At 43.7% G+C, this 121,896-nt stretch overlaps 3 protein-coding genes across 8 annotated transcripts; 1 reads left to right on the top strand and 2 right to left on the bottom strand.

Annotated features, from left to right (window-relative positions):
- Positions 1–249: 249 nt before the first annotated feature.
- Positions 250–84,393, bottom strand: CFAP57 (cilia and flagella associated protein 57). Of its 6 annotated transcripts, XM_058552141.1 has the most exons (23): positions 84,364–84,393; positions 84,055–84,228; positions 80,528–80,844; positions 78,728–79,014; positions 76,354–76,561; positions 73,212–73,364; positions 60,898–61,037; positions 59,961–60,126; positions 58,892–59,005; positions 52,756–52,968; positions 51,140–51,313; positions 41,258–41,419; positions 37,195–37,350; positions 35,978–36,071; positions 35,195–35,385; positions 31,033–31,206; positions 29,841–29,999; positions 27,105–27,248; positions 22,080–22,196; positions 20,592–20,726; positions 20,368–20,511; positions 13,050–13,182; positions 250–636 (listed from the first exon to the last, which is right to left on the bottom strand). In XM_058552141.1, exons 2-23 carry the CDS (start codon positions 84,209–84,211, stop codon positions 422–424), a joined length of 3,753 nt encoding a protein of 1,250 aa, XP_058408124.1. In that variant the 5' UTR covers positions 84,212–84,228; positions 84,364–84,393; the 3' UTR covers positions 250–421. The 6 variants fall into 6 exon arrangements, 5 of the variants coding, with proteins under 5 accessions (XP_058408124.1, XP_058408125.1, XP_058408126.1 ...); XM_058552142.1 differs by lacking the exon at positions 29,841–29,999; XM_058552143.1 differs by lacking the exons at positions 59,961–60,126; positions 60,898–61,037.
- Positions 84,394–84,603: 210 nt separating this feature from the next.
- On the top strand, positions 84,604–91,976 carry EBNA1BP2 (EBNA1 binding protein 2). The gene is made up of 9 exons (XM_058552147.1): positions 84,604–84,816; positions 84,899–84,982; positions 85,185–85,354; positions 86,189–86,312; positions 87,410–87,499; positions 89,157–89,232; positions 89,458–89,551; positions 91,207–91,369; positions 91,521–91,976. The coding sequence occupies exons 1-9, from the start codon at positions 84,751–84,753 to the stop codon at positions 91,569–91,571; spliced, it is 918 nt and encodes a 305-aa protein (XP_058408130.1). The 5' UTR covers positions 84,604–84,750; the 3' UTR covers positions 91,572–91,976.
- Positions 91,977–98,037: 6,061 nt separating this feature from the next.
- On the bottom strand, positions 98,038–113,854 carry CFAP144 (cilia and flagella associated protein 144). The gene is made up of 4 exons (XM_058552140.1): positions 113,676–113,854; positions 110,600–110,659; positions 108,504–108,607; positions 98,038–98,224 (listed from the first exon to the last, which is right to left on the bottom strand). Exons 1-4 carry the CDS (start codon positions 113,806–113,808, stop codon positions 98,114–98,116), a joined length of 408 nt encoding a protein of 135 aa, XP_058408123.1. The 5' UTR covers positions 113,809–113,854; the 3' UTR covers positions 98,038–98,113.
- Between the last annotated feature and the right edge of the window lie 8,042 nt (positions 113,855–121,896).

The raw sequence follows: 121,896 nt of genomic DNA, 5'->3' as shown, positions 1-121,896 counted from the left end.
GAAGACAACGCAGGAGGCTTTGTCTGGCCCTGACTTGGCTGGCAGAGAAAGCCAGGTTAGAAGTGCAGGCTGTGACACTTCGGATGGGAGTAGGCAGCGCCGTCCTTAAGGCCTAGAGAAGCCAGCCCCTTGTCCGGTGCTATCTCTGCAGGAACAAGCAGTCATGTCTGTGGATGAGCTGGAGCCCCCCAGTCAGGGTCCCCTGACTGGGGGGGTCCCCTCTCTTCCTTCTCCCCTCCCCAGCACCCTGGCTAAGTAGAGAATTGGACACGGTTGTGGGAAACACCTTTATTCTGACTGTGCCCCAAATTCCCCAGGGCAGGAGAAAGAGGTTGGTGTGGTCAGTGCTACCTACTGCTGGCCTGAGGACAGATGCCCAGTGCTGCTTCTGCTGTGGCTGGGGACGGCTCACCAGAGGGAGTCATTTGGTCTGCACCTCCAAGTCCGCTTCTGACCCTAGGAGGGAAGGAAGCCGAATTCCGGCAAGGTGGTGGAACCCTGGGACTTGCTCTTGCTCTTGAATCTGGTCTCTGAGGCGCTGGATCTCCAGGCGTTGCATTTCAATAATTCTCTCAGTTTCTTCTTGCTCATTTAGTCTCACGGTGGAAGCGACGCCGGGCACGTCCTCGCTGGACACTGCAATGGACAGAGCGGGACTAACGCGGGCCTGTTACTTGACTGCTGCAAAGCTTTTTTGAAGCCAACTTATCTTCCCTGCCCCCCTCTCTGCCTCCTCAGACATTTGTGGAGCACCTATTCTGGAGGAGACACTCAATCCCAGATGCTAGGGATACAGAGATAAGCCATTTCACTGTCTAGCAGAGATGGAGAAGTGAAATGACACACTTCAGTGATAAGGCAAATGCTGAGCATGACCTCAGCCCAGGCCCTCTCCTGAGCCCCCCAACCTGCCTGCCCCAAGGCCCCATCTGGTGAAGGCTGCTCCTTCTCCCACTCTACACACCTCATGCAGGGCAGCACTCTCCTGTTGACCTGGGTTGGCTTCCAAACCGCCAGTCTTCCTCCTCAGGTAGAACCCTTGCTCCTGGAGACAGACCCCTCTCTACCCTCCTGGTGTGGCCACTCACTCAGGTTCCTTGAGGACCTTCCCTGCAACTCTCAGTCATCCTCCTGTCTCAGGTGCTGCCATCATCCTAGGCAACGCTGACGTCCATGAAGGTCCATGGCTCATCCCATTCCCTGGCCTCACAAGGCTGAACTCTCAGCATTAATGTCCATGGCCTCCACACCCTGTCAGCACCCACTCCTGTGGCTTCCCCTCCCCCATCACGCCCAAGACCCCGCATCTTTGAAATCTGTCACTCTAGTACTCCATTTTCTCATCACAACCTCTCTTACTGCCTTATGCTCAAGACACCTGTTCTGTGACTGAATTTAGACCTCTTCTTCCTGGACAACTCCATTTTTTACCTACCAAAGGGATTCCTTTTACATTCACTTCCTTTTCTGTCCAGTTAGACCCACGATGAGTTTCTTCTGCCATTTTCTTAATGGCACCCTCAGTATTCTAGTTGCCTTGTCCTTCTGCCCCCTGTGCCCTGCAAGCCCAAACCTGAGGTGATCCAACCACCCGAGTCTCCACTTTTACACCTGGCCTGCTGCGTGCTACCAAAAAAAGTAACATGACATTCAAATTCTTGGTTTCCAACCCCAGACAGACTTTATGTCCATAGTTAGCAAACTCCCTCCTTCCATATGGCAGCATTTCTGAACTTCAACCTCTATTCTAACTCCTCTCCCCCACTCTTTTAAAACACTGTGGTAAAATATATATAACATAAAATTTACTATCGTAACCATTTTTAAGTGTACAGTTTAGTAGTGTTAAGTTTATTCACATTGTTGTGGAACCAATCTCTGGAACTCTTCTCAACTTGCAAAACTGAAGCTCTGTACCCACTAAACAACAACTCCCATTCACCCTTCACTCCAGCCCCCAGCAACCTCCATTCTGCTTTCTGTCTCTATGAATTTGACCACTCTAGGTACTTCAGATAAGGGAAATCATACAATATTTATCTTTTTGTGATTGGCTTCTTTCACCTAGTGTAATGTCCTCAAGGTTCATCTATGTTGTATCATGTGTCAGAATTTCCTTCCTAATTTTTTTTTTTTTTTGTGAGGAAGATCAGCCCTGAGCTAACATCTGTTGCCAATCCTCCCCTTTCTTGCCGAGGAAGATTGGCCCTGGGCTAACACCTGTGCCCATCTTCCTCCACTTTACATGCGATGCCGCCACAGCATGGCTTGACAAGCGGTGTATTGGTCCACGCCCGGGATCCGAACCTGCGAACCCTGGGCCGCTGAGAGTGCGTGAACTTAACCGCTACGACACCGGGCCAGCCCCTACGGCTGAATAATATTTCATTGCATGTATATACCACATTTTATTTATCCATTCACCCATTGATGGATACCTGGGTTGCTTCTACCTTTTGGCTATGGTAAGTAATGCAGCTATGAACATAGGTGTACAAATACTTCTTTGAGACCTTGCTTTCAATTCTTTTTACCTATATATCCAGAAGTGGAATCCAGAAGTGGAATCTGTGGATCATATAGTTAATTCTATTTTTAATTTTTTGAGGAAATGCCATATAGTTTTCCATAGTGGCTGCACTATTTTACATCCTCACCAACAGTGCACTAGGGTTCCAATTTCTCCAGATCCTTGCCAACACTTAATATATATATATATATTTTTTAATAGTAGCCATCCTCATGAGGTGGTATCTCTTTGTGGTTTTGATTTCATTTCCCTAATGATTAGTGAAGTCTTGAGCATCTTTTCATGTGCTTGTTGGCCATCTGTATGTCTTCTTTGGAGAAATGTCTGTTCAAGTCCTTTGACCATTTTTTTTTTTTTTTTGTGAGGAAGACCAGCCCTGAGCTAACATTTATTGCCAGTCCTCCTCCTTTTTCTCCCCAAAGCCCCAGTAGATAGGTGTATGTCATAGTTGCACATCCTTCTAGTTGCTGTATGTGGGACGCGGCCTCAGCATGGCCGGAGAAGCGGTGTGTCAGTGCGCGCCCGGGATCCGAACCCGGGCCGCCAGTAGTGGAGCGCGTGCACTTAACCACTAAGCCACGGGGCCGGCCCCCTTTGACCATTTTTTAACCAGCTTATTTGCTTTTTTCTTGTTGAGTTGTAGGAGTTCTTTACATATTCTGGGCATTGACCCCTATCAGATATATAATTTGAAAATATTTTCTCCCATTCCATAGGTTGCCCTTTTCACTCCGTTGACTGTGCCCCTTGATGCACAGAAGTTTTAAATTTTGATGTAGTCTAACATCTAAGTTTTCTTTTGTTACCTATGATTTTGGTGTCATATCCAAGAAATTATTGACAAATTCATCCTCTCCTCCACTCTTAACAGATGACATTGCCACCCTCTTTTCTTAGAAACTGTGCCTCCAACTCCCTGACCACAGTCAAACTTCTCTCAGTGGAAGACGGGTCTCTCTCCTACCCACTGCCAACCCCTTCCCTGTACATCTGGAGGAAAAACTAGACAAGAAGAGATGTTACAGGCCAAGGAAGAGAGCGTTTCAAAGAACAAGTGGTCAGCAACGGCCAGTGGCCAGCCTTGCCCTGGGCCTCTAATTGGTCTAACAGGGCCAGCATTCAGAGTACTTGACTTATTCCATCCTTCCCAGGAGCAGGCTGGACTCTTCTCTTTCTGCCATTGCTCCTTGACTCTTCTCCTTTGCTGCAATTTCTAGGCTCTTGATCTTTTAGTATTTCTTCTTTTTCTAGGTCTTGACCCTTCATCCTCCTTCTGCTACTGATTGCCTCTGGTAAACATGCCCTCAGCCAAGCTGTAGCCTGGCCCTGGGGAGAGCAGCACTCTCTAGACTAGAAGCCATTCACCTGCTTGGCCTGCATCGCTCGCCTCTGCCTAGTGCTTGTTTACCTCTCCACCTGCTCCCTCGTCTGCTTCCTCTCTTTTCTGGTTACCAGCATAGTCCCTGGACTAAGCCCTGTGCCCTCCCCCATTGACCTTTCCACACAGCTACTTGCCCATTTACCATCTGGCTGCCCAGGAGGACCTAACCTGTGTTTGAGAGGCCACCGCCCTGGAGGTACCCACTGGAGTGAGCCTGGAAATATTCCAGCACTTGGAATTTTCCTTTTTCTCTGCCCTGCCACCAGCAGGACTGGCCACACCATCGTCTCTTACCCCAGTGCTTCTCCCAGTGTTATAAAGATCTTCATACAGACTGTAGCCATATGTCCCTCCAGGCTGCTCAGTCACTGGGTGAGGTCAATTGACCTCAGAGGTTGGGCAATGGGATGCACTGCATAGGCAGGTTCTTCCCCCACATGCAAAGGGTGGGAAGATCAGACACCACAGAGCTGTAGGGCAGCTCAGGGGTCACACAGAGCTGCTGGCTGGTGGCTGGCCTCCAGAGGCAGTTGACTCCTGGAACATGCCTGGCCTGGGTGACACTGCCCCACAAATGTTCCCAGGAGTGCAGCTCTGCCTCCTGGGAGACCAGATCACATGGAAGATGGTCCAATGCGCTCAATGTAGGGCTTCTGCCCTTGTTTGCCACTCTGTCTCCTTCTCTGGTCTGGGAGCATCTTAAGGACATGGGCTGTGCTTTTCCTCCATGTCTTCCCTTCTCTCCCACAATTCTCTCTCATTCCCTTTGATAATGACCTGCCTGCTCATGATAGTTTGGTCCAGTCTTACAGGGTGCCTCCTCTGATGGTCCTTCTTCCACGTGCTGTAACTGTGTAAGCCCTCCTGTCCTTCTCTGCCATGGCTGTGCCATGTCAGTTCACTCCTCATGGTCCCCCCTCGCCTCTCTCCTCATATCTCCAGTCTCCTCTTGCTCCTTGCTCTGCCCCGAACCTGCCATCTTCCAGATCTGGTCAGCTTCCCTCTCTGCATCCTGCCCACAAGCTTCCTTCAGTGGATTAAGATCTGATTTTAAATGATGGAAAATAAGAACGTGATTACTATACATCTGCATTCATTTCTACTCATCGCATTTTATGTTTGTGTCACTTTTTCCTTTTCTTTTTTGGCCTTTTTAAAATTTAGGGTTTTTTTTTCCCTTTACTGGTTTGGAAAGTATACACTTTCTTTTTGACTAGTTACCCTAAAAAGTTTAACAAGCATATTTAACTTAAAAGTCCAAAGTAAATCAGCACCTTTACCCTCTTGTAAAACAACACAAGACTTAGAATGCTTTCAGTCCAAGCCCCCTGGTTTGCATGCCCAGTATTTTAGTTCTAGCTTGATATTTTAATCCACAATGTAGACATTGTTTTTACTGTTTTATACAGTTAGCGATTGTTTATTTTTTTATAATTTTATTTATTTATTTATTTATTCCCCCCAAAGCCCCAGTAGATAGTTGTATGTCATAGCTGCACATCCTTCTAGTTGCTGTATGTGGGACGCGGCCTCAGCATGGCCGGAGAAGCGGTGCGTCGGTGCACGCCCAGGATCCGAACCCAGGGCCGCCAGCAGCGGAGCGCACGCACTTAACCGCTAAGCCACGCGGCCGGCCCATTAGTGGTTGTTTAGATTATACATATTTGCCTTTTCTTTGCTCAGCATTTCTTCTTGCATTCACTTTCCTCTGGAGTAATATTTCTTCCTGATATATATCCTTTAGAAGTTCCTTTAATGAAGTTTTGTTGGTGACAAATTCTCTCAGTTTTTGTCAGAAAATTTTTTTCTTGTGGCCTTATTTTTAGAAGACCATTTCAATGGTTGTATAACTCTAGGGGACGGTTACTACCTCTCAGTACTTTAAAGACACTATTTCACTATTTCTGGCTTATACTATTGGGAAGTCAGACATCAACTGAATTGTTATTCCTGTGTATGCAATCTACCTGTTTTCTCTGGCTGCTTTTAACATCTTCGTCTTTGGTTTCTGCAGTTTCGATGCAGATTTCTTTTTATTTATCCTGCTTAAGATCCAATGGGCAACCTGGACCTAACGATTGACATCTTTCATCAATTCTGAAACACTTTCAGCCATTCTTTATTGCCTCTCCTCCTCCTCTCTTTCTCAAACTTCAATTACACATAAGTTGGGGTACCCATTCCATCTTCTTTGTCTTTTACTAGATCTTTGTCCCTTTGGGCTGCAATCTGGGTAATTTCTTCATTCTTTTAGTTCATGAATTTCCTTTCAGAAGTGTCTAATCTACTGTTCAATCTGTCCATTGAGTCTAATTATAGTTTTCATTTCTAGAAGTATTTTTGGATCTTTTTCAAATCTACCTAGTCAATTCTGGGAGACTCTTGCTTTTTTGTCTTATTTTCAAATTCCTCTTTTATTTTTCTTTAAAATACATTAAACATTTCTCAAGAAATTAAAAATTTCTTTAAACATATTAAACATTATTTTAATGATTCTACTATCCATGGTCTTGGTTGATTTTGTTCTGCAGTTGGACACTTTTGTTGCTTTTTACTCATGGTGATTTATCTCCTCATGTATTCAGTGATTTTTGACTATGAGTTCATGTTCCTTGGAACATTATCTTTAGGAATTCTTTGACGCCTGGGTTTAAAATGTATTCTTCCGGAGAGAATTTGCATTTGCTTCTGCTTGGGATCTGGGGACATAACCAGCAAGGGGTCATCGTAAACTATATTTTAACTAAATTTTAAACTAAATTCTCAGGGCCGGCCCCGTGGCTTAGTGGTTAAGTATGCGCGCTCCGCTGCTGGCGGCCCGGGGTTCGGATCCCGGGCGCACACTGACGCACTGCTTCTCCAGCCATGCTGAGGCCGCGTCCCACATACAGCAACTAGAAGGATGTGCAGCTATGACATACGACTATCTACTGGGGCTTTGGGGGGAAAAAATAAATAAATAAATAAATCTTTAAAAAAAAATTGTCTTTAAAAAAAATAAATAAAAATAAACTAAATTCTCAGCCAAGGTTGCTTTGAGCCACAAATTAAGTATAAATTCTGGCCTTAAACCTGCCTGAGTATGGGCTTTTGGTTAGGAATTCTCAGGGAGAGATCTTTTCTCTTGCTTTTTCTTCCCTTCACCCAGTGTCAAGGCTGACAGATCCCGATATCACCTATCTCCCTCTGCAAAGTAGGTTTTCCCCTCTAGCTAGCCAATAGTTTCCTAACTCATTTTACATCGATTTGACTCCATTTCTTCCTGCCTTCCTCTACATCCTCACCAACACTTGCTATTTTATGTTTTTTTTAAATGTATTTTTGTATGTGTTGATGTGGTTTTTTTTTTTGATAATTGTCATCATAATGGATGTGAAGGGGTATCTCATTGTGGTTTCAGTTTGCATATTTCTTATGATTTCTACTGTTGAGCATCTTTTCATATGCTTATGAGACATCTGTATATTTTCTTTTTTTTATTGTATTGCGGTAACATTGGTTTGTAACATTGTATAAATTTCAGGTGTACATCTTTATACTTCTATTTCTGCATGGATTACATCATGTTCACCACCCAAATACTAATTACAACCCATCACCACACACGTGCCTAATCATCCCTTTCGCCCTCCTCCCTCCCCTGTGGTAACCACCAATCCAATCTCTATCTCTGATTGTTTGTTGTTGTTTTTATCTTCTACTTATGAGATCATACAGTATTTGACCTTCTCTCTCTGACTTATTTTGCTTAGCATAATACCCTCAGTGTCCATCCATGTTGTCACAAACAGCTGGATTTCATCGTTTCTTACAGCTGAGTAGTATTCCACTGTGTATATATACCACACTTTTTTTTTTTTTTTTCTGTGAGGAAGATCAGCCCTGAGCTAAGGCTCAGGCATGGCTAAGATCCATGCCAATACTCCTCTTTTTCCTGAGGAAGACTGGCCCTGGGCTAACATCCATGCCCATCTTCCTCTACTTTATATGGGACGCAGCCACAGTATGGCCTGACGAGCGGTGCATCGGTGCGTGCCCGGGGTCTGAACAGGGGCCGCCAGCAGCGGAGTGCGCATGCTTAACTGCTACACCACGGGGCCGGCCCCTATACCACATCTTCTTTATCCATTCATCCCTTGATGGGCACTTAGGTTGCTTCCAAGTCTTGGCTATTGTGAATAACGCTGCAATGAACACAGGGGTGCGTGTATCTTTATGCATTGGTGTTTTCATGTTCTTTGGATAAATACCCAGCAGTGGAATAGCTGGATCATATGGTAGATCTATCCTTAATTTTTTGAGATTCCTCAAAAAATTAGATTGCACTCCCACCAGCAGTGTATGGAGTTCCCTTCTCTCCATACCCTCTCCAACACTTGTTGTTTCCTGAGTTGTTAATTCAGGAAAGCCTCAGGATAGCCTCAGAATGGCTATTCTGAGGACAGTGAGGTGATATCTCATTGTAGTTTTGATTTGCATTTCCCTGATAGTTAATGATGTTGAAAATCTTTTCATGTGTCTGTTGGCCATCTGTATATCTTCTTTGGAGAAACGTCTGTTCAGGTCTTTTGCCCATTTTTTAATTGGCTTGTTTTTCTGTGTTGAGATGTATGAGTTCTTTATATATTTTGGATATTAACTCCTTATCAGACATATGGTTTACAAATATCTTCTCCCAGTTGTTAGATTGTCTTTTCATTTTGTTGATGGTTTCCTTTGCTGTGCAGAAGCTTTTTAGTTTGATGTAATCCCATTTGTTTATTTTTTCTATTGTTTCTCTTGCCCAGTCAGACATGGTACTTGAAAATATGTTGCTAAGACCAATGGCAAAGAGCGTACTTCCTATGTTTTCTTCTAGAAGTTTCATGGTTTCAGGTCTTACATTCAAGTCTTTAATCCATTTTGAGTTAATTTTTGTGTATGGTGTAAGGTAAGGGTCTACTTTCATTTTCTTTGCATTTTCTTTACATGTGGCTGTCCAGTTTTCCCAACACCATTTGTTGAAGAGATTTTCCTTCCTCCACTGTATGTTCTTGGCTCCTTTGTTGAAAATTAGCTGTCCATAGATGTGTGGGTTTATTTCTGGGTTCTCAATTCTATTCCATTGATCTGTGTGTCTGTTTTTGTGCCAGTACCATGCTGTTTTGGTTACTATAGCTTTGTAGTATATTTTGAAATCAGGGAGTGTGATACCTCCAGCTTTGTTCTTTTTTCTTGGGATTCCTTCTGCTATTTGGGGTCTTTTGTTGTTCCATATAAACGTTAGGATTCTTTGTTCTATTTCTGTGAAAAAAGTTGTTGGGACTTTGATAGAGATTGTGTTGAGTCTGTAGATTGCGTTAGGGAGTATGGGCATTTTAACTATGTTAATTCTTCCAATCCAAGAGCACGGAATATTCTTTCCATTTCTTTGTGTCTTCTTCAATTTCTTTCAGCAATGTTTTATAGTTTTCATTGTATAGATCTTTCACCTCTTTGGTTAAGTTTATTCCTAGGTATTTTATTCTTTTTGTTGCAATTGTAATGGGATTGTATTCTTAATTTTTCTTTCTGCTGCATCATTTAGTGTTGTATATTTTCTTTGGAGAAATATCTATTCTAATTCTTTGCCCATGTTTTTAATCCTTTGTTTTTTTTTGGGTCATTGTGGAGTTGTAGGAGTTCCCTATATATTCTAGATATCAATCCTTTCTCAGATCTATGATTTGCAAATATTTTTCTCCCATTCCATGGGTGGCTTTTTCATCCTTATTGCTAGTGTTCTTTGATGCATAAAAATTTTAAATTTTGATGTAGTTCAATTAATCTATTTTTCCTTTTGTTGCCTGTGCTTTTGATGTCATATCTAAGAAATCATTGCTGAATCCAATGTGATGAAGCTTTTCTCCTTTATTTTCTTCTATGGGTTTTATAGTTTCAGTTCCTATGTTTAGGTCTGTGGTCCATTTTGAGTTAATTTTTGTCCATGATGTAAGGTAAGGGTTCAAGTTCATTCTTTTGCATGTGAATATCCTGTTTTCCCAGCACCATTTGTTGAGAAGATTGTCCTTTCCCAATTGAATGGTCTTGGCACCCATGTTGAAAATCATTTGACCACATATGAGAGGGTTTACTTCTGGGCTCTCTATTCTATGCCACTGGTCTGTCTGTCTGTCTTTATGCCAGCACACACTGCTTTGATTTGCAGTAAGTTTTGAAACTAGGAAATGTGAGACCTTCAACTTTATTCTTCTTTTTCAAGATTGTTTTGGCTATTCGGGGTAACCTGAGATTCCATATGAATTTTGGGATGGATTTTCCATTTCCGCAAAAAATATCATTGAGCTTTTGATAGGCATTGAATTGAATTGGTAGATTGCTTTGGATAATATTGACATCTTAACAATATTAAGTCTTCTAATCCATGAACATGAGATGTTTTTCCATTTATTGGTATCTTTAATTTCCTTCAGCAATGTTTTGTAGTTTTCAGTGTACATGTTCTTTGCTTCCTTAGGTAAGTTTATTCCTAAGTATTTTATTCTTTTTGATGCTATTGTAAATGGAATTTTCTTAATTTCCTTTTTGGATTGTTCATTGTTAGTGAACTGATTTTTGTGTGTGAATTTTGCATTTTGCAATTGGGATTTTTGATCCCTTGCATAAAACCTTCCCCTATCCTCTTTGGAAGTTTGGAGGATTTTTTTCTTCGTACTCTGGTATTCTGCAATTTCATGATAATGGCCCTGGTGAGGGGCTATTTATAACCACTGTATTGGATACTAGGTGGATCTAACAGCTTCTTAAAGACTTTTCCTTGTTTTTAGCCCCACTTTCACCCCCACTTCCAAAGACATAGGCTTCTGCTAATTTTTGAGCCTTTCGAGGGTTCTGTGATGTACATTAGGTTTCCTCTGGTTTTCCCACTTCTGGCTTAGGATTCAGGTTTCTTGCGCCTATGAAGTCAGTTATCATTCACCTATCCATTTTCCAGCTTTCAAAATTTTGTGTCTCTTGATTCCTTTTGTGTTTTCTTTGATCTTATGGTTTATTTATGCCATTTTAGTAGGTTTTCAATTAGCCCTCTTTAATTAGAAGTTCTAATGATACGGTTTTAATAATTGAAAAACAAGCAAGTGTGTTGATTAGACCTGTTAATTGTTGTGTGAATGAAAACATAAATGCTGCTACAACTAAACTAGTGGTTTGGGGATGGCAACCTCTCCTGTTTGGATAAAGAACTCTTAAAAACCAACTGAACTGGTCAATTCCTTAAACAACTTGAGGATGTATGTTTTGAACTAACTTGTCTTGGTCGGCCCACGTTCAAAATCAGAGGTCAGACTTAGGTTCTTCATGATCAAGGCAGACAACTGGCAATACCTGTCTTCAACTGTTACAAATGAAATCTTCCATGAGTAAAACTATATCACACAAATGATGTGATGTCTGGTTTGTTTCAAAAGAATCCATGGTGAGTATCGGAGGAAATAACTGGGGGGTGGGGATACTGATGAAGCAAGAGCGACAGGAATTGATACTTGTTGAAGTTGAGGAGTGGATTCATGGGAATTTATTACATTTTCTCTCAATTTCTGTACAGGTCTAGCTATATCATGCAGCATCCTGAGGAGGTCTCGGTGGATTATTTGCTAGGATGCTTGGGCATATTGGAAATATTTTTTAAAGGGAAGTTTTGCAATTGTTCACAGGTACATCTGTGCTTCACCTTCAACTGAAGATGGTTTCACCTCCAAGAAGTCAAGTTTCTCAGTCTTTATAACACACGCTGTGCTTGTATGTCAGTTCTTTAGACCAAATATTGCCACTTCAGGTACTGCTCAAAGGGCTTACTCTTGTCTCAACTTCTCTTCAACTCTCATGAAAAGGGCACATGAGACAACAAAATTTTATATATATATATAATTTTGTAATAGTTTAAGACTCACAAGAAGATATGAGAATAGTGCAGAGTTCCTGTGTATCCTTCAGCTACCTTCCCTCAGTGACAGTATCTTCCATACCATAGCACATGAGGCAACTGATATTTGAAAGGCCCTGTCCATGGCCATGGGATGTTTCAGTTCACCAAGGTTTCTAAGCTTTATTCCTGAATGTAAACCACCAGAAAACAATATACTTGAAACACGCTGGCTTAATTTTCCATAGAAATGCCTTATACTCTTGGTTTTTACTGACTGTTGAGATAAGAAATGGACACCTGAAGAATGTTTTTTTATTGTCTGAAAACCTATAGTTAAAGACTGTCTATTATTTTATTCAACATCCCTTTTGTAAGGATCCATGTGATAAGTTTCTTACAGAATTCAGTGCCAGGGAAAAGTTCATTTCTCCAGAAAAAAGACTTCCTTGCCATAAATAAGAACAATGTAAACTATCATATTTCTTTGTTTCCCTTTTGCCTTGGCTATCAGAAATTCAGAAGAATTTTAGGATATGATTGCAGTAACTAACTCATTTACTATTTCTGTCATTCTTTCCCCTCTCCCTTTAAACAGTTTCTGATCTTTCTTTTTTTTAAAATTTTACTGAGGTCATATTGATTTATAACATTATATAAATTTCAGGTGTACATCATTATATTTCAACTTCTCTATAGACTGCATTGTGTTTACCAACAAAAGTCTAGTTTCCATCTGTCCTGATCTTTCTTTTTGTCTTTATTTTAATTGTACAATCCCTTATCCACAATTCTGAAATGTAAAAAGTTCTAAAAATGGAAAGCATTTTAAAATTTATGAAGTTTAGTATGAACATTCATATGTTTCCCTACAGAAATACTAATGTGTTTGATTTCAGGGCACTGCCCCAGACTCCTCCTCTATATAGTATATATACTATAATATACAGTATATAGTGTGCTCTTTCTAAAATCTGAGAGAATCTGAATTCTGAAACCACAGCTAACCCCAAGGATTTTGGACCTGCATGTGTTTGAATGTGGTAAGGTCCTCACAGATCCTTTGGAGAGCAGGCGTGTGGCATGGAGAGGTTCCAAGAAGGCCACGGGGTGGATGTGACCTGATATGGGAGGTAACTTGGGAGAGGCAGCCTTGGAAGCCAAAGGGAGACCTGCTTGTGGCTGCCACTGGTCCCTTGATCCCAATGCCCATGTCTCTTGGCCACTAGTGACATTACCTGTTTCTGGAACCTCTTGTGGTCGGATTTTCTTGGTCAGTTTCAGAGCTGCTTCAAGGTCATAGACTTGGGAGCGGGTGAACTTCAGCTCCCTGCGGAGCTCATTAATCTCCTTGATCAGGGAGACATTTTCCTGCAGGAAAGAAGGAAGAGAGAGTGATTTTGGATGGACAAGTGATCACTGGGCACAGGGCCTGCCCTGGTCTGGGGCTGAGGATGTGGGGAATGGACGGGGTTGGTCCTGCACCTAGATTAACTCTCTGGTTCCTCTACTGGGGCATGAGTCTTTATCCTAGTTCATGGATTGGCCTCTCGAGGTACCAGTTAACTTACCTTCAGGTGGACTCCGGCAATGTAAGATATAGACAATGTGCACCATTCCCATCCATCCAGGCTCTTTCCAACATAACAGCAATCAAAACACTTTTCTAAGCACTTTATATGAATTTAATGCATTGAAGTATCATAATAACCCTATGAGTAGATTCTATTACAATCACAATTTTACAGAAGAGGAAACTGAGGCATAGAGAGGTTACGTAACTTGACCAGATTACACAGATAGCAAGTGGCAGAGCCAGGATTCTGACCCTGACAGTCTGGTTCCAGAGCTCTGATTCTTAAGTACCATGCAATACTTTATTCATTTTTTTCCCTTCATTTGTTGAACCTATATTTATATGGTGTCTGCTCCATCCCTGGGATGCAGACAGAAATAAGACATGGTTTCTGCCCTCAGAGGCATACTGTTTAGTGAGGAACACAGAAAAGTAATTGAGTAATTAACATTTGCTACATCCATTGGAAGTTCACTTCTTGTTTGTGTTTGACAAGTATCCATCCATCCATCCATTCATGCCTCTAATATTCATTGACGACTTATTATGTGCCAGGCATTGTGCTGATGCTGAGGTATACAGAAAGTAAGACCTGGCCTCTGCTCTTGAGGAGTTCAGGGTTTAGTGGGGGATCTGAGCACAGTTTAGTGTGGTGGCCACCTTGTTGTGATGGAGGAGGGGGGCACAGAGGAAAAACTCTGCCCGAATGACCAGGGTGGATTCCAAGGAACTGACCCCTTGGCTGAGGCTTGAAAGAGTTACCAAGGAGAGTTGGTAAGGGGGTCCCACACAACTGACACAGCAGGAGCAAAGGCACAGAAGTATGACTTGGCTGGTCTCTGTGGGGACTTGCAGCAATTCTGTTCACTGGAACGCAGAGAGGGGAGTAGAGAGGAGTGAGGATGAAGAGCCTCTCAGGCCAGGTGGTGGGGCCTCTGCACTACGGACCAAGCAGCCTCTTCCCTTCCCATACCTCAAATCACTGCCTTCCTTTTCACACGCAGCATGAGGGCACCAAGAGGAGCTCCGTGGAGACATCCCCGAAACCACGGGCCCAGAGAGAGACTGGCCACTTTGCTCTTAGAGCCCAGAACGTCAGGACTCGGCTTGCCCACCACAGTGCTTCGTATATGACCGTGCAAATCAATCACCTGAGGATCCTGTTAAAAGCAGCTTCTGACTCAGTGGGTCTGGAGCCAGTGCTGAGATTCTGCATTTCTAACCAGCTCCCAACAGATGCTGCTGCTGGGCTGTGGGCCAGACCATCTGTGGGTAGCAAGGCCCTCGAGAGTCTGAGTACCAAAAGAGGCAACAGCAGGTCAAATCCACATAAACCAGACCTGTGCGAGGAACAAGCTGTGCTTCCACCTGGGACGTTCTCTCTGGAGTGGTGAGTATAGGGTCCAGAGCCCAGAGAACAGGGTGATCTCCAGCACTATTCTCACCGAGCCATGACAAGCACTTCTCCGTTATGGGGATACGAACTGGAGACACCCCAACATATTCTTTCCCTTCCGAGCCTCTTCATCCAAGCACGTCAGATATACCTTCAGATTTTCAGTATATCACTTAATTTCAGTACTCCTCATTCAAAAAAAAATTCTTTCCTTCTTGGATTAAATGCCCAATTACTGCCAATCTCGCATTCCCAGGCCAGGCTTTGTGCCTGTTTTTCTATAAAGTCAGCAGGTTTTTTCCAGCTGATCTTTTACCCTTTTAACCAACCCATGCCTTGGTGATGAATCTCCCACGTCTCCTTTCCTCTCCAGTGAAACTCTCTGCCAGTTTCCTCCCCCTGGAGCCCCTGCTTATAGTATCATGACATGATCAATTAAATACATACTTATTGGGTTCTAAGACCTTGGATTCTGCCTTGCCTGTAAGAGATGCTAAATAAATATTTGTGTAATGCAAAAACAAATGAATAATAATGCAGCGGATACCAAATTGAATAAGACAAGATTCTTACTAATGAGGAAATTACAAACCAGAGGGTAAAGGTTGGGCGGGGGAGACCAGACGGGAGCCTCAGGAGAGCCACAGGGAGCTCACGGGCAAACCCGTGTGCACAGGGGCTCTCTACACTCCTTGTCTTAGTTGGTGTCACTTAGCTTCACTTCTCCTGTCTCATTCAATAAAGTAATAATAATCAGAATAAAGATTAGAGACTGAAAGTACCATTTCCCAGTCGTCTCCATAAACATCTTGAGGTACTTCTTGGTCATCTCCATCCGTTTTGTCACCGAATCCTGTCGATTTTGTGTCTGAAAAGAATCTCATGTCCAGCCTCCCTGCGGTGATTCGTAGCCAGTTCTCAGCATCCCTCCCCTCTACTACTGTAATGGCCCCAACTGGAGCCCCTGCCCTAGTTTCTCCCCCGTCCACCCTCAACAACCTGTCACCATGATGGGGACTTCTGGCTCCTGGTACCTTTTCATATGAATGCCTATTTGTGACCCCACTGCCAGCCCTAGACACCTCCACGATGCCTGCCACCTCAATGGGCCTCCAGGACATGACACAGTCCTTGGTAGAGTGTGATGGAGGCCCATGACTCAACACAGCCTGATTCCTCTGTTCTGTTCATTCATTCATAAAAATCACCTAAGAACCAGTTCCTGAAAGCCTACTATGCACTAGTCATTGTGCCAGACACGGGAGGTCCAGCTTGGATCCAATGCAGAGAGATGCCATGAAAGTCTGAAGAGGGGTGCTCACTCTGTGTGAGGAAGGATTCCTGGGGAGGTAGGGGACAGGGAAACGTGTTTCAGGCCCAGAGCCAAGAGGGAGCAAGCAGGATTTGAGGCACTAAATGCTTGATAATGATAATAACAAGAGCAATCATAACTTCAAGGGTTGATTGGATCCCTGTACCAGATCAAACGTTTTGCATATATTACCTCATTTAATCTACACAACAACCTTATGAGGAAGCCATTATTAGACTCACTTTCACATGAGGACACTGAGGTACTGCCTCAGTGGAAGAGCTGGGATTCGAATCTGGTTGTGTCTGCCTCCAAGGGCCTTGCTCCTCTATGATGGCTCCTCCCAGGCTCTACTTTCCCATCTCTCATTTACATCACCTCCATTCCAACACCTCACATAGTATGACGGCCATGGAAGCCCCCGAAAATACAAGTTGAGCTCCTAAAGAGTGCTTCCTGGGGTGGTCCCGTGTTCTGAGGAGTCCAGAGGTCACAGAGGTCAACTGTACATGCTTGGGTAGCTTCGTGAATTTAAAACGTGAATGCAACAGGTTTGCTGAGCCTTCTGTTCCTGACCCCTCCTTGGTCAGGATGACCTCCAAAAGCCCCTGCAATCCTCCATCCAGCTCCTCTGTGGCAGGGAAAACCTGACCTGGGGTCCATCAAGTGCCAAGTCTTGGAGTATATAAGAGAGTCTGGCTGGGGGATGCTAAGGTCCATTTATATAGAAAGCCTTCTAAACAAAGGGCTATGCCAAGCTGTCTAGGACTGCCTTTGGTCAAGGGCAATGCCAGAGAGCCACAGCCGGGAACTGACCCTGACAGATCTTTCAGATGCCCACAGTTGGGCAGAGAAGGAAGGGAATGCCTATAGCACCCCCTACTGGTCAGCCTTGAGTTGACGCGTTTAAGAATACAACAGTGCCTGGCAGTATGGAAAAGGCAGGTAAGACTGATTCCGTGAACTTGGAAGCCCTGTATCAGTGGTCTTTCTGGAAGCCATAGTTGGTGGGATGGCCATCTGCCTAACTGCACAAATGAGCCATTTCTCTGCTCCTCTTTCAACCTTCCTCTCACGTCTAACCTGACATTTCCATTCCTCATTCTACTCTTGACATCGTGACTTTCCCCTTCCAAGGCCTTCTCATCTCCCCTTCAACGGGCAGTCATCTGACTGGCTTTCCTGTCGCCTGCCTCTCCCCCACCACCCTGGCCTTCAACTCTGCCAATTGAGTTAACCTTTCAGGACAGAAAACACTCTTACCTACTTAAGAAACCTTGGGTAGCACCTGCTTATAAGATAAACTTTAGGTGTGGCATGGAAAGCCCTTTCAATGCAACCCTGAGCTACCTACTGCCCCAGTGGGCCCTTTCTCCCTGCCCCCATGCTCTGCAATAAAGTAAGGTCTGTGGACTCCCTGCCCCCAAACACTTGCAGGTCTCACTCTTCCCCGCCTGTTCTCAGGGGTGCCCTCTGCCTGGAAGGCTCTTCCCCGATTTGCTCCCTGACCACCCTCTACTCACCCTTCAAGGCCCAGCTCAAATGCCACTTCCCCTAACGGAAGCCCATCTCTACAATGGGCCCATAGCACTGGATACACAGTATGGAGCAGTGATTATCTGTATCCAGTTCAAGTTCCCTACAAGGAGCTCCCCGAGGGCAGGCAGGCTATCACACTCATCTTGGAATCCTCCACGGACAGCATGGAGCTTGGCGTGTAAGAAGCCCTCAAAATATGCATCCTGAGGGAAGGAAGTATGCGTTCTAGATGTCTGCATTCCGTAGCAACTCTTATTTCTTTATCTGCAAGTGTTCTGGAGAATGAGTTGGGGAGGCCCTGCGCTCCTGTCTGAACATACAGATGGGACAGTGACCTTATTTTCTGTGTTTCTAATAAGTTTCCCTCAGACACCATGTCTGCCCTGGCCTTTCTCAGTCTTTTTGGACTGAAGTGCCAGGGCCTTGGTACCTGCAGATGCAACTCCTTATCAACACATACCAAGGCATCAGGCGCCCTGGGCCACCAGCTGGGGGTCTGGGATCAGTTGTACTGTGCCCTCTCCCATGCCCCCAGCCCACAGGCCTCCTGGTCTGTGCTGTGATGGCCTTCCAGGCTCTCCCACTGGATTTCCACCTTGGTTCTTGAATAAACTTTTTGCTTGGAAGAAAGGTATCCTGGACCCGGCCAGCGCTGCATGCTTTATGTTAGTTATCTCATTCAAGCCTCGTGGTAACTGCTGAGGTTGGAGTTTTCTTCCCCATTTTACACACAGGGGAGGCGGCTCCTGGAGAAGCTGAGGAATTTACCCAAGGTCTCCCTGCAACAGTGGCTGCGGCAGGATAAACGGGGTCTGTGCTGAGACAGCACCTGCTCTCTTTTCACCTGCCCTGACGTCTTGCCTGGCCCTGCCAACCCCTCTCCTTCAACTTAAGATCAAAGAAGGAACCATTTTTATCATCCAGAACAGTGGTTTTGGAAGTTTTTCTTTCTTTTAGATCTTCCAAACAAAATCTTCCCCAGAGCCCACTGTAATGAGCAGGAGTCTCCCTGGCTGAGGGGGGACCTGGAGCCCCAACCCCTGGGTCCCTCCTGCTCCCTGCAGTTGTCTGGGGCACATCTGCGCATCCATAGGGCTCCAGAGCACTCGAGTTCACAGTGCTGCCTGAGGAAACACCCTCTGGGATTTCCAGTGCTGACGGCTCCCTCTGCCAGCCAGCAGGGAGCAGCAGGGCAGGGCAGGAGACTGCTTGGTTCTCCTCTGCTCCTTCTACCCCAACTCTTACCCTGGCCCAGCAGGATTGGGTATGTACCCTCTAGGATGCAGCAGCGAAAGAGGGCAGGGTGCTGCCCCGGGCAGCCTCATGCTGCCGCCTGCACCCTCTGGCTAGCCTGTGGCCTTCACTTTCTTTTCTCTTCCTTCTTCTGCAGGACTGACACTTGTTTTGGGCGTCTGCCCAGCATGGAGAGAGAGACCCAGCCCCTGGAGGACCCCTCAGGCCTGTGATCTGGTGGCAGGGCACAGATAAGAACTCAACAATGTCACCAGCTGCCATCCGCTCCTGCAGTCGCCCTGGCCCACTGCCCAGCAGGCTGCACTCCAGAGCCCTGGTGGGCTCTCCATGGTTGGGGGCACTCGAGACCCGTAGCAACGGCTCTGTGTATCTGCTGGTGCCTACGGGTCCCACCAATTAGATCCACTCCTATCTCTGGGCCTCTGACTGCTTTCATGGCCCAGGAGAAGGGCAGTGTTTGATGGTGTGGGCCGCGTGTAAGCAGGAGCTGGTTGTAAGGCAGCACGAGAGCCGCCGTGCCTGGTCTGGCCTGAACGGCAGTGCGCTCTGCCCAGCTGTTTGTGGGCTGGCCAAGCTGGGAACCAGTTTGTTTCAATCCAACTGCAGCCCATCCCTATTCCAGTATTTGAATTACGGCATTAAAGAAATATGAACATAAAAAGGTACGTGCCTTATAAATGTGCCTCTGATGTTCTCTTTTGATATTAATTCACATTAATCATCTCAGATGATACTGATACCCAAACAGAAATCTGGCAGGAGAATCCCGCCTGGCAGTCCTGATAATGCGTAAGTGGAGGCGGCAGTAATGGGGTCAGGAAGGATCTTGGGAGGGGGTGTGGAGAGCTCATTAACCTGGAGTAAGGCCAACTCTTCGGGTGGGTGTGTTAGCTCTGGACCCAAGAGCTAAGGGGAGGGACCTGAGGCACCAGACAAGTCAGAAGAGGCAGCGGGGACAGGCACGTGCAGAGGAGAGACCACGCTGGCAGGGACTGCATGATGCAGGTAGCAGAATAAAGGGCAGCAAGACAAAGTAAGGGGAGATAAGAGCTGGAAACAGGAGAGGAGAAGGAGGAGAGGGTGACTCAGGAGAGCTGGAGTCAGCTAGACAAAGGTCCAGAGGGGCCGGGGTCAACGAGAGGAGTGAGGCGGAACACAGGAGGGCTTCGGATAAAGGTGGGGCGGAAAAAGACATGAGTGCCTGGTGAAATGAAGGTGGGCCGAGAAATGAATGGGCATTGGTGGGGCAGAGGTGAGTGTGGAAATGCCTAGAAAACCTCCTTGGTGGGGCTCTGGGCCACGTCACAGGACGAGCTCTGGGAGGTCAGAGGAGCGGAGGCAAAGAGAACGCTTTAGGGATTGCTAGTGGGTCCCTAGACACTGGGGGTGCCCTGAGGATGGGTGGTCTTGGGGCGCCCTGACAGGCCCTCTCGTCTCTGAAGGTGCAGCCTCTGCGGGGGCCGTGGGCCGCGCAGGTACCTGCATGATGCGGACGTAATCGGCGCGGTGCAGCTCGCTCTCCTTGACCACCTTCTTCTTGAGAGTGGCCAGGTTCCTCTCCAGGTGCTCCCGCTGACGGGCGTACTCCTGCTGCAGGTCCGTGTTCAGCCCCACGATCTCCACCTGACGGGTGGAAGGGACCGTCACTGAGGGAGGGGAGACCCCGAGAGAGGGCGAGAGTGGGAAGGGGAGGCAGAGCTCACCATGTCTGCCCGCTGCACATACTTCTCAAAGAGACCTCGGACCTTCTCCTTCAGCAGCCGGGGTTCCTGGATATACGCCACGCAGTTGTGAAGGTCTGTTTTAAACCGCTTGACCAGCGCTTCCAAGTCTCGCTCCTGCAATCAGAGGCATTTACTTCTGGCACTGTAGGGGCCAGGGGCTCTCTCAGGCCAGGGGCAGCAAGCAGAGGCTAATGGCAGCAGAAAGGGATATGAGACACCTCATCTGGGACTTACAGTGGACCACCAGGGGCACACTGGGCACAGAGACCTAGCTGCGCACACAGCCGAGAGGGAGGCACTAAAACTCTGGTGCACCTGCCCTGGGCTGGGCACCTGGCCGAACGGCTCACGCTGTGCTTCACCCTTAGGGGGCCAGACAGGCTGATTCTTCTCTTGGCTCTGGATTCCTTTCAGGACCACAGGCCTTAAAAGATGAAAGGAGGCACGAGCGGTCATCCTTACTCCTTCCTGAACCCAGATGGATAGTAGCGACTCTCTCTTGCTGGTCCTAGGTCAGAGCTTCCATGGCCCCTTATCAGCTCACCCAGTGTCATCCTTCCTGAGGGCTGCAGTGAGTGGGTAGGGAAAACCATGACAAAACTGGGCAGATTGGTTCATTTGCAAACTTGGGCTAGACCCTCCCTCTCCCATCATGCTTTCTCTGACGCCCATCCTCCCGGACCCCGAGTCTCTCCTCTCTCTTCACTCCCATAGCCCTTTATTCATATTTCACAGTCTTCCACCTTGCATTATAATTATTCTGCACATGCCACAAATCACCTATCAACCTCCTCAGTCTGTGATGGGCAGGATCTGTGTCAGTTCACTTGTGTAGCTCTGCAGCTTCTAGTATGACCCAGTAGAGAGCCAATGTTTAATGTGGGGGAGGGAAAAATTCAGTCTGATTCAACACACATTATGGAGGACCCTGTGCCAGGGGGTGAGGGTGCTGCCAAGTCCTGCCCAGGACCAGAAGACCCGGTTCCCAGTATTGGCTCTGTACGTACTAACTAGCTATGGGTGCTGTGTGAAGTTTCTTAACCTCTTAATCTCTCCAGACTCGCTTTCTTTATTTATTACACAGAGACTGGAATAGATAATCCTTGAGGTCCTCCTAGCCTCAGCATTGTTTTGGCAGTCAAGGCCTTTAACCACTGACTACAAATGGCCTCTCTGAGCACGTTCCTTCCTAGGCCGACAAGCCAATGCTGTGAGCATTCCCAGGAAACCGGCTTCCCATGCCCTTGATTACTTTACCCAAAGTCATTTTATTGTCTCAGACGGATTCTGTCATGTAACTTTGCATGGGCCTGAAACCAGGCAGGCTGTGAGCAAGGGAAGATGCGAGTTAAAATGGGAATGTATCTTCGCCATGGGCTGGCACTGCCTCTCAGCAGCCAGCTGCCTGCTGCAGACAGGTGCCAGACCCTGAATCCCAGAACCGCCAGACTCTGGAACTCCTCGCACCGTCTGTCTCTCCCTGCGCGTCTCCTGATCAGCGGCTCTTAACTTCTGCCACAACTCCACGACGTGTAGCTCCAGCTGTGCGTTCTGCTTATGGAAACGCTCCAGCTCAGCTTCCATCTGTAGAGAACAAGGGAAAAGAGTTAAGAATAAGAAAGTAAGAGAATGAAACTTATATTTGAGAACTGAAGTCTTTTAGCGGGAATGTTTCCTCCGATATCTGGGCACTTCTCTTCTGGTTCCCACCCATGCCCTCTGGAACAAAACCTTTCTTCTTGCTCCTGGCCATCCCCAAAGCCCCCACCCCCCTTGGCTGATTTGTTAACCCAGACCATATGTTTCTATAGCCAGGCTATGAATTTTTCCCTCTCAGTTTCCCTGTTCCTTCAACCATGCTGATTACCTTCTTTTCTTGAGTTCCTTATCAATTGGTAACTCTCAAGAACTGGAGGCAGTACTAAGCTGAGGTGGGGTCCTGCAGAGAAGCACCTGCCTTGCCTACTTTGAAAAGCTGTGTGAGTGCATCTTGACTCTTTGGGGCCACAAGTCATCAGAGTCAATTCTATGGCAGAAAATTTAGAGGGATCGGCATGTAGGCGTCCCCAGTCAGAGGCATAAAACAGGAAAGAGGAAGCTAAGAAGAACCTCAGCCTCATCATTCTGTTGAAAAAGACTTGAAAAGTACAACTGAGGAGAGTGTCCCATCTTCGAAAGAAAAAGAAGAAACCACCAGTGAGCTTCTGAAAGACTTTTTTTTTATCGTTGCATTTGTCTTAACCAAAGACACTGAATGACAACAGGAGCTTCTGATGAGGGTGACACCAGTCGTAGGTGAGCTCTCAGTTGATCTCATTTCTGCCCAAAGCAAAAGGGCGGTGTTTGATATACACAGTAAATCTGGGGGACACTAGTGTTCCTGGTAACAGAGAGGTTCACTGACTGTTTTGTGGGGGTGGGAGAGTTTACTGGGTTTTCGTGGCTGGACGGAGTAGCCCCTCTAGTGTACCCCAGGCCCTTTGGTCGGATTTCAAGGCTCCTGGCCACCTTCTGGGGTACCAGGAGGCCCTAATGAGCCACATCCATGTTCTGGACATGAAAGGGCAGTTTTTAGAAGAATGTTATCCTCATTGTTGAAGCATTTTGTACAGACTGAGCAGCACTTTGACCCAATGCCTGGCATAAAGGCAGCACTCAATACGTATTTATATGAATGAATCAATGCACGGCAAGTGTGGAAGGCAAAGGGTTGCCTGGGGAGGGAAGGAAGGAAGGCCTGAAACACCTGCCTTCTGGAAGAGGAATGATGAGATGAACATGCAGTGTTGGCAGAGCTACGTAAAGCCCCCTCACAGAGGACACACTGTGAATGTGCGTATCTTCACATCTACAGAAAGAATGTGTCCATGGGAAAGGGCTGGCCAGCTGTCGCAGGCGTGGGGATACAGAACTGATTAAAAGGTAGTTTCTGTCTTCAAGAAGCCTCAGGTCTAGAGGGATAAGAGGGAAGTAAACCAGAAGTTAAGGTGGAACAGGACTGTCTGCGGTTGAAGAGGAGATGAAGAGGAGGTGAGGAGGTTGCACCAGAGGAGGGATACTCAGTCGGGTTTTGTAGGAGGAATAGGCATTAGAGGACAAAGTGGAGAAAGAGAATTCCAGGCAGAGAGAAGAGCCACGCACAGAGAGGACCAGAGGCCTGGGCAGCCTGGTGTAACTCTGCAGGCTACAAGCAGTCCAGGGTGGCTGCAGGAGGGGTGCATGTGAGGAAGGGGGAGAGGGGCTGGAGAGGTCAGCTGAGCTGGGTCACACAGGACCCAAGGGCAGAGGCTTGAACGGTGAGAAGTTCAGCCTTTGTCCTGCCCAAAAGTTTAAACCAGTCAGAAGTTTGGCCTTTATGCTGAAAGCTCAGGGAGCCACTGATGTATTTTACGCAAAGAGCGGCACAATCTGTTTCACGCCTCAGCAGGCCTGATGCAGAGGTTCTGCTGGAGAGAGCAAGACTGGAGCCAGGCAGACCAGTCCGGAGGCTGCCGCTGTGGCCAGAGACGTGATGGTCTCCTCCACCAAGAAAATGGCAGCTGCAAGAGAGAATGGGGCTTCTCCAGGGTCATGTCTGAGTCGCCTGCAGCTGCGCCTCTTTCTCTACAGTCTTTGTCAGCAATGACAGATTAGGTTGGAAAGGAAGTGACATAGGCAAAGCCCAAACCATGCTGAGAATAAAAATAATCTATTTCAGGGGGGAGAGAGGAGGACAAAAGGGGTGATAGGGCACATGTGTATGGTGACGGATGGTAATTAGTCTTTGGGTGGTGAACATGATGTACTCTACACAGAAACTGAAATATAATGATGTACACCTGAAATTTACATAATGTTATAAACCAATGTTACTGCAATAAAAAATAATCTATTTCATAGAAAAATTGTGAAATATGTCAAATTTGGGTGGCTGACTAGACAGCCAGGAGACTAGCCTAGTATGTGGGAACAAGCATCCTTTTCCTGGTGTGGAAATTCCATCTACTTTTCCATATGTTACTCATCACACTCAGGGATTCTCAATTGGGGGGCAGGAGAGAGGCATTTTGCCCCCCAAGGGACAGTTGGCAACATCCGGAGACATTTTTGGTTGTCACATCCTGGGGAGGGACAGGGTTGCTCCTGGCATGTAGTAAGTAGAGGTCAGGAATGCTGCTAAATACCCTACAATGCACGGGACAGCCCTCCATAACAAAGAATTATCCACCCCAAAATGTTAATAGTGCTGAGGTTGAGAAACACTGCACTAGATGAATAAATAAAAGAGTGTGAAGTAAAATGACAAGGTTCTGGAAACTTCTCCCCTAGGAAGGAGATAGTCATGTCTCATCAAAGAGAAGCTGGAAAAGTGAATGTGTGTGTGTGTGTGTGTGTGTGTGTGTGGGGTCCCTGAATCAGAGAAGCATTATGTTTCCATTCACAGAGGTCTCAGTTCTACAAATGAGCCCAGGGCTGACGGCTTCCTCCTTGCAGGAAAACGAACTTCACAGGAGATCTGCAGTGGGTGGGCCAAATGTGTCTCTGACCCCAGAGGAAAGTCCCACCGTCAGAGGCCCCTGGGGAAGGAATCAGGCCCAGATATGAGTCCTGGCAGCAAGTGGCCTGGGGGGTGAGGGTGGGGGGTAGAAGGGGCCTGTTTGAATCACCCACAAGGTACGGGCAAACTCTCTGCTGAGAACCAATGCCGTGGCTGGCCCAGTTACTGACAGGAAAGTGAATAACCTCTCAGGTGTGTTGAGATAGAAAGGAATCCACCCAACCTCAAACCCAGTTGACAAATGTGTCAAATGAGGTAGAAATGGGGCAGTGATTTCCAGGGGCCTGCAGCACGTTGACTTTCCAGACAGGTAGGGCCTCTGCTCTTTCCCTCTTCTTCTTGGGCTGTCACTTTTGCGTGCTAAAGTCACTCAGGAATGCCAGTAGGCCCAGAGGTGGCAGCTCTGTGGTCAGCTGGGGACATCCTTCCTTACCCCGGAGGCCGGAGAGAAAGTCCTTGCAACAAGGACATATCCTCTCTGCCACCCCCACCCCGTCAGCCCTGGACTGATCCCACCACCTGGCTTCTTTACTAGGCCTTCCAGAGAAAAGGCTTTGCTTTTCTCCACCATAGCTCTTGCGTATCCAGTTCCAGTTGGGCCATCAACGTTCTCTGATGCCCTTTTACTTGTTATCCTTGCTCACCGCAATCAGGGGAAATGGAAGGGGAGCAGGAGGCTATTTTGGATAGGGTGATCAAGGAAGGCGTCCTTGAAGAGGTGACACATGAGCTGAGAGCTGAAAGATGTGAAGAAGCCAGTCACATGAAGATCTGGGAGCCTTCCGGGCAGAGGAAGCAGCACTGCAAAAGTCCCGAGATGGGAAAAGCTTGGCTTGTTCTGGGAACTGTCAGACAGCCTGCAGGCTGGAGCAGGGGGAGGGAGCCTGGAGACAAGGCTGGAGAGGCAGGTAGAAGCTGGATCATGCAGGGCCTCCTGGGTCTCGGTAGGGAGTTTGGATTTTATTCTAGGTGGGATGGGACACCACTGGGGGTTTGCTGTGGTCTCTATGTGGAAACTGGATTGGAGGCTGGAGTTAAGTCCAGATGAGAGATGACAGCAGCTTGGACTGGGGTGATGGTAGCAGAGGGGAAGGAGGGTTGAATTTGAGATATCTTTTGGAAACTGATGAGACAGGCACTGGTGATGAATGGATACAGGAGTGAAGAGAAGGGAAGAATGAAGAAGACTTCTACACTTCTACTGTAGGCACCTGGTGGATCGTGGTACCACTGATGGTGAGACGGGAAACTGGAGAAGGGGGAAATCAGGAATTCAGCTGCTCTCTGCCCAGCGAGGGGAGGCTGACAGGTAAACACGTCATAAGGAAACGCTAGAGTATGGCGCAGAGGGGCCAAAGGGGGAGCACTTATACCTCACTGGATTCTCAGAAGCCCTCGTCCAGTTAGTCTTGCTTCTAATCTCTCTCCTGTCTACCTTCATCCCGTTAGCTTCCCAGAACACACACAATTACGCCACTCTCCTGCTCAAGAGCCTTTGATGACTTCCCATTGTTTATCAGGTGAAGTCCAAACACCAAATGCCTTGCACAGGGCCCCAACCATTTCCAGTCTGAGAAAAACTGTTGAATTAGAGGGGTGTGCTTTCTCGTGCAACAGGCTGCTGGCTGAGTACACATCGCCCCCTGGTGGCTGAAGGCCCAACAGCCGCGGTTTCCCCTTGACAGCCCAGAGCATGCACACTAAGGTGCTGGTGGGGGCAAAGTCCACCCCAGGGCTCTGCGGCAAGCCAAACCCCAAAGCGTTTTGCTTTTGCACAACTGAACCCCCAGTTGGGCCTTTCCTGTGGCATCCTCTGTGGAGTGGAGGCCGCATTCACTCTGGGAGCAGAGATGGGCTGTGAGGACAGCTTTCCTTCATTCTCCCCAGGCCAGCCAGGAACAGTGGGGGAGGAGGCAACAGTCCCAGAGGCCAGGGTGTCACAGATGCCTTCTCACCTCTTGAATCTGTTCCTTCATCACCTTGATCTCGTTCTCTCGAGGTTCTATTTGCTTCTTCAGCTCCTTTATTTTGTAGTCAAGCACAAACTTGAATTTCTCTAGTTCCTGATTTTTCTTTTTCAGGTCATAGATTCGCTTCTCCTGTGGGTGATACAAGACAGAAGTGAGTGAGCTCTCAGGAGACCACAGGACATGGAATCCCTTTAGGCAAAGAACATAAATCCTGTGACCTCCGGATAGGCTCTCCCCGCTGGGGATACAAAGGCTGGCTCCCAGGACTTCATCCGTTCACTCACCCATTCATTTGTAGAGTGTGGCCTACTCTGTTTTCCAGAGCTGGCCTCAACAGCATCTCTCGTCCCGCATGCTCTTCTACTACGTGACTGACTTACGCTGCTCCATCAGGAGGTGGGATCTAATTTCCTCCCCTTGCATCTGGCTGGACTTACGGTTTACTTGTAGCTGAGAGAATGCAGCTTGAGAGATGCTGTTTTGCTTTCCAGGCTAGCTCAGAAAAGGTCAAGCAGCTTCCACCCAGTTCTCTTGGGACATGTGCTCTGGGGGAGGCCAACTGCTATGTAAGAAGTCCCAGTACACTGAGACCTCCAGGCTGGAGAGCATGTTTGGTCTCTGGTCAACAGTCCCAGGTGAGCCCAGCCTCCCAGCCATTCTGGCCAAGAGGCTGGACATATGACTGAAGAAGCCACCTTGGATGCTGATCTTCCAGCCTCCAGCAGCTTGAGTCACCCCTGACTGAGGCCAAGCTAGGCCCCAGACATCGGGGACAAAGACAAGCCATTCCACTGTACTCTGTTCAAATTCCAGACCCACTGTCTCTGCGAGCATAACAAAACAGTTGTTTTCCACCGCTAAGTTCTGGCATAATTCGTTGCGAGGCAATAGCAATTAGAATGTAGGTCTATCCACCCATCAAACATTTACTGAATGAAGACCTTTCACCAAGGTCTGAGATTCCAAATGTAAATATGACACAGTTCCTGCCCTTAAGGAGAGAACACTAGCTGGGAAAGCAGTGTGTCAACAAATGTAAACCTATACTGTGATAGGTGCTGTAAAAGAGGAAGGCACGGAAGGCATAGTGTGTACTGAGGGTCTAAGAATAACTGGGGGCCCATGGCTTAGTGGTTAAGTGTGCGCGCTCTGCTATTGGCGGCCCGGGCTCAGATCCCGGGCGCGCACCGACGCACCGCTTCTCCGGCCATGCTGAGGCCGCGTCCCACATAGAGCAACTAGAAGGATGTGCAACTATGACATACGACTATCTACTGGGGCTTTGGGGAGAAAAAGGGAAAAAAAGGGGGAGGACTGGCAATAGATGTTAGCTGAGGGCTGGTCTTCCCCAGCAAAAAGAGGAGGATGAGCATGGATGTTAGCTCAGAGCTGATCTTCCTCACACACACACACACACACACACACACACACAAAAGAATAACTTGCACGAGTGTAAGGTGGTGGTTCTTGGTCAAATCTAACCTGTTGTCTGTTTTCGTAAAGTTTTATTGGAACATAGCCATGCCCACGCATTTATGTATTGTCTACAGCTGATTTCACACTACAATGGCAGAGTTGAGTAACTGTGACAGAGACCATACTGCCTGCAAAGACTAAAATATTTACTACCTAGCCTTTTACAGAAAAAAGTTTGCTGACCCCTCCCACAGGCAATGGGGAGCTATAGAGGAATTTTAAGTGGGAGAGGGACATAATTACAGAGTATGGTGGCAGGGAGCAGGGGTAGGAAGGCCCTCAGACCAGTTAGGAGGCTGCTGCAATTTTCTAGGGCAAGAGGTCTTAACTTCTCTCTTCTTAAAACCTCCCTTTGAGAAGCTGAAGAGAGCTTTGGACCTTCCCTAAAAACAATGCCCAGATACACACACAAACACTCACAGGCAGAAATCACATGCAGGTACTTCTCATTTTCATCCTTATCAGAGCCCCTGAGGGGCCCCATTTCACAGGTGAAAAAGCAAAGGCTTAGACGAGTTGCCCAAGGTCCTGGGACTGGTACACGGACGAGTTTGTGCTAGAACCTAGAGAACTGGTGCTGAAGCCCATGTTCTCGACCGCTGCAGAACTCTGCCTGACTAAGGCAGTAGCGGCAGAGGGGATGGAGAGGAGGGCACGGAGCCCAGATTTGCTCAAGAGGATCATACAAAAATTTGGATATTGAGGTGGTTTGCCTCACAAAATGTGAAGTGTCTATCTTCTAAGTATTTTGTGAAAAAGGCATCCTGAAAAGCTTTCTGGGGTGCCAGCAGGTATAGGGCCAACCACGGTGGTGTTCCTCTCTGACCAGGGGCACCATGTGGGCAATGGGGCGGGTGAGCTGCCCCTAGTCCACGGGGATGGTCACCCTAGGATGCCTGGAGCGGTGGAGAGCAGGGGCCTTGCAGTCAGCCCACTCGAGTTCTTATCCCATGTGTTACCTATAAACTGTACGACCTTGAGTGAGATACTTGTTGGAACTCAGTTGCCTGAGCAATAAAACTGGGCTGCTCATGGCTCCCTGGGTTGTTGGGAGAACTGAATGTGATGCCTTTATAGCAATGAGCTCAGTGCCAAGCACACGGTAGGCACTTCACTGACCACTCATCCCCCATCAGGTTAAATAAATGTGTTCCAAGAAGCCAGGGACCCTCTCTCTCTTGAGCTTTGTCCTCATTGCCTGGGTCCATTGAAACAGCTGAGGGAGGACAGAAGATGAGCCTTCACCTTATCTTGAATTGTCTCATCTCTTTCCTGGATCTCCCGCTTGAGGCTCAGGATGTCCTTCTCCAGGGACTTAATGACTCCTTGCAGCTTCACCTGCTCTCCCTTCAGGTTCTCGATGTCACTGGTGCGTTCTTCAATCTCCTTCTGCAGGCTGCTGAACTAAAGATACAAACAGCAACGACAAAGACCACCAGAGTCTTTGAGCTCATCTCCATTCCTCCCAACTGTCTGTAAATTTAAAGAGCTCCCTATCAGAATTTGGGACAGTTCAGGAAGTTCCCAGGCCAAATGGATGACGTAGTGTTCTGTCCCATAAGATCCAGTCCCATCCCTTATGTGAGGGCGGACTGTCTGCTTCAAGGGGCTCCAGAGACCAGCTGCCCGAGTGGACCCAGAGTTTTCCATGACCACACTGACCTTGAAAGGCTGGGACCCACGCCCCATCAAGGTCACAGAGATCGGGCCCTAACTGATGAGCCATCTTAGCTACATCCAAGAAAGGAAGATGTGGTTGTCCCCTGGATTTACTAGTAGTGTGATTTCTAACGGGAAGGAAGGTAGGCTTGCTTTGAACTTGGCTTCTCTAAGGCTAAACGTTTTGGGGAAACCGTGGGAATTCTAAAGGATCTGTGAATTGAAGCCCTCCTCACCCCAACCATCAGTGACTAAAACATCTGCCCCACTTTGTAAACTAAGCATCCTGCACCCCCATCATTCTTCCACCCACGGAGTCCGAACAGGAGCCACCCTCGACTCCTGGTACCGAACCTGGGGACTCCTCCAGGCAAAGGCTTGATCTAACTCACTCCAGAAGACTTCATTTCCATTTCTATCAGGGGCTTAGCTCTAAAAACTTTGACCAAATCCTACTTGCCAATAAATAAAGCCCAGAGAGTATCCATTAGTGTCACAGTGAACCTCACTATCCCTGTGAAGAGGGACAAGAAGGGGGAGCCCCGGCAGCCAGCACTTCAGAGGGCGTGTAAGGGTCTGTCTGCTGGACTTGCACAGAGAACCCTCGCGCTGGCCAGCGCTCCTTTCAGAGCCCGCTTGCTGGAGATGAGGACATTCAGGCGAGACTCTGCCAGGCCAGAGCCACGGTCAGCGGCTCTGCTGTCTGCCCACCGCCCCACACTTCCTCTGCAATACGGCTCTTGCCCACCCCCGGGCCTCTCAGGAAACAGCCCGATACCTTCTTCCTCATGATGCCCGTTTCTCCTTTGAGCCGCAGGTTTGCCTCCTTCTCGTCCCGAAGCTTTTTCTCATACTTGGTTTTGATATCTTGGATTTCTCGGTCCTCATCTTCTTCAATTTGTTTTTTGGTCTCTTCAAACTCCCGCAGCTGCTGTCTGACATCTTCCTGTGCCTGGTTCAGAGGGAGGGAGAGCGTGTGGTTGGGGGAGACAGGGCACACGACGCCTTTGTGCTGTGAGAGCCTGGGATGGGAAGAGCGTATGAGGCCTATCACCGGGAATGGGAGACTGAGTGTTACTGTGGAAACAGAAACCAAGGCCATAGATCTCTTGATCCTTCCACTTTCTTCCTGCCTGTCCCTCTGCCTTCCCTTCTTTCTTTCTTCACACTGACACCCAGGCTCCCTCCATGCTTCCTTCACTGAACTTGCGACAGTTGTAATTTTATATTTATTTGTGAAATTACTTGATGGTCCCTCCCATTAGAGGTTAAATTCCTCAAGAGTAGAAGCCCTGTCTACTATGCCCACCATTGCCTTCCAGTGTACAAACACACTGGCACACAGCAGGTACTCAATAAACATCCAAACGAATGAGTACATCTTAAATCTGCCCTCCCTCTCCTTAATCCTATCAATCCTGCCCTTTTCTCCTCCTAAATAGTGCTCAAATCCATCCACTTCTCTTTATGCCTCTGCCCAGGCCTCTGTCGTCTCTGGCCTGAACTGCTGTCCCAGTCTCCTAACCGGCCTCCTGCCTCTGATCATGCTTCCCTGCAGTCTGTTCCTCCTCTCTAGTTAAGGGGAGCTTTCTAAATCACACCTCTGATCGTGCCACCCCCAACTCAGAAGCCTTGCATGGCTCACATGTGTGCTCAGGCTAGAGCCCAGACTCTCGAGCTGGGCCCGCAAGGCTCTGCATGAGTCAGCTCCAGCTTATCTCTCCCGCCTCAGCCATCACTCCCACGCTGAGCTCTCTCCCGCCTCAGCCATCACTCCCACCCCGAGCTCTTGCCACAGTAAACTAACTTTAGTTCCCCAAACGTGATGTTCCTCAGCTGCTGGGCCCTGGCACATACTGTCTCTCTGCTTTCCGTTCTCTTCCCGTGGCTGTCTCCTGTCTCCCTTCAGCTCTTTGCTCAGCTATCACTTCCTGTGGGAAGCTGCACGTCCCACTACGTTACGTTATACTGTAACTGCCCGTCTGACAGACTCCTCCACTGGATGGAAGCTCTGATGGCAGGACCACGTCTCTCTGCCCCTCACTGTGAACACCCAGCATAGCATCTGGTACATAATTCGTGCAGAATGAGTGAAAGCCTAGAGCTCAGACACTGGCAGTGGAGTTTGGGAAGTGACTAGGGCATGACTCCCTTTGCTTACTGACATCAAGTGGTGGAAATTTTAGATTACGTCAGAATCAATCGCTTTCCTCTCATACTGACCCTGGCATTCTCCCAGGCTGCATGTGCTGCATGTATGGTCCCTGAACTGAGTGCTTGGGGGTTAAGAGAGACAAGATGGTTTTTATTTTTTTGTGTGTGAGGAAGATTGGCCCTGAGCTAACATCTGTTGCCAATCTACCTCTTTTTGCAGAAGAAGATTGGCCCTGGGCCCATCCTCCTCTACTTTATATGTGGGACGCTGCCTCAGCATGACTTGACAAGCGGTGCGTAGGTCCACACTCAGGATCTGAACCTGTGAACCCTGGGCCGCCGAAGTGTAGTGCATGAACTTAACCACTATGCCACCGGGCCAGCCCCGAGACAAGATGGTTTTAAAACTGGGCTCAGCAGCCTCCTGAGAAAGGTTTCTCTCTTTCCCCATCACTGGTCACCAGACCCTTGCTAGACAGAAGCCTGGCAAGGTCCACTCTGTCTACAGCCTAGAGTGGCCTGTAAGCCCCTGCTCTTGCTCTGGTAGATGTTGCTAAAAAGTAAAAGAAGCCCAGCCAGGTTAGTAAACCAGGTGGAGGCCCCCTAGGAAAGCTCTGAGTTGAAATCTATTGACTCAAAAAAGAAGAAATGCATTGTAATCACTGTGGAGGTCCTGGGAGGAAGACTAGCCTCTCTCCCCTCTGGTAGATTCATTATCCCTAAACGCAGAGCTCAGATCAGTTTACCGGATGTCAACAAACGTCTCTGGAGCATCCGGAACGTGCCAGGCCCCGCGCTGGATGCTGAGAATTGGTGATGGGTGAGACAGTCCCTACCCTTGAGAAGCTCCCTGGGAGGGAGAGGAGAAGTAAACGCACGACGTCTCTGTGGAAGTCATGGGGGAGAAGGGGACCTGTGGGCCCTGAGAACACAAAGGAAGGATGCTTAGCCCTGTGGGAGGGGAGAGGGGTTAGGGAAGAATTCCTCAAGGAGTTGGCTCTTGTCCCGAGTCCAACATGGGTAAGGATGGGTACAAGTGGCCAGCGGAAGAACGATTATCCTGAGCAGAGGCTCAGAGGTTGTGTGGGAAACTCCTGCTGCTCCATATTGCTGGCTGTGAGGGAGCCGGACAGGGCCAGCTGGAAAAGGGGCAGGCGAGGTGGGCAGGGCCAAGTCAGGGCGGCTTGTGCAAGCTGTGCTAAGGAACATTCCTCACACCATGGAACTGCCTGGGCTCAGGTGAGGGTGGAATTCCCTTAGCTCCCACTGCTCTGTGTCAGGGCTCAGCCTGCTCTGAGGCTCCCGCTGTCAGGAGACCTCCAACCTGTCCTTCTCACCACGTTCATCCCCCACTGCCTGTCACCTCCCCGGTTCACGGAAGACTTCCGGTGTGCGCTCACAGTCTTCCTTGCCATAATCGGGGGTGGTTACAGAGGATCCCATAATGTCTCCTGGTGCTTTGACTTTTATCTCGACTCTGCTTCAGCCACCCACTCTCAGGCCCATCCCCTGGAATGGTGCTACCTCTGAAGTCTTAAAAGGCAGGCCCTGCTCTCTGACCACAGGTGATTTCTCTACTGGACCCAGGTATGCCAGCCCAGCTCTCAAGCTCACCACGTCTCTGGGCCCTGTCTTGATTCTTCACTCTCTCCCAGGCTCTTGGTTCTTTGCTGATCCCTCTCTGGCCCAGACCCAGTGGCTGGTCATCAGACGACCTTTATTTTTCTGTGGCACCACTTAGTAAACCCCAGCTATGATCAGGGCTGCTCCGTGTCTTCCTCAGGCACACACCTACTTGCTGTGGAAAAGCGCACAGCCTGGAGGATTAATGCTGCCAGAACTCATGTTCAGTGTCAGCTGGGCCCTCAGCCGCATGCCTGCCAGTCCTCTTCTTGGTCACTCTCTTCCTTGTTCCCTTCAAAAATCACTCCACACATTCACAACTCTCCTGCCCCCTCACAGAACACCATCTGCTGCAATTCCACACCGAGAAAGGTGGTCATCTGGCCTCTTCCAATTTTCTATTCATCTTAGGAAACTAGATATTTTAGCAACCCAAACTGCTGGAACGTTCTGACTTTGCTTTGCCTGGATGTCCGTCCCTCTGCATCTCCCTGTCTCCTGTTAATTTCAACTTACATTCCTCGTGGATCTCGTTAGCTCCTGCAAGCCTTCCCTGCCCTCACAGGCCAGGGCGGTGTCTTTCTCTGCATTCCTCTACTGGCCCGTGCTCGCCTCTATGGGTATCCTGAGCGCCCGCCTATGTGACCGCCTCCCTCACCAACTGAGAACCAGGCCCCGTGTTTTATTTCTCCCGACCACCCAGCACTCAGGCTGGTAAACCAACAAGATGCTGTGTGTGCTTGTCGAATCGGTGAAGGAGTGATTTCATCCTTTACAACAGAAGTTGCTAAGGAGTTTCAGGCAACCACCTTCCCCATCGCTCAGGGCCCTCGTTCCTCTATAGGCTATAAGTTCTATCGGCTTCTTCTAGGAAGCTCTCCCCACTTTTTAAGGCTTGAAGGTACAGCTAGGATAAAACCATAGACATGAACTCAGTCTGTCCAAGGAATTCCAGTCTCAAAACTCAGCACCTCCCAGCTCAGTGTGGCCCTTGCTCCCCAGGGAAACCACTGCATAAACAGTATGAACCAAGGCTGAACGAAACACACACTGGAGGACCAGGGGGCCACGCGAGGCTGCCCACAGTGCTTTGGGCTGTCTGCTGGCCTGGCCTGCAGGATGGTCCCGTGAAATGGGGGCAGAGCTAGGCTTCCTGTGAATACCTCTTCCAGAAGAGTGGTTTTCTCCTGCAGTTTGGCCTCGTAAAACTCAGTCAGCTCCTCCAGGGCCTGGCTCCTGGTCTCATCGTTGTCCCGAAGCTGTTTTTCATACTCTTCCTGCATCCTCTGGGACTTCAGCTGCAATTCCTGGTACTTCTCATATTCTAGAAGCAACTTTTGGTTGTTGCAACATTCTGGAGAGAAGCAAGGAAGGTACTTAAGGTGGGACAGCAGCACCAACCTCAGGGACACCTAGGGGCCTTGGGTGCTTGTCCACCTCTTTCCACCAAGTGGAACATCTGCCTCCAAATCCAAGATTCAAACACCTGCCTGTCTTCCTCACCCGACCCCATTGTGTCTCTCGTCAGGCAGCCAAACTCCCTCTCTTTGCCCTCCAGGCAGAAAGGGTTCCAAGAAAGTACAGAGGGGTGCTTGGGGGTTCAGGGCCAAGAAGAACGTCCTGAGTGTGCAACACAGGTACTAGCACCCCATTTTATGAAGAGTCCCCTGAGGCTCGGTGAGGTTAGGTGATCCCCTAGAGCACCCAGCAAGTACACGGTGAGTCTGGGGCCCAAGGCAGCTCCAAACCTGCACTTCTCTGTGTCTCCTACTGGCATGCAGTAAGTGTTTAATATGTGTTTAACGAATGAGTAAATACACAGGAGTAAAAACCATGGGGACTTCCAGGGGATAAAGACAAGCCGTATTACCTGGGCCATATCACCTGGGTCTGGGGACTCTCAGACTTCGCCCCTCCCCAAGCATGTGGCCTCTCCGTGGACTCACCCAGGTCCTGCAGTTCCCGGCTCTGCTTGTCCAGGAGGTCATCTACGTGCTCACGGTGCAACACATCCTGCTTGTCTTTTTCTGTTCTTAAAACCTGAAACAGATGCACACGTTCTCGTCTGTACGCATCTGTTGGAAGCACTGCTGGGTGAGAACACATCTACAAGTGACGCCCTCGTCACTCACAAATACTTCTCAAGCCCTTACTTTGCACCAAGCACTGTTCTATGAGCAATAAGCAAGCTCTCACCTTTTATTTACATTATATTCTGCTCTGAAAGTTCTATACTTTCTCTATTTATATCCTCCTACTAAATCGGTCTTGTCAATAATGAGTTTAGTTTTAGTAGCAGATAGATTTTTGGGTCCAAAAAGTAAGGATTCATTTGAATCCTCTGTTGTTTGGACATTGTTGTCAACTAACTCCTTGGCTATGTTAATGTGTCAGCTTCTAAGAAGTGTTTTCTTTAATGGAGCAGGAAAGCTCCTTGTGGGCAGGGGAGGTGCCATCCCCAGGACCTACTTTGCGCTTAGTTTACAAAGGGCACCAAATCAATGTTTGCTGACTAAATGAAGGAAACAATAAAATTAACAGCCAGGGTATTTTTTTTAGCCAAACTCTCTGACTCATGGAGATAGCATAAAAGAACAAATATCCCTTGAGCAAAAAATTGTGGGTTTTGAATGAAGAAATTATGCTGGGAGAGTCCTGGACAAAATCTAAGTACAGGAAGACCATTTGGATGAATTTTATTTAACCTACTGACAATCCAGAGATCAGTCTTCTGCTGGCTCTTCCCTTTCTATACTTTGTTCTTCTTGTTACCTTTCCATTTCATTTTTAAATAAGTGTCTCTTGATCATAAATGTAATATATTCTCATTGTAGAGAATTTAGAAATTACAGAAAAGTATAAAGAACAAAATTTAAGTTATCCATAATCCCAACTTCCAGAGATAATCACTCTGTTAGCTATTTTCTTAAAAATTGTTCTGTGTGTATTTATTTTACCTAATTAACACCATTCACTAAAGAGAGTTTTATATTCTGCTTTTTTCCACTTAGCACTTTATTGTAAGCATTTCTGATGTTATCAACTATGCTTTAAAATCACATATTATCATATATCTTATTGTTTGTGCATATGCCAGTTCTATCTTGAGTAAATAGGAAATTTCTTGTTATTTGTGGCTGTTGGTTCAGTCTCTCAAACAGACCTGGTTTTTCGTTTTCAAGGATTCCATTTCCTGGATGAACTTGTCTGTTAGCTCCTTAATCTTCTCAGAATAATTCATATCCTTTAGTCGAAGCTGATACTCATTCTCCATCTTTAATTCTTCCACACGAGTCTTCAGCTCCAACATAACCTGAGCCTTTCGGAGAAGGACACCAGAATCAAGAACATTCACATGTGGGTGAATCAGACTATCTAAACCTGTGGGCTTGAGCTCTCTGAGACCTGCAGCTCTGCTTAGCCTCCAACTCATGTGTCTCAATCTCAACTAGAACTTGTCATCTTTTCCCCACAAGACTCACAGACTAAAAACTAGGAGACATAGGAACTTCTTCCTCTACCCTCACAAAATATGTTCAGTGAGCCCTACTGCGTGCCAGGCATTATACTAATAACTCTCTCAGCCCCTTCAAATATGTGTAACTCTCACCTGTTCAATGAGGTCTCCTTGGATCATACTATTTAATTCTGCTACCCTCTCGTTCCCATTTCCAGCATAATGGGACCCCCTCCTTACTCTGCTCTACTTTTTACTGTTTCCTTAGATCTTGGCACTTCCTAATATATTATATAATTTACTTATTATTTTGTTTATTGTCTTTTGTCTTCTTCCCCCACTAGAATTTAAGTTCCAAGAAGGCTGAGAAGGTTGGTTTTGGTTGCTGATGTATCCCAAGTACCTACAACAGTGCCTAACACATAGTAGGCACTTGAAAAATATTTGTTGAACCATGATGCCTGCCCCCATGGAACTTACAGTCTTCTGAGGCAGCCAAATAAACAGATCATTACTAATTGTAGTAAGTGCCCAAAGCTGGATGGTTCCCAGGACTGTCAATTTGTCCCACTTGATGTCTGTTATGCCTCTCCTGGCTTCACTATTATTACTTTACTTTAGGTCCTAACTCTTCCTGCCTTGCTGGTTCCTATGTCTAGTGTCTTCTTTCTCCAATCTGTTGTATTCACTGATGCCAAAGTTTTCTAAAAATACTGTGATACATACACCACTCATTTCCTAAAAAAGTTAATGTTGATGACAGAGTGGGTAAGAATACAGGTGTTTTCTTCTTGCTTACCTATGATTACTCCCTGTGCACCCCTATCTCACCTTTTCTGGCCTGTCTCCCCTACCGCCCGTGGACGACTCAAGAACAAGGAATGTGTTATACTCATTTCTGCATTCCTGGCCAGCAGACTAGCGTGGACCTGGTACAGAGGAAGTACTGAGATGAGGGATGAACACAAGTTGCATGTGCCAAGTCAGGGTGGTAAGAGCGAAGATGCTTGGTCAGGGCACCAAGTGTGATTTGGTGTAGGTGGGAGGCAGAGGGAGTCAGACCATTAAGATCCTTGCAAGCCATGCTAAGAAGTTAGAATTTTATCCTAGAGGGCCTCTGAAGGTCCTTGTCTAACCTGAATAAGCTGATTTTGGCCTTAGAAAGACCTCTCTGATGGCAATGCTCAGCATGGGCTATTAGAGAAGGACTGAAGGTGGAAAGGTATTAGTTGCGGGGGGACTGCATAGTCAGGTGGGGGATAGTAAGGGCTTGAATGGAGGTGGGTTATGGGAGCAGAGCAGAATGGAAAGACGTGAGGGAGATTTTAGGGAATGTGGTGCCTGACTGGGTGTGGGGCGAAGGTGAGAGGACCGTGGGTGAGACTGTCTCCCTGGCTAGACTGTTCCCTGTAGGTTGCACTTGGCCTGTCTTGCTTCAATGCTTTATCCCTGGAACCTAGCAGCGGACCAGCAACATAGTCAGCACTAAATAAATATTTATCAGAGGAATAAGGACCCAGGGGTCTGCTGTGGACTAGTGGAATGTACTTATCGGTGGGAATGATAGATGCATCGGTTTCGGACATGTGCGTTGGAGACACACACTCATCACCCTTCCTCAGTCCCTTCTCCACGTTGCTGCAGAGTAGTCTCTCCAAGACGCACATCTATCGAGTCATTCCCAACTTAAATCTATCAATGGGTCCTCAGGAACAATTTCCAAAGTCTAAAACATGGTATAAAAGGCCCCTCACGATCTCTATTTCTCTCTTTTGCCCGTCTCTCCAGTACACCCTCTATTCTCCAGCCCTCTGGCTAGGAGCATCTTCTCCAGGGCACCCCCACATCCCTCTGCACATACTCATTCCTTGGTGTGGAAGACTCCGTCCAAGGCTCACTTCCTCTAGTACCACCTGGTCTGGGTCAGGTCCCTTCCCCTGTGCCCCCACAGCATTGCTCCTTCATAACACTCATTACACACTTAGTTCCCTTTTTTATTTTACCCACACCTCGTCCCACGCTATCAGCTAAAGGACCCTCTATGTCTTTCAATTCTGTAATCCCAGACGTGAGTACAGCGTCTGGTACACAGCAAACCCCTCTGTAAACACTAGTTGGATGAATGAATAAATGAATGACTGACTGAGTGGGTAAGTCATGGCCTGAGAGGTAGTTACACAGCATGTCATAGAATATAAAGACAAAAAGAGAGTTGGGAATTTGGGGAAATGTGACTTTTAAGACAGGTGGAGAAAGAGCCAGAGAGAGAGCTGGAGGGGAACAGTCCGAGTTCCTCACAGTGAATAATGAGTGTGGTTTCATGGTTGCTGAGAGAGAAGGGAGTTTTGAAAAGTGAGCAGTACATATGCTAGTCATTTCCAGCTTGGCAGCAGTTCTGTCAGGCCCAGCTGGGGGCTGCGTCAGGAGTCAGCCTAGACTCCTGAGGCCTTTGGTGAAGACTGGTGTCTCCTCTCTGGTCTTTTCCCTACCCTCTGGGAGAAAGAGAGAAGAAAACAGAGAGAAGGAAGAGGAGGAGACATATTTGCTTGCCTGCAGTAGGTCAGACCTCAACTCTCACAGGCTCTTCCTCATCCTTTCCTCCCACTTTGCCTTTCCTGCAGAAAGTTCCAGAGAGCTCTAGAAGGGATCTCTGGGACATGCTAGGGGCCTATCATCCTGCTTTGGGGCGAGGTGGCACTGCTGTTCTGATGGTTGTACTCGTCTCTATCCCTCACTTGATCGTGAGTTTCCTGATCACAGGGCCCAGGCTTATCTTTCCACACATGCATTTTCCAGTGCCTAGCAAACAGTAGGTATTCAATAAATGCACTTTGGATGATGGATGAACAGCAACGAGTACATAGCTTTGCAGTCCTCTGTGAGCCTCATGAGTTTACCATCCATTCATCTTCTCCCTTAGGGAGCACAGCATAGAGCTATGCACTCACAGCTCTGCAAAACACATCTTTACAGAACGTTTACTGCATTAACAGGAGGGAGGGCCCTTCTGATAGCGATGAAGAGAGCAGGCTCTAGATTAAAGTAGTAGAACTCTGGTCCTATTACTTACTAGCTCAGTGACTTTGGACACGTCATTCAACCTCTCCAAACTCACTTCTTAAAACATGGGAGAATAATAGTATCTTCTTCACAAACATGTTGTGAGATTTAAATGAAAAAAAAAATACTTATAAAGTAATTAGCACCATGCCTGGTTCGTGGCAAACCTAAAAATATTTTGGTTATTATTCCTTTTATTGTTTTATTATTTAAAGGACTGGGTTTCAGGAATGCTTCTTAAATACCTCTTTTTTTTTTTTAAGAAGGCTCCACTAGCAGTTATTAAGTTGCACAGACACAACTGGCATATTTAGTTTGTCAGTTCAATTTTGTAAATATTTACTGATTGTCTTCCATGTGCCTAGCATGTGCTAGAAACAGTTGGTCACACAAGAGAATTGTATATCATGGTTCTTTCCCTCAAAGAGTAGGAGGAGGAAAGCCAGTTCACAGGCTAAAACTAGAGCACAGTATAAGTCAAGATGATCACATGGCAGAATGACAGGTGGCGTGAGGTGGAAACAGAATCAAGTGGCAGTGAGGAGGGCAGCACGGTGGCATGGGTGGAGAATGCGCAGGGAGCTGTGGGAGTCTGCGCTGGGCACTTGGTGCAGCCAACCTGCAGAGGGCCTTGAATGCCAGTCTAAGGAGTTTGGAAGCAGTCTGGTAAGGAAGTTCCATGTCCCTCTTCATTAGATCTGATTCTTACCTTCTCTTCCATGTCTGTTTTAGTAACAAGCACCTCTTCGGCAAAGCCCACCTCCCTCTCTCGCTTGATTCCCCGACCATCCTTATCAAAGACCTTCCAGGTGAACAAGCAGCCATCCTCAGCAGTGGTCAGGAGGAACTGGTCATCAAAGGTGAGCAATATCTGAAGAGAGAAAGACCACGAAGAGGAGGCTTTCTGAGGCCGTGGATGACCAGAACTGAGCCAGCTATTGTGCAGGGCCTCCCTCCATGCAAGCCTGGGCACAGCCTCATGGGGAGGAAGACTCGATCCTAGGTAAAAACGAGACAGGAGCCCTCACCGACTTCTGTTACTGAATAAAAGAAGCAAGACTATGTCTACGTTCTCTGTGGATTTGGAATCTTAAGAGTCAACTATTATCCAGACTACACAAAGAACTCTTAAAACTCAACAGTAAAAAACCCAAATAATCCAACTAGAAAGTGGGCAAAAGATAAGAAGACATTTCACCAAAGAGGACACACAGATGGCAAATAAGCACATGAAAAGATGTTCAACATTATCAGCCATTAGGAAACGCAAATTAAAACTATGATGAGAGGAGTGACGTCAGCATCATGGTAGTGTGAAGTGCTCTCTTTGTCTCTGCCCTTCAATCTACAACTAGTAAAATATCCATAACTCAACAAAGGTTCCTCTGCCCAACACACCAGGATGCTGAAGGAGTCCACACATCTGTACATCTGAAGGTGGGTGGACTGGAACACACAGAGGAGGCAGAACTGTGGGAACAGCAGAGGCAGTACCCGTGACCCCAGCCTCCCAGCCATGGCAGCTGAGCCTGCAGCCCCAGGGAGCCTGACAGCAGCAGCAGAGGTGGTGCACTTGACTCTGGCCTCCTGGCAACAGTTGCACCTGCGGCCACAGAGAACTGTGTAACAGAGGTGGCAGTGCCCATGGCCCCTGTCCTTCAAGCTGTGGCAATGCCCATGATTCTGGCCCCCTACCTGTGGTGGTGGTGCATGTGAACCTAGCTCCCCCCATCCTACCCCTCCCCCTGCCACGGCAGTGATGCCCATGACCCAGGTGACCCCACACATGGTGGAGGCATCTGCCATCTCGGTGCCCTCATCAATGATGCCAGTGACTGCAGTGACACCAGCGGCAAAGAGGCACCAGCAACCCAGGTGGCACAAGCAGTGATGAGGAGGGCACCAAGGACACTTCAGTCAGAGGTGGTGGAGGGTGGTATGTGCCGATTATCAAACATAGGCAGAGGCAGCTCAGGTAAGAGAAACCAGAAACTTGTGCTATAGCTACTGAAAATAAAAGAAAGGCCTCTAATTACCAACCTGTTGAATTGTTAGAATCAAAGTAAACAAAGCTTTACCCAAATAAGAAGGTGTTCTCTACTTTAAATGCACTGGCAGAGGAATAACTCAGCAAGCACCATGAAAAACCATGGTAACACAGTATCCCAAAAAGAAAATCACGGTTCTACAGAAACCAAACAAAGTCATGAAAGACTGTGATCTGACTGACAGAGAATTCAAAATATCTATCATGAAGAAACTCAACTAGCTACAAGAAAACTCAGAAAGGCAGTTCAATGAGCTCAGGAATAAAATTAATAAACAGAAGGAACACTTTACCAAAGAGACTAAACTCTAAAAAAAGAACCAAACAGAAATTCTGGAGCTTAAGAACTCAATAAATGAGATGAAGAATGCATTAGAAAGCACTGGAAATAGAGCAGATCATATGGAAGAGAGAATTAGTGAGCTTGAAGATAGAAATCTAGAAATGATTCAGGTAGAAAAGGAGAGAAACCAAGATTTTTTAAAAATGAAGTAACTCTATGAGAATTATCCAACTCTGATAGAAAAGGAAGAATAAAGATAATGGGTATCCCAGAAGAAGAGGAGAGGAAAAGAGCAGAGAGCTTATTTAAAGAAATAATAGCTGAGAACTTCCCAAACCTGGGGAAGGAACTGGATATATAAGTCCATGGAGCTAATAGAACACCTAATTATCTCATTGCAAAAAGACTTTCTCCAAGACACATGATAATAAAACTATCAAAAGTCAACAATAAAGAAAGAATTTTAAAGGCACCCAGAGAAAAAAACACAATAACCTACAAAGGAATCCCCACTGGGCTATCAGCAGATTTCTCAGCAGAAACTCTGGAGACTCTAAGCAGGGTCCAGGAGAGGGTAGAAAGACATACTCAAAATACTGAAAGACAAAAACTGTCAGCCAAGAATACTCTATCCAGCAAAGTTATCCTTCAGATACGAAGGGGAAATAAAGGCTTTCCCAGACAAAGCTGAAGGAGTTCATCACTGCTAGATCTGCTTTACAAGAAAAGTTGAAAGGAGTCTTCTATGTGAAATGAAGAGGCAAAAGTATACAAAACTTTGAGTAAGGTGATAAATAGACAGAATCATAAAATTGCAACTCTATATCAGAACAGATCGCTAAACACTTAATTATAGCATGAAGGTTAAAGGGAAAAAAAGCAGAAGAAATAACTAGCTACTTCAATTTGGTAAGAAACACAAAAAGGGATAATTTGTGACAACAGAAACATAAAAGGGGAAGAGGAAAAGCATGGAACCTATTTAGGCAAATGAAGATAAGATGGTATCAGCAGAAAAAGGACTATTTTATCTATGAGATGTTTTATACAAACCTCAGGGTAACAACAAAAAACTAGAAAAGAGACAAAAAAATAAAAAAAGAGCAAACTGTGAAACACATCACAGAAAACCACCAAAACGGAAATGGAAGACAGATACACAAAGAAAAAGAAACAATGGAAATACAGAGTAACCAGAAAACAAAAGATAAAATGGCAGTAGTAAGTCCTCATAAACCAATAATCACCCTAAATGTAAATGGATTAAATTCACCAATCAGAAGACACAGAGTGCCCAGATGGATTAAAAAACAAGACCCAACAATATGCTGCCTCCAGGAGACACATCTCAGCAATAAAGACAAACATAGGCTCAAAGTGAAGAGGTGGAAGATGATACTCCAAGCAAATGGCAGCTGAAATAAAGTGTAGTCATACTTATATCAGACACAATAGACTTAAAGACAAAAAAGCTAACAAGAGACAAAGATGGACATTATATAATGATAAAGAGGACAATCCATCAAGAAGATATAACATTTATTAATATATTTGCACAATACAAAGGAACACCGAAATACATAGCAATTATTAATGGACCTAAAGGGAGAAATTGACAGCAATACAATAATAGTGGGGGCCCTTAACATCCCACTTACATCAATGGATAGATCATTCAGACAAGAGGGTCAACAAGGAAATATTGGCCTTAAATGAAACCTAGCCAGATGGACTTAACAGATATATGGACAGAACATTCCATCCCAAAGCAGCAGACTACATATTCTTCTCAAGCACATATGAAACATTTTCAAGGATAGAGCGTGTTTTGGGACACAAAATAAGTCTCAATAAATTTAAGAAGATTAAAATCATATCAAGCATCTTTTCTGACCACGATGGTATGAAACCAGAAATCAACTATAAGAAGAAAGCTGGAAAAATCACATATATGTGGAGACTAAACAACATGCTACTGAACAACTATTGGGTCAAAAAAGAAATCAAAGGAGAAATCAAAAAAATACCTGAAAAGAAATGAAAATGAAAACACAACATACCAAAATCCATGGAACACAGCAAAAGTGGTATCAAGAGGGAAATTTATAGTAACACTAGCCTATCTCAAGAAATAAGAAAAATCTCAAACTAGTAATCTAATATTACACCTAAAAGAACCAGAAAAAGAAGCAAAATGAAGCCCAAGGTCAGTAGAAGAAAGGAAATAATAAAAATCAGAGCAGAAATAATAGAAATTGAGACTAAAAAGACAATAGAAATGATTAATACAATTAAGATCTGGTTCTCTGAAAAGATAAAAAAAAATTGACAAACCTTTAGCTAGACTCACTAAGAAAAAAAGGGAGAAGACTCAAAATCAGAAACAAAAGAGGAGAAGTTACAATGGATACCATAGAAACACAAGGGATTACAAGAGAATACTATGAACAGCTACATGTTCTTCTGGACAACCTAGAAGAAATGGATAACTTCTTGGAATCATACAACTTTCCAAGACTGAATCCTGAAGAAACAGAAAATCTGAGTAGATACATCACTAATAAGGAGATTGAATAGTAATCAAAAACCTCCCAGGGGCCAGCCTGGTGGCATGGTGGTTGAGTTTGTGTGCTCCGCTTCGGTGGCCCTGGATTCGCAGGTTTGGATCCCGGGCATGGGCCTACATACCACTTATCAAGCCACGCTGTGGCGGCGTCCCATATAAAGCAGAGGAAGGTGGGCATGGATGTTAGCCCGGGGCCAATCTTCCTCAGCAAAAAAGAGGAGGATTGGCAACAGATGTTAGCTCAGGGCTAATCTTCCTCAAAAAAAAACACACCTCCCAAAAAACAAAAGTCTAGGACCAGATGGCTTCACTGGTGAATTCTACCAGACATTCAAAGATTTAATACCTATCCTTCTCACACTCTTCCAAAAATTGAAGAGGAGGGAATGTTTCCTAACTCATTTTACAAGGCCAACATTACCCTGATACCAAAACCAGACAATGACAACAACAAAAAAGAAAATTATAGGCCAACATCTCTGATGAATATAGATGCAAAAATCCTAAACGCAATATTAGCAAACATTTACAATGATAGAGGCATACCTTGTTTTATTGTGCTTTGCTTTACTGCAATTCACAGATATTGCATTTTTTACAAGACCTTCCACCAGCAAAAAGATTATGACTTCCTGAAGGCTCAGATGATGTTTAGCATCTTTTAGCCATAAGTATCTTTTAATTAAGGTATGTACATTGTTGTTTTAGACATAATGCTATTGCACACTTAACAGACTACAGTATAGTGTAAATATAACTTTTACATGCACTGGGAAACCAAAAAATTTGTTGACTCACTATTTTGTGATATTCACTTTATTGCAGTGGTCTGGAACTGAACCCGCAATATCTCCTAGGTATGCCTGTACATTAAAAGAATAAGACACCATGATCAAGTGCGATTTATTCCAAGGATGCAAGGATGGTTCCACATTCACAAAGCAATCAATGTGATACACCACATTAACAAAATGAAGGATAAAAATCATACGATCATCTCAATAGACACAGAAAAAGCATTTGACAAGATTCAACACTCATTTATGATAAAAACTCTCAATAAAATGGGTATAGAAGGAAGGTACCCCAACATAATAAAGGCCATATATGACAAACCCACAGCCAACATACTCAACGGTGAAAAACTGAAAGCTAAGATCAGGAATAAGACAAGGATGCCCACTCTTGCCACTCTTATTCAACACAGTATTGGAAGTTCTAGCCAAAGCAATTAGGCAGGAAAAAGAAATAAAAGGCATACAAATCGAAAAGGAAGATGTAAAACTCTCTATTTGTGGACGACACGATTTTATACACAGAAAACCCTAAAAACTCCACCAAAGAACTACTAGAAATAATAAACAAATATAGTAAAGTTGCAGGGTACAAAATCAATATAAAAAAAATCTGTTGCATTTCTTTACACTAAAAATGAACTACCAGAAAGAGAAATTAAGAAAAGAATCCCAGGGCCAGCCCTGTGGCTTAGCGGTTAAGTGCACGCGCTCAGCTACTGGCGGCCCGGGTTCGGATAGCAGGCGTGCACCGATGCACCCCTTCTCTGGCCATGCTGAGGCCGCGTCCCACATACAGCAACTAGAAGGTTGTGCAGCTATGACATACAGCTATCCACTGGGGCTTTGGGGGAAAAATAAATAAATAAATAAAATTAAAAAAAAAAAAAAGAAAAGAAAAGAATCCCATTTACAATTACAACAAAAAGAATAAAATACCTAGGAATAAATTTAACTAAGGAGGTGAAAGACCTGTACACTGAAAATTATAAGATATTGTTGAAAGAAATTGAAGACACAAAGAAATGGAAAGATATTCCGTGCTCACGGATTGAAAGAATTAATATTGTTAAAATGTCCACATTCCCTAAAGCAATCTCCAGATTTAATGCAATCTCTATCAAAATTCCAATGACATTTTTTACAGAAATAGAACAAAAAATTTTAAAACTTGTATGGAACCACAAAAGACCACAAATAGCCAGAGCAATCCTGAGAAAAAAGCACAAAGCTGGAGGACACACACTCCCTGATTTCAACTTGTACTACAAAGCTATAGTAATCAAAACAGAAGAAAAACAGACAGATAGATCAATGGAACAGAATTGAGAGCCCAGAAATAAACCTGGACATCTATGGACAACTAATTTACGACAAAGGGGCCAAGAACACACAATGGAGAAAGGAAAGTGTCTTCAATAAATGGTGTTGGGAAAACTGGACAGCCACATGCAAAAGAATGAAAGTAGACCGCTATCTTATACCATAGAAAAAAATTAACTCAAAATGGATTAAAGACTTGAATGCAACACCTGAAACAATAAAAATCCTAGAGGAAAACATAGGCAGTATGCTCTTTTACATCGGTCTTAGCAGTATCCTTTTGAATACCATGTCTGACCAGGCAAGGGAAACAAAAGAAAAAATAAACAAATGGGACTACATCAAACTAAAAGCTTCTGCACAGCAAAGAAAACCATCAACAAAACGAAAAGACAACTGACTAATTGGGAGAAGATATTTGCAAATCATATATCTGATAAAGGGTTAATATCCTGAATATATAAAGAACTCATACAACCTAACAACAAAAAAACAAACAACCCAATTACAAAATGGGCAAAGGATCTGAACAGACATTTTTCCAAAGAAGATATACAGATGGCCAACAGGCACATGAAAAGATGTTCAACATCACTAATCAATAGGGAAATGCAAATCAAAACCACAAAGAGATATCACCTCATGCCCATCAGAATAGCTATTATCAAAAAATAAAACAGGAAATAATGAGTGTTGGAGTGGATATGGAGAAAAGGGAACCCTTGTGCACTGTTGGTGGGAATGTAAATTTGTGCAGCCACTATGGGAAACAATACGGAGGCTCCTCAAAAAATTAAGAATAGAACTACCATATGATCTAGCTATTCCACTTCTGGGTATTTAACTGAAGAACACGAAAACACTAATTTGAAAATATATATGCACCCCTATGTTCACTGTAGCATTATTCACAATAGCCAAGACTTGGCAACAACCTAAGCTTGCCCATCAATGGATGAATGGATAAAGAAGATGTGGTATATATACAATGGAATACTACTCAGCCATAAAAATGATGAAATCTTGCCATTTGTGACAACATGAATGGACCTTGAGGGTATTATGCAAAGTAAAATAAGTTAGATGGAGAAAGACAAATACTGTATGACTTCCCTCGTATGTGGAAGATTAAAAAACAGAATAAATGAACAAACAAAATAGAAACACATAGATACAGAGAACAGATTGGGGGTTACCAGAGGGAACGGGGGGTGGGGAGAGAGGGAAATGGGTAAAGGGGATCAATTGTATGGTGATGGATGGAAACTAGATTTTGGTGGTGAACACGGGGTGTATACAGAAGTCAAATTATAATGTTGTACACATGAAACTTCTCAATGGAAAAAAACTATGATGAAATGTTACTACACACCTATTAACACAGCTAAAATAAAAAATAGTGACAATACCAAATGCTGGCAATAATGTGGAGAAACTGGATCTCTCATGCTTTGTTGCTGGTAATGGAAAATAGCTTGGCAGTTTCTTAAAAAACTAAACATACACTTACCATATGATCCAGCAATCGTACACCTGGGCATTTATCCCAGAGAAATGAAAACTTAAGTCCACGCAAAAGCCTGTACATGATTGTTCGTAGCAGCTTTATTTGTAATAGCCAAAAACTGGGAAAAAATCAAATATCCTACGTAGGTAGATGGTTAAACAAACTGTGGTATATCCATACCATGGAATGCTACTCAGCAGTAAAAAGGACTAAAGTACTGATACATGAAATAACTTGGATGGATCTCAAGGGTATTATGCTGAGCAAAAAAAGCTAGTGACAAAAGGTCACATACTATATGATTCCATTTATACAAAATTCTCAAAACGACAAATTATAGAAATGGAAAACAAATAAGTGGTTGCTAAGGACCAGGGATGGTGGTGGGAGAGGCGCAGGTATGACTGCAAACGGGCAGCATGGGGAGCTCTGTGTGGCAATGGAGCAGTTCTGTCTCTTGACTCCAGCGGTGGTTACGCGGGTCTACACATGTGATAAAATGACACAGATATGCACATACACTGTACCAACGTCAATTTTCTGGTTTGATATTGTACTATAGTTAAAGTAGATGTCATTATTGGGGGGAACTGGGGCAAGGGTACACAACACCTCTATGCTATCTTTAACATTTCCTGTGAGTCTACAATCATCTCAAAATAAGCAAAAGCAAAAGAATCAACTATGAAAAATGTCTTCTCACAATCAGCAACACGTGTCAAAAACCTTAAAAATGGCAATGCTCTGTCACTCAGGAATTCTACCTCTGTCTAGGAATTCAGCCTTAGGAAATAATCAGAGATGCTCATAGAAATCTAAGGATATTCATTAGAGTTCATAAGATTATTCAAATGCCCAGTTGTAAGAGAAGAGTTAAATAAGTTATGGTCCATCATATGATAGGATATTTGCGTAGCCATTAAAATCATGCTTTTGAGGAATTTCATTATATGGAAAAATGCTTACAGTAGCATTAAGGGAAAAAAAAAGCAGGCTACAAAAGAGTGTCCCTACAGTATGACATCAATTTATTAGAACACACACACGATATATTTATAAAAGAGTAGAAGAAGATTCATCAACGTATTAATGATGATGCTATTAGGAGGATTTTTTTTTTTTTTGTGAGGAGATCAGCCCTGAGCTAACATCCGCCAATCCTCCTCTTTTTTTTTTTTTGCTGAGGAAGACGGCCCTGGGCTAACATCGGTGCCCATCTTCCTCCACTTTATATGGGACGCCGCCACAGCATGGCTTACCAAGCAGTGCGTCGGTGCGCGCCCGGGATCCGAACCAGCGAACCCCGGGCCGCCGCAGCGGAGCGCGTGCACTTAACCGCTTGCGCCACCGGGCCGGCCCCAGGAGGATTTTTATTTTTAAAATAAACATGCATTTCTTTTATAATCAGAAAAATAAATGCCTTATGCACAAAACTTAGTAGATCTGAAGGGAAGAGGGGGGAATATGTTATAGTAATTTACTTTGGACCCTAGACCCATACATTATTATATTTCATGTTCAACACTCAATAGCCTAGACACTACTTTTTCAGAAGGGAGAGTGGAGGGACAATTTACAAATGTGTGCTGTGTTACTACCCACAGGGAAGGCCTTTTGGACCCTCAGGGAGGGGCAGGGGTTATCTCCTGGGCGAAGACTCCTTTCAGTCCACGGCAGTTCTAGGGATGAGCAGGAGAGCTGTGAGCCATCGGCAGCCCAGGCTCACAGCGGCTGGGAGACGAGAGCACTGGCCTAGTAAAGGAGATCCGGGTGGATGCCTACAGCACCTCTCGAATGGCCCACTTTATGCATAATAATATGGTGAACAACCTTGTACATAAATCTTCAGGTGTATCTCTGATTATTTCCTAGGATAAATTCCTGAGAGTAGTTTAAACAAAGAATATTAATAGCCAATACATGTTTATTGAATGGAGGGCAGGATGCATAAATAAGGAGAGAAAAGAGGTTGGCAGGTTGAAGGAGTGAAGAAGGCACGTGGAGGGCAGGATCAAGTGGATCTACGAGAGCTAGTTCTGGGCTGCCCCCCAAGGAGGGGCTCCCCTCTCACCTTGGTGACAGGACCAGCATGGGCGTGGTACTCGTTGAATTCTTTCTGCAGAGGCAGGGGGTACTTCATTGCACGAATGGTTCCCAGGGAGGTACCCACAAACATCATGCGCCCGGAATGCGAGATGGCAACGGCTGTGTAGGTGACGTCGAATGCTGACGTCTCTCGAAGGACCTGGAACACACACAGCTCTGTTTAGGGTGAGAGGCTGAGCCATGTCTCCCGTGTCCCCAAGTCATTCTCGTCCTCTCCTCTAACAGCAATATTAGGGCAAGTTCTATATTTAAAAAATGTGCTTTTTCTATTCCTTATAGCATCTGGCACAGTGCCTACCACATGAAAGGCACAAACTAAATATTTCTTGGCTGCTTGATTGACGCATAAACAGTTCTAGGAGTTAGAAATAACACTAATAAAAGGAAACCTTCAAATGGTACCTACTATGTGTGAAGCACTATTGTATGGCTTTTACATGTTGTAACTCATTCAATCCTCACAAAACCCCTTTGAAGTAGTTCCTGTTATCCCTATTTTAAAAACAATGAAGCAGAGCCTCAGAAATAGTAAGTAATTTGCCTCAACTCAGGCATCTAGTAAGTGGCAGTCAGGTCCTGAGTCCTGCTCTTGACTGCTCTGCCACCGTGCATCTCCAACTAAGCAAGCGATGTGGACCACAAATTTATTCAGCAAACATTTATTAATGTCCATTATATAAACAAAACTATACCATCAGGGGACTCATTCATTCCTTCACTCATTAATTCACCCATCCACCCATCCACCCAGCCATCCACTCACCCATCTGCCTACCCACCAAACATTTATTGGACATTTGCATTTATTGGACGCAGTGTGCCAACTAGTAGGGATTTCAAGAGGAGTGAACCATGGCCCTGCCATAGAGAGCTCTGCTCTGGTGCAGCCCTGTAAAAGCCACCACAGAATTAGGACTAAGCTACTGGGGGGGACACTGAAGACAAAGCCTCCTCTAAGCTATGTTCCAGTCATGGGGAAACTCATGGTGCTTCCCAGGCACCAGCACCATGAGAGTGACAAGCACTAAAGACAATCTAGAGAAGCCACTGAAGATCAGCTGTTGCTGAGCTCCCAGGGAAGGACACAGCCACATTTGTACGAAGTGTCCTTGACGAGCTCTTCTCTCCTCCCTCAACTATTTGGAGCCAAATGGGGGTAATTCTAAAATTTCAGAGTTTGGGGATTTCAAAAGAATACAGTAGCAAACCTAAGTGCCAGCAATAACTACAGTTCTGTTTTTACCCCCAGGAAAGCAAGTGCAGATCAAGGGTAAGAGTACAGTTTGGAGATGCTGCTGACCTCCACGCCCAGAGGGTGGAAGAGAAGTTATACACACCAAGCAAAACAGAAATGGAGACGGGCCCCACAATGTAACCCAGTTGGGTAGGGCACGGGGCAAGGAACTCGGAAAGTAACAATAACTGAGCTGACCCGAAAGGAATGAGGAGCCAAGTGTTATGCCACGAAGAAGGGACCCCGTTCTCACAGGCCCTCTTTCATCATACTTCTGCTGTAAGGACGAAGGGCTGTCTTAAGCAGATCAGTACGGCAGCCCAGAGGCAAGACGGCAGCAGACTCACCGAAGAATCTGCAATCTCCTTGAGAGTCTGATCCGATCCAACAGCAAAGATAATTTTGGCATCAGGGGAGATGGTAACACAGTTGTAGCTGCAGGACTTGAGCACACATTCTGTCTCTCTCTTTCCTGTGGACAGATTCCACTCGTACACAGCACCGTCGGTGCCACAAGAAATCAGCTTGCTGTCATCTGCATTCCACACGATGGAACGAATCTACCGGGGATGAAGACATACTGGGTTAGGAGAACATACGCACGTGTGTATGCGTGCACACACACACACACACACACACGCCACCACGGAAAAGGAGGGTGAACTCCTCACGTGTCCACTAGACTGAGGCAGAACGTCCTTTCTTGGTACACGCCCTTCTGTAAGCAGAAAACACAGCTTCTTGGGAATTTTAACATTCTGTCTTCCAAGATGCTTGCAAAATAATGAAGATGAAACACTCCTATTTCCTTCCCACTTTACGAACGCAAAGACCAGATCATAATCGTGCCTATTATGCTACAACTAATCAATTATTGCTATGCTTTTCCAAAACATTTTATTTTGAAATAATTATATATTCACAGGAAGCTGCAAAAATAATATAGAGAAAGGGAACTTCCGGAATGGCAGACTAAGGACCTCAGCTGAGCTTCTCCCCAACAAAACAAAGTAACTGTTAAAAATTGTAAAAACAATTACGTAAAATCTCTGGAAATTGTCCTAAAGGCATACAGCAAATATAGAAACATTCATTGAAGAAAATCTACTCAAAAAAAAAAAAAAAAGGAAAGAAAATTTACTCAATCTCAGTAAGAGTCTGTAGCATTCGAGCCATGACTTGCTCCTTTACCTTCCCCAGCTTCAGAAACTTCGTTCCTGTGCACTCTGGGCAAGTGTGGCCAAAAGATGGGGCTCCCTCTCCCCACAGCTCTCAATCTTTGGCTATGGTTTCACCCCGGGAAGGGCAGACTGCTGGTGTTTCTTATCTCCACCCAGAAGCTCTATTCCAGGCAGGCATGGCCAAGAGGACCTGGTCTCCCTTCCCCCCAGCCAGTCCCCACTCTGTTCCAAGCACAGAAGGTTGAGAATACTGGTGTCTCGATTGTCCCTGCCCCAGCTTGCTTATAGGATGGAGGTTCCATGCCATGAGGGGAGAGCTGAAAAGATCAGGGGCTCCCAGCCCCCTTCCCCCCTGTAAGTGCAGGATGCCATTCCTGAAAAAGAAGGTTCCTACCCTCAAGCTCTGGTGCGGCACGGCAGGGGTTCTTCCCAAGGGAAAGACAGACCATAAGACAAAGAGCTCTAGGGCTCTGCTCAAGGAGACTGACTTTATTTGGAACAGAGCATGGAGAAGTCCATCCTATAGGCATTGTCTAAAACAGTGGAGATCTTGGTGGAGGGCAATTAAGAGAAGGCTGGTAACTCCATGATATAAGCAAGCAGAGGAGAAGAATTTTACTAGAGAGCACAAGGGAAAGAGACTGTCATGAAGAGCCATTCGGGGGTCATGGACAACTCTGGGGTCGGGAAGGCTGTGTGCATGTGCTAGGCTGCACCCACTCAGGAGCAGTCAGAGCAAGATACAGGGAGATCTTGAAAGCATCTCCTAAGTTGCACAAGGACCTGTTAACACAGGGCAGAAGCCTCACTGGCACAGGGGGTTTCAACATAACATCTCACCCAACACTAACTGAATAAGCTCCTCTGACCCAGGAGCAGCTCCTAGGAAGCCAGGCTTAGAAATAAAGTCACACTTATCCCAGGCAGCCTGGAAGACTGTGTGCATGCCTTAAGGCTACCCCCGCTCAGGTACAGAGAGGGGACCTCTAAAATACTAGCCTCTGGCTGAGCACGGAGCAAAACCCATAAACCCCATGAACTGTGATCGCTGCCTCTGAGCCACACATACACCCAACAGTAAAGGGTAAAAACTGAACTGGCTAAGGGGGCTTAAGCACAATCTATGACGAATAAGTGGCTTGAGTCAACTCAGGGGCAACCCCTAGGTAGCCAGGCTACAAGACCAAAAAAGAAAAATATCTGAGCAGAGACATCAGAGGCTGCACACTGGAGGGTAAAAAACACTTCTTGGAATTAGTTCAGCCAAGTCACTAAGTAAAAAAAGAACCAAACAACAATATTCTAGCCTTTCCCTCTTTCCACATTTGTAACTCCCTTTTCCAATGGGGAGAGACCTGGCTCCCTTATCATCAAGGTATTTGCTTGTTTTCACAATCTCCTTGTAAGTAATCAGCCTCCTGACCCAGTGGCCACCTCTTTGGGTACTTCCATGACTCCATCCCTGTCGGGCACATCCTCAGCCACCTCCTCAGCCCTATCTCCACCTCTTAGACTGCATTTTCTAATTTGACTGTTACTACTATGTAAAAATACATTTGAAAAATATAGTGACCTTATTTCTAACAATATTCCTATGTCCACTAATTTTCACACTTTATCTGAAAACTCTTTGAATTTTCTACATATCCAATCACGTTGTCTGAGATGACAGTTTTATTTATTCCTTTCCAATCTTCACACCTTTTCTTTTGCTATGGTCTGAATGTGTGTGTCCCTGCCCAACTGATATGTTGAAATTCTAACCCTCAAAGATGATGGTATTAAGAGGTGGTGCCTTTGGGAGGTGATTAGGTCATGAGGGCAGAGCCCTCCTGAATGGGATTAGTGTCCTTATGAAAGAGACCTGAGAGAGCTAGCTCACCCCTTCCACCATGTGGATACGAGAAGTCTGCAACCAGGAAGAGGGGCCTCACCTGACCATGCTGGCACCTTCATCTTGGACTTCTCACCCTCCAAACTGTGAAGAAAAATTTCTGTTGTTTATAAGCTACGCAGTCTGTGCTATCCTGTTATAGCAGCCTGATGGACTGAGACATAGTTCCTTTCTGGCCTTACTGCACTGGTTAGGACTCAGCACAGGGCTAACAGAAGGCACCACGTTTTGTTCTCTGAGGGAATGCTTTCGTAATTTCATGATCAAGTGTGCTGTTTGTTGTAGCTACGTTTTCTGTAAATATCTTACATAAGATTTTTATAATAAAATAAGAAGTTCCCCAATAATTTTAGTTTAAGTGTTTTTTTAAAAATCATAAATGGATGTTAAATGCTATCAATTTTTTTTTGTATCTGCATTTTTAGAGCTAAACATATGATTTTTCTTATTATGTTAATGTGATATAGTATATTAATTGATTTCAAAATCTAAAACAACCTTGTATTCCTGGAATAAACCCAACTTGGTCATGCTGTATTCTTCTTCTTTTTTTTTTTTGGTGAAGATTTGCTTTGAACTAACATCCATTGGCAAGCTTCCTCTCTTTTTTCTTTTGCTTGAGGAAGTTTAGCCCTGAGCTAACATCTGTGCCAGTCTTCCTCTATTTTGTACGTGGGCCGCCACCACAGCGTGGCTAATGAGTGGAGTAGGTCCACACCGGGGATCTGAACCCGCGAACCCTGGGCCGCCAAAGCAGCGCATGTGGAACTTGAACCACTTGGCCACGGGGCCAGCCCCAGTATTATCCTTTTTCCATCCTGTTGGATTGGGGCTGATGATATGTTGTTTGGGACTTTTCTGTCTGCGTCTATGAAATGAACGGGCTTTCATCCCCTCCCCTGGGACGTCTTGGGCGGGTTTGGTGTCCGGTTCTACTGGCCTCACAGAGCAGTGTGGGGGCACTGGCTCTTCTTTCTACTCCCTAGGTTTTCAAGATTAGTGTCATTTTTTTCCTTAAAAGTTGATATAATTCTCCTGTGATATGATCTGGGCCTAGAGTTTTCTTTGTCAGAAGGTTTTAAATTACAGATTCACTTTTTCTAGACATTGGTCAGTTTTATTCAAATTTATTTGCATATAGTTGTTGCCAATATCCTCTTATGATCTTTCTTAACGTCTATAGGACCTGCAGTGATATCCCCTTCTCCTTCCTCATATTGGTTATTTATATCTTCTTTTTTTTGCCTTGATCAGTCACGCCGAGGGCTTGTCCATTTTGTGCTTTCAAAAAACCAAGTTTGGCTTTGATATCTTCTTTTGTATGTTTGTTTTCTATTTCATTAACTTCTGCTCTTATCCTTATTATTCCTTCCTTTTATTTTCTTTGAATTTAAGTTGCTGTTCTTTTTCTAATTTCTTGAGATGAATGGTTATATTACTGATTTCCACCTTTTTAATTTTTCTAATATATGTATTTAATGTTATAAATTTGCCTGTATGCATGGCTTTAGCTGCATGCTCCAACTGTATTTTTTTTTAATATTACACGTGTGAGTCTAACATATATCCTTGATTAGAGACCAGTGTTATAACTACTTTAAAGTGATGAAACAAATGGCTGCTTTCCTGGATTGGTGAGGTAGGGCCTTGCGTGGGGGCACACGTGGTCCATCAGCATCACCGGGTGGGCTTTCATCTGCACCTCCATAGCCACTTGAGGACCAATCCCACTGCTGAAGCAGAGGAAGCCCTCAGCTCTCAATGGTGCTTGCGCTCACATAGCACCTTCACTTATGACCTGCTAGCTGCTCAAGTCAAGGGTCAGTCTTTAGTCTTTACAGGACTTCTCTGACATTTAATACCACGGACTACTTATCCTTTTGGAAACTAGTTCCCTAGCTTCTCTGATACAAGTCCCTGATTCCAGGTGCTCCTTGTACCTTCACGTTCAGTCTTTCTCTTATTTTACCAATCTGTTAAGTGTTGACCACCCCTCTCCTGCCCAAGATTCTTTTCAGATTCCACACTGGCCCTTGGTGGTCTAATCTATGCCTCTGACTTCCACTACCACATAATCCACCAAATCTTCATTTTCAGCCCCAACTTCTTTCCTGATCTCCATGCTCATATATCATGCTTCCCGGACACATCAAACATAACACGTCCAAAATGGAGCTTAATATTGTTCTTCTCTCCGTCCCTACTACTAAAGCCACGGTTTAGTTCCTAACTCATCTTTCACCCTCACTTCCTAGCTGATCTTCATCACTCCAACATCCCTCCCTCGAATCCATCCTCAATACTATTTGGAGAATTACCTTTCTGATCCCATTATTTCCCTTCTTAAATCCTTTCAGTTGTTTCTCATCACCTAGAGACTAAGGTCCAGCTCCTTGGCATGGCGCACACACTCTATGATGCAGCCAACTTCACCAGCTCCTTCTTCTCTCACTCCTCAAATTTTCCCTGTGTTCCAGCCACATAAACCACAAACCACGATCCTATTTTATACTCCCATCCCTCATCTCTAACATGTCTGTCTGCCTAGAATGCCTTTCTTTTGCAATGGCTTTTTCCTCTCCAAATTCTTTTGCTGACTTTTCTTACCCTTTCCATTTTTGGCCCCTCCCTTTTCTTCATGCCCCATATCCACTCTACCTTCAGGAATCATTGGTTTTACTTTCTAAATATCTTTTGAATCTATCCACTTCTCCCTATCTGTACCGCCATTATCCTGGTCCAAAATACTAACATCGACTATATGGACACCCACAATAGCCTCCTTACCATTTCGAAACACCCTTGTCCCTTTCAAAATATTCTTCACTCTGCAGCCAAAGTAAGCTTTTAAAATGCAAATCTGGTCCTATTATTCCTCGCCCTGAAAGTCTTCAATGACTTCAGGGAACAAGGAGGATAAAGAACAAAGTCCTTAAAAGGCCTGCAAGGTTCCATGTACTTGTGCCCCTGCTAACCTCTCCAACCTCACCTCACCAAGGTTTCACCTTGATACTGATGTTCCAGCCCCACAGACTTTTCAGTTCCTCTGACACCCCATGCAATCTCCCATCTCAGGGTCTTTGGGTCCTATCTTCAATATGATCCTCATCACCTCTGTCTGGTTAATTCCTACCCACTCTTTTAGGACCAAGCCTTTGTGAACACCTTGATCCAAATTATGCCAACTCCTACATTATTTCCTCTCATAATATCCCATGTTTTTCTTTCATTGAATTTACTGCATTAATAAATAAATTTGTGAATTTGTTTCATTGTCTCTTTCCCCGAGTAGACAGTGAACTTTAACAGGGAAGGAGTCAGTTCTCTATTGTTCACCTGTATTCCATTGGCTAGCATAATTCTTGGCTCTGTACCCCTTGTTTCCTCGGACACTGTTCTCTCACTTACCTTCCCTGTGTGTCCTTTCAGGTTTGAGATGTTCTCCAGGGTAGTGGTGGTAAAAATGTGAATCACATTTCCATTGACTGCAGCAAACAGGTGACCTCCGTTGCTAAAGGAACACTACAGGAAATACAGCAGGAGAGAAAGAGTGAAAGAAAGCAACAAGCAGCCTAGTTGGTGGCTACAGTCAAGAGCTCCTTTTCCCAAAGAGCTTGGGCTGAAACTACAGGTGGAAGTGGAGTCAGGGGAGGGTGTAGCTAGGCCTGAGGATTGGCTGACATCTTCAGATGCCTTCACGATTGCTGTAGCTCACACTGGCCAAGATGCCGGCACTGCCACGTGCCTAATCATGAAGCCGCTGGGGTCACGGAGTAGCACTCATTTTGTCTGTAGAAGTTGTGTCAGAGCGGGAAAGCAGCTCCTGAAATGATTGTCCTGTTTCTGCAAGTCATCTCAGGGGAAATCTGATGGGTTGCTTATTGACTCTCACTGTTGAAGCTTATATTCCCTGGCTCCTCCCAATCTCCACCTTGCCTTCCCAGCTGTCACTGATTCTGAGATAACTTTTTTTTCAATGCTTTTTATTATTCCACAATCACAGGTGGGATCTCACAAGCTTTTGGGTTCAGTGAAATATTTTGGTGGGCATAAGAAAAAAGGGATAGAGTCATACACTCAATAAGTTTGGTGGGAGAAGAAGTGGATTTTTTTTTCTTTTTTTTGTGAGGAAGATCAGCCCTGAGCTAACATCTGATGCCAATCCTCCTCTTTTTTGCTGAGGAAGATTGGCCCTGAACTAACACCCATGCCCATCTTCCTCTACTTTATATGGGATGCCACCACAGCATGGCTCGACAAGCGGTGCACGCCTGGGATCGGAACTGGCGAACCCCGGGCTGCCGCAGTGGAGCGTGCGCACTTAACCGCTTGCGCCACCGGGCTGGCCCTTTTTTCTCTTAAGCCACTGAAGTTCTCTAAGACAGGCTTTGGTCCCATCTCCCCAGAGCATGTTAGTTCTTGATATTTTAACCCTGGCTTTCTAAGAAACTAGACCTTTAACCCCAGCAGTTCTTACCTCTCTACATCCTCTGACAGAGTATTCTTTGAAAGAACGTATATCATCAATGAGTAGATTCATAAGGCGTAATTTGTCAGCAAACCCTACTACAATGAAGTGACCAGATGGGTGAAGGCTGATTGTATATGCCTCTTCTTGGTATTCCTTAAATAGTTCCAGAGTGCTGTGAAAAGATCAATTATTGAATTCTAAGTCTAGCCTGCTAAATCCCTCAAGCCCTCCATTGTATCTGGTAGGTATTTTTATCATCGCATTTGAGATACTTTATTGCTTGCCTCTCTTTTCTAGATTTTGGTTATTTGAGGATAGTGTCCAGCAATGAGTATGGCAGATAGGAGCACTGATTAAGGGGTTGTCTAGTGATGTTGAAGGCACAGCTCCATTTAGATTCCCCAAATCAGAAGGATTGCACAATTTTTTTCAGCATCCCCAGCAGCTATATACAAAAACAAAAAATTACAGTGTGGAGCCAGTCTAGGTTGAAGATTATCAGGGAAGCTGCGCCAGGAGGATGAATCACTAGAAGTTGAGGGTGGCTGGGGACAGTGACGAGGGGGAGGGGGAATAAATGGTCTGGAGAGCTCCATTAGGTAACAAGCAGATCTACTGGGATTGTGGGGATAGGAAAGCTGGAAGGACACAGGAGGTTATGCAAGAAGGTGAGATATTGGAATGTTGCCTTTACGTCCCTAGCATTTAGCATGGTGTCTGGCATGTAAGCATTTAATAAAGCACAAAGTAATTCTGTAGTCCACGCAAGAGTGAAAAGAGAAGAGAAACAGGTAAGTAGACTGACTTGACAAAAAAATTTTTTTTCCAACTGAAAGCCTTTAAGTAATTAAATTTTAAAGCTTTCTAATTAAAATAATTCACATGAACAAATTTAACAACTGAAATCCTGCATACCGCAGTAGCAAAGCCTTTTATTCCTTACTTTGATTCATAATTCCAGATGCGAACAGATCGATCCAGAGAACAGGTGGCAATGAGGGGTTTGCGGATGCAAGTAGCTAGACCGGTGATGGATGCTGAGTGTAATGGGTACAGCAGATACTCAAAGTGAGCAGGCTCCCCCTGGAGAAATCATACAGAATGAGATCCAGCAGAGTAAGCAAAAGGCTGGCAACGCACTTCAGCTCACATTACGTCCCAGGAACATTAGTTAGCCAGTGTGCACAGAAATCAGGCTGTAGGCAAATTGTTTTACTATTATGCGTATTTTCCTATACCACTGTGGGAGATCAGAAATGGCCACCTCAAAATATGTCTCTTTACCTTATTTTCTCTGAAGGACATTTGACCTTCCCCTAAACTGCCTAAAAGCAATAGACTGGGAGGGTCCTTGCTAAGCCCATTCTTATCAAAGTTCTGTTTAAGGGAAATCTCCATTTGTAAAGGTATTTCCCTCTCTGTAACAGGAAGAAGGGGGGATGACCTTATCTCTAGAAACTCTTATCAGTGTGGAAAGCAAGGACTTAAATCTACATACTCTTGATTACTGTGTTTTCTGGTAATCTCCCATATTAGCTGACTCCGCTACCCCCAACATCCTCCTTTGCCTACCTGAACATGATATTTAAGGTGAAAACCTTTGCCATTTGTCCAGAAACTCAGTTTCCCTGGTATCTCACATGTATACATGTCATAAAGCTGTTTGATTTTCTCCTGCTATTCAGTCTCATGTCAATTTAATTTGTAGCCCAGCCAGAAAGGACCCAGAGTGGGTAGAGGATAGTCTTCCTCCCCTTCACCACTATTATTTTGAAACATTATTTTAATGGCAATAAAATATTTTATTCTACAAATACACCAGAATTTAATTTAGCCATTCCTCTACTGTGGAAACATTTAAGTGGTCTCTGATTTTTGTTATTTAGGAATAACACTAGACTAAATATCCTTGCACGTTAAGTCTGTGTACTTCTCTGACCACTTCCTTAGATGCTGTAGTGCTCAACATTAAGCTTTTTATTTTTTATTTTTTTTAATTTTTTTTAATTTATTTTCTCCCCCAAAGCCCCAGTAGATAGTTGTATGTCATAGCTGCACTTCCTTCTAGTTGCTGTACGTGGGACGCGGCCTCAGCATGGCCGGAGAAGCAGTGCATCGGTGCGCACCCATGATCCGAACCCGGGCCGCCAGCAGCAGAGCGCGCGCACTTAACCGCTAAGCCATGGGGCCGGCCCTCAACGTTAAGCTTTTTGATTGTAGTGTAAGTGCCTGACATCAAGCTTGGATTACTGAGGCATCCATTTCAAAAGACATCCTTCTTGAATAAACATATTGCCAGCTGGATGACACAGCTACCAGCAAAACAACCACATAAGGAATTAGGCTGCCCTCACCCATGAAAGTCCCTCTTTCAGAAAGCCCTGAGTAACCTAGATAACTGACTGCTTAAGTGACCCTGCCTCCCTTCCAATGCCCTAATTTACATTCCTTTGCTTTAAAGTAGCCAATAAAGGGTGAACCCAGGAAACCCTAGACATACCCCCTTGGACACTAATAAGATCAGAGCCCCAGGTCCCAGCTCTCTTTCTACCTGTGACCTCTCCGTGTGGCCCCTGGGCATGCCATGTACCCTCCAGGACTTGTGAATAGTAAATCTTGTTCCTCAAAATTCCCTTAAGGTTTTTGCTGCAGTGCATCATAAGAATCACAAGGACTGGTCAGTCTAGCCAGAACATTGGTCCCCATGGGGGAAATGTCTGTGGGGGCTCACTATGAGTAACATGGGCCTGGGCAGGTGCCTCAGGGATTCCTAGCTGATTCCAAGCATCATCATCAATTGGCTGGGACCAATACAACAGATACACTTCTAGAAGTGGAATGCTGGGAGAAATGGTATGAATGACCTAAGGATCTGATAAGGAACTGATATAAGGATCTTGATAAGTACTGCCAAATTTCTCTCCAGAGAGACTATATTACTCTACCATCAGCAGCAATGAAAGTTGGGTGAATGATTTTAAATTAAAATGTCTTCCATTACACCAGTTGTGTAGGTTCCAGATGTCTGTCATCAGAGGCATTATACCTGGACACCTGAATGAGGAGTGATGGTTGGGAAATTTAATGAGGTGTACAGATTTTAGGTCTGTTCACAAGCCAAGACAAAGGCCAAGATGAGTATTCCCTCAAATTCTGGCCCTCTTCACTTATAAACTTATTTGCATCCACTCCATCCTTCTCTATTATCTCAGAGAAAGAGGTGCTCTGCCGGGTGGGGGGGGGGGGCAGGCACAGATTATTCCCATTCTTCTCCATCCGTTATGCCTTCTTTCTCCAGCATCTTCAACCTCTCTGTCTCTACTAGCACATTCCTATTAGCTTATAAATACACTCAACTCTCTCTTATATTAAAAACAAAAGCAGTGCTCTCTCTTCCACCTCTTCCCTGCACCTCTGCCTGAGCAGTTGTGTAATGATGGAGAATCAGACAAGCAAGCTTACTGGTTTCACCTGGAATTCATGACCACAAACCTCCAATGGGCCTGGTAACTCCACCATGTTTGTCAAGAAGTTCACTTTCTGAATCTCCAAGATAACTACTTATACCATTTATTCTCTCTATTCAAACCTTCCAAACTCTCTTCCTTTTTCTCCCATTCCCAAATCTCATCTGATGACCTTGCTTCATATTCCTTGATTTTATATCTTTATTTCCTTTATTTTGTATCTCAGGAGCAGAGTTGCAGACTATCATAATCAATTCATGTAAGGCCAATTTTATTTTATGTTTATTTCATTCCTCTCTTCTTCAATATTCATTCCTGTTCCTCCCTTATCATAGGCACCAACTAATGGATTTTATTTATGTCTTTGAGTATATACATATATGTTTTATATTTCTATAAATGGCATTGTGCTTCAGATCTCATTCTGTATTTTCACTTTTTTCTCTCAACACTATATTTTTAAGGAAACATCTATGTTATAGTATATATAATTTATTGCTTCTAGCTGATGTTTGGTATTATGTAGTATGCATCCAGCTACTTTACTTCTCCCTCATTCCTAGCAGTAGACATCTGAATTGTCCTCAACTCTCCATTGCTACAAACACTAAGGTGAATATCTTTGTACATTCTCTAATGGACCTGCATGATGGAATTCCCGGTACATATCCAGTGGCAGACTACTGGATAACAAGATACATGAATTCTCTATTTGACCGAGAACTATCATATTGCTGTCTAGAATGGCTGTACCAGTTCACAGTTTCATCCTCACCACATTAGGATTCCCATTCTCCCTTGTCCCCAGAAATCTCTGGTGACACTTAACTTTCTAATTTTTGCTAATATAATAAAGAAACTTCTTATAAAGAAGCATGTCAGAGTTGTTTTAATTTGTGTTTTTCTGCTCACAGGGCAATATAAATTGCCTGTGAGAGTGACCAGATGTTGGATCTAATAGACAAAGGCTTCAAAGTGGCCATTATAAATATGTTCAAAGACCTAAAGAAAACCATGGTTAACCACGATTAAAGAAGTAAAGAAACATATGATGACAATGTCACACCAAATAGAGAACATCAAGAAAAGGACAGAAATTGTTCAAAAAAATAGAAATTCTGGAGGTAAAAAGTACAACTGGAAGAGGGGCTCAAATGCAGATGTGAGTTAGCAGAAGAAAGAACTAGTGAACTTAAAGACAGATCAATAAAGATTATGCAATCTGAAGAACAGAGAGAAAAAAAAATGAAGAAAAAGTAACAGAAACTCAGATAAATGTAGGACACCATTAAAGCACATCAGCATATGCATCATGTGAATACCGGAGGAGAGGAGAAAGAGAAAGGAGCAGAAAAGATATTTGAATAAATAATGGCTGAAAATTTCCCAAATTTATTGAAAAACATCAATGTACACATCCAGGAAACTGAATGAACTCCAAGAAGGATAAACACAAAGAGATCCACAGACACATCACAGTAAAAATACTGAAAGCCAAAAACAAGGAGAAAATCTAGAAAGCGGCAAGAGTAAAACAACTGATCATTTACAAGGGAACCCCAATAAGATTACAGCAGATTTCTCAGCAAAAACAACAGAAGCCAAAAGGAAGGGGGATAACATGTTCAAAGTACTCAAAGAAAAAACTGTCAACCAAGAATCCTATATCCAGCAAACCTATGTTTAAAAAACAAAGGTGAAATAAAAACATTTACAACAAAAACTGAAAGTATTTGTTGCTAGTGACCTACATTACAGGAAACATTAAAGGAGATTATTCAAGTAACCCCAAACAGTAATTTGAATCATCACGCACACATACAAGCACTGGTAAAGGTAATTATGTAATTATAAAACATGATATAAATACATATTGCATCTCTTTTCTTCTCTTAACTAATTTAAAGAGCTATTGTATAAAACAATGTGTACATTAGGTACTGTTAAACCTATGAAAATGTAATATATTTGCCAATAATAGCACAAAGATGGTGGGTGGGAACAAACCTGATGGGCGAAAGAAATGACTCCAGATGGTAATTCACATCCACAGGAACAAACAAAAAGAACCAGAAATGATAAATAAGGTTAATATAAAAAGCTATAAATATATATGTGCTCCCCTTAGCTTTTTAAAAAGATATAAAGTTATACAAGATAATAATTACAACAATATTTTGTTGGGTTTATAACATTTATAGATATAATACATATAACAATAATACCACAAAAAGGGGGACAAGGGAATGGAGTTATATAGGATGAACATTTCTATATCTCAGTTGCATTAAGTTAGTATAAATCTGAATCTTCTTCTGATAAGTAGAAACATATAGGGTAAACCCTAGAGCAATCACTAAGGAAATTACTGAAACTGTATAATGAAAAAATAATTAAATAAATTAAAATACTACATTAAAATTCACTTAATGCAAAAGAAAGCAGTAAATGAGAAACAGAGGAACAAAGAAACCCATAGCCTATAGAAAGCAAAAGGTAAAATGGCAGAGGAAAACCCAACTATACAATAATAACATTAAATGTGACTGTATTAAACAATCCATTTAAAAGTCAGAGATTGTTGGGGAAGTTGTTGGCTTCATGTGGCTCCCAGTGGGAATGCAGCCCAGTGTGACTGCAGTATTCTGCCGAGACTTATTTAACCACAGTAGGAGTTGATAAACGACCTCAGGAAAAACGCTATGATTTCTTCTCCAGTGCTCTTGATGACACAGGATGTTATTGCGTTGAAAAACATTACCATCAAGAGCGATGCAAGCATCATGGCAGCGTGAGAGGCTCCCTTTGTCTCTGCCCCTCAGTCTACAACTAGTAAAACAACCATAACTCAACAAAGGTTCCTCTGACCAACACACTAGGACAGAGGAGAGATCCATACATCTGTACATCTGAAGGTGGGTGGACTGGAGCACACAGAGGAGGTGGAAGTGGGGGAACAGTGAAGGTGGTGCCAGCTATCCTGGCCTCCTAGCCATGGTGGCTGAGCTCGCAGTCCCAGGGAACCCAGTAGCAGCAGTGGAGGTGGTGGCATGACTTCAACCTCCTGGCCACAGCAGCACCCGTGGCCACAGGGAATTGAGTAGCAGTGGTGGCAGGGTCAACAACACTGGCCCTGCTAGCCATGGTGGTGCCTGCAACTTCAGCCCCCTCCCTTGCAAACCTGACAACCCCAGATATGGCAGAGGCACCTGTGACCTCAGCTTCCCCTATCTCCTTCCCCTCCCTGCACTGTGACAGTGGTACCTGTGACCCAGGTGACTCCAGATGCAGTGGAGGAGCATCTAGTACCCCTAGAAGCAACACTGGGAGCACCAAGGCACCAGCGACCCTGGAGGCACAAGTAGCAACAAGGGCACCAGCAACACTTCTGGCAGAGGTGGTGGAGGGTGGAAAGTGCCAATTCTCAAATATAGCCAGAGGCAGCTCAGGTAAGAGAAACCAAAAACTTGTGCTATAGTGCCACCTACTGAAAAACACAAGAAAGGCCTCTAATTACCAACCTGTTGAATTGTTAGAATCAAAAGTAATAAAGCTTTACCTAAATAAGAAGGTGTTCTCTACTTTAAATGCACTGGCAGAGGAATAACTCAGCAAGCACCATGAAAAACCATGGTAACACAGTATCCCAAAAAGAAAATGACAGTTCTACAGAAATCAAACTTACAGTCAAGGAAGATTGTGATCTAACTGACAGAGAATTCAAAATAGCTATCATGAAGAAACTCAACGAGCTACAAGAAAACTCATAAAGGCAGCTCAATAAGCTCAGGAATAAAATAAATAAACAGCAGGAACCCTTTACCAAAGAGACTGAAACTCTAAAAAAGAACCAGATTCTGGAGCTGAAGAACTCAATAAATGAGAAGAAGAATGCATCAGAAAGCACTAGAAATAGAGGAGACTATATAGAAGAAAGAATTAGTGAGCTCAAAAATTGAAACACAGAAATTATGCTGGTAGAAGAGGAGAGAGAACTAAGATTTTTAAAAAATGAAGTAGCCCTACGAGAACTATCTGACTCTATTAGAAAAGGAAACAAAAGGATAATTGGTATCCTAGAAGGAGAAGAGAGGGAGAAGGAGCAGAGAGCTTATTTAAAGAAATAATAGCTGAGGACTTCCCAAACCTGGGGAAGGAAGTGAATGTATAAGTCTATGAAGCTAACAGAACTCCTAATTATCTTAAAACAAAGAGGCTTTCTCTAAGACTCATTGTTTTAAAACTGTCAAATGTCAATGATTAAGAACGAATTTTAAAGGCAGCCAGGGAAAAAAACGAGAGTAACCTACCAAGGAACCCCCATTAGGCTATCAATAGATTTCTCAGCAGAAACTCTACAGTCCAAGAGAGGGTAGAACGACATACTCAAAATGTGTAAAGATAAAAACTGTCAGCCAAGAATACTCTATCCAGCAAAGTAATTCTTCAGATATGAAGGGGAAATAAAGGCCTTCCCAGACAAACAAAGGCTGAAGGAGTTCATCACCACTAGACCCACCTTATCAGAAATGCTGAAAGGATCTCTCCTACGTGAAACAAAAAGGCGAAAGTACATAAAAGTTTGAGTAAGGTGATAAATAGACAAAATCAGAAAATTGCAACTCTATTATCAGAATAGGTTGCTAAACAATTACAGCATAAAGATTAAAGGGAAAAGAAGCATTAAAAGTAACTATAGTGACTTCAATTTGGTAACAACTCACAACATAAAAAAATAATTTGTGACAACAGAAACATAAAAGTGGAAAAGGAAAAGGATGAAACCCATTTAGACAAATGAAGACAAGGTGCTATCAGTAGAAAAAGGACTATTTTATCTATGAGATGTTTTATACAAACATCATGGTAAACACAAAACAAAAATCTAGAGTGGAGATACAAAACATAAAAAAAGAGGAAATTGAGAAAAACATCACAGAAAATAATCAAATTGAAATGGCAGACAGGAACACAAGGAAAAAGAAACAATGAAAATATAGAACAACCAGAAAACAAAAGATAAAAATGCAGTATTTAGTCCTCATATATCAATAATCATGCTAAAGTAAACGGACTGCATTCACCAATCAAAAGACAGAGAGTGGCTAGATAGATTAAAGAACAGGGCCCAACAATATGCTGCCTCAAGGAGACTTGTCTCAGCTCTAAAGACAAATATAGGCTCAAAGTGAAGGGTTGGAAGATGACACTCCAAACAAATGGCAGCCAAAAGAAAACAGGTGTAGCCGTACTTATATCAGACAAAATAGACTTCAAGCCAAAAAAGATAATAAGAGACAAAGATGGACATATAATGATAAAGGGGACAATCCATCAAGAAGACATAACGTTTATTAATATATGTGCACCTAACAAAGGAGCACGAAAATATATATAGCAATTATTAACAGACCTAAAGGGAGAAACTGACAGCAATGCAATAATAGTAGGGGATTTTAACACCCCACTTACTTCAATGGATAGATCATCCAGACAGAAAGTCAACAAGGAAACATCAGCCTTAAATGAAACATTAGACCAGATGGACTTAATAGATATATAGAACATTCCATCCAAAAGCAACAGATACACATTCTTCTCAAGTGCATATGGAACATTCTCAAGGATAGACCATATGTTGGGACACAAAATAAGTCTCAATAAACTTAAGAGGACTGAAATCACATCGAGTATCTTTTCTGACCACAACGGTATGAAATGAGAAATCAACTACAAGAAGAAAGCTGGAAAAATAACAAATATGTGGAGACTAAACAACATACTACTGAACAATGATTGGGTCCATGAAGAAATCAAAAGAGAAATCAAAAAATACCTCAACACAATGAAAATGAATATGACATACCAAAATCTACGGGATGCAGCAAAAGCGGTACTAAGAGGGAAGTTTATAGTAATACAGGCCTACTTCAAGAAAGAAAAAATTAAATAAACAATATAACTTTACACCTAAAGGAACTAGAAAAAGAACAAATGCAGCCCAAAGTCAGTGGAAGGAAGGAAATAATAAAAATCAGAGCAGAAATAAATGAAAAAGAGACTAAAAAGACAATAGAAAAGATTGATGAAACTAAGAACTGGTTCTCTGAAAAGATAAACAAAATTGACAAACCTTTAGCTAGATTCACTAAGAAAAAAAGAGAGAAAGCTCAAACAAATAAAATCAGAAACAAAAGAGAAGTTACAATGGATACCACAGAAATACAAAAGATTATAAGAGAATACTATGAACAGCTATATGACAACAAATTGGACAACCTAGAAGAAATGGATAAATTCTTAGAATCATATAACCTTCCAAGACTGAATCATGAAGAAATAGAAAATCTGAATAGACCAAGCACTAGTAAGGAGATTGAAACAGTAATCAAAAACCTCCCAGAAAACAAAAGTCCAGGACAAGATGGCTTCTGGTGAATTCTACCAAACATTCAAAGAAGATTTAATACCTGTTGTTCTCACACACTTCCAAAAATTGAAGAGGAAGGAATGCTTCCTAACTCATTTTACAAGGCCAACATCACCCTGATACCAAAACCAGACAAGGCTGACACAAAAAAAGAAAATTACAGGCCAACATCTCCAATGAACATAGATGTAAAAATCCTCAAAAAAATATTAGCAAACCAAATACAATACATTAAAAGGATCATACACCATGATCAAGTGGGAATTATTCCAGGGATGCAAGAATGATTCAACATCCACAAACCAATCAACAGGATACACCACATTAACAAAATGAAGGATAACAATCATATGATCATCTCAATAGATGCAGAAAAAACATTTGACAAGATTCAACATCCATTTACGATAAAAACTCTCAATAAAATGGGTATAGAAGGAACATACCTCAACATAATAAATACCATATATGACAAACCTATAGCTATCATCATACTCAATGGTGAAAAACTGAAAGCTATCCTTCTAAGATCAGGAACAAGACAAGGATGCCCACTCTTGTCACTCTTATATAACATAGTATTGGAAATCCTAGCCAGAGCAATTAGGGAAGAAAAAGAAATAAAAGGCTTTCAAATTGGAAAAGAAGTATTTGCAGATTTCATGATCTTGTATATAGAAAATTCTAAGGAATCTACTAAAAAATAAGTGAGTTCTGCATCTGCAGGATACAAGATCAGTATGCAAAAATCAATTGTATTTCTATACACTTGAAATGAACAGTTAAAAATGGAATTAAGAAAATCTGACTTACAATAGCATCAATTAGGAATAAACTTAACATGAAAAGTGCAGAAGTATTCTCTCAAAACTACAAAACATGTTGAAAGAAGTTAGACAAGATCCAAATAAACGGAAAAACATCTATGTTTATGGATTCGAAGGCTTAATATTGTTAAGATGGCAATACTCCCCAACTTGATCTACAAATTCAATGCAATCCCTATAGGGATCCTAGATAGCTGCTTTGTAGAAATTGGAGCGCTGATCCTAAAATTCATGTGGAATTGAAAGATACTCAGAATAGCCAAAGCAATCTTGAAAAAGAAGAACAAAGTTGGAGGACTCACAGTTCCCGATTTCAAAACTCACTACAAAGCAACAGTAATCGGGCCAGGCCCGTGGCGTAGAGGTTAAGTGCGCACGCTCTGCTGCTGGTGGCCCAGGTTCAGATCCCGGGTGTGCACCAATGCACTGCTTGTCAGGCCATGCTATGGCGGCATCCCATATAAAGTGGAGGAAGACGGGCACAGATGTTAGCCCAAGGCCAGTCTTCCTCAGCAAAAATAGGAGGATTGGCAGATGTTAGCTCAGGGCTGACCTTCCTCACACACACACACAAAAAAAGCGACAGTCATCAAGACAGTGTGGTACTAGCACAAGAATAGTCAGATCAATGGAATAAAATTGTGAGTCCAGAAATAAACACATATGTCAACTGATTTTCAACCAAGATGCCAAGACCATTCAACGGGGGAAAGAATAGTATTTACAACAAACAGTGTTGGGACAACTGGATATCCACATGGAAAAAAACGAAGTTAGGCTCCTGCCTCATGCCATATATGCAAATTAACTCAAAATGGATCAAAGACCTAAATGTTAGAGCAAACATTATAAAACTCTTAGAAGAAATACAGTGGTAAATCTTCAAGACCTCAGATTTGGCAATGGATTCTTAAATATAATACCAAAAGCACAAGCAACAAAAGAAAAGTAGATAAATTAGATTTGATCGAAATTGAAAACTTTTGTGCATCAAAGGACTCTATCAAGAAAGTGAGAACAACCCACAAAATGGGAGAAAATATCTGCAAATGACATATCTGATAAGGAACTTGTATCTGGAATACATAAAAAACTCTTACAACTCAGTAATAAAAAGACAAATAACACAATTTTTTAAATGAGCAAAAGATCTGAATAGACATTTCTCCAAAGAAGGTATACAAATGGTCAAATGCACATGAAAAGATACTCCACATCATTAGTTATCAGAGAAATGAAAATCAAAACCACAATGAGATACTACTTCATATCCATTAGAATGGTTATAATCAAAAAGTCAGAGACTAAGTGTTGGCAAGGATACAGAGAAATCAGAACTTTCCTACACTGTTGATGGGAATATAAAACAGTGCAGCCACTTTGGAAAATAATCTGGCAGTTCCTTAAATGGTTAAATGTGGAGTTACCATGTGACCCAGCAATTCCACTCCTAGGTATATACCTAAGAAGAATGAAAATATAAGTCCGTACAGAAACTTGAACACAAATGTTCACAGCAGCAGTATTTATAATATCCAAAATATGGAAACAACCCATAAGTTGTGGTATATCCATACCACGGAATATTATTCAGCCATAAAAAGGAATAAAGTATTGATACATGTTACAATGAGGATGAACTTGGAAAACATTACACTAAGTGAAAGAAGCCAGTCACAAAGGTCCATACATTGGTATTAAATGTCCAGAATAGGCAAATCTATAGAGACGTAAAGCAGATTAGTGGTTGCCTAGGGCTGGGAAGGGGGTGATGGGGGGATAATAGCTAAAGAGTATAAGTTTTTTTTTTTGAAATGATGAAAATGTTCTAAAATTGACTGTGGTATTGGTTGCACAACTCTGTAAATACATTAAAATCCATTGAATTGTACACTTTAGGTGAATTGTATGGTATGTGAATTATAACTCAATACAACCGTTATTTAAAAAAAACACCATTACTGATAAAGATACATTAAAATCCCCTACTATGATTGTAGGTGGTCTATTTTCCCTGAACCGTCAAATTTTGCTTTATATATTTTGAATCCATGCTATCAGGTGCATACAAATTCAAAACTGTAATATCTTGATGAAGTGAACCTTTTACAAGTACAAAGTGATTATCTTTAATAGTGCTTTTTTGTTGCAATGTCTGCAGTGTATTTATACCAACTTCCTTTGTTACTTAAAAACCAAAAAAAAGCAATGATAAGCCTTTTTATATATACATTTTGGGGCACAGGAGCAGGTATAGCAGTACATTCAATTCCTGAGGTACAGTTGCTGGGTAAAAGGATACATATAATTTAAATCTGATAGACATCTCCAAGGCATTCTCCAAAGAGGCTGCAGCAATCACAGTCCCATCGAGGCTATCAGAGTGCTTCTACACGGACATCTTAAAATTCAAGTGTCTTTTCCTTTGTTACGAAGGGAGTGAATGAGCCCACGCCCAGCTACTTTGGATTAACATTTGCCCACGTGGTGAGCAGTTCCTGGGCTGGAAGGAAGCGCTGCTGGGAAGACTCACCTTGCTGATCTCCGTCAGGGACATGGTGATGCTGTAGAGTTGGTTCTTGCTGGTGCTAGCAATCAGGGTCTCCTCTGAGGGGCTGAAGCACAGGCAGAGGACATCCTGTTTGTCAGACTGACTCGGGTCATTGCTCTGTGGGTCCACAGGAATCTGCCCAAGACCCAAAACAGCTCAGTAAGGTCCCTGCATTGCCAGTGTGTCCTTGGGCTTCTGAGTTTTCTCAGATACTTTTAGCTTACAGACTCCCAGACCAGCATGCTTCCCGGGATCCTCCTCAGATGTGGAGAAGGGAGGGCTTGAGTTGTCTCTGATCCTGCGGGTTTTGTATTCACCTCTAAGTGATCAGAGGCTGAATATTAAGACAGCGGCATACATAAAAATGATCAGTCTATATATCTCAATTTGAGGTCTCCTCTCAAAATAAGCGTTAGTCTAAATCCCACTCTTGCCCACCTGTTGGAAGCCACTGTGGGTACCCACCTGCACCAAGTACACCAGTGTACACTTCAGGGCAGCAGAGGGGAAGGTGACAGCCCTTATTCCACGTGGGGTGGGTGGTAGGGCAGAGAAAAGAGAAGGGGTCACACCCCTCCTGCCAGCAGTCTCTGAGAAGGCCTGTAGTTCCCAAGTAGACATTATAAATTAGATTTCCTTTTCCTTATTTCTGGAAAGTCTGGCCTGCACATACCATCTCCTCTTCCTTACCACCTAGTTATCACTCAGTTCTTCATTCCTTATAATTTTGTTCTCACTGCATCATTTACTGAAACTATCCTCATGAACATCAGAAATTTCCTGGTCACCAAAGCCAGAGGCCCCTGCTCAGTCCTCACCTTCTTGGCTTTTCTAAAGCCTGTAGCAGTGACAGTGGCGTCTGCCTCCCTGGGGTCTAGGACACTGGGCTGTTGTGTTTCCCTCCCTCTGCCTGCAGTTCTGTCTTCCTCTACACCCCCTGCCCCTTCCTTACATAGTCAACTTCCCCTGCTCCACCAGGGCAGCGAGGGCTCTAGGAAGCCTTCCCTGACCCACCCTGGGATGGGTCGGCCAATATTCCCTCAACGTGCCCACAGCACCAGGGAGCTCCCTCTGCTGTCTCATTTATCACACTGTGTGAAGCAGAAAGGGAGCCTGAAGACCAAGGATTGTGTCTGTGTTGTCCCACTGCTGTCTCCTAGTGCTTGGAACAGTGTTTGGCATGTAGCAGGCACCGAGCACAGAGCCTGGGCACGGTAGGTACTCAACAGACATTTGCTGAATGAATGAGTGAATGACCAAGACTTCTCAGTGTCCTCTGCTGGGTTCTCATCATGTCTCAGTCTCTAAATTAGGAAATGCTAAGTTTTGTCCTCAGTCCTGTTTTTTTCTCTGTCTATATTTTATCTCTCAGTGATTTTACCTAATAGGAGGGTTTCAGTGAAAACAATAGAAGTGAAAGTCATTACAGTGATAAACACTTAAAATAGTAAAAATAAAGCGTCAACTCCATGCCAGACACAAGCTAAGCAGTGTGTGTGTGTGCGCGCGTGCGTGCGCACGCACATACTGATCTCACTCCCAAAGTCTAAACCACATTTCCAACTGCTTCACTTTATTCTGGTCTCTGGTCAAATGTCAGCTTCCTCAGGGAGGCCTCCCCTGGCCGCCCTCTCTAGAACAGAATCTCCTCTTGCCCTCTGTCCTTTTCGTGGCTTTATTTTCTTCACAGCATTGATCCCATTCAACAATCTGTTCATATTTGCTTGTTTGCTTGTTGACTGAGCCCCAGGGGCAGGCTCTTAGTGTGTTTGCCTCCCTACCATATCCCCTGTGCTAGCCCCTAGCACGGAGCTTATAGTAAACACTCAATAAATATTTGTTAAATGAATAGACAAACAAAATAATGAATTGATTTCTAAGCAAAGGAAACTCCTAATGCCTCCCATCAGTCTCCACCCACCTTGCTCTTACCCTCAATTTTCCCATCTCTGGCACCTTTTCCCAGGCATCAGGCTGACAGCCCAGGCATCACCTCTGAGAGCTGCTTACCTCTGTCCTCCACATCCACTCAAGGAAAGTCCTATAGACTTAACTTTCACAGAGGCTCTTTCCCTTCCCACTTCCCCTGCTACTCTGCCGTGATCCTAGACCTCACTACTTCTTGGCTTCAGTAGCTTTTTTGTTACTTACCTGGCCCCTAATCACAGTAATAATAACTACTATTACTTATTGAGCACCAAGCACTGCATACAGTAATTTAGACAGATGTTGTTCCATCCTTTTGATAACCACGAGGGATAGGCTATTTTCTCAATGAAGAAACACAGGTTTTGCTAGATTTAGCAACTCATCTTAAGTCACTCAGTGAACAAGTGTCAGAGTCAAGTTTAACTCATTCAATGTATTTTTAACCACTTCACGTCCAATGCCTCCAAATCATCCCCACTACATTTTATAGGCAGATTGCTCTTCTTAAGCACAATACTTCTGCACCAAAAAACAGGTTGCCAGCTGAATTACATACACACTCCTCAAGCTGGCATCTGAGATCTTTCACCAGCCTTAGCTCTCATCTTCTCCCTTTAAGTGACTTCAGTCCCCGTCCACTGGGGAACAGAATATACCCCAAACACACCACCTGCTTCCTGTCAGTGGTGACTTTGCTTAATTTGTTCCTTCCATCTGGAATTCCTAATCTGTTTCTTCCTCTCAAATGTTATCCATCCTCTAAGACCCTTCCTCAAAGATTACTGTCAAACACCCAGAACCCTTCCTGGTTCCAGATATGATCTCTTTCCACAACCATTTGTATCATTTATTCCACAAACATTTACTGGATGCTTCCTATGTCCCAGGTAGTATGCTTGACATTAAATATCAATACATATCATAATAGAACAATTTTTATGAGAACACTAAGCTTCAAAGAGAAAACAGAATTTGCCAAAGTTCTCTCTCAGGATTCAAATGCAGATCTTCTTAATTCTAAACCCCAATTCTGTCCAACTCATCCTAAAACTTTCCTCAGGATAAATGGCTCAAGTCCCCGTTTCTGCTCAGCACTACGGCGGATCTCCTCCCCATCAAACTCCTTGTCAGCACTGGGCTGCTGCAGAACAGGTGCCAGTAGGACCCCACTTTTGCTTCTTCCTCCCCTCCTTACCCGGATTTCCCTGCTCTCACGGTAAAAATCCTTCTCTTCCATCTTCTCAAACAGTAGAACTCTCCCTGGCCCAGCAGAACAGGCAAATCCCTTTGAATAGGCCGCAATGGCAAACACCTGGGGCATGGTTATCTGGCTGCGGCTGCTGGTCGTCACGGCCCGTTCATAGGAAGGGACCGGTGAACTGATTGTTGGAAATTGGATCAAGCTAGAAAAAGAAAATAGGACATGAAGTTTACAGATACAATCCCAAGGAGATGAATTCTGCTAGGGATGAGAAAGAAGGGCTGTCTTTGGGTGTGGGAGAAAACCACCCAGTTTGGGCCCCTTTCCCAGAGCTAAAACGTTACTCTTTGGCCGGGGAATGCTCCATGAACTCCAAACAAAGATTGGAAGGTTACACATTTATTTGGTAGTCTCACAACCTCGTGTGGTCACTACTACTAATGTTATTATTATTATTATCTTCATTTTGTTGTTTAGAAAAAAGTGGCTCAGAGGAGTTGAGTTGTCTAAGATCACACAATTTATTATTTATTTATTTTCGTGAGGAAGATCAGCCCTGAGCTAACATCCATGCTAATCCTCCTCTTTTTGCTGAGGAAGACTGGCTCTGAGCTAACATCTATTGCCAATCTTCCTCCTCTTTTTCCCCCCAAAGCCCCAGTAGATAGTTGTATCTCATAGTTGCACATCCTTCTAGTTGCTGTATGTGGGACACCGCCTCAGCACAGCTGGAGAAGCGGTGCGTCAGTGCACGCCCAGGATCCGAACCCGGGCTGCCAGTAGCGGAGCGTGTGCACTTAACTGCTGAGCCACGGGGCCGGCCCCTAAGATCACACAATTAGTAAGTGGAAGAACTGAGATTTGAATCCAGGTTTCCTCCCTTTCTCCCACCCTCTCTCCCTCCCTCCCTCCCTCCTTCCTTCCTTCCCTCCTTCCTCTCTTTCATTCATTCATTCATTCATTCATTCATCCATCCATCCCTATAACAAATATTTATCGGCATTATACTGTGTTAACAACTCTGTGAAACAACGGTAAATGAGACTGCCACAGTTCCTGCCGTCAGAAGCTTATAGTCTGGGGAGGATGTGATAAGGACTGTTAGGGGGAAGCTGAGTAGGATGGGAGCAGCCAGTCAGCAGGTCACGAGGATTTTCTGAGGGCAGTTACTGAGGAGGTGCACCTATCCGAGAGGAGCAGAGGCTGAGAGCCCCCGGCTGAGATCTGAAGGATGAACAGGAGTACGTCAGGTACGTGTATGTGTCTAGAGAGTAGGGTAGTGGGGGGGGGCAGAGAGAACTACACATGGCCACACCCCAGAGCAGGAAAGGGCACACAGCATGTGTGGCAGACAGAAGCAAGAGCGGATGCTCCCAACGTGAAGAAGGCTCAGAGCAGCAGGGATGGGGGGGCCACGTCCAGGAGTTTTGGCTGTATTCTTGGAGCCCTGGACCCACTGAAGGATTATGAACACAGCAAACTGGAGGGCACAGGAACTTATTAGGAAACTTAACATACTCATGACAAAAAAGGAGATGTTATTGGCATGGGGGATGGTGAGAAATGGGTGGACAGACAGTTACTGAGGAAGAAGAATCTACAGTATGCCATTGCGGTCGATGGCTCAGGCTCTGCAGTCAGACAGATCTGGGTTTGAATTCTGACCCTGCCACTTAACGGTGCTGTGATCTTGGGTGAGTCACTTAACCTCTCTGAGCCTCAGCTTCCTTGTCTATAAAATGGGCATGACAATAATATGTACTATACAGGTAAGACTCAAATGAAAATATCAAGTACATAAGGCAGTATCTAGTACATACATTATGATATGTGTGAGATATGATTATTATTGGCTGTAGAAGAGGTAAAATTGGCCTGAGCCCCCACTTTAGCCCATAAGCTTTTGTCAGATTTCCTGATAACATTTTCTTGCACTTCCTTGTTGTTCTGCTGCCTCCTACCGAACTGTAACGTCCCTGAGGACCTGTGTCCCCAGCACCTAGCAGGATGCCTTGCACACTGTAAGGACTTGGTGGACATTTATTGAATTGATTCAGTAAATCAGGCAGCCAATAGAAAATATATTTTGAAAATCTGTAATTTCAAAATATATTTTGAATGACTAGTCATACTAAAATGCTTATAAAATAAGGTTAAGTATAAAAATAAAAAGAATTGTCTCTAGGCTACAGTCATATAACTGTCAAATTTGTGCTTGAATATAGAGGACCAGTAGAAAGGCAGAGGGAAAATGAAAAGAGTTGATTTTAAAGGTAGAGTGATTTGCAAAGAATGCTGTTTTTGGTGTAACGCTATTAGTACGATGAGCATACTTTCACGAGCGCACCAGCCCAGGGGGCGCCATTACCTCTCTGATTCCTGGATCATGTTCAGGTTCTTCCTGTCGCTGGTGGACTCCTTGACCATTATGCTTGTCTCCCAGCGCTGATCTCCAGATTCAAAGAGGAAGAGCCTGCCGGTGTCAGTGCCAACGACAATCTTGTCATCAGACACCCAGGTGTGGGCTAGGTAGTTCTGGGGTTCTCCCTTCTGAAAGTTGGTTTGCTTCAGGGTTCCCTCGGCAAAACGGAGAAGCTTAAACATCCCATTTCCAGTGACACAAACCTGAGTGTTGTCCTGGGGACTGAAGCTCACCTGTAAAATGTGAAAGATGAAAAGAAAAAGATTTATAAAACAAATCTTGATGCAATTATTTCCCATTTTACTAATTAATATTTATTTTAGGTAGCTCAGAGTATCCTTTAAACATCACTGAATCATATAATTTTGATACCCTATTTGACAAGAGCACAGATCTATATCCATTATATTCACAGGGCCCATGAGTCTCAAACTAGGAAGCCTACAAAAGTCACCTTACAAAGGCCACTAGGAAACCTACAATAGTCACCTTACAAAGGCCACTAGGAAGCCTACAATAGTCACCTTACAAAGGCCAAAAAGCAGTAGGAGCAGGTCTCAACAACAGCAAAACTGTGCAAACAAAACAGAATGAAGGCTCAGCTGGAAACGCAGAAAAATGAGGATGTGGCAGGTTCACGTGCCCTGTCCAGGGGGAATGAACCACGTATCAGAGACTTCTATGTGGTCTCCTACCAACAAGCTTCTTTATCTGCACCCTCATTCCAGTCTACAGGAATGGGCAGCCAGCCTGCCACCTCCATGAGATCGTGAGCCCTGAGGGGCTGTGGCTTTTTCATCTCTGTATTCCCAGCGCTGGGTTCACAGTGGGCATCCAATAAGCATTTAGGGAATCTATTTGAGAGGAGGTGCTCTCTGCTCTGATCAGGGATGCTGTACCAGGCCTCATCGTGGCCTGGATGAAATAATTTTCTGGCTCTACCTGCCTTTGGTCTGATTCTGTGGTCACCAAGCAACCTTCTGGTTATTAATTTCATCTCCCAAGTTCTCTATGACTAGGGAGGAAATACACTGGATAAATGATGGGAGTGTTCTGGCTGTGATATGCTGGTTTCTACATCAGCCTCTTGTGAGAATAACTGAGTCCATGCCTGAGATGCTGACTAGCTGGTATCTCTGAACATGAACAGAACTGAGTTCTTGAGCTTCTAAAACAGAGTACTAGACCCTGGACTGGGTTGACCGCACCAAGATAAAACTCTTTCAGAACCACTGCCTAAGCAGTCAACCAGCCTCCTAACAGGTCCTCTTCATTTTGCCTTCAAACCAAAATTCTGTTCCCCACATAAGTGTAATTTCAATGACAGCTTCCTAGAGATCTACCATCACATTACATTCCTGAAATCTTCCCACTGTCCAGCAATGCTGCTGGGGAGAGGCCAGGACCAGGAAGAGAGAGTGAGTTTGATCAGCCCACCTCTGGGCCCGACCTGTGACCAGAAGGCAGTTCTGGGCCAGAGTAAAGAAGACAGGCACTGGAGTCAGGGACTTCCGGCCCTACTATTCACTACCTCTGTGATCTCAGGTGAGAGACTTAACCTCTTGGAGGCACAGTTCCCTCATCTGTAAAATAGGGATAACAATCATGCACACAAGATATGGTTGTGAGACTAAATTTAAAAATGCATGTTAAGAAATTAGCACTGCTCCTGAAACATAGAAAGCATTCAATAAAAGAGCTCTTACTATTTTTATAATCGGCACGATACTTGTCTGCTGGGCATACCTGGTAGACAGAGCTGTTCTGAGAGTCGGTTCTCATGATGGCCATTACCTTCTGTTTCTCCCACAGCCAATAGACAAGGTTTGACTCTGGAGGTGATGTCTGAGTCAACAGGTATTTGGAGTCTGGAGAAAAAGCCATGCTAACAAATTTCTGAACTGGGAAGTCAAAATTATTAAGGATTTTGCGCTTCCGGCAAGGGATGGACGACAGTTCATAAATGGTGATGACAGGTTTTTCTTGCACAGTCTCGGAGACAGCGAGGTATCGCCGATTGGGACTGATGGACAAGGCCAACATGTCCTGACTCTTGTCTGAGCCTGCAAACAGAGGTGGAAGGGGATAATGAGGGTAGATCACGCTTTCACCAAGATCCAGCATGAACCTGGCACAGTGGTGGGCAGTGCTGATGCGACAGGAGACAAGTGCAGAAACGGGTAACTGTCAATCCGTGCGGTCCCTTGGTACAGTTATGTCTGGGGTATTATGAAAGTGACAAGGATGGGCATCTCACTGAGGCCAAGGTGAAAGGAGAAGTCAGGGAACGATTCCTGAAGGAGGACAAAGTGGGATAGGGGATCGGCAGGTGGTACGAGGAGCAGAGGTGCAGATGTGAGAAAAGGTACAGCCTGGTGGGAGAAGCGCAGACAGTGGGCTACTGCTGGAGCACTGGATGTGAGCCAGGGGCCACCAAAGACAGGTCTAGAGGGGTGGGACAGGGTCAGGTCATAGATGCCTCTATGCCCTCAGTGGCTGGCACTCAATGCTCTTGTCTACTTTTGAGGCTGGGATGCTGACTACTGGCTTCCTCAGACTCCCTCCCAGTTAGGTGATCTATGTGACGTTCTGACCATGAGACAGATGCAGAAGTCTGCTGGACTGGCTTTATGGTGAAGTTGTGCTTTCTTGAAAACCAGGATGGATGCACTCTACTCCCCTTTTCCTGGAATATAGAGGTGATATCTGGAGATATCTGGAGTCATCTTGCAACTGTGAGGTAACGAGCAAAAGAATGACAGCCATGGTCCTCTAGAAAGCAGAGCCTGAGGCAAAGATTCAAGTGCACGTACTTTATTTAGGAAATGCAATCAGAGTCACTTTATGATTTTCCTGGGCCCTAGGTACTTTTGCTTTCACGGGCCCCTTCCTCCATTAAAAAATGTTAAAAATTATATTTTGTGACTGCATTGGCATAAAGAGGAATATAATCCAAGTTGGATTCATTATTATATATTATTATTAAATTCATTTTTTCCTGATTTTGAAATAAATTAAAATTAAAATATGTTCTTGGGTCCCTAAAAGTATCATGGGCCCTCGGCTTGTCCCTACTGCACCTTGTGGGTAAGTCCTCTATCTCAGTCAACAGCAACTCCATCCTTCCAGCTGCTCAGGCCAAAAACCTTGCTGCTTCCTTTTCTCTTCCACCCGACCTCAGGTCTATGAGGAAATCTGTCAACTCCACTTTCAAAACACAGCCAGGATTGGATCTCTTATCACCACCCCTATTGCCTGCAGCCTGCTCCAAGCTACCATTTTCTCTCACCTGGATTATAGCAATAGTCTTTCAACTGGTCTCCCGCTTCCTCCCTTGCCCCTCCTTAAATCTGTTCTCTATACAGTAGCCAGAATGAACCTGCTGAAACATGTCATATCATGTTACTCTGCTCAGAATCCCTCCAGTTTCTCATTTCACTCAGAGTAAGAGCCCTTGACCTACAAAGCCCTATGTGCTGTTGCTCTCCATTACTTCCCTGCCTCACCTCTCGCTCCCTACTCCTCCATTCACTCCACTCCAGCCACACTGGCCTCCTTGCTGTTCCCTAACACACTAAGCACCACGCTAACTCAGAGCCGCAAAGGTGAAAGGCAAAAGTATACAGCAAAAAAGAGATAATATAGGAGAATATATTAATAATCTTGGAGTAGGGAACAATTCTTTAACAAGACACAAAAAGGAAAATGTTGATAAACCTGACTTCGTTAAAACTAAGAATTTCTGTCCATCAAGATACCATAAGAGGAAGAAAACATAAGCCCCAAACTGGGAAAAATTATTTGCAATACGTATATCAGACAAAGGATTAGTACACAGAATATATAGTGTGCCCATAAGTCAATAAGAAAATTACCAAAAAAACCATAGTAAAATGAGTAAAAGACTTGAATAAGGCATTTCACAGAAGACTAAACAGGAATAGCCCACAAACGTGAAAAAATATTCATCCTCATAAGTAATAGAGAAATGCACACTAAAACTAACAAGATACCCTTTCTTGACCACCAGATTAGCAAAAAATTAGGACGTTGCACAATACCAAGGATTGGTGAGGTTGTGGAAGAACGGCAACTCTCATGCACTCCTGGTGGCAGTGTAAATTGGTACTACCACATCACCCAGTAATTTTAGTCCTGGCTGTGTGCCCTGGAGAATCTGCACACATGGATGAGCATATATGAATGTAAGAATGTTTACAGTGGCATGGGATTGTTTTGTTTTGTTTTGTTTTGTGAGGAAGATTAGCCCTGAGCTAACAACCGATGCCAATCCTCCTTTTTGCTGAGGATCCGTGCCCATCTTCTACTTTACATGGGATGCCACCACAGCATGGCTTGACAAGCGGTGCCTCGGCCCGCACCCAGGATCTGAACCTGCGAACCCCCACAGCTGAAGCGGAGCTCGCAAACTTAACCGCTATGCCACGGGGCCAGCCCCGGCATGGTTTTTAATAGCAAAAAACTGTTTCCCAAATGTCCACCAACACTAGAATGAATAGATACATTTGAGACATTAGATTCATACAATGGAACATCCTATAGCAATAAAATGAACTCAAGATGCATGTAACATGTATCAAGATGCACTAATCTCAAAAGCATGATGTTGAACAGAAGAAGCAAGTTACAGAATACATATACTGTGACTCCATTTATATAAAGTTAGTAAATAGCAAAAACAAAACTATATCTTACATAGGGTTACCCACGTATGTGGTAAAATGAAATGTAACAAAGGGTGGAAAAAGAGAGTAAGTGATTAAATTACAGAAATCATGTATATCATCAAGACCATTGCGAACAAAAACAAATGTAACAGTACACAAACAGTTATTTGTGATTTGGGATAAAGTCTCCAGTGTCTTCATCACACATGAATTCAAAAGGTGCTGTAATGAAGGTAGTGTACTCTGGAAAACCGTTGGACAACTCAAAAAGTGGCCCTGGTGATAACAAAGACAATGATATTGAAGATGCATGAAAAGACTCTCTAAAAAATTTTTTTTCATTAAATCACAGTGGAAAAAAAGCACTTTTAAATTAACATTATTTTACATGTGACTTTAACTATGTATGTGTGATTGATTAATCTATATATTAAATAATGCAAGTAGACGTATTTCTTCTACATTTATAAAACCATATGTATATTCAAGTTGGCCAAAAAATTTTCCTTTCAATCGTTGTGTTAGGATTATGGTGTTACATCTGGTAGATACTGTTAATGAGCGTCTGGACGGAAAGAGTTTTACCTGGAATGAATTTTTGCCACTTCTGATCCACATTGTATTTCACACAGTGATTTCCTGAAGGAAAAATAATGATCTGTTCATCGAAGAAGAAGATATTGTTGGCCACGTGGGATCGAAGACCAAAAACATGCAGCGACTGAGCTACCACGGTCGACATGGTCCGCAGCCCGAGTTCTGCGGGAGACCGAGCGCTGCCGGTGAGGGTGAAGCGCGTCGCGTCGCCTCGCCCCGGCCCGCCCCGCCCCCGAAGTCTCCCGCCCCGCGTCCCCGCGCCCTCCCCGGCCCGCGCTGCTCCCCTTTCCTTCGCACCTTCGCGGCTTCCTGCTCGTCCTGACGACCCCCCGGTACCCCCTCCCACCTTTCGCTTCTTCTCCTCGGATCCCCAGACCACGCACGTATCCACGGATAGTACCGCTACGGAGCCCAAGCAACCCCGGCACGTTCCAGCGCCGCGGCGGTTCCCATGGCAACAGCAAACCGGAAGTGTGGAGCAGCGGCCGGAAGCGGAAGTCCGATGAAAAAGTCCCGCAGCCGTGGTGAGCAGGGGGAGCTGGGGCGCTTCGAGTCCACGTGGAGCCGCGGCCGGAGAACAGGGGCTGAAGGCGGGCCGCGGCGGCGAGAGGCGCGCTTTCCCCGCCGCGCGGGCCTCGGGCCACGCTGCTCCCTCGGGTAGGTGTCGGACGTGCGCGCCGCAAGATGGACACGCCGCCGCTCTCGGGTTCGGACTCGGATTCTGATGATTCTCTTGTCACGGACAGAGAGGTCAGTGTCAGCCGAGCTCGCGGGCCAGGCGCGGGCGAGGGCCCCCTGCACTCTGGTACTGACCGCCGATTGTGCGCTGCAGTTGCAGGATGCGTTTTCCCGAGGGCTCCTGAAGCCAGGCCTCAATGTGGTACTGGAGGGGCCGAAGAAGGCCGTGAACGACGTGGTGAGCTCGGGCGCCGGGTCGGAGTACTCGGACGTGGGATGCGCACAAGGCTCTGCGGTGCTTGGGAGACTGAGTTCTTGTTCCAGGAAGCACGCGGCCTGTGCGTTACGAGGGCGGTCAGTTTCCCGTCCGGGTACTGGGGGCTAGCGCTTTGTCCGTGGTCTTGTGCTCTTCTTATGAGCTCAGTGTCTGAATTTCCTAGAATGGCCTGAAGCAATGTTTGGCAGAATTCAAGCGGGATCTGGAATGGGTAGAAAGGCTTGATGTGACCCTGGCTCCGGTGCCGGAAATCAGTGGACCTCAGTCAACATCTCAGAGCAAGGATCAGAAAGCTGTTGATCCGGAAGATGACTTCCAGCGGGAGATGAGCTTGTATGTTTTAAAATGTGGGAGAAGTTGTGGGTCCCTATGCTAGAGAGTGGGGAGAGGGGGCAAGTAGTGAGCCTATACTCCTCAGAAGGTATCCTAAGCTTGGGAGTAAGGACAAAGGCTTCTTTTGATTAAAAAGATCTGGGAGGGTCGGCCCCGTGGCTTAGTGGTTAAGTGCGCGCGCTCCGCTGCTGGTGGCCCGGGTTCGGGTCCCGGTCGGGGACCAACACACCTCTTCTCTGGTCATGCTGAGGCTGTGTCCCACGTACAGCAACTAGAAGGATGTGCAGCTATGACATACATACAACTATCTACTGGCGCTTTGGGGGAAAAAAATAAATAAATAAAAATTAAAAAAAAAAAGATCTGGGAGATTTTCCTTGGTTGAGAGAAGAGCCCCTTGGTCCACCAGTCACAATTCAAGGTCCAGTTTATTTTATTTTGAAATACTCAGTTTTCAAGTTTTTTGTGCATTCAATTATAAGGACAAAAATTTACTTATGGAAGGTTTTTATATGGACTTTTTTTAGTGACTACATAAGAATTCATAATTGGAATTAGTTTGTAAGTTAATGGGTACTTTTAGAGTGGTCATTTTCTTAAATTGCTTATTTATTTTTAGCAGTATTTCCCTGCTTTTTAAAAAGTGTGTACAGCTAAATTTCTCCCAGATACTAAGTTAGTGAGATTTTATTTCAGTTTTTGTGTGTTTGTTCTTGCTGGTGGAGGTCAGATGTTGCAAGTCCTTCTGACCTTGGCTAAGTCACGAGAGGCAGTGAGAAGGAATGTAAGGGCCCTCTCCTGTAGCTTATTTCACACCTTGTCCCACATCCTCAGCTACCGCCAGGCCCAGGCCGCAGTGCTTGCAGTGTTACCCCGCCTCCATCAGCTCAAGGTCCCTACCAAGAGGCCCGATGATTATTTTGCAGAGATGGCCAAGTCTGATCAGCAGATGCAGAAGGTAAGAAACAAGGTTTTCTCTGGAAAGCTGTGGCTTTGTACTTAAGTATTTTCAGCTGGCTTGTCTCCTATACTGTTTAAAAAAAAGACTGAGCTGGATAATAGGGAGCCAGTTGTCACAGGACACTTATTATCTCGATTGTCTGCTTCAGACTCAGGCCAGTCACCACCAATTAGATAAATATAAGGAGGACTTTTTCCTAATTTCAACAATTAAGAGGAGGAGAAGTACTGTAAGAAGTGTGGTCCCTGAGGTGAAGATGGCCTTTTGCATTTCCTAGCTGGCATGGCGGCGTGGTGTGTAGAAAAACACAGTGCTTGTCCCAGCATTGCCCGGGGGCAGTGCTATAACCCGTGGACAGTCCCTTTGCTCTGGGCCTCAGTTCTGTCTTCTATAAAATGAGGGATTTAATATATGGCTCAGGTGTATTATGATTTAGAGTTAGGTAGAACTTGGTCCTCATTTAACTGTGGGAGGAAAGAGAATTGCCAAAATCTAATCCTAGATTTATTTAAATAGTTCCCTTGGGTCTCAAGCTGGATTTTCAGGAGCTCTTGTCTTGGTGGTACTCCGGGAAGCTAATGTCGAGATGACCCCAGACACGTCTCTGTACATTCACATTGACAGCTGCTCATCTTTTAACTGAAATGTGTGTGTTTGATGGAAGAGGCTAGGTCCCTGACATCTGTCTGAGTTTTTGATGTGTGTGTGATATGTTGGAGAAGGGAACTGAGGCTGCATGCTGGTTTAACCTCAGTTTGCAGACACTACGGATGGGGGAGAAGTTAGTTTCTCCTGGCACAGCTGTAAGCAGGCGGTTTTGTATAATGGAACAAACAGCACACTGGGAGTGGAAAGGCCACTTTCAAGTTGTAGCTCCACTGCTGATACTTTTGGTATCTTGGACAAAGTGCTCAGCCTTTGGGCCTCCTTATCCTCATGTGTAAAACACAGGGCTTGGAATAGATGATTTACCAGGTTCCTTTGAACTCCATAGTTTGCAGAACTGGAAATATCTGTTTCCTGCTCCAATGCACCCTAAGTACCAGTCATCCCAGATTCAAATTAACATAAGCTGACAACATTTTGTGTTTTAGATTCGACAGAAGCTACAGGCTAAACAGGCCGCCATGGAGAAGTCGGAAAAGGCTAAGCAACTGAGAGCACTTAGGAAATATGGAAAGAAGGTGAGAAGGAAAACGTGCAGGGAGTAGGATGAGCAAGTGTGTTTCTCAGGCCAGATTGCCATGGTCTGATTTGGTTCTATGCCCCGTGTGTGTTTGATCTCACAGTGGGGGGTGTGTGCTGTCTTTCCTTGAGCATAGTCTTTCCTTGACACCACTGTGTCACCAGGAGTAGTGCAGTAACTGCAAGCGAGTCTGTCACCTCTCTGGGCTTCACCTTGCACATCTGTACAGTGAAGAGTTGGGATCAGATCAGTGGTTTCCAAAGCTGACCTCACAGCAGAATCACCTGGGGAAATTTTTTAAACCAGCTCTCTCGGCCTCAGAATCTCTGGGGAATCTATGTATATTTCCTTCCCTTCCCCCAAAAGCTTCTCAGATGATTCCAATATGCATCCGGTTTGAGAATCACTGGCCTAAATTGTTGTAAAGTCCTTGAAGGAATCATATTATTGATTGTCACCCAATCTGAGAGAAAAAATGGCACCTGTGTGTTTGAACTATGAATGTCTATGTTCTAATGTAAAACCAGAACAGGCATACCATGAAACTTGTCTTGGTTTTTCTGCTTTATTTCGTGGTCACCCAAGAAAGAAGATGATAGGAATTAAAGTTAGGGTTATGGGAAGAAATGAGTATAAGGAGGATCAGCATGGGTGTTAAGACTTTGTCAACATTTTGACCTAAACACTTATGATCTGGGGTGCTGAGCTGCAGTCTATATTTGGACTCATTTCACTGATAGATCCTCAGTGGAGTAAGAGTAGATTAGCGTCCTGTCCTCTGCAGAAGGGCAGCTGTGGATTTCTTGGATTGATCTGGTGGTTGATGGCTGAGATCAACTCAAAGACATGGGCAATTGGTTTAACGTAATTTATCAAAAGCAAAGAATTCAGTTGGGCCCATTAGCTCACTGTTTCTAATTTGAGGAAACCTCAGCGCAGTGGTTCTCAGCTGGGGATATTTTGCTTACCAGGGAACATTTGGCAATGTCTGGAGACATTTTTGGTTGTCATATCTTGGTGGGGAGTTGGCTTCTGGCTTCTATTGGGTAGGGGGCAGGGATGCTGCTAAACATCCTGCAGTGCACAAGATGGGCTGTCCAGCCCCCAACAAGTAATTATGCTGTCCAAACTGTCAGTAGTGTTGAGACTGAGAAACTCTGCCTTAGAGTATAAACGTCTCCTTTTGTCCTTAAAGGTTTTTTTCTTTTTTGTTTTTTGGGGAAATTGTTTTTTTCTGTTGGTACTTTCGTGCCTAGTGACAGTAGGTTAGATATTTAATCTGCCCAGATATAATGAATGGGGAGAATTGGATGTAGACTTAAACATGATTTGCTACGGTTTTGTAGGCGGGATTGTGTAATGGGGTAAGAGTGCAGACTGCCTGGGTGTGGATCTCAGCTCTGCACTTTCTCGCCTTGTGACTCAAGCAAGTTACTTAACCTCTCTGTGCTTCACTATGGGGGGGTGATAAGAATTTCTACTTCACTGGGTTGTTGTGAAGATAAACTGAGAATATACTTAGAGCCTTAGCGTAGTTTTGGCACATGGTAACGGTTCAGGGGTGGTGGTGTTATCACAGTGTTGTTCCTGAGAGGATGTAGACACTTGCAGTGATTGTTTGGAATGGGTGTAACAGTCCTGTGTCCCTGTCCCAGGTGCAAACAGAGGTTCTTCAGAAGAGGCAGCAGGAGAAGGCACATATGATGAATGCTATTAAGAAGTATCAGAAAGGTCAGTATGTCTCCTTCCTAAGCATGGAGGGACCTGCAGGACTGGGTACCTTAGGGTTGATTCTAATACAGAGTCTCTGGAGCCTTGGGAATTGTTGGAGCTAAGGTTTGGGGATGGTGTGGGGAGCAAGATGTGCCTCTTAAAATCAATTCAGTAACAACCTTTTTTTGAAGTTTAAGCTTTTAAAATGTGATGGCGCTGATCAAAGTACTTCCTCACTCCCAGGCTTCTCTGATAAACTGGATTTCCTTGAGGGAGATCAGAAACCTGGTGCCCGGGGCACGAAGGAAGGAGCTAAAGGCCAGCAGATGAAGAAGGGGTATGAACTATTTTTGTTTAGTTTTGTTTTGTGGTGGGTGCTGTGCCAGCAGCTCCTGAGTGTGGCAGGGACCTCCACAAGGAGAGGCCCAAGAGTGCAGCTGCTGCCTGCGGCCAGACTTACAGGGCTGTGTGATGGGTCCTTTTAGCCATATCAGTCTTTGAAGACAAAGTAAGGCGATTTAAGGATTTGGCACATTTTAAGTAAATACTCAATAAAAGTTGATTTCCCATTTCACAGTGTGATGGTTAAGAGCACCTAACCTAGGGTTCAGATCCGGACTCGGCCCCTCATTAGGAGGGGAGCTTTGAGCAAGTTACTTTACCTATCTAGATGTTAATTTCCTCACCTGAGAAAATTGTATGTGCCTCATAATGGTATGAAGATTAAAAGATGATAATGTTAGATATTATAATAGTTCTTTTTAGTTTACCTTTACACATACCTGGACACCAGGCCTGGGGGAAATGATAATTTCTGTGTAACAAAGTAAGTGCTATGATAGAGGCATTTAGGGAGTAGTATGGAAGCACATTTTAGAAATATCTGACATGGTCCAGGGTTCAGGGTCTGGTGATGGCTTCCTGGAGGAGGGTTCCCACCTGAGCTTAGTCTGAAGGGTGGGTAAGAATTAACCAGAAGTCTAGGAGAGACACAGATTTTGGGGAGAGAAGAACACAAATGAGTAAGAGCATAGAGATGAAAACAGCAGGTTTTTGTGTGAGGAACAGCAAGCATTTGGTGTCAGTAGGAATACAGTGTGAGGCAGGGAGTGGTGAGAGGCAGCTGGGTGGGGCCCTGGGCCGAGTCACAGAAGCATGTTTGTTTGCCTTCTTGAGAAGCTTGGGCTTTATCCAGTAGGTGGTGGGGGACACTGATGGGCTTTACTCAAAATAATGAGCAGGCCATATTCATGCTTTTAAAAAGTTACAGTGGTACTTGTGTAAGTGATGGACTTGAAGGAGGCAGGGAAATTGATTAGGAGGCTATTACAAAAGTCCAGAGAGCAATGATAATGACCTGAAAGTGGTGATGGAGATAGAGAAGAGAAAATGAAGAAATATTCACGGGGTTAGATTAGCAGAACTCAGTAATTGAGTTGGGTGTAGAGAGTGAAAGGAAGAATCCAGGCTGACTCCCAGGTTTCTGGCCTGGGTGGCTGAGTAGATGGTAGTACCACCTACCTCATGTTAGGGCATATATCCTGGAGGTGAAACCAGGCTAGGAAGGGAGATGACAGGTGATCTGGGATATGCTAAATTTGAGATTCCTGTAGAATGACCAGTTATAAAATTTATTACATTTGAATGTTAACTGCATGTAATAAATTGAGACTAGAAACAACTGAGGATGATTTAGCAAGATTTAGTTAAACTAGAAAGCTTTCCAAAGATAAATGGTGAGCCACAGATGTATGTGTGTCCTTTCCTGGTTCTTGCTTTGTTAGTTTTCCTGCTCTAGTGGTTAAAACTGTAAATAGACGAGCTTGCCTGGGGAGTTGGTAGAGTAAGAATGGAGGGCTAAGGATGAGATTCTGGGTAACAGTGGTGTCTAAGGGGCTTTGCCTTAAGACAGGAAACTGATGGTATTGTTGGGCCATGAGATTCATCAGGATTTGCAGTGCTGCAGGTGAGCTGTAAGACCACTTTTTCCAGGCCCAATGCAAAACGACGCTATAAAAACCAGAAGTTTGGTTTTGGTGGAAAGAAGAAAGGCTCCAAGTGGAACACTCGTGAGAGCTACGATGATGTATCCAGCTTCCGGGCCAAGACAGCTCACGGCAAGGGCCTCAAGAGGCCTGGAAAGAAAGGGTCAAATGTAAGTGAGCCAGGGGGTCAGGTGAGAGGCCAGATCTGCCTCCTCTCCCACCCCCACACCCACCTGCTCCCTTTCTTTCCCTGTGTATCCTGACACTGGGGCAGAAGGCCACACTGCTGTGTGACCACATGTGGTATTTCTTTTTCTGTAGAAGAGACCTGGTAAACGGACAAGAGAGAAAATGAAGAGCAGAACACGCTGAGCAGCATCTTTGTAAACAGAACCAAGAAAAAGGAATAAAGACTTGCGATTTCATGGTGCAATTGGATCCCTTCTGTTGGTTTCTTTTTGTAAAAAATTCTTTCAATAAACTAAAGAAAAATTTTCAAAGAAATATATACTCTTGGTTAAAAACTCAAGACAGATTTAGAAGTTACTTTTACATATTAAATAATATTGCTATTTATTGATAATAATTTAGACTTTGAGTCCAAATGGCCTTCCTTTTATGATAGATGAAAATTTAACTTACACCCCTCCTAATTCCTCTTCCCCCTCCTTCCAGATACTTGTATCATGATTTTAGATAAATCAGGAATCAGTGTTTATATCGTTACGGTTGTATAAATACCAGTCACTGCCATGATAAAATTTCCTTTGTGGTACAGCTTCTGGTTTTTCGTTGCGTTGATTGTCACCTTATATTTTTCTGTGTGTCTAATTTTCCTTCTCTATCCTTATTTTTTCTTAGATGCTTTGTCATTTACCCACCTTATAACTTTCCTGCTACAACCTACGTCTGTCAAACCACTGTCACCCTGTCTCTTCTAGACCTTCTAGATAGGATCCACTATTTCCTGGATCCCAGATTTTCCTGTCTTAGCTTATGCCTTCTTTTGCTGTATACCACGTTCTAGTGTCTTCCTAGGAAGGGGAACATGGGAGGTGAATTTATCTCCTTGCATTTCTGCAATTGCCTTTAATTTGGCTGCTGTGAATTTTCTCTGAGAGCGTTGCTGGCCCAGATCTTTGTCTCACAGCCTCTTGTGTTGCCACTGGGAAGTCAGTGCCATTCTGGTTCTCATTCTTCCCCCAGAAGCTTTTCTTCTCTCCGCACCTGAAATTCCATGATGGCCTGCGGTGGTGTGGGCCTCTTCTCATTCTTTGATTAGGGTATTTGGAAGGTTTCAGCTTCTTCAGTCCTGGCAGATTTTATTTGATAACCTCCCTCCTATGTTCTTTGTTCTAATTCTGGAATTTCTGGTAATCAGATTTTGAACCACTTCTGCTGATCTTCTAAGTTTGTGTTTGTATTTATAGAGGAAAGATTTCTTTTTTCTAGTCATTTTGTTGAATATTTATTTTAGCTTTCATTTTTCATTTTATCCCCCACAAGTTCTTTATTCTGTAATTGCTTGTTTTTCATATCATCTTACTCTTACTCTATAGATGCAGTATCTAATCATATCTAGAATATGAGTTATAGTTTTGGTTTTTAAAAAGAGTTTTCTTCTGTTCCTTTCATTTGGTTTCCTCAGATTTCCCCACCCTTCCCTGTGCATTTGGTCTCCCTTTTTATGGTGAGCTGTGTGGAAGTTAAGATCATGGACTCGGGGGCCAGGTTGCTGGGCTTGACACCTGGCTCTGCTGCTTCCTTGCTGTTTGACCTTGGACAAGACAGTTCTTTTGTGCTGTGTCATCTCTATGTAGAACCAAATAGGGTTCCTGTCAGCCCTAATTTAGTTAATATATGTGAAATGCTTAGAACACTGCCTGCCATATCATAAGCATAAATGCCTGCTTAGGATTATTTTGCTGGGGTGGCTTTCCTTAATGTCTGATGAGCCTCAGTGGTACATACTTGAGAGGTACTCAAATGCTGGCTGGAAGCTATGCATAGGACAGACATGGGCGGGCAGGCGATGTTACGTGTTGGGCTTTACTGTGTGCTGATAGAGTGAGAGGTCAGTTTACCTGTCCTCCCTCTCTCCATTTCCGTTTAGAAACCATACTTTAAGGAGGCTACAAATATCTGAGAACTATATATTCTTAAGCAGGAAGAATAATTTATTTCCACATTATTTCCTTTCTTGTAGCATCACTGGTACATGAAGGAGGACATTTCTGGTTTCATATGATACTGAGTTTCTAGTACCAAAAAAATGAATTTAGTTTCTGTTCAATTTTGTTCGATTAACAAAATTCTGAGCAAACAGGTCATCTTTTCAGAAGACCAAAATATTTTACCCTGGCCTGTTTTTGACAATCTGTACATTAGTGAATGGGGTAACATATAGTAATTCAAATATGGAGTCTCAGAATCGGTTAGAGACTTTAATTATGTGTGGAACATATTGAGAGTGGTTTTTTTTTTTTCTGGGAAAGATGTGCCCTGAGCTAACGTCTGTTGCCAATTTTCCTCTCTTTTTTTTCCTCCCCAAAGCCCCAGTGCATGGTTGTACGTTTTGGTTGTAAGTCCTTCTAGTTGTTCTATGTGAGCCGCCCCCACAGCACGGCTACTGACAGACGAGTGTGGTTCTGCGCCCGGGAACTGAACCCGGGCCGAAAGCAGAGTGCACCAAACTTGAACCACTAGGCCATGAGGGTTGGCTCATATTGAGAGTTTTAAGAAAGGAGAAAACAGGTTAACAGCTTTTCACATTGGTAGAGCCAAAAGTAAGTTATTAATGCTAAGTACTTTTAAAAGATTTGAAAACTATGTATCTTCCTTCTATTTTTTTTCTTTTTTGTATAGCATATGGAATCACTTTCCATAATTGCATTAGAACTCATTTACATCACTTCCTCTACTATCCCAGTCCTCAAAATAAAGTATAAGCAGGGTGCAGGCAGTTTTATCCCTCGTTGTGCTTTAAAATGCAATTACATGCCTTGAAAGATAGGTAGGAACCCAGCAGTTCCCAGTACTGAGTACCGGCTGTTATTGCTTTTCATGGTTCTAATATGCATGGATTTTAGTTATCAAGGTGCAGTTAAATAACAGCAGTCTCAACAACAATGTTCACATTTCAGTTACTGAAGTGTTGTTAACAATGAGTAACTGCAGAAAGTAGAAACTTGGCAGTCTGTGAATCACTACGGAATAGATGCATAATGATTAGTGACCAGTCGTCCCTTCCATGACTTCCATGACTGCTCGCTGCCCCTCTGTTCCTCAGTGCATGCACAGATGGCAGAGTGCAGTTGTGTGGCCTCCCAGCAACAGACCCACATGGCATTTTACAAAAGTGTAATTGAAAGAAAGAATTGACCAACAAACATGAAAATGCAGCAAAGAATGAAAAGTGATAAGATTGGAAGTAAAATTTGAATGGAATGCAAATGAAGGTGTAGGAGAAGCAGCTGAGGAGGGAATGGTGGCCACGCTGCTGCTGTTCTAAATGCGAGACGCAGTCACAGAAGAAGGGAATGCAGCTGAGACTGGAAACGCAGTCAGAGAAGAAGGGAATGCAGCTGACCGGCATAATGAGGAAAAGTGATGAAAGGATGACCGTGTCCCGGAGGAGGCGACCCTGCGGAAAACTTCACACTCGGGGGACTCTTGGGGATGTTTCGTGACTTGGAAGATACAAATGATAAAATGTTGGAAGTGAATCCAGACTTAGAAAGGAGTCAGACGATTTGCAACAACGCATAGAAAGATGCTTGCTCTGTATCGTGTTGTACAAGAAAAAGGCAGGCGCTGTGTTTTACAAAGAAGTAAAACACTTGATTCTCAGTGTTTTTGATGCTTTAAATTGTAGTCTACTAAATAAATGTTTTACTATTTTTTCATTTTCTGATGCATTTAACAGTAAGATTTTTTAATTGACAAAATTTTAAAAATTTATTCATCATCATGAGTTTTATGTTTGGAGGAGAGCAGAAAAAGATTAGTTGAAATGCAGAGATGTGAGTCTAATTTTATGATCTAGTGGAAATTATAAAATAGATTAGGTCCTTGATTCTTTTTCATCACAATGTTGTTAGCTCTGAAAGGGGTCATTGTGTTCCTGCAGGTCTGTTCCTTTAAACAGAGCAACCACATTTCTTCTGCTTTCACCTCCTTTCTAACATCACCAAAAAAAAAGAGAAAGCTGTTACTTTGTACACTCAAGTCATCTAAAAAAAGTATATAAGGCAGTCCTCACTACGCACAGTCAGGCAGGACCATGAAATGAAGTTAGTGGGGAGGGCACATGGAGCTTCCATGCCGGCTCAAGGCGTGCCACCCTCCCAGCACCTTGATGTGTTCACTAACCTGGAAGCTCTCCAAACCCTGTAGTTTAGGGGTTTTTATGGAGGTTTCACTATGTAGGCATGATTGCTAAACCATTGGCCATTGGTGATTAACTCAATCTCCAGCCCCTCTACCCTCCCCAGAGGTTGGAGGGTGGGGCTGGAAGTTCCAAGTTTCTGATCAAGGCTTGGTCTTTCTGGTGAGCAGCCCCCATCCTGAAGCTCTCTAGGGGCTGTGAAGAGTCACCTCATTAGAACAAAAGGCACTCGCATCACCCTTTCACTTAGGAAATTACAAGAGATATAGGAGCGCTGTGTCAGGAACCGGGGACAAAGACCAAATATCTTTCTATGATATCACAGGTCACCCATCCCCTGGTCTTTGACCATGGATCTCTTACAGCAAAAGGATTATAATAGTTAAGAGATAACTGGCACATTTCTAGATTCTGATGTAGTCAATAATTAGTCCGTCGTATTGTATGAAAATGTCTCCCAGGGCGAGTCCACTCTGGTTTGCAGGCTTCCATTCGATCCTGTTAGGTTCCAAAAGCAGGAGTGGTCTCAGCAATGTATGGCTTCACCCTTTCAGGCATAACTCAGGAAAAGCCAGATGAAAGAGATACCTAGAGCAAGATATGGGAGGGACGGTGTGAAGCTGGGTACCTGAGGGTTACTGTAGATGTTAAATCAATTTGCTATTTTCCTGTTTAACTTGAGGGGTGACTCAGGGGTCGAGAGGATTTGTGAGCTTGTTTTGCAGGAGAAAGAGAATGCTTTCAGTGATGTTGCAGTCACCGGATGGCCAGCCCTCAGCAGCTGTTGAAGCCCAGAAGTAATTGCCCACAGGCTTATCGGGAGTGGCCCCTTTGTTTCTCTGAAGCTCCTCCTGCCAAGCCCCTTAGCTCTGTAACACCCCCCGCTTTCTGTTCTTGAGGAGGGATATTTGAGAGAACCCAGGATCCCACCTACTCGTTTTGGCCAATTTGAATAAATCTTTCTCCATCTCCAAGGACTGATGTCTCAGTGTTTGGCTTGCCGTACATCGGGCACACAAACTTGAGATTGAGAGGTTTGGTATCAGGTGCACAGAGCTTCCATGCCCTCCCTGGGCACACCCTCTCCCAGCACCTCCATATATTCACCAGCCTCCATATATTAACCAGCCTGGAAGTTTCCTGGCTCTTTCTTCACAGGACCTTCAAATGGTACTCTGTGGAGTGTCTTTTCTTTAGAGCTGTTTTGTTTTTCCAGAGAAGAACCCTCCAGCTTCAAACCCAGGGTAAAAATGCAATATATGTGGGCTAGTCTTCCTTTCGCAGACTTTCACTGATTGTTTTCAGCCTTATGTTACTGTGCAAAATTTGGGTTCTCTACCTGATGTGCATAAACAAAGCAATTAATTATGGCATTAGCCTTTGGGGGAAGAAATCAGCTTTTATTCTATGAGATCCATCTGCAGGGAGACAGGGGGCATGTGCCCTCAGATCTGTCTCCCTGACTCAGGATTTGGGACAAAATTTAAGAGGTTAGGGAGACAGGCTGGCACACCAAAATGCTGGTGGGACAGGTTTTGATTGGTGGGCTTCAGGCATTTATGGTAAGGTTTTAAACATTTATGAATGGGTTCTAAACATTTATGATGGGGTTCTAAACATTTTTGCATGAGGCAGGGAAGGAATTTTAACACCAGATTTGAGGTGAATGAGGGATGCTTACTTCTGATAAGAATCTGACTTTCACGTTCCGGTCATGTCCCAGTCCTTGAGTTCCATGGGGAGGAGGATCTTTGGTTCTGAGGTCGTTTCAGGTCATGATTTCTTCTTTTGTACATGCCCTGGTTATGTGACTTTGTAGTTTTTCTGAAAGACAGTCCTTAATCACTTGTTGATAAGAGATGAGGTCTGTTCCAGTGGGCTCTAAATGGGTTACACATGGTTACACTCACACCTCACTCTCCCCTGTGTTTCACTGAGTGTCCCAGAGCTGTGGGCTTTTCCCATTTCTCCAAGAACAAACCTCCAGTGCAGGAGATGTTACATGCCTGGCTGCTGGTGTGTGTGCAGTGGGACTCAATGCAGACTCCCTACCAATGTCCATTTTCAGTTCCCTGCTTCACACCCCACTCTGTCTCGCGGTCATGAACCTCTCTCCAGAGCTCCGGGACACATGGGCTCTATGCTCAGAGGTATCCTATTCTGCTTGCCTTTTGTGTTTCCTCCACCCTCTTACACCAGCTTTCCATCTTCTAAATATGTCTTCAGTTTTCTTGGTTTCTAATGTTTCTCTCTGCTGTGGGTTAATACCTTTTTCCCCCTTTATTATCCTTTACTGGGGTCTGAGAAGGCAGAGGAGATATTGTATGCACTTGGTTTGCCATCTTTAACTGGAATTCTCCCATTAGTTTATATGATTAAGGATTTGAACCAGTGGACCTGGGCAGAAGGAAGAAATGTGAGACTCAGGATAGGAAAAGTCAGGCCTACGCTTTAAAGTAATATTTATTTCTGTGGGCAGCACACACTTTGGGCATTAAAGACAGGGACTGACACCACTGTGGGAACACTACTTGTGGCGATCATCTTCTCCCAAGCTCCACATTTTAGCCTTGTAAAGAGTGATGTCATTGTAGACCCTGAAGTGGTTCAGCCTGCCGTCATCACGTTCTGGGTTGACCTAGAGAGGAGAATGCAGTCAGAAAGAAGTGTAGGGGAGAAAGACATATCCTCTACCCTTTCTAGGTCCTTCTGGCTGGGCTATGAATTAAATTGACATGAGACAGAATAACAGGAGAAAATCAAACAATGCTTTATAACATGTATACATGGGAGAGACCCAAAAAAACTGAGTAACTCTCCAAAATGGCAGAGGCTTTCATCTTAAATACCATCTTCAGCTAAAGACAAAGGAGGATGTTGGGGGTGGAAGGAGTCAGTTATGGGAGATTACCAGAAAAGCACAGTAAAAAAGAGTAAGGTTATTATGTAGATTTAAGTCCTTGCCTTCTGCACTGATAAGAGTTTCTAGAGGTAAGGTCATCCCCCTTCTTCCTGGTACAGAGAGGGAGATACCTTTATAGATAGAGATTTCCCTTACAAATGTAAATGTCTCTTACAGAGGGTAAATTCTACTTTTCAAAGCTTCTCTCATGTCTGCAGTTTTTAAAAGTAACCAGCCCAAAATAATCCTCACGCCAAAGAGACACATCTTGGGGTGGCCAATTCTGACCCCCCACAGTCCTGCCTTTGAAACTTTAAGAAGTTTCATAGTCCAGAAGCCAAGTGGTAGATTGTTCCATCCCACTGAACATGTTTCTTAGTCCTGATAATAGATCAGTCCAGTTAAATTCATTTCAGGAGGCGGTGCTGCAGGTGGGCTTCCAAACTTTGGCCTATATTGTGGAAGCAAGCAATCAGGTATTTAATAAGAAGTATTTCTCTGGAAATAAAAAGAAAAACAACTCAATGGTTGGAGCAAATTATAAACCAGTTTCTGAGTTCAGAGGACAGCCAGTTGAGAAGGTTTCTAGATGTCAGTGTCAAAGCATCTTTTGCAGCTTAAAATGTCTCGAATGATGTCATCGAGTGTTCAGGTATCCTTTTGAGTGGCTTACACAGCAATAGGCATGCTGTCGTGGTGATCTCTCAAGTTTATATCAAGTTGTTCAGCTTCAGTTTGCAGGGCTTCAGGAATCAAGGGTGGTTTCAGTTCTCAAGGATTTCGAATAAAAATGATGGAAAAAATTGAAAATGTTAGTTTCTGGATTTGTAGCTACATATTTCAGGAGACTAGAAGAATTCAGGATCCAGCCCAGTTTACAGGTAGAAAACAAAAACCCCAAAGACAATTAACAAAATTAGGATCTAATATTCACAAATGTGTACTATAGTTTTTACTGAAATAATTTTTCTCTCTCAAGTCACCCTCATTTTTACTAAGGATAGCCAAATTAAGAATAACTAGTTTGTAAAATAAGTCTAGTTTCAATAAGTTTGGCCCAATTATTTACATAAGTACAGCAAGAATAGTAATTTATCATATAGGCTCTTTTAACCCTGCTTTGCTGGAACTTTTTATGAGGAATCTCATATTGAACTTTAAAGGCCTCTTGAGGCCAGGAAAGCCAAGCCAAGGACTTTGTCATCACACTTGCCTGTAATACCTACAGATTTGGGTGAATTCCTCTCTTCTTTTGAGGTTCCCCAAAATATTGGGGTTCCAGGCACCTGCCAGATAAGTGACCTTCCTTACTTACCCAGTAAGGTTGCTGGGAGTGCTGTAAACAAGGTACCAGCCCAATATTTCCAAGTGCCTTTATTCCATAAAGTCCAATCTTTGTCTCTTAAAAGCTGTCTGGTCATATCTGAGTCTATGCATGTTTCTCTCAAATATGACATTCCAGTCAAAGCTTTGGTAATATAACCAATGTTTCCAATTGTGTCCTATTATAAGGAGAACAGATTCTTATTTAATTTATGCAAATAACTATATTGCCATGAAATAATAATATTCACTTACTAAGACTTTCCAAATTCTGGAGGGCTCAGGTAGAGATAAAAAGATAAATGTTTCATTCTGTTTACAAAAGTGTAATTTATCAAATTGCTATGTCATAGTTAGCTTAAGAGAAAAGAGAAAAAGTTTTCCTTAATCTGAAAAAGCAAAACATTTTTAAAAATCAGTATTTCAAACAAAAGTCATAAAAATTTATAATCATCCTCATCAGTTCACTCAGTCCTGTGTAATTGATTCTTTTTTTTTTTGTGAGGAAGATCAGCCCTGAGCTAACATTCATGCCAATCCTCCTCTTTTTGCTGAGGAAGACTGGCCCTGAGCTGACATCTATTGCCAATCCTCCTCTTTTTTTCTTTTTCTCCCCAAAGCCCCAGTAGACAGTTGTATGTCATAGTTTCACATTCTTCTAGTTGCTGTATGTTGGATGCCGCCTCAGCATGGCCAGAGAAGCAGTGCGTCGGTGCGCGCCCAGGATCCGAACCCAGGCCGCCAGTAGCGGAGCGCATGAACTTAACCGCTAAGCCATGGGGCGGGCCCCTGTAATTGATTCTTGATCTTAATCTTCTGTTAGCAGTTTCATGAAGTCATCAGTTTCTCCATTAGAGTTCTGTAATTTCTTACCTGGTTCAGTTTTATAACCTGAAAGTTTATCAGAAACCTGCATTCGAGTAAATGTCAGAGTCTTTTCCATGAATCTCTCAGAAGATGAAAACATTTGCAAAATCATCAGAGTAAAACAACAACTGTCTGTAAACAACAAAAGACTTAAAAATGGCAATTAAGAAAGAAACTTGGTTATTTCTGTGACATACAACACTTTAAGATAATAACTAGAATTATGACTGATGACCAGGACAGGTTAGAGTTTCTGGAATGTTATATAATTTTTAAAACACTTACATCAATAACATTTACCCACACAATATCATAAGTCCCTATGAAACAATGCTTAGTTATCCATTTAACCACAGTGACAAAGATTTCTAGGTGAATGCAGAAGATTAAATAGCTATAGGGAAAACCTTAGCACCTGTAATTAAAGACCTGATAAAAACAATACAGGAAATTTATTTTGATAAAACACAAAATCCCTACCCTTCTGGTAGACTACTCAAAGAAAAAAATCTTTCATAATCTCTTTGCCAAGCACAGACTAAAAGTCTAGGAAAATTATCCTTTTAAGAGAGGGAAAAGAACCAAATTCTAATTTTGCATTGGCTTACTTTTGATATTAAAACTCATTTACTTAATTAAATTCATTTTAATCTTAGCCAACTTGACCATGTGCAAAACTCTTTTTTTTTTCAGAATTCCTCTTCCACAAACCTTTTATAACTTTCTTTTCATAGTCAGAATTTGTCCCATGCCTCCTTTTTTTCCTCCTAGTACTTTAGGACAAATTTATCTTTCTTAACAAAACAATAATTTCCATTATTTATACCTTTACTGAAAACATACATCTTTCCTTGAATACAAACATATTTTCCTTAATTTTTAGTAGCTTTAGTCACATATTAGAATTTTTAACCCTTAGAAATCTTAATTTTTAAGTAAAAACTAAGTAAGCAATTATAAACTATTTTTTTACATTAGCATTTTGTGGCTTGGCAAGTTTATAAATACTTTTTATAAATTATTAGAAACATGTTACTTTATAGTACAGTCTTTTATTAAACATAAGACATGTTTACCAATAGACCCAGAACACCTTCTAGTTTTTCTCTAATAAGCCGAAAGTAGGAAAACATATTTAGTAATTAATGTCTAATATTTTATCTTATTTAGAAATAACATAGATAGTCAATGAATTTTCTATCACTTAATTGAGCAAAACTTCAAAGTTCCAAATTACTAAAGAGATTTTGGAAGTTATTAAATACATGTCATAAAATATAATTATTGCTAAAAGTTTAAACTCTTAACTCATTTACATCTAAATCATTTGTTTTCAATGATCATGTTTAGATTACCCATGAAAACTTCATGAGACATTACACAAAAATTAGCTATCACTTTAAGCTATTTTTGCTGACAAATTCATAACAGGGATAACATGAGCTTATCTCACTGGTAAACCCAGGCTGCGTGTCTGCATTATAGCCAATGCTGATCACTCTGAGGACATGTCTATTTTTTTTTTTTTTTTTTTTTTTTTTTTTTTTTTTTTTTTGTGAGGAGATCAGCCCTGAGCTAACATCCGCCAATCCTCCTCTTTTTTTTGCTGAGGAAGACGGCCCTGGGCTAACATCGGTGCCCATCTTCCTCCACTTTATATGGGACGCCGCCACAGCATGACCTACCAAGCAGTGCGTCGGTGCGCGCCCGGGATCCGAACCAGCGAACCCCGGGCCGCCGCAGCGGAGCGCGCGCACTTAACCGCTTGCGCCACCGGGCCGGCCCCTGAGGACATGTCTATTTTAATCAAACCAACAAACTTGAACAAGCTCTTCACTCACCGAAGATTATTTCCTATCACATTAACTTGAAAGACATGTAAGCACTTACTTTAAGTCAATTAAACAGAACTCTTAATTTTGGCCATACCATCTGGAGGTAAAATATCACACATATAACATACATATAGACACACATAGACACACAGGTAGACGCTGACAGAGCCATTAAATTTTTGATATGAATCAGGTGCAATACAAAACTCACTAGTTTCTGAGAAACATTTGTATTTCAGCAAATGGCTCTCACGTCCTAAAGAAGATGGGAGCAGAAAATCTACATCATAAAGGCACAGAAAAAGTAGTCAAGTTTTCTTCAAGATGGCGTTTCTGGGGCATATTTGCCTTATCAGTTTCTAATGTCTCAATCAATATCTAGGAGCATTTTGAGAGGAGCAGGAGAGGCATTGGAATAGGCAAAAGACAGGTGAACTTTGAGCTGCTTTCTAGAGCTATACCTCTGGCCTTGCAGAGATTTGTAAGACAAAGATGGTTGCTTCCAGTTACCCAAAGACTTGATTACAGTGTGAATGACAAAAGAGGTTGACCCATCCTTCCAGCTGCATTTTTTTCCAATTGCTTTTTTATATCAGGGAAAATGTTAGGAGGTGAATCAAAAGATTTTTATGTTATAAAACTTTCAGGACAATGTATCTCACCCTTAAAAGTCTGCACAAAGCATTTAACAAAAGCCCCCCCCCCACCCTTTTTAAGTGTGCAATTTAACCCTAGACCAATTTACCTCAGGGAGGGGGAGGTTTTGTTATCCTTTTTATTAGCACCTGACATTAGCCTCTAGTTTTTATCTCAAACTGTGTGGGCTCAGGCAACCCTATTGACTTCCCAGTTGTAAGGTTAATTACCACTGTCTCAAGGGCAGATTTATATGCTGTCTTACAACCAGGCAGAGGACACCTTCCCCAGTGAGACATAATCTCTATGCCCAAAATACAATCTATAACACAATCAGGCAAAAAGGAGATACAATTACTCCACATACAGCCTGTAAATATATCAATTTTTTTATGTAAAATTTCATCTGAATTCCATCAACTCTTATACCTCTAACCATAGCTTTCATTAGTATTTTGTTAGTACGTCTTGGTCTTATAATTTTGGACAGGGGAAGCATTCCCAGTCAGACATTTTAAACCATACTCAGGCAAAGTTGATACAACCTCTTTATATGAAATGAGCTCAAACATTCCAAACTTTATAATCTTATCAACACTTACACTTTTACATTTTCTCAATTTAATGGTAACCTGAATTAGGGTCTTAAGTCTAGTTATTATTTATTTTGTATTTCCTTTTTAATTTAGCATTTTCATAGGTACCAATAAAAATTATATGATGCGAGCTCTTACAATTTTTTTCCCCCAATTTAGAAGTTTTTCCAATTTAAATGATCCATTGTCTGGCCACATTGATGAGTAGGATCTTAACAGCGACTCATACCAATAACCTTAACCATGGACGCAAAAAGGGTCCCCAAAAGAGATCCAAAAAATTCACTCCCAAAAATAGTCTAAGAAAGCAAAGGCCATCATTGCACAGCAAGCAACAAAGGTGGAGACTACAAAGGCCCTTTATGAAAGCAATTGGGACCCCTTATGACAAACTACCCTCAGAACTGGCACAGCCAGCTGGACAAAAAGTGTGTCCCAGAACCCCAGTCAACTTGACTGGCCACCAAGATGCATGCCGGTACATGCATCCTCCGGATGGCGGAGACCAGAAAGTTCACAAAGCCAAGCTCTCAAGACGTAGAACAAGACAAAAGAAAAAAAACCTCATCTGATATGCACATTAACAGCTTTAGCTAAGCCCTGGGTCTCTTGGAGCCAGAATAATACCTAGGAGGGAGGTGCCGCTGGTTTGGAGATTGTGTGTCCTTTACAGAGTACCTCGTCATTGCACGGACATTTTCTTGAAATTGGCAGGGGATCTGTGTCATCTACCCTGTTCTGTGACCAACTGATCCTTTCATGGGAGACTTCTTGAGGTGGCGAGTGCCCTAATGGCTCTTAGCTGCTCTACCCGTGCCCACCAAATTTGCGGCCTTTTTGGCTTCCAAGATGCCCTTAGCAACAGCTTTCACCTCATGTGCTTACTCCCAGACAGCAGGCTTATAGAGATGCCCCTGTTTTATGACAAATGACAAAAAAGACAGAGACAAGGAAAAATAGTATCTCCGGAAGGAAAAGGATCTACAACCAATGAGTACTCAACCAAATTTCCTAGAGTTGCTGAGTCCAAGAAGCTAGCTTCACCAATATTTTCTCCTGCTAATCTAAATTTAGAAAAGGAAAAAAAACCTCACCACTCTCACTTCCATTGGAGCCTGCAGGCAGAGATCCAGGAGACTGACATGGTAAGAACTCTGACCTCTGGCTGGGTCTTGTCAGGGGTCCTGGATCTCTCAGCTGCAGCAGTCCAGGAGTGAGCAGTGTCCAGCCAGTGAAGTTTTATCCCATCCTTGTCGCCAAACTGTAGGGGAAGGAGACATATCCTCTACCCACTCTGGGTCCTTCTGGCTGGGCTATGAATTAAATTGACATGAGACAGAATAACAGGAGAAAATCAAACAAAGCTTTATAACATGTATACATGGGAGAGACCCAGGAAAACTGAGTAACTCTCCAAAATGGCAGAGGCTTTCATCTTAAATACCATCTTCAGCTAAAGACAAAGGAGGATATTGGGGGTGGGGGGAGTCAGTTATGGGAGATTACCAGAAAAGCACAGTAAAAAAGAGTAAGGTTATTATTCAGATTTAAGTCCTCACCTTCCACATTGATGAGTTTCTAGAGATAAGGTCATACCCCTTCTTCCTGGTACAGAGAAGGAGATACCTTTATAGATAGAGATTTCCCTTACAAATGTAAATGTCTCTTACAAGGGTAAATTCTACTTTTCAGAGCTTCTCCCATGTCTGCAGTTTTTAAAAGTAACCAGCCCAAAATAACCTCATGCCAAAGAGACACATTTTGGGGTAGCCAATTCTGATCCCCCACAGAAGCCTGTGGGGAAGGAGGGAAGACCTGAGTTTGAAGTTGGATGGGTCTGGGCTTGAATCAGGCCTCAATGTCCTGATATGTGGCCTCTGATGCTCTTCCTTGCTCAACTCTGTGAAATGGAGATGACAACAATTACATCAAGAGTTGCAAAATTGAATGAGACTAGCCTACAAAACGTTGCTGGGCTTCCCTTTCCCACTGCCTAAATTGGAGGCTCCACCCAAGGACTATTTCCCCCACTGGAACGTAAACTCCACGAGGGCAGATGCTGTATCTGTTTCATTCACTGCTTATCCCCAGTACCTACAACAGTATTCAGCACACACTACGGACTCAGGACATTTTTGTTGAATGAAAGAATGAACATCATTGAAGTAGTTACACAGAGAATGGAGTAAGAGTGAGCACTCTGACACATAAATCTTATAGAAGCTACACTCTGCAGTCAACTTCAAGGATACATTTTCATCAAATGTTACTAGGAGACCAGAGACTGAGAGGGATCTATTGAGTGTCCCAGTATTGGGGGTGGGAGTTCTCTGCCTATCTGGGGTAAGGTCTTGCTAGGGGGCAGGGAGCCCTAGGTTAAGTTGGGGCTGACCAAACCTGCCCCCAACCACATCACTCTGAAGCTCTGGCTTAATTACCTTTTATGATGGCACAACACCTGGATCTAACTCTTTGGGGTATACTTACTTACTATGCCACCAGTGCCATCTGACGGCATTGTCCCCAGTTTACAACGATGAGCAGGCTGGGTATATTTGCAGACCCTTCACAACTCCATTAGTGATGACCAATCACTAATGGGGGCGCATGCAGTTGGTTATCTGCAAGGCCTAGGAGGGTCCAAGCAGGGCAGGGCTGGCGAGGGCAGCCACACTTGTCCTTCCTGTCATGGCATGGTGAGCCTGCCATGAGATGTGCTGGTCAAAGATACAACACTTCCATACTCACTTTGTACCTGTGGGAGCCAGGCCTTTACTCTTTAAGAAAATGAATAATAGTGAGTTAACTTACTTGTGCTTTGTTAACTTACTTGTGCTTTGTAACATTTTTCTAAGTTGCTTAATTATCTAACTTGGATGATTTTTATCTTCAGGTAAGGTTCCTTCCTTCACAACCCTCCTCTCCCTTCCCTTATTCACTATAAGTTAAATCCCGCCTCCCCTCATCCTCCTCCTTTTTACTGTTGAGCCTTTATCTCTTCCCCAGCTGTCTAACCATTCCTCTCCCTCCTGGACTCAGTCCTCCTTGTGTGAGTGGTGGGGCCTCCCGCTGGAATCCTCATCCTGTCTCCCACAGTCTCCTCTCTCCAAGGTGATGCCCCATATCTGAAGAGGAGCTGTTGCAAATGAGGGGCTATTTGCTCTCCTCCTCAATGGTAAAACCTGACTTACTGAGCCATTTATTCCAATCTCCACAGGCTCTGCCTGTGGCAGAGCCACATGCCCCAGACTAGAGTTGTACAAATGGTGAGAAGGCCAGGCCCCTGTAGTAGAAATATGGGAACTACAGGGTGTGGGGAGTTCTTGGGAAGGGGGCACACTAGACAATTACTCAGTGGATGCAGACAACAGGGATCAAGCCAAGGGGCCAGGAGAAGCACCTGACTGGTCCTCAGTTGGGCCAAGTGCCCTCCCTTCCATTCTTCCTCATCAGTATCATAGCAGCTGCATTTAGGAGCACTTACTATGTGCTAGGTACTGTCCTAAGTAGTTTATATACATTGTCTCAGTTAATCCTCACAACAAACCTTCAAGTGTCATATATCCTCCCCATTTTAAGGTGGATAAGTGGAGGTTGAGAGGTTCAGGTCAAAGTGGTGGAGCTGGGATCTAAACTCGGGCTGTCTGGCTCCAGAGCCACCATGTTACACTGATACGCTGAATTCAGTTGAACGCTGCAGCAGCAAGAGGAGGCACGTGGTGCTATAGAAGCACAAGGGGGATGTGCCCAAATCTGCCTGGTGGGGGTGGCAGATGTCCCTTAATGGCACCTTATGGAAGATGTGACTCCTGAGCTGTCTTGAAGGATGAGTAGGACCTTCCCCAGGGAGTATGGTGGGGGTGGGGTGTCAGGAGGTGGGCTACAGGAGCGGTAAATGTAAAGATACAGGGTGTGCAAGACCTTGGTGCCTTTGAGGTGATGAAGGAAGTTCTGACACGGCTGAGGAATGGTGTCTCCAGCTTCACATCACGCACAAAATATACAGATGGACTAAAAGCCAAGTGTTAAAAAACACAACAACTTAGGGGAAGATATAGAAGAAAAGTTACTTGTTTTGGAACTCTGGATGTTGAAGGTTTTCCTAAGCGAGGTACAAAACCATAATGGAAAGACTGGCACATTTGACTACTTAAAAATGAAAACCTCGTATGTGATGCTGGACGTAATCAATGTTAAACGACAAGTGTGGCAGGAAGTTCTTCAAGTTGTCTATTCAAAATTCTACACTTCTTCCTTAGCGACAGAAGCCCTGCGTCATTCAGGGTGACAACGTGCTCAAGGATGTATTTCCCAGGCTCCTCGCAGCTGCTGGTGCCCTTCCAGTCAAATGGAGTACTGTTGCCAACAATCCCATTTTACAGATCAGGGGACAGAACTCAGAGATATTAGGTGACATGCCCAAGACCACCCTACTAATAACTGGTAGAGCAAACTCAGGCAGTCTGTGGTCAGCATCCTTTGTTTAATCAACACTCACACAGTGTTCACTATGTGCCAGGCACTGTTCTCAGCACCTTACAAACACTCCCTCATTTAATCCTAATAATAACCTTGTAAGTACTATAATGTCTCCATTTTACAACAAGGAAACTGAGTCATGAAAGAGCTTAACATCCCAAGGTCACACAGCTAGTAAGTGGTAGCGAGTTCACACCCAGACAGCCTGGCTCTTACCCTGTTCTCTTAGCCACCACCTGCACCGCCTCTGTGCTTCCTAAGTCAAGGAGCCACACTTACTAAGGGCTCTGAGTCCCATCCGATTTCTTGGCTTTCAGTCTGTGTCTCCGCGTATTTCTTCCTTGGGCCCTGGGCAGCGTGGTGAATAAGATTCAGAAACCTGGCTGGGAGACAAGGCATGAGTTATGAAGGAGTCAGGCTTTGGGGCCAATGCGTGGTCCTGTGCCCTTTACTCTGGCCACATCCTTCCCTAGAGGCAGAGCACCTGCCTCAGAGGCTTGCCTAGGCCTCGCAAAACGGGTGTTTGGTTCCTCAACTCATCTTTCAACAAATATTTCTTGAGCAAAAACTCTGTGCCAGGCACTGCTGTGGGCCCTGGAGGTAGAACAGAGTGAGACAGAGCCCTCCTAGAGCTCGGGGTCTAGGTGGGGGGACAGGGGACACAATATACAAGTATACAAACAAACCCATCACTGTGGCAGACTGTGACGCCAGCTGTGAAGAAGGGAGCAGGCAAAGGGGCATGGGGAGGCAGGGTGGCTACTTGAGACAGGATGGCAAGGGGAGGCCTCTCTGGATGCCAAGCAGGAGCCAGCCCTGAGGAAGAGGCAGAGGAAAACCACACCACAGGCGGCAAGGATGAAGGCCCTGAGGCATGCCAACGTAGCTGCAGCCGAGAGCGTGAGGAGGAGGGCTTTGAGCAGTGAGGTCAAATCCTTCTGTACTGAAATAAGCATGGCTGCCAACACCAGGCATATTTGTAACTCCATAGCTTAAGGACTTAAAAAAGTTTCATTTTCAATTTCTACCCCGTCAAGTCTTAATTTGAGAGACGCAGCCTGACAATGGGAACAACTTGGGCTTTGTAGTCCGACATTCTTGGCCCTTCCACTACTAGCTTGTCAGGTGGTTTAGCTTCTCTGGGCCTCACTTTGCTCATCTGTAAAATGGGAGAAAAGTTTCTACCTCAGCAAGATGGCTGATAATGGAAGGAAGGAATGTGATTAAAGGGCCTGGCACGGGCGAGCTCATCCTTGATACACGGCAGCTGGTAATAAACTCCTGCCCAGCTTTCAAGCCCCTCACCACCTGTTATTTTCTTTATTGCTACCAGTCCCCAACTCGTATGCTTTACCCTAGCTGGGCTGGTCTCTTCACTGCAGATATCAACCTTACCTCTTTGGTTATGCACTCTCTGTATTGGTCTATTCACTCATCTGTCTCCACTGTGCTATGAGGTCCTCCCCTCTCCCCCTGCCCCACACTGCCCACCCCATCCTCCTGTATATCCTACATCCTTCCGCCATCAAATTCTACTCTAAGAAGGCAGAGGGGAAGGAGAACAGCTCTCCAGGAAGGGTTAGGCTTTCCATCAAACATCTCTCTTCCTGCATTCCCCAACGTGGCCCCTGTCCGCTGGTATATTGCAGCCATGCTGAACTACTTGCAGTTCTGGGGCCATGGTGGTGTCTCTCATTTCTGTGCCTTTCTGTATAACTTGGAATGTCCTTCCACAGTCTTCTACACCTGACAGTCTCTACCTCGCCCTGTTGTCACCTCCTCCAAGAAGACTTCCCAGAACTCCACTGCCTGACTTAGGCACCTGTTTCCTGTGCTGTTGCCATTCTAATCTTAGTCTCTATTTCCTTGTCTGTCTCCTTCACAGTGGTATGAGATCCCTGCCCCGACCCCCATCCTAGGGACTATCATATAGGAAAAACATTTACAGATCCCCATGTACCAGATACTGTTTGAAGCACTTGCATTAGTTTGTTTAATCCTCACAACAGCCCTAAGAGATGAGTTCAGAGAGGTTAAAAACTTGCCCAAAGTCACACAGTTAATGAGTGGTAGAACCAGGATTTGAACTCAGTATGACTCCAGAATGTGTGCTTGTAATAGCTAAAGGTTTGATGAATGAATGAATGCAATGTTAAGGCCATTAGAAACATTTTTGTTGGCTTGACGGTTAATAAACTGACAATATTGTTGAATATGTCAGCCTCTCGTGAGCTTGGTTAGCATGAGTCCAGTTTTCAGATGATCCAAGCAGAGGACTGATGCTTGTCCCAAGGGAACACCAGCCTGAGAGATCTCCCCAGCCAGCTGCCTCTCTGTGCTCTATCTTAATGGCATTCTCAAACCCCAGGACTTACCATCTGCAGGTTCCTCCAGGTTATCGTGCCAGGACATGGGCTTTCTGGTGATTGTGTGAACTAGAGAAAAACAGCATCACAGGTTCATGTTAAAACACTAACTCCCTGCCCTCTCTTAGATCCACCGTAGGCCAGATACCCATTTAGCATTTTCTGAGTGTGTGTTACCTGTCAGGTACTGTGCTGGGCACTAGGGAATAAGGCCCTCAAGGACTCACAATCTAGAGTGGCACTGTCCAGTATGGTGGCCACGCCACACATGGCCACTTGAATTTGAATAATTAAAATTAAATACAATAAAAAATTCATTCCTTGGTCACAGTAGCCACATTTCAAGTGCTTAATAGCCACATATGGCTAATGGCTACCATTTGGGCAGCACAGATAGAGAACGTTTTCATCATCACAGAATGTTCTCTTGGACAGTGCTCGTCTACAGGGATGCAGACATATCTGGCAGCCAAATGAGGTTAAACAGATAATGATATACACCCAGGAGGCCAGGTGATAACAGAGGTACAGAATCCACAGACATCCATTCAGCTCGTAATTACTAGTGCTCTGGAGATACGGCTGTAAATAGAGAAGGTTCTCGTACACCCTGAGCTTCCATTCTGTTTGTGGTGACAGACAATGAATGAATATATAATATCAGGGAAATATAAGTGAGATGCAGAAAAATAAAGGAGGTTATGTGGGTAGAGAGTTAATCACAGGGCAGGGGTGTGGCTGATGTCTGTACGGAGATACATTAGAGCAGAGTCCTGAATAAAGTGAGGGAACACACCATGTGAGGATGTGTGGGAGGAATTCGAGAGTGAGCTTGGTGAATTTGAGAAAGACTGAGAAGGCCGGAGTAACTCGAGTGGAGTGCACTGGGTGCAGAGTAGTAGGAAATGAGCAGAGGCCAGAAGGGACCAGTGGTCTCCAGGATTTTTTTATCTCAAACTCTGACCAGTAAAAAACTTCTGAGCATGCACCCCTAAGATACGTATACAGTCATGCGTCACTTAACAATGGGGGTCCATTCTGAGAAATGTGTCATTAGGCCATTTCATGGTTGTGTGAACATCAGAGAGTGTACTTGCACAAACCTAGATGGTATAGCCTAATCCTACGGGACCTCTGTCATCTCTGCGGTCCGTCATTGACCAAAACATCATTATGAGGTACATGACTGTATTTATATACTCTCTATGTGTTATTATCAGTATATTAGCAAAGCATAATTTCTTTATACATAAAAGTAAACATAAATACAAGTTCTAATATTTTCTCACTTTACCCCAATGGATCATATTAATCATGTGCCCAAGGGACATGAGCTGGGAGACCAGCACTTTTCCTAGAAAGCCTGGACACTGCCTGAAGGGATTATTTAAATTGTTGGAATGGACCAAGTTTAAACAGAATTGGATGTTAATTTGTTTTCCTGAAATTAGTGTTGCAGCCTCCAGTGGAAAACCAGGAAGACATTACACTTTCTATTACAATTTCTGTACTCTCACCACATGCATGCATGCACATACACACACGCACACGAGGTAACTATGTGGAGATGGATAGGCTCATTAGCTGGAGTGTCGTAATCATTTCACTATGTATACGGATATCAAAACATCGTGTTGTACACCTTAACTATATATAATTTTTATTAAAAAAAGACATTACATTTTCTCTACATAGCTGGGCTGCAGTGGACTACAGTTAGTTAGGCCCAGAAGTTAGAGGAGAAGTTAGGAAGCAGGAACAGTGTTTATGAAGGGAAGGAGGTGGGAAATGGCATGATGTATTTAGGAAATCCATTTCTTTAGATACGGTGGGAGAGAAGGGAGCGCATGGCTGGTGCAGAGCAGGCATTAAAATATTTATTAAAAGAACAGTGTGTGGGTGGGGAGGGAGGTCGGGATGAAGCTGGATGGGCAGCAGAGCCAGATCCACAGGGGCCTTACCTACTGATCAGTTTAAACCTCAGCTCAGAGGCTGTGGGACCACTGAGGATTTTACAGAGAGATTGGCAGGATCAAACTCACCTGTTAGCCTAGCTCTAGCCAGCAGTGGGGTAGGGGAGGGGTTGGAGGGGTGGCCTTGGAGGAAAAGAGAGTAGTTAGATGCCTATCAGACCAATTCAGGCAGGAGTGAGGAGGGCCCTGCTGAGGCTTGGGAGTGAGGATGGAGAGCCAGGCAGCTCAGGCACTATTGAGAGGGCAGCACTGAGTGAGGAGAGACGGAGATGCCTCCACAGGCATGACAGTCTCTCACTGAGGTAGGAACCCGTGAAGGGTCAGTGAGAGAAAGTTTAACAAACAGGGCTGTGACTATAGTACTTAGACTGTGACTACAGTACTTAGACTGTGACTACGGTACTTAGACGTGTGGAGTGAGGGAGAGAGACACTGAGGATGGCTTCTAACGTGGGAGAGCAATGGTTGTGCCTTTTGCTAAGACAGGCCATTCTGGAGCAGCAGCCGGTCGAGGAGGGGTGCGGGATGCGCCTAGTTTTCCAACTGGTGAGTTCCAGGTACCTATGGGCCGCCCAGGGGAAGGGAGCTGGGAGGTGGTTGGGCACAAGGGTCTGGGGCTCCATTTGAGACTCGTCGGCATTCAGGGGGAGCTAATGTTCCAGGACCAGATGAAATGGCCCAAGTAATGTGCCAAGTGAGAAGAGTGGAGGGTGGGGCCCTTTTGTCAGGGGAGCACCATGGGCTGGAGTTGACTACTACCCCTCAACTTTCCGAAGGCCTAAGACAATATCAGGAGCCTGAAAAAAACCCCAACTTTTGTTCACTAAAAACAAACCAAAACACAAGCAAAACAGAACATAAAGCCCTGCAAAATATAATTATTTCAAAAACAAGATTATAAAAAGGTCTTTCAACCTTTTTACAACGAAAATATTATTTAATTGCGGCGTGGGTGCATTTAATATACTCGATGTGATGTGGGGTGAGGACCGCCCTCCCCCCGGAAAGTCGTGGTTCCTGAAGTCTACGAAGGGGGCTGAGGTCACAGAAGACGACTCCCACAGTGCTCCGCCCCGCGTCCGAGGGCTCCTCCTTCCGGCGGCGCCGCTCACCTTTGCGGAGGGGATTCACGTGATACTGCGTGTAGAGCTTCTGGGTGCGTAGCTCTTTGAGGTACAGTTCCCTCAAGATCTGGTTCTGATGGACCTCATCTGGGATCGCCTTCTCCTCTTGGCCTCCGGCCATAGCCTTGGCCCTGCTGGGTCGGTGCCGCTGCTTCTCTCACACCGCCTTCTGGACGCTAGCCCAGCGCGGGCCGCGGCCGTCTCCAGGCAACAGCGTCCCACGCCGTGTCCAGGCAACAGCGTCGTGGACGGCACTCCTGCCTTAGGCCTCGCTCCCGCCTGCCTGCCCCGTCCCTCTGCCGGAATCTTATTTCGCGCCCCCGCCCTTGGGGCGCTCCACTCACCTTGCCCAGCTTCTGGGGACTTAGCCTGGTTACTAGGACCGCCTCTCAACTGTCACAAGAGGACTCGCCATCCCAGGAGGTAATGGACTTATGACTGGACCTCACCTTCGCAAATCATTTCCCAAAAAAGATTTCGGAAGGAGTTAAGAGATCTCTCCCGCTTTAAAGCAGATGCCTGGAAGCGAAACCCTGGTATGTCTATTTCACAAAACAGCGGAAGTTTCATATCTGAGAAGAAGTTCTGGCTGATCTCACCCATGTGATAACATAGACAGAATAACCCTTTCCTCATCAAAATAACTTGGGGACTTTATAGTTTAGTTTATTTTATTTTTTATATATATTTTATTTTTTTCCCCCAAAGTCCCAGTAGACAGTTGTATGTCATAGTTGCACATCCTTCATGGTTGCTGTATGTGGGATGCGGCCTCAGCATGGCCAGGGAAGCCGTGCGTGGGTGCGCGCCCGGGATCTGAACCTGGGCTGCCAGCAGCGGAGCGTGCGCACTTAACCGCTAAGCCATGGAGCCGGCCCATATAGTTTATTTAAAAAATGTTTAATTGTGGTTAAATACCCGTAACACAAAATTTACCATCTGAAACATTTTTAAGTATACAGTTCAGTCGTGTTGTGTATTGACATTTTGTGAGACCAATCTCCAGAACTTGTTTATACCCATTCAACAATCATCCCCACCCCCGGGCAACGACTGTCTTACTTTCTGTTTCTATGAATTTGACTAGTCTAGATGTTTCACATAACGTTTATTTTAAAGAACCAAAAGTAGGCCTAGCATAAGAAAAGAGCAACCTCTGGTTGTAGTAAGCACCTAAACACTGGTTTCAAAGCCTGTGCACTTCTCCACCATGCACTTCCTTCCTTCACTCATTCATTCATTCATTCATGACACAGTGTGTTTCAGAATGTGTTTAGGTCTGGGGGAAAAAGTGTTGAACCTGCTGGTTGTGTGGACGTGTCTGCAGTTTCCTGAGCCCAGCAAGCGATTTCATGACTCCTTGCTTTAGCTCCTTCTCCTTGGCTTGGAAAGCTCTCTCCCCTGTTGTCTGTCTCAGGAACACCTATCCAATGTTTGTAATAAGCTCACATGTAATCTTTCAAAACTTTTCTGGACCTTATAGCCCCCAGTCCAATTTTTCTTTGTGCCATGCTCCAACCCAAAACTATAGTTACTAGAATAATAAAGTTGTTTGTTTATATCTAAGTTACTTGAGAACAAGAAATGCATCTGATCCATCTCTGCATTACCAGTACCTGGCACAATGTATACAGATGTAAATGTTTGGTAAATGTTTGCTGGCTGACTGGATGTCTGACTAGTCGGTACTGTGATATGCTTCTGCTTACATCCTCACGTACACCCTTAGCATCATTCAGAAGCACAAACAGATTTTATCACACCTGGCTAAGCTAGAGAAGCACCTTTGCTGCTTGACATTGTGAGCCATGCCTGGGTACCTTTTCCCATCAAGACTCAAGCTGTCTCCTGAAGTCTTTGCTATCTTCCTAAGGCTAAGAAAACAAAACGTCATTTTGCTAAGGAGCCACATTGTCAGGTTTACGACAATGAGTGAGACTGTATTGGTCCCCTGCCAAACTGAGTTTTCTTCAACCTGGCCCCAGTGGTCCAGCAGCCCTCACTCTCCACAGGGTTAGGCTAGGGGTAGGCTGTGGCTTAGAAGGAAGAGGGATCAGAATGTCCGTAGCTTCATCTTCTCTCCACCCCAGTTCCACATTCTTGTGTTTCCCAGGAACCCTGATATGAGCTCTGAACATATCACAGCCCAGTCCAATGACTCTCTCTGGGGCTAGCTTCTGCTTACCTTGGGTCATTTCAGGCCCCAATGTGCTTCCAAACTCTGAGACTACGTGTATTGAGAAATACTGGCGAGTTGAAAAACATAATGGCCCTGGCCCTCTAGCTTCTCATCCAGTGTCTGATGTTGCAGACTTTTCTTGAAATCTCTGGGTCAGCTCTCAATTAGGATCAGATGCAGAGACCCAGATAACAGGGATATCAACTAGAAAATATAATAGAAAATAAAATACCATTCACATTAGCAATAAACTGAATTATCTAGGAATTAACCCAACAGAATTCATGAAACTTTTATGAAGGAAAAAATTAAAACTATTTCATAGCATACAAAAGATCTTAATAAATAAGGAGATGTCCATTGTGTGCTGGTGAGACAACTATGCAGCAGTTAGAACCACAAACTAGATGTACAGTACTATAGCAATATGGACAGACTTTTAAAAACAATGTTGATTAAAAAAAGCAGAAAAGGCTAAGGTTTATAAGACAATACTATTAATTAAAACTACAAACAGACCAACTTTATGTGGTACAAGACCAATTCCATATAGTATAGAGTTAATGTCTATTGAGGTAAGAGAATGGGAAGGCAAAATATAGGGTAAAAAAAAAATAAAACAAGACTTTTGCTTCTGGCCAAAATAGTGTAACTGGGACTGGACTTGCCCTCCTGCTGCAAATAACCAGAAAAAATACATGAAACAACTGCTGTCAGACATTAGATAACAAGCAGCACTGGACTGTGATTCCTTGAGAGAAAGGAGACAAGTGAGATGAGCCCTACAATTGCCCCAAGTTTCTTCCTGGAGACACTTTCTGAAATATTCAGGGAAGGGGAACCCAAGCTGAGCATGGCAATATTGCTTGGTTGAGGAGACATGGATTAGTGTTCAGAGAGTGTGAGGCAGCTGAAAATTTGTGGAATAGTAAACTGGAGAGGAGGGGGAGAGAGAGAGAGAGAGAAGAAGAGAAGAGAAGAGAAGAGAGAGAAGAGAAGAGAAGTGAAGAGAAGAGAAGAGAAGAGACGAGACGAGACGAGACCAGAGCTGTGTATGGAATCCCCTTGTGTCTCTTGCCTGATACTAAAAGGGGTGAAACTCCATGAAAGCATGACTTGGGAAGATGTGAGCTGAAGAATTCCCAGAACTTATACAGGACTGAAAGAAAAATGAGTTCTGACCAGAAAGAGGAGAACGTTCTTATGAAGGTATCAGTAGAGACTCTGAAAAGTTTGCATCTTACTAATAAGGACTAGCCAGTCTTAAGAGAATGTTACTCTAGCCTTACCATAACAAAGCTTAAGAACAAGCTTTGAAAGTATCAGATTGATCCACTAGTAGCTAAACTGCCTACTAGAAAAATTTCTGACACCTTTTAGGGCAAGACAACAAAATCTGTTACTCAACAATATAACATTCACAATGGACAGCATCAATTAAAAACTATTAGAAATGCAGACAATCGAAGAAGTAGGAAAATATGTCCCATAGCCAGGAGAAAAATCAATAAATAGAAACAGGAGGAAAAATGACTGAGATTATAGAATTAACTTTAGGGATTTTGAAATAGCTTTTACTCATCTATTAAAGGATTTGAAGGAAAACATGAACATAATGAGAGAAATGGAATGTGTAGAAAAGAACCAAATGGAAATTCTGGAGATAAAAAATACATGAAATAAAAACTTCACTGGATGGTGAAGTTAGACACTGTAGAATGAACTACCAGTGAACTTGAAGACATTTCAATAGAAACCATCCAGATTGAAGCACAGAGAGAAAAAGATAACAAAAATGAATAGAGCTTCAGTGACCTGTGGACAAGCAAGTGTCCAACGTACATGTTGCTGGAGTATCAGAGAGAGAGAGAGGAGTGGAGGGACATGAAAATATTTGAAAAACTAATGGTAAACAATTTCCAAATTTGGAGAAAACTATAAATTCATAGATCCAAGAAGTTCAGTATAGCCCAAGCAATATGAATATAAGGAAAATGACACTGAAGCACATCACCATCAAATTGCTGAAAACCAGTGATAAAAGCCTCAAGAGGGGAGAAAAATAGGTTATCTAAAGAGTAAAAAATATGATATTCACAAACCTCTCATCAGACCTATGCAAACTTGAATCCAATGGAACTTCATTAAAGTGTTGAAAGAATGAATCTGTCAGTCTAGAATTCTATAATCAGTGAAAATATCTTTCAAGAATGAAGGTAGAATAAAGAATTTTTTGGGTAAACAAAAGCAGTGAGAATTCCTCACCATCAGACATGCCGTATAAGAAATGTTAAAGGAAGTTTTTCAGGACAAAGGAAAATAACAACAGATAAAAGTTGAATCTTCACAAAGGCATAAAGGAGTGCCAGAATTGGCATCTGGGTAAATATAAAAGAATTCTTTTTCATTTTCCAATTTCTCTTAAAAATAATTCACTGTTTAAAGCAAAAATAATAAGTGTATTGTGGAGTTTAAAATATGCGGGAATAAAATGTGTAACAATAAAAGCACAAAAAATAGAGAGGAAATGGGGGCATATAACTGTACTATTCTTACATTACAAGTAAAGTGGGATAATATTATTCGAGGGTATAAGCTGGAATAAACTAAACATGCATATTGTAAATCTTAGAGAGACCACTAAAAAATAAGACAAAGAAGTATAGCTAATAAGACATTAGTGAAAAAAATGAAAATAATACTAAGAATCTCAATTAATCCAAAAGATAACAAGAAAAGAGGAAATAAGGAACAAAAAAGAGATGTCACAAATAGACAGCAAATAGCAAGTTGGTAGATTCCAACTGAACCATGTTGATAATTTATATTGAATGTAAACTACTCCAATAAATAGCAGAGATTGTAGAACTGGATAAAAGACTTAACAATAAGCTATCTACAATAAACCTACTTTAACTATAAAGACACATGTAGATTAAAAGTAAAAGCTAGACACAGATATACCAAGCAAACATGAGTGGCTGTATTTATATCAGAAAAAGTAGACTTCAGGACAAGGCATATTACCCGGGATAATGAGAAACATTTTATAATGCTGAAAGGATCAATTCACCTAGAAGACGTGACAGTTCTAAATGTGTGTGCATCAAATAAAAGAACTTTAAAACACGTGGAGCAAAAACTGACAGAACTGAAAGGATAGACAAATCTACAATTATAGTTGGTGATTTCAACATTTGTATTTTAGTAATTGATAAAGCAAGTGAACAGAAAATCAGTAAGCATATAGAAGCCTTGAAAACACTATCAACAAATTTGGCCTAATTGACAGTTATAGCACACTTGACCCATCGATAGCAGGATATGTATTCTTTTAAAGTGCACACGCACCATCTTTTAAAGTGGTCAATATAGACCACTCATTAGGCCAGAAAACAAGTATCAGTAAATTTAAAAGAAGTGAATCATACAGAGTATGTTCTCTGACCACAACAGAATTTAAGTTAGAAATCAATTACAAAAGATAGCTAGGAAATCTAAATTATTTGAAAATTAAACCACACATTTCTAAATAAGTCATGCATCAAAGAAAATCATGATAAAATAGAAAATATTTTGAACTGATGAAAAATGAACACAAAAATCAAGATTTTTTAGGATGCATGTAAGGCAGGAATTAGAGGGAAATTTATAGCTTTAAATGCTAGTATTAGAAAAGAACCAAGGTACAATATTGGTGAAATAGGCTTCTACCTTAGTAACCCAGAAAAAGAAGAGCAAATTTTAATCAAATATAATAAGTAGAAGGAAAGAAATAGTAAAAATAAGAGTGGAAATCAATGATATAGAAAACAAGGAATCAGTAGATAAAACCTAAAATCAAAAGCTGGTTTATTGAAAATATCAACAACATGGATAAACTTTTAGCTAGATTAATCAAGAAAAAAAAAAGAAGAAAAGAGAAGAAACAAATGACCAATATAATGAATCAAAGTGGGATATCACTATACGTCCTACAGACATTAAATGGAGAATAAGGAAATATAGTAAAGAATCTTGTCTTTAAATTTGACGACTTACATGAAATGGATAAATTCTGTGAAGATATAAATTTCCAGAACTGACAAAAAAAAAAAGAGAGAAAAAATTTGAATACCTTTATATCTATTTAAAAATGGAATTTGTAATTAAAAAACTTACCACAATGTAACCCTCCAGGCCCAGATGGCTTTTTTTAGTTAATCTGTCAAACACATAATGAAGAAAATACCAATCCTACACAAACTCTTTCAGAAAACAAAAGTGGAGGGAACATTTCCCAACTCATTTTATGAGGTCAGCTTTACACTGATACCAAAACCAGACGAATTATTACAAAAAAGAACTAAAAGTAAATATCCCTCATGAACGTGAATGCAAACATCCCTAACTAAGTATTAGAAAATAATATCTAGCAATATATAAAAAGAGTAATACATCATGACCAAATGAGGTTTGTCAAAGAGATGTAAAGTTGGTTTAATATTTGGAAATATCAATTCATCATGTTAAGGAATAGAGGATAAAAGCCACCTGATCCTCTTCTACATTTGGCAGATGGGGAGGGAAGGTCAAAGGGGAGAGCTGCTGGGTTCTTTATGGGAGAGCCTTGCATCTCCCTCCTGGCACCACAACTTGTCAGAACTCACAATTCCAAGTTAGGGATTCTTAATAAGCACTCACATTTAAAAAGCAAAGCAAAACAAAAACTCCTTATTGTGAAACATCACATGTACACAAAAAAGTGCTTTCCTCCAAAATGTGTAGCTCACACTGATGTGCCAGAAAGTACACATTTGTACCCATCACACAAGCCAAGAAATAGAATATTGACAGGACTCTCTCATGCCCCTTCCCAAACATTGTCTTCTCCTTTCTCCCAGAGGTCACTGTTATCCTGACTTCTGACAGCATGGACTACTTCAGCTTTTTTCCTCTTGATATTCGTGGAATCACACAGTGTGTACACTTTTGTGTTTGGCTTCTTTTGCTCAACATTATGTTTGTGAAATTCAGCTATGCTGTTGCATATAGCTGTGGTTTCATTACTTTGCATTACTGTGTAGTGTTCACTTTTGTGACGATACTACAATTTATTTATTCATTCTAGTACTGATGGACATTGGGTTGTTTCAGTATGGACTATTACAAATAATGCTGTATGAATATTTCTGTAGATGTCTCTAGGTGCACATGTGCAAATATTTTGTTGGATATATACTCAAGAGTAGAATTGCTGGATAATAGGGAATGTCTATGGTTCAGTTTTAGTAAATGATACCAAGCTGTTTTCCAAAATGGTGGAACTGTTTTACTCTATCACTAGGGTTCTTGTTGCGCCACATCCTTGCCAACACTTGGCATTGCCAGTCTTTTTAATTATAGCCATTCTGGTGGGTATGTAGTTGCATCTCATTATTGGTTTAATTTACATTTTCCTATTGACTAATGAAGTTGTCCAACTAATTTTTTTTGTATGTTTATTGGTCACTTGGACATCCTCTTTTGTGAAGTGCCTGTTCTAAATTTTGTCCTGTTTTTCTCTTGGATTGTGTGTCTTTATTAATTTGTTGGCATTCTTTCTATATTATTGATATTAGTGCTTTGGGAGTTGTATGTGTTGCAAATTTATTTTCTCACTATATGGCTTGCCTTTTTAGTCTCTTAATGGTGTCTTTTTGATAACATAAAGACATTTAATAGAGTCTTTTTAAAACTTAAGTATGGTCAAGTGTATCTGTCTTTCCCTTTATGGTTAGTGCTTTCTAGGTGCCACTGAAGACATTTTTTCCTAATTTGATGTTGTGAAGATATTTTCTCCTATTACCTTCTAGATCAGTGACGTCCAATAAAAAATATGAAGTAAGCCACATATGTAATTTACAATTTTCTAGCATCCAATTAAAAGAGCAAAAAGGAACAGATGAAATTAATTTTTAAAATGTTTTATTTGACCTGATATATCCAAATTATTATCATTTTAACATTTCAATATAAAAATTATTGAGATATTTTACTTTTTATACTGTT

The sequence above is a fragment of the Diceros bicornis genome, chromosome 13 (assembly GCF_020826845.1).
Source record: "Diceros bicornis minor isolate mBicDic1 chromosome 13, mDicBic1.mat.cur, whole genome shotgun sequence".
Classification (NCBI taxonomy): Eukaryota; Metazoa; Chordata; class Mammalia; order Perissodactyla; family Rhinocerotidae; genus Diceros; species Diceros bicornis.
Note: the sequence above shows the minus strand (reverse complement) of the source record. Positions and strands in the feature narration are given on the sequence as shown.

What these genes read in the sequence shown, in the direction of transcription:
- EBNA1BP2 (XM_058552147.1), top strand. Translation starts at nt 84,751, where the DNA reads ATGGACACGCCGCCGCTCTCGGGTTCGGACTCGGATTCTGATGATTCT. An exon ending in TTCCAGCGGGAGATGAGCTT is followed by an intron (nt 85,355 to 86,188) that starts GTATGTTTTAAA and finishes CCACATCCTCAG; the next exon opens with CTACCGCCAGGCCCAGGCCG. An exon ending in CTGGAAAGAAAGGGTCAAAT is followed by an intron (nt 91,370 to 91,520) that starts GTAAGTGAGCCA and finishes CTTTTTCTGTAG; the next exon opens with AAGAGACCTGGTAAACGGAC.
- CFAP144 (XM_058552140.1), bottom strand. Translation starts at nt 113,808, where the DNA reads ATGGCCGGAGGCCAAGAGGAGAAGGCGATCCCAGATGAGGTCCATCAG. An exon ending in CGTGAATCCCCTCCGCAAAG is followed by an intron (nt 110,660 to 113,675) that starts GTGAGCGGCGCC and finishes GTTTTTCTCTAG; the next exon opens with TTCACACAATCACCAGAAAG. An exon ending in CCTGGAGGAACCTGCAGATG is followed by an intron (nt 108,608 to 110,599) that starts GTAAGTCCTGGG and finishes CTTGTCTCCCAG; the next exon opens with CCAGGTTTCTGAATCTTATT.
- CFAP57 (XM_058552141.1), bottom strand. Translation starts at nt 84,211, where the DNA reads ATGTCGACCGTGGTAGCTCAGTCGCTGCATGTTTTTGGTCTTCGATCC. An exon ending in ATGCTGGTCCTGTCACCAAG is followed by an intron (nt 41,420 to 51,139) that starts GTGAGAGGGGAG and finishes TTCTCTCTTCAG; the next exon opens with ATATTGCTCACCTTTGATGA. An exon ending in ATGTGCAGCGGGCAGACATG is followed by an intron (nt 20,512 to 20,591) that starts GTGAGCTCTGCC and finishes TCCACCCGTCAG; the next exon opens with GTGGAGATCGTGGGGCTGAA.